Genomic DNA, 144,179 nt, shown 5'->3' with positions numbered 1-144,179 from the left:
GTGCGCCACTATCCAAGCTAAATAGCATGGAAACGGACTTTTACAAACAGAATATATTATTTAGCTCGGTGACAGAATATATTATTTAGCTCTGTCACCGAGTTCACCCGCGTAATCTGATGATATAAATACAAATTCACTCTTCACTCACTTTCACTCACTTTCGCTTCATCATCATTCTCCTGGCGCTTTCCCTATTTGGGGTCGACCCTCCTCCTCGACGACTTGTCCGCCATTTAATACGGCCTTGTGTCATTTCTGGCGTTAGGCCCATAATTTTCATGTCATTGAAAACGGTTCTAATCCATTCGTCCTTTTTGGTATACAGAGATAATAATAGAATTAGGCTTAACATATTTTGTCCTGCATTTATCGAAATAAAAAGTAGCCTATGAATTAAGTAGTCAACGAAACTTTGAATTTTGCATTTCAATTTTCAATTTATGAGACTCTATATCCCATTAACCATATCCATGTAAATGCCTCAATGTGACAGGGTATACGGAAGCGAGAAGGACATCTCAGATGAAGTGCACAATAGTGAAATAAGAAAAAAAAGCATTTCGCATCATGCGTAATATCAACTGTATGGATTTAGCTCGATCTAAGTTCGAGGGACTGAAATAATTGCGAATAAAGCGAGATATATTGTTCTAGGAATTCAATGGTAACATTGAATGCGATACATGCGTAAGAATCTCCGACAGCCTTCCGTTTGGCCAAAAGATCATGCGATCTGTTGCGGTGCAGGTCCTTATGATGTTATCCGGTTCAATTCAGCTGACTCTTTTAATGACGTCTGTTCAACCTTTTGTAGGAATAACTCGAATACTACGTTTTCCGATACGGGGGCACAACTCCAGCACCTTGACATCTCAAGGTTGCAAAGCTATGTGCCCACAACATTTTATCACCCGTGAGACCCCAATAGTTCAATAGTAAATGACGGAAATTAATAGAATAGTTCCTAAGATTTGCTCTAAACCAACTCCACAACAATCTATCCCTAGTAATGAAGACAGAGTACAGCGCCACGCCCCCGTAAGCGGATAATTGAGTCATTATGTTGCGCGCGCGCCGCTTCGAACGATATCTCGTGTACGCGATACCGATACAGCCTCGGGAATCGATGTCGGGTTACGTCGGACATTATAGATTATTTATCTTGAGCTTATTTTATTTAGTGAACACGATGGGCATCAAATTTAAGTACTTATTTTTTTTTGTTTTACAGTCTTTATTGATGCAGGCAATCCACGCCTCCATCTGTGTATATGCTTTATTTTTGTTTTCCACCTGGAAAACAAAAATAAAGCATATACAATTTTAATAATTCGGGCACCTGCCCGAATTATTAAAATTTCCAACAAGTTGCCAACCGGTATCTTATTACAAAATAGGTACATAATTTGGCAGCAACGGTTTCATTCTAAACACAAATAATTTTGTATGGGAATCGAAGGTTAGAAACTGTCGCCAACAGTTAGAAACTGCCACAAAGCTTACTGAATATGACGCAGATTTCCATGATACAAAGGGACCTAAATACTCCTTAACTGCTCGCTTAAATTTAATCAATAGATACTTTATTTGTATTAGGTCAGCGATCCAAATTTCATTAATTTGCTAATTTGTTATAATAAGACAGCGGTTTTTTGCAAAGCCTGCAGCAACCGTTAGTTTTCGTGGGATAAAAAGAAGCCTTTGTTACACTCCGTCCTTTCAACTAACTTTATCCAAACCAAAAATCAAGTAATAAACTTGATTGACAAACAAAAACCCTTTCGCACTTTCGTAGTTATGATATTGGTGAGGATACGTAAAATAACTTTATCAGTGAGAATGTTGTATGGGGTACGGATCTGGTATGTCATCTAGGTACAAGTTGTAATCATAAACTTGCCATGTTGTGTACTGACTACTGGTATAAATCACTCATACTCACTTTTAACATAAACTCTGTGTTGTTTGAGATGAAGTGAGTTACCTAATTTAAAAAATAATTGTTTTACTCTTAAGTTGACCAATAAAAAAAATTAAAAAACTCGATCATTACCGAGGTAGATTTAAATACCTTTGTGAACGATGAAGCCTTTTAAATCGCCTTTGGGGGTTTACAATTTGAAAATGATTTCCTATAAGAACTTATCGTTGCTACGTAGCAAGAAAATCAAAGAAAACGTATCTTTGACACGAAAAGTCACAGTTGGTAATATATATTATTTCCACCCAAGAGGATAAAAGCACGTTATCATAAAAGCATAATTTTATTTAGATTGCAGTTAAGATTTTAATTTAGATTTCAAATAATATATGTTTAACGATGTCCGGTGCATTCGATAGCGTTGATGAAAACAAAATTGTTGAATCATCAGAAAGTTGTAAGTTTTTATACTTACAAAATTTACCATAATCATCGGCCCACTGCGGGTCACGGATCACTTAGAATGAGAATAGTGTAAGCCCTAGTGCCTTAGAGTTTTCATAAATAATAAATAAATATACTACGACAGTACAAACATTGCCATTTGGGGCAATGCAGATGACGTCATTCGTAGCAATCGAAGGACAGCTGCAGCAGGGCATGGACCTGCTCTTTCTCAGGAAAGAGTGTTGTAAGACTCTTTATATCTATTAATAATACTAATAATAACAATAAATATAATACGACAATACACACATCACCATCTAGCCCCAAAGTAAGCGTAGCTTGTGTTATGGGCACTAAGATAGATGATGAATATTTTTTTTTTATGAATATAATACACATAAATACTTATAATATACAGATAGACACCCAGACACTGAAAAACATTCATGTTCATCACACAAACATTTTCCAGTTGTGGGAATCGAACCCACGACCTCAGAAAGCAGGGTTGCTGCCCACTGCGCCACTCGGCCGTCTAACTAGAATCACATAATATTCTGCACTATGGGTCAGCTGCAAAGCGCGGGATACATAGCTCGGAGAAAGGATGGACGTTGGGGTCTTAAGGTGCTAGAATGGCAGCCCCGCACTGCCAAGCGTAGCTTTGGTCGACCCCCAACTAGTTGGACAGACGATATTAAGCAGTGGCTAGTTACCACCGTAATGACAAAGACGTGCCGCTATGCGATTTAGTGTTCCGGTGCGGTTTTGCGTTGAAATCCAATAGGGGTATAAATACCATACTCCTTAACGGGTTAGTCCGCTACCATCCTAGCTTGCACCATAAGTTACCACCAAGTGAGATCGCAGTCAAAGGTTAACTTGTAATGGAATAATAAATTTATAATTTCCAGATGAATCGACTCCTAACCCTGTTTTAAAAGAAGAACTGCTAGAGGCAAGAGACTATAAAGTCTATGATTATGCTCAGTATGAGCTTGATCGTATCCGTGATAGGAGAGACATTGACTTTATTCCTTTAGCGGATGAATCCTCGCAGGAGAAGTTTCTAGCTCCGCTTTACGTCATCACCGCTTTTTTTGCCGCTATCATGATCATTGGGCCGTTTTTAGTGAAAAGAGGACCTAATAGGGGGTTAGTTAAATTATTTGTTTGCGCTCAGTGGCGTGCACTTCATAAATGCACAAAAGCACTGCCTACCCTAAAATTAATATGTTACTCGAATAGGAGGGGGATTTTTGCAGTTGTATGCAATATTCCTGCTGTTTTCCTCTGCTTGTATTGAAAAAATACTATGGTTTAAAGTAACCGTTTGTGCCAATGTAAAGTAGGCTGTTTCCGTCCATTTCATCATATCAGTCCATGGGTGCCCCTCAGGGTTCAGGCAGAATTCTCAGGTATACACGATTCCCCACGATGTTTTTCTTCACAATTACAGCATCTGTTATTTTAATTGCTTGGGACGCGTATAACTTCGAAAAGACAGAGGTGCGTCCTGGGGCTTAAACCCGGAACTCCGAAAGTGAAGCCGTAGTCCTTACCACTGGGCTATCACGGCTTCATAGATTTTGCATCCATTTGCGTGGTGTCCCAGCTGACACTATTGGTGCGTACATTATATAATTTGAACATGGTAGTGAGATAATGGTAAGAGCTACATTCCTGGCTTAGCAGGGTGTTCTCTTTGCTCAACCTATACCCCTAATCGGTTTCCACGCGGTATGGCAATGGGACGCTGGTTGTTGGTGTTTTATGCATGTAAAATAAAGCCACTATGTTACCATAACGACAACTTATAGTTTTATTAGCTGTTGCCGGGGACTTCGTCTTCGTTTGATCTTGTTTTTTGATGTGGCGTTTAATTCAGTTGTAGTTCTAAAAAAAATTTAAGTATTCAGTATCGCTAAGCCTTAAATGAGGGGTTTGCCGCTGTCCTGTGAAGAGTTCGGTGGTTGGAGATAGAGTCTCCAACCACATACATCATAGATCTACACAAAGTTTGGGCAAAATTAAACACATATTATAACTTCTATATAATCTGTCAGAGCTATGGTGTAAAATCGTCAAACACTTTCATCCCCTCTCCCAAAGGAACCGAGCTTAATGTCGGGATAAAAAGTATCCTATATTACTTCTAACACTTCCAAAAATATGTGTACAAAGTTTTATGAGGATCGGTTAAGAAGTTTTTGCGTGAAAGCGTAACAAACAAACTTACATTGACATTTATAATAGGTATTAGTAGTGATAGGGATTAGTAGGGATGATCAAAGAATAAAGTTCATACAGAAACCGTGGACAGGACTAATATTGAAGCATCAAGAACCACTCTACTTTAGTAGTGTTTCTCGAACTAATGGTTAGTCACTTTATACCATTTAACAGTTGATAGTGATTATTTTCCCTCTAACGTTTTTAACGTTTAACATAAAATGTGAAAAAGTTTGTTGTTAGCTAGCGACATTCTGCGGGTGTGAAGTGAGACTTACGCGGGGCGTTTTCATTGTTTTTGGACACAATGCATTGCATGCAAGCATATCTGAATGAGGATTCTGTGTGTTCTTAATTCTTTGTTTATGTATAATAGTTTTTTTTTTTCAGAATAGTACAGGCTTGTATTTTGCTCGCCGCGTTCTCCATGTGGATTTTGTAAGTTCTTGCCCATGTTTCTTTAACATACCTTTAACATAATGGATTTCACTTATTTTTGACAGGTTCATTTATACCATTCATTATTTATTTATTGATTTATTTATGTATATCTTTAGTATACTTACAGCTAGACAAAACGTATACTAAGTCAGTTACAGATGTACATAACAAAAATTTTAGTTCATTTGTCTGAATATAATTTAGGAACTTAGCTAAACTTGTATTAAATATGTCAATTTGTTGGTGCTGAGCAATCATATTATTAAGAAACGAGAGCGCGCGAAATGTTGGAGCATTTCGAGCATAGCTTCCATTTCGTGTCAAGTTCGATCACCGACCTTTCCAGAGTTATGTGCGTATTTAATTTATACAATTAGGTAAATATCACTTGCTTTAACGGTGAAGGAAAACACAGTGAGGAAAATTGTACGTCTGGGAGTTCTCTTAACTGCTCTCAAAGGCGTGTAAAGTTCGCAAATCCGCACTGGGCCAGCGTGGTGGACTACGTCCTAAAACCTTCTCAGTGCGGGAGAAAACCTGTACCCTGTATGGGGAAGTTAGTAGGTTACTAATTATGTGAAAAATTATGGCCGATTCTCAGACCTACTGAGTATTAATACAACAATTTCATAAAAATCGGTTCAATCGTTTCGGAGGACTAAGATAATCAATATTTCTTATAAATAAATATACTATTTATGATTAGTTAATTATATAGGGTAGCCCTTGACTAAATAAACTAGATGTGCTTTGAAATTCCTGTTACTCTCTTATCTTTTTTCAGCTGGTTTACGATATATTTCGGACAAATGAATCCATTAATAGGACCTCGTCTAGAAAACACGACAGTGGTTTGGCTAGCATACAAGCTTGTTAGTATTCTTTTGATAAATAATATTAATAACTTACAGTTAAGCGATGATAACGCATCGGGTAGAAGCTCAACTTCACTATCGGGGGGCCGAGTTTGAATCCCAGCACGCGTAAAAGCGGTTTGATTTTTTCCTTTAAGGCGGATTGTTTGTCCCTATATTTTATCTATCAACAATGTAAAACCAATCTGCAAATAAACGATTTGAATTTGAATTTGAATTTAAAAATTTAAATTGCATTGCTTTATAGGTGATGGTACCATCAAGTGGGCTATCCATCCATCAAATTATTGACAATTAAAAAAAAAGTTGTTAGGTATTGGCCTTTCTTGTCAACGGTCAAATAACCAATAACGAAACTTACCTAAATTGTTGTTGATAATTTACAGGGTAAATCTTTCAATACATCATGAGTTCAAGAAATGCAAGCTCAAGAATCGAGAGTCGAAATTTTAACAAAGGGATTTCATTTTAAGTTGTTTATCCACCTACTATTAACGGTTTTATAAATTAAAAATGCATATAAATATTTTCGGAACCGACAGGATTTGAACCTGCGACTCTCTGGCAATCGGGCCTGAGGGCTTTCTCCAATTAAGCTACGGCACTCCTAATTTTTATATGCATTTTAAATTAACAAAATTGATAAGTACTCCAAATGTAGGTAAAAACACTAATAAAAATTATAAAAATTACTATTAACGGTTATGAAAGTATATATGGAATATTTTATAGGTTCAAGACTTTCAGACAAATAGCTGTATGTTATGTTGTGACAAACATATTGTCAGCTGTAGGTACTTAGATTTAAAGTCTAGTGGGGTTATCGACTACCATGGCAACAAATTATCTGTACAAAAAATTGTTATTTTGGATTTCGGTAAAAATGAATATTCTCTTTTAGCGCCACAAAAAGTACATAAAAAAGAAAAGTATAACAAAACAACGTTTACAATTTGGCGGCCTTATCGCTACATAGCGATTACTTCCACGCGAATTAGGAACATAGTACCTACCTATAACCTATACAGTTAAAAATTTACTATATTTAAGTTAAAGTTTGCCGGTAGCTTGTTAATAGTCTCATCTTTTTATGGTGTACAGGAAGATAAATCTTTTGATAATGTATTTGCAAACTTCACTCGCATTAGTTATTAAACGCACCGTCCTGCGTTCAGATGCACTATGAGAGTTCATAGTAATTTGTGTTCTGTTAGTATTGTGTAGTGTATAAGGAGGAGTTAATTTTAAGTTTTATTAATTAAATAAAATATACTTTTAAAATGTTTAGTTCTTGTTAAATAGTAGATATCCATCCAGTTAACACCACAATGACAGCTTTTTAGTCTTACGATCTTACAAATAAACATGGTGTAATGCCTTGCAAAACTCCCAACTGAGAGCACGTTTCATGTCTCAGAGCGTGAGAAAACATTGAATAGCTGTTTCAACGTTATACATTCTTCATTTTTTGTAGCACCCTATAGTAGTCTGGAGGAAATAACTAGGCAATAATAATCTAATATATATAGTAATAGTTAAAAGTAATAAAATAAATAATAAATAAAAAAATATGCTACTGTAATAGATACAACCCGAATTCGTTGACAAAATTTAGGTAGGTACATAAACGCGAGTGAAAACGGTGGCAAAGGCTAGTTTAAATCTTATAATCATTAGTAGATCCAAATTGTATTGTTATTGTAGTAATAGTTTTAGGGTCCGTCCATCCGTCAAAATGTCTGTCTACGGGTTGTATCTCATAAACCGTAGAGGTGAAATTATCACAAAGTAATAAAAATTTAAAAAAAAGGTTAAAAAAAGCGGGGGATACTAAATATAAATAAATAAATATACTACGACATAACATACACCGCCACTTAGCCTCAAAGTAAGTGTAGCTTGAGTTATGGGTACTAAGATAACTGATAAATATCTTAATGAATAATATGCATAGATACTTATAATAAACAGATAAACATCCAGACACTGAAAAGCATTCATGTTCATCACACAAACATTTTCCAGTTGTGGGAATCGAATCCAATATACAATCTTGGACTCGGAAAGCAGGGTCGCTGCCCATTATGTCAATCGGCCGTCAATAATATTATCTAATTTGCCGGCCGGCTTAATAATATCTAACTTGCTGATACATTTCTGTTATTTTACTATGTGACACATAATTAAATTTTTTAATCAATATTTTAGTGGTACTTGGTCATCCGACTTGATCTTGCTACAAAAATTCATTACACTGCTTTTATTTATGGCATGATCATCTGCCACCACAATTAAAAAAAAAGAAATTAATCACATTTCCGTATAGTAAAGTCTATGAATTGCTTGATTATCTGTGCTGCAAATTAATAGCATCAAATAAACCAATCTCCGTACATTTATTTGTTACTTGATCAAGTGACAAGTATAATAAGATTAAACTATATGCTTAGTTTTCGTACTAATTAATTTACTTGGTCACCGTCACAACAACACCTAAGATGCTACAAAAATGAGGAATTTATAAGGTACAGAAATTACTATTAGTAATTTGATCGATCGTGATACAACTAGATAGCAACATAATAAAACAATGTTCGTACAAAAATCTTAGTTGTTTGATTAATTATCAATCGCCACCACAACTAAATTTTGTAAAACGATGTTCTCAGGTAATTTACCTTTATTCTATCGAACAATCTGCCTGCCGATATTTAAGAGTCGTCTGAAGGACTACTACCTACCTCTCTTTGTATGATGGCATTTGATGTTCATTCTTTATTATTGTTTTAAATTATGTATTAATATCTACTTATATATATTATGTATGTTATATATATATGTATATATATATATATATATATATCTTAATATATATAAATCTCCGGTCACGATGTTTGTCCGCGATGGACTCCTAAACTACTTAACCGATTTTAAATTAAATTGGCACACCGTGAGCAGTCTGGTCCAACTTAAGAGATAGGATAGCTTAGATCTTTAATTATAGTTGCAATTTTATTTTATTGCAAATTATTTGTCTATAATTAATTGACAGGCACATGTTACATATTTATATATATATATACATATATATATATATATATATATATATACATATATATATATATATATATATATATACTACTATACTCATTTAAGGCTTAGCTATACTGAATACTTTAAAAACAAAATCAAACGCAGACGAAGTCGCGGGCCACAGCTAGTATATATATATTTATATATTACTTAAATTATCTAAAGTCCTGTCTACAAAGGTTGCCTGCATTGTGTACTGTATACTCCTTACTGTTTCTTTTCCTGTATGTTATACGTGCAATAAAGTGTTTCTTCCTTCTTCTTTTTCTAAATGACAACAAAATACAATCAATTTCCGTACAGAAATTTCTATTTATTAATTAATAATATGCCCAACAACTAAGATACTATAGACGATAAGATACTATATACACGGTTTCAATAGAAAAATCTTATTTGACTATCATCCGTCACCACAACTAGATAGCAAAATAATTACCTAATGTCCGTACAGCAATCTATTGGTTGTTTGATTAATTATTCGCCTCCATAAATAAATGACAACGTAATAAAATCAATTGCCGTACAGAAATCTCTATTTATTAATTAATAATTTGTTCAACAACTTAAGATACTATATAATACACGGTTTTAATAGAAAAATCCTCTATTACTTGATTATCATCCGTCACCACAGCTAGATAGCAACATAACTTACCAAAGTCCGTACTCCGTACCTACAGAAATCTGTTGGTTGTATGATTAATTATACGGCCCCACAACTAAATGACAACGAAATAAAATCAATTGCCGTACAGAAATATCTATTTATTAATTAGTAATCTGTCCAACAACTAAGATACCTACTATAAAATCTCTATTACTCGACTATCCACCGCCACAACTAAATAGCACCAAAATAAACCAATCTCCGTAAAGAAATCTATATTAATTGCTTGATCATCCGCGCCATAACAATGCAATCAAAAGGCGTACCAAACAAATTGTGATCGCGCCCCAAACAAATCCCGTGGTATCGCTAAAGATCAAAATAACATTTGTACCGAAATCATTTATCAGGGCTGATTCTCTTTCCATTTGGCGTCCCCCGGCTAACGTCGAGCACCGAGGCAGCCCAATTGCTAGGGCTATGCCATAAAACCATAGACAAGCGATTTATTTTCTTCTCGCGTACCGTTTTTGACATGCTTTAGTTAACTTTTGGACTGTGGGTCTGGCTGGACAGTTAAACGATGGCGTTTGATAAATCAAAGAAAACGTATAACACCGTTAGTCTAATGAGAAAAGTTATGTTGATTTTTTTATTAACTTAATTTTATAAAGATTTTAATCCGGAATTACTAAATACACATACTTAAAACCCTAGGAAACTAGTTTTTAGAAACCGTAGTTGAAATAATTTTATAATCATTTACTAAGCTTTTCTTTAGCCACTTGGCTTCGCGCACGTAAGTTACATTTTGTTACAAATTTCAAACCCACTTTATGGAGTTAATTTTCAGAAATCTGAACACACTCCTACGTTATAATAGCTAACTATATTTCACACTCCAACGCAAACAGTCCAGTAGTTTCATCATTTAGTCTATTTCCTTTTAAATTAATTTCAATACATACAAATTTGTAACAAAAAAGAAACATCTATAAGTAAGCTAGGAGCTACCATCTATTTTACCGTACCGTCCGTAATTCAGGCCCATATAGGTAATATGGGCCAGAATTACCTACATACTCTAAACATGGCATTTCAATAAACTTCCATTTACCAAAAATTAATTTAATAATGCTAAATTCCAAAGTAAACACCCTCTTGTAGAATGGAACCCCGATGGCCGATTTTTAAACGTAATTAGGTACAATTGTGTAGTTACAGGCACATAAGGCCTACGCCTCAGGTTAATGGATGTGGCACTTCGTAGGGAATGTTCCTTGCATGCCTTCAGTGGTATATACATATACTTTTCTTTTTTGTTTCTATGTACTTTTTGTGGTGTGCAATAAAAGTATTTTCATTCATTCATTCATTCAAAATATGTCTATTTTAAAGTCGCTAACCGCTCACGCTTTTCTTCGTATACAATGAACTTATCACACGCGCCTAATGTGTTTCAGGGGAATAGCTTCTTTGTGGGGAGATTGTCATTAATACTCGTTGGTGACGACGTTTGGATTAAAATTTAATATTCGTATTAAATCCCGACACTTGTTATGAATACTCAAATAGTTGGCAATAATTTCATCTTTATTTATTAGAGGCTTTGTTTTATTTTTTTATTCTATCTTGATGACAATTATTATTACAGTAATTTTGTTAAGTGAGTACATAAAGTTTTAATAACTAAATATTGCCTAATATGTGTGAGAAAATTTATTAAATGTATATGCGATAATAATTCTTATTTTAATAGCTAATAAGACATAATAAAAAAAAAATTTACCTCTTACAAAAGTTCATTGACATGTTGTCGGTAGTTTTATTGTTTTCTGTATGAATACCGGTGCATTAGGAATAAACTTCAATCTTGAGAGAGACTCAGACGGCCGGTATACCTCCCGGTGTTTTATAGGACTACGAGCTGAACTCTTACAGATTTTTTTGTGACTATTAAAGAGGTAGGAATTGGTTAAGTCTGGAGGTATTTAGAGCTAACACCCTCCATGCCACTCCAAAGCGGGTTGGCGAGCTTCTTCTAAATATTACCTTCATTATCTTGATAACACAATATAGTTATATTGGATAGAAATAGGCTTTAATTTGCGGAATTCCATGACATATTATGAAAATTAAGCTTAATTTGCTATATTCAGCGAAAAGCAGGAGAATATGTATGGTGAATTGAATAATTTCTTCAATCTTTATACCTTCTCCACGCAAAACGGATCAATAATTGTAAAGACTTAACAAATACAATGCATACTTGTTAAGACTTAACAATTATTCATACATTGCCGAAGAACTGTTTGGAGGAGGTGGAGTAAAAAGATTAAAGAAATTTTAAATTACACCATACAGATTCTCCTGCTTTTCGCGGAATATAGCAAATTAAGCTTATTTTTTATAGTACAATTTAATAACCGCTACCGAGTACCGATAAGCTTAACGTGATCTCCGTGGTACGGATATTACACAACGTCAATTTCAAAACCAAAAACAAATTTAATTAGACGTGCCCTGAGAATCGAACGTCTATTATTATTGCCAATCACTAGATAAAGAAAATAAAAAGATTATATTTCACTTTAAATTTAATTATTAAAGAGACATTATTTATAGCATAATATAATTATGTACACAAAGGAGAAAGACCGACGTAACTCGACGTTCTTACCTTACTTCTTATAAGACATAATCATATGTCCAAAATATTAGAGGTAATATAAAACAAATCAAGATATTATGGCCTATTTCCAATAAAGGCCCCACTCGAAACTGATTCCTGTGAGTACAAGCAATTTTCCAAAACTAAAAAGATCGCCCCCAACGAAACCGTCAATTGTCGGCTTTCGATCTATTTTTTTGGCGCGAATTCTCGCCATATTGCGGAGCTACCCCATCTAAATGATAATTCGGGGGTCCTTCTTACAATAAAAATTATTGCGGCCAGTTTATTTTATTACAGTTTTTATTGTATTCAAATAACCACAGACAATACCGTGGTACAAGAGCTGGTGGAAATTTTAATTAGGTAGATAAACACTTTACCTTTTTTACTCGACTACAGGAGGGTAATGGGTTTAATTACGAAACTTGTTTATCTACTAACCTGTAAAGTAACATTGTGAAATGAATAAGCTTTATAGCAAAAAAAAAAAGTTTATTTTAACACGCCAAAAATGGTCTGATGTAAGGTTATACTTTACCTAAAGAATAAACAAATATAGACGAACCAAACTTGTCACCAAAGAAAATACAATCACTACGTTGTTTTGTGATTGTCTTACTATTATAATGTAAATTTTGTGTGGTGGAACAAAAAAGTGAGCCATTTATTCTATAATCAAATTTCCGACCAGCTCTCTGGCTATTGGATTCGGCGACCCATTTCGTTGGTTCTCAAAAATATAGACCCTAGAGGGGAGGTAGTAAAGTGGTAAACGAATTGAGGTGTTCTATCATGGCTGCTTCTTTATTTTCTCGGTCTTTTCGGCGAAATATCGGGCTCCGAACCTTTGAACAATTTTCCCGCCATCACTCTTTTATCTTTCGGCTACATGGTTTTATTACGGGATTTCGTGTTGACTTGTCGAGAAACCCACAACGCGAGAAGGTAACAATGTGCTAACTTTGTTTTAGAGGTAGGTATGTGGCGTGGAAATGAGGGAAAAAACATCAGGAATTTATCAATTCCCCGAAGACACCTATCCCAAAGTATAATCGAATTCTAATAAGATAGGGCTTATAGTTCATTTGATTGCAACGTCTTACCGGAATTTCTTAAATATAGTTCCACGGGTACATACCACGATAATATTTTGGAATTTGTCGATATTTTACCCAGTTGCATGGAACGGGACCACCGACCCGACCCCGACCCCGAGGAGTCCCGTCGTGACCACGATCCATGCAACTGGATACAAATATCGACAAATCCAAAAATTCTATCGTGGTAACCCCTGGAGCTATATTTAAGAAATGTTGATTAACCACGAAAATTCTAGCTTAAAATGTCTTACCGGAAAGTTCGAACAAATTAAACTACCATAATAGTATAAGGTACAAAAAATAACCAAAAGTTTTTTTAGTGGCTATGAAAATTGCCACGAAGGACCTACCATCCGTTGTTTTGACCGATATAGATAAATATCATCCTATAGCCGTCCACTGCTGGAGTAAAAACCTCTCCGAACGGTCACCAATCACCACGCTAGGCAGGCTGTTGGTGATCGCAGTAGATAAGAGTAGTACTAGCACAGAATACGCTGCTGCGTTCTTCATTATGTTCCCTTAAGTCTAAAATAATCAATTTTGTTTTAGACCTATCACACTGCTCCAATGTTGATTAACGTGCTTTAATGATTTATTGTATAGCCAGTTATGGACAGTCATTCTTGATAAGTGCCCAACCAGATAGGTACAGAATGACAAAATATTAGCCATATTCCGTTTAAAACCCGGGTTTAATAATCTTTATTAATATTAATAACCAGTTGCCTAAAATCAAGGTATAAATTATATTATTTCGCAGCTGCTTAAGCAAAAACTTATCAGCTTCTTCAACTTAGATATCAAATTAAATCTTTGTCCAAACCTTTGAAACTTTAAAAAGTTTGTAAATGTGGAACATCAAGCTGAATCGATACTTAAAATGTATACCTTCCTTTTTAATAACTAAAAGAATTAATAGATAAAAAAACAGAGAAGTCAAATAAGAGTCTTTGTTATTTTATTATAATAATATTAATTGCATACTATAAATACAAAGAAGTACTTAAATATGAACGTCATGTTTACTGTGACGTCATATGAGTTTGTTTTACATCAAAGAAGTAAATACCTAAGTGGTACAAGTAGTACATAAGCAATTCATGTGAGCGTACCCTAACCCCGCTACATGAGCTTAATGACTGCACATAATTGCTTCATTACAACTTGCATACGTTTAAACCCAACACATTAACACCTTCAAACAATGCAAATAATAACACCAGATGTTTATTTATAATCTAGTAATAGTCAACCGCAAGACCAAGGCGCAGACTTAACAAAAAAGATAGACGGTAAATGGGCTGCTATAGAATTCCAATCTATATATATAAAAGAAAGTTGAGTTAGTTACACCATTTATAACTCAAGAACTGCTGGACCAAGTTTTATGATATTTGATTTTTTGGATTTCTCTTAGACCGGAATAGGATAATAAGTATTAAAGAATAACATTCATAAAACAAAAATGATCCGCGGTACGCAGTTGGCCGGGACAGCTAGTAAATAATAAAGAGTACCTAATCTAGCTAGAAAGATGGAGAAAATCGATAATTTGTTAATAGCTTTAAAAAACGAACCATTGTACGAGTTCCTCTGTGCCTTATTCACTACGCATTTTTGTAACAATTTTGTCGATCTCCGTGGCGCAGTGGTGGACGTTCGTCGAGGAATTCGAGTTTTGGAACGTTCTGTTCTGGTCTGGTCTGATCAAGGGCTTTGACCGTATCTAGTTACCACCCAATCGCACCCTAAAATAAACCTTTTTGTTCATATCACTAAACTAGCCCTCGACTGCAATCTCACCTGGTGTGTAGGCTAACCTGTAAGGGAGTATTTTAGTTATATGAAAACCTGATCGGTTTCTACGCTTTAGTATACCAAAATACTAAACGACCACGTTCGGAGCTTCACACCAAATTTGTGATATGGGTTTTAGATGTTTGCTGCAATACAGTGGCTTAAAAACTTCTACAGCTCTAAATATGTAGAGTATTTTGGTCCTAGATAGAGTTGGTACTTTTATTTACTCAAAAGACAAGATTACCATTTTTTTTTCGTGGCGAAATCCTCATGGATTCCACTGCACCACGGGGAGGCACAGTGGTTATGTCGTACTCGTACCGGCTAAAACCTCACGGTGTTCCAACAAATCGCCTGGTGTCGTCACGGAAACGCTTTTGCACACAACTGCGACCTAGCTAGCGGCGCCCGCCGTGGCAGACCCTCCTCTGAAACCCTAAAATTACTCTACAAATCGCCGAAGGCGAAGAAAAGATTATCTACTCTAGCTAGATAGATGGATGTTTCCAGAATTCCTCGTCCATCTTTCTCCTTTTAGTCTATGGGCAAAGCTACCACCCCGTTCTTATCTCCATCCGAGATCGCAATCAGCGCCGCCATGTTTGATGCCATTATGAATCAAGTTCCCGCCTTTTTGCTTTTTTTTATTTTCTATTCGCTAGGCACCGGGCGTCAGATCTCACAGCCGATAAGTTCTTTATTATCCTGGATGATTTTTTAATCTGTTCCTACTGCGCTCGAGTTTCACACATATTGTATTGTTGTTGCAATTGCAATCATACAAATGCCATGAATTAAAACTGAATAAACATTTGTAGTGGCGACATAATGCATTTTTGTACGTAATAGTTTCAGAGAAGTGCTAAAAATATTATATTGCAACAATAATAATTATTGTTGCAATTCCGGTGAAACAAATGTGATGAATTAAAACTGAATCAACATTTGCCGTGGCGATAATGGTTTTCTGGACGTAATAGTTTCGAGAACAGTTATAGAACATTACAGATTGTACCTCCCTATTTCTATTTAATTTTTTATCGTCAATGTTTATGGTATAACCTGGAGTACGAAGTAATGTGTATTTTTAAGTTTTTAGAGTTTTGAACCTTTTTTGGTCTCTAATCACATAAAGACCCGCGTACATACGCAATTCGCAAATACACCGGTACCTTTTTTTCTCGATTTAACTGAAAGAAACGTTCACAAACGCTCACAAAAACTCTGGTTATAATAATAATAATTCTAATTAGGTATATAAAATTCGAGGCTCCGTCTAGTAAAACGTGTACGTTTAATATTGCTTTTAGCTACAACAAATGGCAAGTGTAATTTTGCTGAAAGAGTTAAAAAATAACCGCGCTACTTAATTGAATTCAACATTGTGACATAATCTAAATGTATTTGGTGAAGATCGAAGAACTTCCGGAGTTGTAAGATTTGTAACAAACCAAAATTTACGTTTATGTTTAATCGAAGTTCAAGAAGAATAAATGAAGAGCATTCTTTAAGCCAATTTTAAGCATGTATAGTTGCAGTATAGGCATGTACGAGTATATGTAGGCATAGGTTCATTTTGAGTAAAATATAGTTTTCTTATCTACTTCTTCTTTGGGTTAATGGCTTTTTGTCATGCCTATATGGCACAGTTTACTTCGCCAATGTCAGGTAAATAGCTTGAAGAAAACACAAAGGGGGTTTATTTTGAGACTATATTACATTCTCAAAATAATAGCAGGGTTGCGTTTTGTTAGTTATTACAATCAAGCAAAAAAACGTTATTTTTTAACTTCTTATCTATAACTTATTTATTAATTTGACATTCTAAAGAAGACGACAAGACATTGCATGGCTATGCCACCGATTAACAAAGTTTATTGGGAACTTGTTTTATGTGAGAGCGTTCCTAATCCTAAGTTTAAACTAGAGGTAGGTATGTTGATGTTACCAAACACATTATATTTTAGAATCAACCACAAGTCAATGCTAATTAAAACTTAAAGCTTATTTCGCGTTAACTGGTAATTGCACCCTCAAGATGTAGCTTTCCACAGATTTGTATCGGGGAGAGAAAATTGGAAAAAGAAGGGCGTGCAAGCGAGCTCCGAACTTGGTCTCTAAGTAGATTTTCCAATATGAAACTCGTTACAGCCAGAGATCTTTTGCTGTGCTGCCTGTTTATAACATACGATTTACTAATGCTATTAAACTCTAATCTTAATCTATCTATAGGTCCATAAATCTCCAGTACTAGTTATAAAAAACTTAAGAATAGGCATTGTAAGAGTTATAAAAAGCCTACTCTTATGTATTTATAACTCGTACTGAAGATTTTCTTAATTTTGTACCATCTGCATACCTTCTATGCATGCCACTGCATATAGGTGAATTAAATTTTTGTATTCACAACTCCCTCAATGTCGGTATCAAATGATTAGCTTGTCTAGTAGAATAGTAGTAGGTATATTGAAAGTCGGGGGTTTATAAATTTTTAATGTGTGTACATTTAAATGGGCTTCTGGATGATTCGAATATGCTATTGGCGGTGCTGTTGGTATGTCACCTTATTCAAGGTTCACCTTATATTTCAAGTTGCGCTACTATGTCTTGTGTAGTTTACCCCCGTGCCTCGTAGAGCACGCTAAGACCATCTATTGTAGAAAATTCCAAAAACCCCGGTCCTGGCCCACCTGCTTCCAGAGGCTCCCAGTGACTCCCTTGTTGTCATACTATCACTATGACATTATAATAGCCGCATTCTAGCAGCGCGGTGGATGAAACCTCGTAATTCCTTGTTTCTATGAGAGAATTGGTGACAAACAATTGGCTAAAGATCAGGACAGTTCAAATTTAGTAATATCTATACTCTAAATTCTTTCGAAAAGATATCGTATCGCATACGTCACTTGAAGAAGAAATACTAACCAAGTCCTTTTCACTTGAACTTAGAAGAGGATTTATTGGTGAACTTCGGTGAACTGTGAGCGAGACGGATGAAAATTGTCAGCAAGAGTTATTTATTGCGAAGTTCGTGAGTAACTCTTAAGCCAAAGCGCAAAACATTAAGATAACAATAATAAAACATAGATTAACCATAAATAGGTACAACGTTGGCAATGCTCAAGAATATGTCTTGAGCTTGCTCAACATGGGGATAGGACTTGGAATAATACAAGTTTTCACTAATTACCTTTGTCATATAATCGAGCAGAGTTTCCCCCTACAATTACTTGTTACAGAATGAATGTTATATTATTATCTTCAAATGTTATTATATTAGTATGTAGAATTTTGGTATTATTTAGATATATTGAATATCCTTAGTAGTTATTACGAAGTATATTGTACCTTTATTTGATCTATACCACAATTAAATCATCTTACTCACATCCTGGGGTAGCTGGAAGAGATCTCTTATAGAGATAAGCTTTCCTTGTACACTTCATGTATCCTATGTTCACAATCACAATTTATAGTACATAAGTAATAAATAAATAAATAAAATGCTTGAGAAGGTAATGCTTCTTCTTTTATACGGCTCAGGTACCGTTTAAAATGTTAACAACAAACGAATCAATAATAATATTTTACGATATTAGTTTCAGGTAAGTTATTTCACAAAATATATTGTTATTTGGAAAACATTAAATATTTAGACATGTATTATTAAAAATATATAAAGCAAAATAGTACTATTAAAGCAATTCTATATTAATGAATCTTCTAATGACAGTAACAGTGAAATCTTAGAGTTTATGGCGTAACTTAGGTATCAGCCAGGAAGCGGGGAACCGCTAACACATACTACCTATTTTTATTAATGATACATAAGGCACATTAGTATTGTATCATTATCATCATGGTCGTTAACTATGGGCCTCATAAGAAGGCTCAGAGTCACTCAGCGGGCGATGGAGAGAGCTATGCTCGGAGTATCTCTACGCGATCGAATCAGTAATTTGGAGATTCGTAGCTCAGCGAGTCGCGAAACTGAAGTGGCATTGGGCCGGGCACATAGTTCGGAGAAAGGATGGACGTTGGGGTCCCAAGGTGCTGAAATGGCAGCCCCGAACTGGTAAGCGCAGCGTTGGTCGACCCCCAACGAGGCGGACAGACGACATTAAGCGCGTCGCAGGTAGCCGCTGGATCCAAGCGGCACAGAACCGTGGAATTTGGAACTCCCTACAAAAGACCTATGTCCAGCAGTGGACGTCTATCGCTTGATGATGATCATCATCATAATCAACAAACAGCCTATTACAGTCCACTGCTGGACTAAAGGCCTCCCCCCACTGGAGGAATCGCCCCTAATCACCACACTGGGCAGACGGGTTGGTGATCGCAGTAGATGGTATGGTATGGTATGGATGGTTATATTCCCTTAGTCGCCTCGTTTGACACCCGCGGGAAGAAGAGGGTTGGTGACATCTGTATTCTGATCTGCCGTCACCACACTTCACAGTAGTATTGTATCTTCAAATTCAAAATTCAAATTTATTTCAAGTAGGCCTAATATAAGCACTTTTGAAACGTCAGGTCTGTCTGTTTGTAGTGACTCTACCACCGGTTCGGAAGGCAGGTTCTACCGAGAACAAGCCGGCGAGAAACTCAGCAGTTGCTCTTTTCCAACATCAAAAATTTACATTTTAACATTTATTTTTCTTTCTTGTGAGAGATGCAAGCGGAGCCGGATGCTTCCAAGCAAACTTGTCATTAAGAAATTCATCAATTGTATAGTAACATCGCTGCAATAAATGTGTTTTAACACATTCTTTAAATATATATAATAATCTTTAGTAACAATATTCGTCGAAATGGTAATGGTCGTCAATATAGAAACTGCATTCAGAACTTGTGGCAGTACTCAACAAAAACAAACATGAGATTCTAACAGAGCTTGTTATTATAGTGCTTCTTTAAATAAGAGATAAGTATTTGTATTGAAGAACCCCCGCAGGGTCAATACTTTTGATATGGCCGCCATTAGTGACCATTTCCTGCTAGCTTCCGGCTAAACATCGCAAATTGTGGCGTTTTATAGCACCTCGACATATCAGGTATAATTGTACGTATTAGATTCCTCGCGCCATTTTCATAGCATTTGATATCAAATATCGAATGTCCTATGCTATTTTTGATATATTTTTTAACTAAAATCTTGGATGTTTGACGGCCGATTGGCTCAGTTTGCAGCTTTCTGAGTCCAAGGCCGTGGGTTCGATTCCCACTACTCGAAAATGTTTGTGTGATGAGCGTGAATATTTTTCAGTGTCTGTGTGCTTGTATGTATATTCTAAGTATTTATGTATATTACTCATAGAAATATTCATCAGTCATCTTAGTTCCCATTACACAAGCTAAGCTTACTTTGGGGCTAGATGGCGATGTATTGTCGTAGTATATTTATTTATTTAATTTATCTTGTATGCCACTACTAAGACGTTTCACCTAAGATCAGATTTCCTATGACGATTATAATGACCTTCTACAATTCAAATTCAAAAATTCTTCATTAATGTAAGCATATCACAGGAACTTATGGAGCATTCATAAATATATTATGTTTACGTAAGGTGATGGTGATAATTAAGCTCTGATCTAAGAAGAGCCCGCAACAAACTTAGCCGGGTTATTTTTATTTTGTTATCACCATCACCATCAACAGTCAACTAATATTTAGCTACGAAGTTAAGTTAAAAAAGTTAAGTTTAAATAAAAAAAATTCAACAATAAACAAATTCCTTAAAAGCCGGCAACGCATCGGTGGCTCCTTTGGTGCTGCAGATGTTTATGGGCGGCGGTGATCACTTACCATCAGGTGCCCCACTTGTTCGTTTGCCCGCTATTAATATAAAAAAAAAAAAGTTAAAGCAATTCATACTTAAACCTTTTTATCGTTTAAGGAATCCATAATAAAAGAGCATCTATAAGCTTACGTTTTATATAAACTTACTAGCTGTTGCCCGCGACTTCGTCTGCCTTTGATTTTGTTTTTTTAAGTGGCATTAAATTTAGTTGTAGTTATAAAAAAAAATTAAGTATTCAGTTTCGCTAAGCCTTAAATGAGGGGTTTGCTGCTCTCTGCTGAGGAGTTCTGTCCTCTATCTCCAACCACAGTTTGGGCAAAATTAAACACATAATATTATATATATATATATATAGTACAAAAATAATGTCGGGATAAAGAGTATCCTATATTACTTCTAACACTTCCAAGAATATGTGTACAAAGTTTCATGAGAATCGGTTAAGTAGTTTTTGCGTGAAAGCGTAACAAACAAACTTACATTGACATTTATAATATTCGTGGCGATTGAGAAATCTTTTATTTTATTTATTTGGGACAAAAAAACAATGACATATTTCAACAAAACCTCTTAAATCTAAACAAAAAGTGTGTATTAATATGTAATACACAACACAGACACATAATAACATCTCAAATTTGCTAAGCAATTTTTGGACCATTTTTACCTAAGATCCATTTTAAAAGCCTTTTTACATAAACACAGCCATCTCAAGTAACTCAATGTGCAAATCAGCCTTTAGCAAACAAGTCCTAAGTGCCAAAGGAAAGTGATAGTTCCCCCTTTTCATTCCATTACAGTTTTTTCACGTCATTTGTCAAGTTATCCGTAATGCGGCGCGCATAACCGCGTCGCTAACGAGCTCTCCAATAATTGGCGATATGGAAATGACGCCATCATCCTCATTTACGAGTCATCGGGGCCAATCAATCGAGGTGTCGCCGGGCACAGAGCAGACGTTATACAGAGAGACCTAACAACTTATACTTACATATAAATATAATGTGTGTCTTTTTGTTTGTTGAAATCTCACCAGTTGGTAAATGATGATGCAGTCTAAGATGGTTGCGGGCTAACCTGTTAGGGAGCATGGTAGTCATTTTTTTTATATATATATATATATTAATAGCGGGCAAACAGTCAAGTGGGTCATAAGTGATCACCGCCGCCCATAAACATCTGCAGCACCAGAAGAGCTACCGATGCGTTGCCGGCTTTTAAGGAATTTGTTCATCCGCCCCTTGAATAACCCTAGATTGTATTTTTGAGGAAACACATCAGATGGGAGATTGTTCCATAATTTGCAAGTACGCGGTAGAAATTATCTGGTATTTCGAACAGTAGAAGAATACCAGGCATCCAGATGATGAGTGTGGAATTTATTTCTACGGCGTGAGGTGCGGTCAGAGAACAGGGAAGGAGGTATCAACGCAAACAACTCTTTGGAACACTCTCCATTATAGAGTCGATAGAACACACAAAGGGAGCTAACATCTCTTCGGTGCCCCAGGGACTCCAAACTGCAAGTCAATTTGGGATTGTCAACAAGTCGAACTGCCCACTTTTGTATCCGATCAAATGGAAGGAGTTGGTAAAGGGGTGCCCCAGCCCAAAGATGCGAGCAGAACTCCATGTGAGGTCTTACTTGCGCTTTATAGAGCTGGAGTCTATATGCTTTGACTCAAAGTAATGTTTGGCTCTGCTAAGCCGAATCGGTTTCTACGCGACATCGCACCGGAACATTAAATCGCTTAACGGCACGTCTTCGTCGGTAGGATGGTAACTAGCCACGGCAAATGCCTCCGACCAGAGCAGACCAGAGAAAATACAGAAGTTAAAAATTTAATAATGACAAAAAATAGAAAAGTAACACATCAAGAATATCTTGGAAACGGTGCTTTTCATCTAATATCCAGTCTTCATCATTATATAAAGCCGTTACCAGACCACTACAGGGTACGGTTCTCCTCCCACAGAGAGAAAAGGTTAAGGCCGTAGTCCACCTCGCTAGCCCAATGCTGACTGGTTGACTCCGCACACCTTTTATAACACTATTGAGACCTCTCAGGCATGCAGGTATGCTCACGATGTTTGACTTCACCGTGGACTACGTTATTAACCCCTTCTCATTGTGGGATGAGACCCGTGCCCTGTTGTGGGCCGGTAATGTGTCGATATGATGACTCCCTTAATCGCCTCGAATGATACCCACGGGAAGAGATGACAACTGGATTCTGATCTGCTGAAATATTTTTCAATTCCAAATTCTTAATAAACTCCTTTTTTATTTTATGAAACTCTTTAGGTTCATAAAATAAATATGATTAGGCGATACTTAATGCCAGTCATCGCCGGGCAATCGATCTATCGACTTCCGCCACTTAGTGTTGTTTGTACAGTCGCTAACTCCATTAGTGCACAGGAAATACCTCTTAATATCGCTATATAATACTGCACTTTCCAGGAGGGACGGTGTTTACTTCGATATACCCTACTAGCTTTTACCTAGACATCAACAAAACTATCCAGCAAGAAATCACGTTAAAACGTTGCTCCGTTGGTGCGTGAAACAAGGCTTTAATCGACATCATTTTTATTACCTTTATAGTAATGTTCAGTAGGGATGGGGATTTTGTTTACCTTAGATTTGCAAACCCTGCAATACAGCTTTTGCCAAGACATCAACCCATTTTTCTGGGATTGATCACACGTTGATCCATAGCTCCGTTGCTGCGTGAAACAAGGCTTTCATCAACCTCACTTTTATCATTTTTCATGTAGTGTTCAGGAGAGATGGGGATATCTTTTACTTCAGATCTATAAACAATGATTTTAATGATTACCTTAGATTAAGGGAGGGATGGGGATTTTGTTTACCTTGGATTTGCAAACCCTGCAGTACAACTTTTACCGAGACATCACCGTTACTTCGTTGCTGCGTGAAACAAGGCTTTCATCGACATATTTTTATTACCTTTATGTGTTCAGGAGAGATGGGAATGTTGTTTACCTTGGATTTGCAAACCTAATATATAGCTTTTACCAACCCACTTTTCTGTGTTAATCACACATAAATCCATAGCTCCGTTGCTGCGTAAAAGTATGCTTTCATTGATCTCACTTTTCTTTCATTTATTGACCTAACTTTTTTTTTATTTATTGTGTTGAAAAGATATAGGTAGATTGTATAGATTAGATTCATAAACGATGGGTTGATGTTTCGCATTTTTCTACGATTGATCACACGTTGAACCGTTGCTCCGTTGCTGATAAGTTTGCTTGCATCGATCTAACTTTTTGTGTAGTTAATAATTAGGTAGGCCCTAATGGAAACCACGTCCATTAGGACATAGGATCTACCTCTTAATATCGCTTTAAAATACTGCACTTTCTAGAACGTTCGATGATTTTCTGCAGTAAATATTGACGGACCAAGCCCGCCTGATGGTAAGTATAAAACCATCGCCTAAAAACTCAAAACTTTAATAAATAAGAAAAAAGAAACAAATAATGGTAACCAGCAACTGAATTAAAATAACCACAACTTTGTTAAACTATTGTTTTATGAACAGTGCGCTGCATGCTTTAAAAATGCTTCCAATAGGTAGGCGTCAAGCGAGCGGTGCAAACGTTAACTGTCAGTGTCAGTTGTCAAATGTTATTATTTGGTGTTTGTATATTTATCTACACTTCGTATGTAATGTACGGAACAAAAGTGCCACCTATGGGCCTACTTGAATAAAGATATGTTTGACTTTGACTTTGACTTTGGGCTTGCATGGGACACGTCCTACAACGTGTCGCCCTGTGGCCATCAACAATTGCATCAGCATATCGAATGGAATTTTATACAACGTGTAAATAAAAACCGAAATAATACTTCACATGCTTTAGAGGTACATTATGTACTGTCCCTGAAACTTATCTGTGAAACCGAATAGTTTTTTAAGTAAACCACTGCCATAGTTTTTACTGAAAGAAATCAGATATAGCCACATCTCATCACAAAAAAAAATCAAATCATGTGAATGCTGTCACTTTATAAGTTAAGCGTCGTGAAGCGTAGGTACTATGCGCGTGTGGGTCTTTTATCTTTAATAGAGTTGTCATAAATAAACAATTAGAATGTTTTGAATTAGTTTCCTTATGAAATGTACTTATGCACCCTTTAAAAGTAAATCGTTATTCCGTGACACGTTGTATAATAAAAATAAAAAGCTTAACTAATGGCATAGAATTCCAGTAATTCATAAAAGTAAAAAATAAGGAAAAATATGTACATTCTTTGTGTCATGTACTTTCCAAAATAGCAACAACCTCATGAAAATAAACATTACAAACGAAATTAGGGATCCCGTTTTAACGTCTCGAAAATTCACTGTAAAAATCAATAAAACAGGTCCACATTCTGATACGTGAGAAAAATCTCCGCCGTAACTTTAACAAGGAGTGATTAAGGAATGTAGAAATAAATTATAAGACCAAAATATCTCACCGCCTCAATAAAAAGGCTAATTCTCTCGATAAAAAATTACAAGAAAAATGTTCCCGTCAAAGCGAGCACTCAAAACTTTCTCCCTAATGAAAATTAATGTTAGGTAAAAGAAAAGAAAAAAATTGAGAAAATAATTGTTTGGCAATATAATTGACTGATACTTTCCAGAAACTTAGAACAAATTCCTAAGATAAGTCCAAGATTTTTCTTTTTTGTATGCACTAATATTTAACTTAAAAGCGAACGTAGTTTTATTTGTTTGTTACGCTTTCACTACCAACCATCATTACATTCTGCATACACGTCGCCACGTCTTACGGGGTACAAAAAAGGAGAAAGGATTCGTCCAGAAAAAGAATTATTGTTCCCTATGTTTGAAAGAATAAATTTTAAAGGGCGAAGCGAAACCGGGAGCAAGAGCTAGTTTAAATCTTATAATCATTAGTAGATACAAATTATATTGTTATTGTTGTAATAGTTTGAGGGTCCGTCCATCTGTCTACGGTTGTATCTCATAAATCGTAGAGGTGGAATTACCACAGAGTAATTAAAATTAAAAAGTAAAAATAAGCAGGAGATAATATAATAATAGATGATAAAATAAACCGACTAGCATAATGTTCTCAAAGGTGTGTGGAGTCCACCAATCCGCTCCGGGCCAGCGTGGTGGACTGTGGCCTTAACCCCTTATCCCCTATATATAACCTCGGTCCCCTCGGCAGGGAAGCCGAAGCGTTACCCGTTGCTTCAGATGATCTAATAGGTATAACAAAACTGAGTAGTTACACATTACAAACAAGGAATATTTGAAACGCAATTGAAAATATAGCCCGAAAAACAAATACACGGTCAGCATTAATTGGCTGCTCGGTTAAGCCCAATGACGTTAAATGAGCAAAACCACAAAATGCTAAAATGGCGCTGCCCGCCTCACCATTATATTGATTTCGACGCCATTAAAGCAGACCGGAAATTAAAAAGAAATAAAAACATATTGCTTTCCCGCGCGTCCCGAACTTATCCAATTTGTACATGTTCCGTTCCGAGCTTCGGTATTTTTGGATAATCGAATACGACCGACACGATTTTTAACCGCCACCTAAATATCGACTTTAAATTTTGGTTAACAAAGTTGATTTTAGCTTGGACGTCGTTTCGATAAAATTCGTAACATTATGTCGATCAGAATATGGGGTAGGTAGATTTTATTTGGCATGCCATTATTGTCAGCGTGATATGATTATTATATTATCGGGCGATAAACGAGCATAAAAAAAGATATATCGCGCCCGGCAATCATGTAGGATTATGACGTCATTACACCTATTACTGAGTTTCGTATTTTATCGGGTTTGCTCTACTAATTAAGTTTCTGATGTGTAGGGAGACGATAAATCTTGCTTTTCAGGCTTAGTAGGCTCAAATGGTAATAGGATCCTGGTTGTACCATCATGTAGAAATAACGACAAATTATTGTTTTGCTATTCTAAACTTAGACGGCCGATTGGCGCAGTGGGCAGCCACCCTGTTATCTGCGTCAAGGCTGTGGGCTCGATTCCCACAACTGGGAAATGTTTGTGTGATGAACATGAATGTTTTTCAGTGTCTGGGTGTTTATTTGTATATTATAAGTATTTATGTAATAAAAAAAGTATTCATCAGTATCTTAGTACCCATAACACAAGCTACGCTTTACTTTGGCACTAGATGGCGACGTGTGTATTGTCGTAGTGTATTTATTTATTTTATTTATTATTCGCAATCAGTATTTGTTTTGTTTTAATTCATCAACATCACCATCACTTCAACCGATCGAAGTGCACTGCTGGACATAAGTATTTTGTAGGGAGTTCTAGAACCCACGGTCCTGGGTCGTTTGATGTGGTCTGTCCACCTCGTTGGGGGCCGACCAGCGCTGCGTTTACCTGGGAACCCCAACGTCCATCGGTTCTCTGAGCTATGTGCCCCGCCCATTTCCACTTCAGCTTTGCGACTCGCTTAGCTATGACGGTAACTCTGGTTCTTCTGGTAGAGATATTTCCAACATAGCTCAGAGTCCATCGCCCGCTGACGTACTCTGAGCCTTCATAGTTACATAGTAAGCGACCACGTTTCAGATCCGTAAGTCATCACTGGCTACACGTTCGAAGACTTTGATCTTAATTTTTTTTTTAATCGTATGACCTAAACTCATGTATTTATGTACAATTATTGACAAAACTGAAAACATTTCCATAATTATCGCAATATAGTGACGTGAATGTTTATAAAAACGTCTGCGATTTGCTCACATAAAAAATTATAAAATCCTTTATTTTTTACTGCTTTCGTCTCCTTTCTGACCTTCCTAAGTAGAACTACAAATGCCCGTTTACACTAAACCTAGGTATGGCCTAAATCGAATGCCTAATGATTTAGGTGATGTCTATAGAAACAAATTATATTGGGCTTCTTAGTAGTAGGCAGTGCTTTTGTAAATATACGATGTGCACGCCATGCATGTTTATTTTTTTATTCCACTACAAGTTAGCCCTTGACTGCAATCTCACCTGGTGGTAAATGATGATGCAGTCTAAGATGATAGCGGGCTGACCTGTTAGGGAGTAAGGTCAGTGGCGTGCACTTCATAGATGCACAAAAGCACTGCATACCCTAAAATTGATATATAACTCGTATAAAAGGTGGATTTTTGCTTTTATATTCAATTTTCCTGCTGTATGCATACCCTGGTAAAAAACCCAGTGTTCGCCACTGAGTATGGTAGTCATACCCCTGATCGGTTACTACGACATCGCACCGGAACACTAAATCGCTTAACGGCATGTCTTTGTCGGTAGGGTGGTAACTAGCAACGGCCGAAGCCTCCCACCAGAAAAAAAAATTAAGTTATATAAAAGAAATGTACGTCTAGGAAATTGCTTAGATTAGGCTTTTCTTATTTAGCCATTGCCTACACGTCGTTAGTGAAAACGGGTATAAGACACAAATGCAGGTAATGTGACCATGACAAGCATTAATGTATATCTGTAAACAAAATTAGGTGTACTTTTCCACAAGTTCCTATTAAATACTAAAACCTTAGCTTAGCGCCTTAATTAAAGGTTTTATAGCTAGTGGTGATATTATTCTCTCTATCCGGCATCAGTAACTTGATATTCGATAGAATTAGACAAAATATTGCTTACCTGCCTCTGGAACCGCTTTAGGTACATCTTTTATTAGTTCCTAAGGGGGAATAAATGAGAACTGCATCTGGTTATTATTGAGAATGTATGGCGTAATTAGACTGAAAAAGAGACTGGACTGGAAATACTTTTAATTCCTGAGATTCAAGACAACTTTACTGTGATTAAAAATTCAGATATATCTTTCTTACTGCCTCTTTTGATGAGATTATGATAATCTTTTTTTTTTTTTTTTTTGACATCATAGTTAATTAAAAGTCTTATATCCAGCTTATAGAAACGTGTGACAGTTGAGATCAAAAAATATTGGTCGATCTCTTGAAAATAAATTTAAGGTTTGTGCTAAATCTTTTAGCCCCGTTCAATACAATCTCAGCTGCAGAGTAAAACCAGGAGCCAAAAATTATATCCCCCGATTATATCCCCTGACAAGGAAATATAAACGTGTCTACCTGCTAAAGCATGGGAACATGGAATAGAAGTTTAACCCCGTTTATTATTACAAATATATTATTTGTGATATTATTTCCACGTGCGCTAGTACTCTAGAATTGATTAAGCTGTGGGAGAAGATAAATTTTTATTCCTTCCCCTTGGAGATAATTGTCTCCTGCCCAGGCTAGCTGTGGCTATGGTAAAAATGCATATCGAACCCTTTTGGTTGTACTGTGGTCTCGTATCCTTGCTTTGCTAGACCACCGGATGTATTCTTCTCTTCTTTCTCATTTCCAGGTTCAAAAAAAATCCGTTAATATCCATCACACATGCACACCCAAATATTTTCATATTGTAGTACCTACATACCGACCTACAATAGTTTGATTTGCATGGCGTCAAGATAAAGCCACACAAATCATGATTGTTTCAGCATGTTTGTCGGCAATGGATCACTGAAGAGCTACATGCGAAACACATTAGCCGATAATAATCTAATGGATCACAAATATTTGTGCAGCGCTATCGCTGAGTACGGTAGGTCGCAAATGTCACTATCAATATTACCTTTTAACAATTCATCCGTGGTAATCCTTTTAATTTATAGTTTATTGTTTTGGCTTCTAACTACGGATGATAGCCAGATGGGTTAGTACCTTTACATGCATTTGTTTTCTTTAGGCATTTAACGGTACTAATTCTGTTGTAAACACTGAACTGAACTTTTCAAGTCACAAGTCTAAAATAATAAAAAATAATAGTTCAAACAAAACTAATAAACACGCTTGGTATAAAAATCCAAACCAAAAATTTCTACCCTTTAGTTTAGTTTATTTAAAAAATTGTTAATATTAGAAAAATCGGCTAAAGATAATGGTTGGAAATTAAAATTAACATCATTCCTGCCTTATCGACTAGATAGATGAAAATTATATTAATTAAGAAAAATCTTATTTTGCAAATTGGAAAATGGAAAAATCTTATCAAATTAGTGTGTTGTCATCGGTTCTATAGGATATATCTACAAAGTTTGAACGAAATCAGACTGTTTGAAGAGGGTCAAAATCAAGTCGAAAGAAGTCGGTTACAAACATACATATAGGTGAAGCTAATATAAAGCGTATAAAAAGTGCCATCCTTTTACACAAACAACGCAATAAAAGGGATGTCACTTCTTTGAAAATTTGGTGAACATTCACACCAATGTTCACCAAACCCAAAACTTTTGTTTAATATTCCTTCCTTTTATTTAATTGCATTGATGAAATGTGCAATTATTAATATTAAATGCGTGTCAAGCCATATTCAAATATCGTATACCTAAGTATGAGTATGAATTGAGTAGCTTAACGAAAATAGCGAAAAGACATTTTCTAGGCAAGCGCGTAACAAATTGGACCTCATTATTGCTAAGTATAGGCAAGATATCCTTGAAGAGGCAAGATATCCTCTCACTTTAAAAAAATCGTTTGTCAACACATTATGACGGCTGGCCTACTGAGTCTTAACTAAGATGAATTTAACAACTTTTAAGATTTTATAATTCTATCTAATCCAATCATTATCACCCTATTACCGACCGGTAAGGATCTTCTCTCAGAATGTAAAGGGTCATTAAAGCCGTAGACTTCACACGCCTTTGATCATGGAGATGAAAATTATCGATAACCCTCAGGCATCTGGAATTCCCCACGCTGTTTTCATCTTCACCGTTAAGGCAAGTTATTAAGCATAGTTAATTGCTTAAAACACATATACCTTAATCAGAAAGCTAGAGATGCCTGGGATCAAATTCGATCCACTGAAAAGGAGGCCGAGGGCTATCACCCCTCGCTCAGATTAATAAATAGTATCCATTCAAATAAAGTTACAGAGATGATAACATGCAGAGTAGATATATCTTTATCTCCTGAATTAAATGTCTCTTACCAGAACACAGCACAGCTTTTTGTTTTATTATTTTATAGTTTCTCTTTTAAACATATAGCGCCATCTTTGGCCAAGAAGCAGTTTTAATCATTTTCTACTCAACAATAGATGTCGCTATATGCTTATACCTACAGTTTAGTTGCAACGTAGTTATACTTCTATTATATAGATGGCGCTAAAAATTATCACTGAGGTCATTGAATCATATCGTAGCTATCTTCACACTGGTTCAGTAGGTATTCACTTTTTCCCAGAAAGCAGGTGTTGTTGATTGATAAAACTTTGTGTTTCGTATCGTATTTGAAAGTGCAAAATCAAAAACATTAGTTATTTTTAATTTATTTGTTTTTTTTAAATATAGTTATTCACAAGTTCGCTTCGTAGCAGTGTAAAGTGAACTTTGTGTTAGAAAGAACTATTTTTGTGAGAAAATAATTACACTGTGACAAAAGCTAAAAATTGTGATGAATTGAGTTGTAAAGTGTAACAGAATTGCAAAAAGAAATTTTCTCTCGTTATCAACAAAACAGTGCCGAAGTGAACTTAAGTAAAAAGTGAACTAAACCAAGTGTTTCTCGAAAATGACTTGAACAAACTTTTGCTCGGGTTTCTTTGAACTATTTAAAACGTGCTTAGAATTTAAACATGAGTACAGATAGATTTCACAAGTAAGTTCTAGGTACATTCTGAGTGTACTAGTATAGTAGGTATGCCTAGATTATGAAGGCAAAAATTCTTTCAATAGGTACGTAGGTAGGTACTTACAGGAACTCTAATTATTATCTACTTCAAACGTCACAAGATTAGATTAAATTTATCGATAAATAATTGCAACAGGTATTCGTAATTAAGTGTTTTCCCTTCATGCATAGTTTATCATTTTCATGATTGTTTCAAGACCTTCCGACTTCCTTTCCTTAAGAACTTCGCACACCTTCCGACAGTCGGACAAACTCTTGATAGGATCGGATGTTTTAGGAATCCATACAAAATCTTAAGAATTAGGATAAGCCCAATACGAGATGAAACAAATAGACACTTATAATATCTTTGTAGGTATCGATTAGTATGTATCATTCTTCGTTTTTTTTTCTCGGCATAACATTACCACGGTCAGTTGTAATGAGGCAGGCATTTGAACTGGTTCGCTGTGTCTAGAGGAACTCCAGACAGTAACACAGGGAGCTCGTCCTGAAGGAGTTTTCCACCAGCGGCCTCAAAGACCATACCTACTATTAATTTTGGCAACATTGTATTTCAAGCCATGACGACACGACTTGGGGCTAGATGGCAAATATAAATACTTAAGGGTAGGCTTTTTGTAACTCTTGAAATGCCTATCCTTTAGTTTTTTACAACTCATACTGGAGTTTTCTTCATTTTATATCATCTGCATACCCTGTGCATACCCTCTATGTACGCCACTGCGACACGCGTACTCTTTACAAATCTGTACCAGCCTCCTCAACCCACAGCTCGACACGTTCAGAAGCACCATGTCATCAGCGTAGCTCAAGCTATTTATACAAACGCCATCGACATGGCAGCCGATGTGCTGCCTACTGAGCGCGTCGATCGACTCGTCCACGTACAAGTTGAATAGACAAGTTGAATATAATAGGAGACGATAACCCCCCTGTCTTACACCGCACTCGAATTTCTATTTAAAAAAAAGTAACACAGTTTTGCAGGTTGTACTATTAAAATACCTAATTAAATAGATAAATAAAATGTGCCAGGTAAAGACTATATAAATACTGGGTGCGGGTACCTACGTTAATAATATTCTTACCATCAAAATAAATATTTTTTCATTTTTCTTAGCCGTAATTAAATTAATTGCTTCACGGCATTTCACATAGTAACATTAATGTATTAATTTATTTGCATAATGACTCTGCATGTATGCTTCTTCTCAATTTTTCACTTGTCCATGGTTTTGTTGTTTCTTTGCCGCGAGAACGACTTAAGCGCAGCTATACTATGAGTTACGCACTCGGTAGGTGCACCTTTCTACACGTAGCTAGTCGCTTTTTGAGTTTTGTTATATATATGTTGTGTTTTGCATATAGGTAACGTATTGAGGCCGATTCTGTGTTACGCAAATCTCTAAACCGAACTGACAAATCCGAAAGTAGGCAGTGCTTTCTTTTTCACACTACGAGTATCTCCTCTGGAAAATTTAACAAAAAATCACACAACAATAAAATCGAGCAAAAAAACTCTTTAATATACAATAAGGGAATAGTACATAGCTTTGAGTACATTATTTATAATTTAGGTCAAAAATATCTTTTTAGTTACATGTTTTTTTTTGTTAAACGTTTTAACGGTTTCTACGCGGCATTGTATTGGAAAATTGAATCACTTTGAGGCACATTTTAGTTGGTGACAACTAGTCACGACCGAAGTCTCAGACCAGAGGAAATTCGGAAATTATAAATTCCCAAAATTCCGCGCTAGGGATCGAACCTGAGATCACTTATAAGACCACATCGCTCACCACTGCGCCGGGAAGGTCATCTAAAATTTATGTTATCAAAGTCAAATAGGTACCCCAAACCTACCTACTCGTAGTCTTATCTCAAAAAGGTAGGGATTTGAGAACCCTTGAATATTAACAATCTCAGAAAGATTACCTGCTTACGGGCTTATCTTGAAAAATTCCCATGAAATGGCAATCGAGATAAATTTTAAACAAACCATAGAAATATAGGACGCATTACCTATTATTTAAAATAACACTACTGTCAATAATGTTAAGGTCCACATTTCCATAGTAACTTTTGCTGATGTACTTATTACGAAGAAATCGGATATTCTCTCTCGTTAAGAACTGGAAGTGATGCCTGATTTCTATAATTAGTTAGAAGTAATGACAGGCTCTAGCGGATGCTACGTATAAAGCAACGACCTTAACTAATCCTACTTAAATACTGTAAAATACTAGTAATAACTAATAACACTGGTATTACACTCTCTTGCTAGCTATATATATATATCGCTCCATAAGCACATCCCGCACGCTTCGTTCCACAACCTCGGATCCCAGTCCACAGTTGACAGTCGACAGCTGACAGCTGGCATTTTACTCTCGTCTACTAGAACCTCTTTCTACAACCTATACACTACAAATACCTTGATCGTATGGTAGTCAGGAAGTTCAATAACGTATATCGCAAGGTGGTTCGATTCTCGGTTTGAATCAAAATCTGACGTAGAAATTCTCAGCACCAGACAGGAGTCAGGAAAATGGCATGAGAACGTTGTGATAATAGTCGTACCGCCAACCCACATTGGAGAAGCATGGTGGGTTTAAGCTCTAAAGGGCTCTCTCATAGTCCCAAAGGAGTATGTGCCCTGAAATGGGATATAACAAGACTGAAAATGGTGATAAAGATGAAATCGATTATTAAGTTAGTATTAAGCGTCTGGGAGCTCACCTATTAGGGGTGAAATAGTAGTATAAAGTCAAAGTCAAAGTCAAAAGTCAAAAATATCATTATTAAAGTAGGCCCATAGATGGCAATTATGATGCGTGGTACATTACGTTAAAAATGTGTACACGGTAGTGAGATGATGGCGACAACCATATTCGTAAACTTAAAACTAAAGCTACGAGGGTTCCAAACGCACCCTGGTCTAATAAAACCATACAATACCACAGGTCCTTTCTTTGGCGCCATCATACCGGAACGGTAAATCTCTTTTACTGGCGGTACGTTTTAATCGGTAACTAGCCACGGCCGAAGCCTCCCAACAGCAGTGGCGTGCATAGGAATTCTGACCAGGGTAAGCATAAAGAAGTAAAATGGCATAAAATGCTAAAATCCTCCTCTGTTACTAGTTATATTAAAATGTTAAGGTAGGCAGCGCTTTTGTGCATGTATGAAGCGCACGCCACTGCCCAACAGACCAGACAAAAGAAAATGTTAAACTCTACATTCATAATTTAAAAAAAAACCTAACTTGTCTCTGCTTGGGATAGAACCATAGACCTCCACTCATAAGACCCCACGCTAAGCACTACGCCAGGGAGGTAGTCAAACACATTTCACAGAATTTTGCCTGACGAACGCGCCTATCTCGAATTAAGTACGTTGAACTGTTTTAATACGTGGAGCGTGTCTCCGTCATCCTTACACTTCCGTACTCGCTCGACACAATGTGATCGCACCGTATAGAATTGAGGTGCCAGGGTCATGGGCCCTGAACTCTAATAAGTGGGAAGACCTCTGTTATATCGTACCTGCATAGCTATCATCTACTGACGAGGGATGAGAAGAAATGGGGCGATGTTGTATAGAGCTTGGGGACAAGATGACTTCTTTTTTACATTGACCAAATGGACATAAGGGTTCGTTCATAAAATACGTGTGATGTTTAAGGGGGGAAGGGGGGATCTCGGCAAGTATCACGCAAATTTTTTTCTGATTGAAACAAGAAAAAATTATACTGTTTTGTTCCATTTAATCCAGATTGTAAATGCTTAAGATTCAATCTTACTAATATTAACTAGTCGTAAATAAAAGCACGAAGCATTTTTTTTTTCTTTTTACAATAACAATCCAACGCGTTTACGTAAGAAACCCACATTTTGAAAAATCTCACGTGAGATTGGGGGTTGGTTAATAAAATGGGGGTTTAATAAAATCACGACATCAAGGGTGACCGCCACACATGGATTTGTCTATATTATATAGAAGCATGTAGAGTTGTAAGCGACGATGCAGTCTCAGATAGTAAAGTGATTACCTGTTGTGGGTTATAGCAATAAGGTAAATTAACCCCATGCCCCATGTGGCAACTAGCCACTGCCGAAGCCTCCCACCCGACATATTCATAAACATCCTTCTAAAATTGGAAAAGTGGATACAATATCGATTTTTTCCATAAAATTCTCACTTAACGTTAGTCGAATTATGTAATATCACCCTGCACTTTTATGCTCCAGCAACTCTACCAGTATGAGGGAAACGAATTGCAACCGCGGCAACAAACTGTTTAGAACCTAAACACTGTAACATTAGATGTCATATTGAATAAACAGTCCGTTATCGATTATCAGCACAGGTGTTAGTTTACCGGTACTGGCGACTTCTATGTTGATACAATGGAAAATATGCAGAAAATACTAGTAGAACGTAGAACTTTTTGTGACAGAGCTCGTCCGGTTAAGTACCTGCTACTGCCAAAGGCTTCCAATTTTATATCGACCGCAAGTAAAGCTATTTGTGACAGAGTTCGTATGGTGGGAAGTGGGTACTTATGCTTATTTTTGCCCCCAAGCTATTTAAAGAAAAACTCAAAGCACATTTGCTACAGCAACAAAAAAAATTATAGTTCTTAACATTTATGAGGCTTTTCTTTGAATCAGTTATTTTTCCGTATGCGTTAGTGTGTGAAAAACACTAGTAGCAGGGCTGTAATAAATTTCTGGCGTATGTACAGACGGCGTACCTAGCGTTACCATGGACACTGCCCGACTTCGTAGTAAGCTTCTTGGTTTAGCTCTGTAAATTTTATATTCCGTACTGTGTTTTATTTTTAATTTCATTTTTATTATGTATAGACTGAAGGTTTTGGCATGGATCAAGCAATCGCAAACACGTCTGTGAGCACACAGGGTCCCCCTTAAACCAGCACCCTATTTGTCCACATGCGATTGTTAGTTATAGTTTTGTATTACAATTGTAAGCGATTTTATGGGCAAATATAAATTTCATTTCATTTCATTTAATTTCAAATTTCATTTCATTTAATTCCAAGCAGCAATTTTACGTTCCTGTCTCAAGAGCTTAGTTGCTGGTGTAGTTATAAGTGCAAGAGGCTATACACACACGCCTTGGGTTGATGGAAATAGGGCGACTTCTTAGCAGGTGTTGCTTGCGTGTTGTTCTGTTCATAGACGATGGTTTTCCACGCAGTGATAAGATACCTATTGGTTAGAGCTTAGCTTTCCTATCAGTAGAACCGAGTTCGATCTCCGGAACGCACCTTAAACTTTTCAGAGTTTTTTGATGACAAACATCTATACGCGAGGGTGAACCTCATTGTTTGTGTGGCGATACAGGCCGTGGCCACACATCGCATCGCCAGGATATATGATGGAATATATAATGTATGTTAAGTTGTCGCGATTCAAATAATTTTTTAATTTAGATTTTTTGAATTTAATAAAAATGCATATGGAACAAATTTGTTATGCTTTATCTTTTCATTATGCCATATCTGATTCCTGTCGTTATATTTATTTTTATTTAATATTTCAAATCTGCGAGGCGTCTTATGACAGCTCACACATTTTTTAAATTAAGCGATTGAAATATCACCGGTGAAGAGAAACACCGTGAGGAAACCTACACGCCTGAGAGTTTTCACAAATGTTCTCAAAGGCGTGTGAAGTCTACCAATCCGCTTCAGTCAAGCGTGGTGGACTACAGACTAAACCCTTCTCATTCTGGGAGGAGTCCTGTACCCTGCAGTGGGCCTGTAATGGGTTGATCATAATGACGATAACGAAATATATAAATTCGTTTGTTTGTTTGTGTTTTCTTCACGCCCTAAGCAACCAATTAACTTGACTTTTTAAATAGAGTTAGTTGGAAGGACGTAAAGTAACATAGGATAAAGATTTTAAACTAAGATTTTTGTGGTTAATCAACATTTCTTAAATATAGTTCAATGGGTACATTACACGATAATATTTTTGGATTTGTCGATATTTCGACAAAGTAACATGGATCGTGGTCGCGACGGGGCTACGAACCATGGGTCGAAATATCGACAAATCCAAAAATATTATCGTGGAATGTACCCGTTGAACTACTCGTATATTTAAGAAACATAGGATACTTTGTATCCTAGAAAACAAAGGGTCGAGATAGAATTTTATAAAAATCTTAATAAACGCGGGCAGCAGCCAGTTACTAAAAAAATACCTCAATCTCTTATCTCAAATTCCGACGCACACATTCTGAACCATCAGTAAAAAAAAAAAAGAACAAACATTATTTATTTTAAGTACGAGCTATATGTCCTCTCTTCGTATAATTATGATGATAAACCTGATAGCTGCGTACTCTAGGTTATTGACCGTAAAAATATTGTACCTTTATATTATACCTAGTCGCAATATACATGCCAACTAAACTAGTATACACCGTTGTCATATTATGTTAATTTACTTTGTTGATAGCTCGCATGTACGATTCGACTTTTTATGTTGTGCGAAACTATTTTTTGACTCCATAAACTAATGAAATCCATACTCCGAAAAGTAATAAATCGTGTAAAAATGGCACAAAAGTACTGTCTTGTTTGATTACTTCAAAAATGATATGGGGCGATATCGTAAAATCTGATAACAACTATGGATTAATTAGCATTTCTGATGACGCGATAAAGTCATTTGGCGAACAAAATAAATCAGTTAAAATTGTTTACTTAATGCCAACAATTGTATCATCTATGATCGTTATAAGCCAGGTAGTAAGGTATCAGAAAAATGCTCAGTGAGCGAGCGATCGAGCGATTCTTCTATTATTATAATTAAGTGATCATATCAGGCTCAGAGTCACTTAGCTGGTGAATTAGCAGGGAAAACTGGAAGATCCGTAGGAGAACTAGAGATAGACATACTCAACTCAAAACTCAACTCAACTCAACTAATCAAAAAGCTGGAGTGGCAAAGGGTGAGGCTCAGAGCCGATGGACGTTGGGATCTAAGTAAGCGCAGCGTTCACTGGACCTACTCGTAGGTCTTTTGTTGGGAGTTCCAAAAAACTTTGCTTCCAGCGACACGCTTGATGTCGGCTGTGCACCTCGTCGAGTTCGGTGGACAAGGGACTCTACAATTTCTCTAACTGACTCAACGAGGTGGACAGTGGAAGCAAGCGGCCCAAGACCCTGTTCTTTGGAACTCCCGACAAAACACCTTTGTCCAGTCGTCAATTGTTTGATATGGTTATTAAATTCAAACCGGAAATGAGAAGATCCATTAAGCAAGGATCAAAGTGGCAACTTGTAAGCAGACAAGAGACCTTTAAGTATGCAAATGCAAAGTCAAAGTCAAAGTCAAATATTTCTTTATTCAAATAGGCACATAGATGGCACTTTTGATGCGTTTTTATCTACAAAATTTGTACATAGCAGTAAGTAGTGATGGTACTGCAATCGTAAACTAAAGCTACGAGGGTTCCAATCGCGCCCTGGTCTAAGACAAAGCCCACAATAAACTTAGCCGGGTGTTCTTTTTGTTGTCATTTAAATATGTATTGGCTATAGAGTGTCATAATTTTAACATCTTTAAATTTATCTCTCAATGACTCTCTCGGACCCATTTTATAGATCGCACGAACAGCCTTCTGCAGCACGAAAATAGTGCCAATATCAGCAGCATTACCCCTTAGTAAAATTCCATATGACATAATGCTGTGAAAGTAACATGCCTTAAGTCCCAAGGCTTAGAGACGCTTCTATGGTAATTCTAAGACGCTTGCCCGGGAAAGTACTACCACCATTCTTATTTCTGCCAATTAGTAGCATTGGTGTGTTCCGATTTGAAGAGCGTATTTTCCATAGTAATTACTAACGCATGAACAAGTTTGATACCAGATGGATACTGGGCGGAACTTCGTAAGGGGTGTCTCTTAACGCACTGCGGACTAGTGTAATGTTCATGACGATGGCTTTCCATTTACAACCCGTTGGGACGTCTGCTGGGTCCATCAATTATGACGATAAATAAAAGGAAATCATACTCTTTTCTAAACTTTGGTCACGTTAACACGTTAACACGATGCCCCACATATAAGGAATTTTTGTGATACTTAAGAAACGTGCATGCTCCGCATATAATGAGCCATTACTCCACAATCCATACAACTGGTAATCATATGCATGTTTAAGATTACCCTTTTTATTGCCTCACACGTGTGAACTACGAACTACGCACTAAAAAAAAGTGTTTGAACTCAAGAATGAATGAATATACTTTGTACACCACGTAGCTGGTCGATCACATATTCCACCTGCACTGTTGCCGTAAAACAACGTATTCATTCTTATTGGAGTCATACGGGAAAAATCGATTTTTCATTTGCAAACTCTTAAGTTTTCATCATCAATGAAATTCCACTAGACAAAGACAGGTATTTTGTATGGATTTCCAAATTCCACGGTTAAGTGCCTCTTGTGAAGTTTTAAGCAGCGTCTCCATCTTATGACGTTTGACGGTACGAGGTCGCAATTCTAGCACCTTGGGACTCTTAAAGGTAATTATACCCTCCGAGCTGGTTATGTCGATAGCTCTCTTTGATCGCGTACAGATATTCGTACTCCGAACATAACCGTCTCCATAGCCCGCTGATAGACTGAGTGACTTAGTAGCAACGCCATACACTGAAGAAACAACAATAGACCTGTCTGTGTGTCTATTACAAAACTTGTAGGTAATATTATGACACGGCTGAATTTATTGCATTGTGTGTTCTAGGCAACAGTAGTAGTATTTACTTTATGTGGTGTGCAATAAAAGTATATTCATTCATACGTTCATTCGGTAGAAGGTACCTACAAGTAAATCAGAAAGCATTGCGATCGTCACATTGTGTCACACCCACGACAATCTAACTCTAAACCTTACACAAGGACTGATTATTCTTTTTATAATATAACAACTTATGGCAAAAAATATTATGCTTGTATGAATGTGTTACGATTAAAATGGAATAGAGAACAACCAATGGATATATAACATCTCTTCTTAAGAAGTTAATCGTTCTTATCAAGTTATCGGTAATCCGTAACCACGTCATGATTAAAAATTGTATTGGAATACATAGGAGTCGCTGGAAACAAGCGGTCCAGGATCGTGTATTTTGGAACTCCCTACAAAAGACCTATGTCCAGCTGTGGACTTCAATCGGTTGAAGCGACGATGAAAGGAATGATGATCATACAAAATAATACTAATTACAATATCCTATTAATGTTTCGTTGGTATAGTGGTTAGTATGTTAACAACGGATCACAAGGTCCCGGGTTTCAGTTCTGAGTTGGACAAAAATGTCGGGCTTATAAGTTGTGATTTTCGGAAAACAAACCCGAAGTTAGTAAATTGGCGAGATGAATAAGCCTTCTGACCCACTTATTTTAAAAGCTTATGATAATGGTCGTTAAAGCCCACCAACCCGCAATGGCGCAGCGTTGTGGGCCGTTGCACTTAAACGCTCTACGTTAATATACTCCGAATGGCAATGATCAGTGGCGTGCATAGAGGTATGCAGATGATATGAAATGAAAAAAATCTCCACTACGAGTTATAAACACTTAAGGGTAGGCTTTCTATAACTCTTACAATGCCTATCCTTAAGTTTTTATAAGTCGTACTGGAGATTTTCTTCATTTTATATCATCTGCATACCCTGTGCATTCCCTCTATGCTCACCACTGGCAATAATGGTGATAAAATTACCAATTGTATAATCCCGGAAGTTTGCAATAAACGTATCGGTTTTGACCTTATTTTTCATTCAATATTCTATTTATTTAACAGTCTTCTTCACACCTTCAGATGGTTACCCGTGCGTTTAATCTGCGTGATTCAGTGCGCGTAAATAAGTCTAGTTCACACAGCGACATTGCCTCATCTCGGTGAAAGTCATTAGCCATTGTAACGAGTAGCTACCACTATAAAACTATGCTTCACTTTTCATTACTTCCGCCTGATAGTTGTGTATTTTTATCTATCGTGGTGAAATTATTATCTTTTTTTTTTTTCAATAAACTTAAAAAAGTATTTTAAAAGAAACTTCACATAGCAGTTATACGCGTATGAACTGGGTGGGTGGAGCATGTGTGTGTATTACTATTTTTTATATTATATCAGCTCTATCTTTTATCAGTTATGTGCGTTATATACAAATAAAATATCACTTGCTTAGACGGTGAAGGAAAACATCGTGAGAAAACCTGCACGCCTGAGAGTTCTACATAATGTTCTCAAAGGCATGTGGAGTCGAACGATCCGCACAGAGCAAGCGTGGTATGACCATCTCAATTTGGACGGAGACCACTGTAGTTGGCCGTAATGGGTTGACATGATGATGATGATGATGATGATGACAGTGGCTTGCATAGAGGGTATGCAAAGCAGTGGCGTGCACTTCATACATGCGCAAAAGCACTGCCTACCCTAAAATTGGTACCTATAACTCGTATAGGAGGAGGATTTTTGCCATTTTATGCTATCTTTCTGCCGTATGCATACCCCGGTAAGTATACCCAGTGCACGCCACTGATGCACAGGGTAAGCAGATGATATAAAATGAAGAAAATCTCCAGTACGAGTTATAAAAAACTTAAGGATAGGTATTGTAAGAGTTATAAAAAACCTACCCTTAAGTATATATAACTCGTACTGGAGATTTTCTTCATTTTATATCCTCTGCATACCCTGTGCATACGTGACCAAGTTCGGATTGGTACTCTTAACACGCAATCTGCGAATTTTATGTAGGCATGCAGGATTCCTTACGAAGTGATGTGTTCCTTCACCGTTATAGCAAGTAATATTTTAATTGCTTAAATTAAAAACGCATATAACGCCCTAACCTTTGGGCTATCACCGCTTTCCAATTGTAATTCTCATCGCAAATTTTGTATGTATATACAATTTAAAGATAGCTATAGCATATAATTTAAAGATGAATGTGATGAGTGAAATTAAAAAAAAATCAAATTGAATACCGCTCTGTATAAATAACACGAGCAACATTAATAGTTAATCTAGATAAGATGTTGTGTACAACCAAATTAACTAGCACTAGAGTAATTACTAGAGTATAAGCGAGGTTGTTATTACATTATGGCTTAAATGGTTAACTTAAACACATTAATGCAAAAGTGTGTGTGTTTGTTGGGTCCAAACAGTGCGCATAACTTGATGAATTTCCGTTCGCGGTGTGGTGTAATAAGTGGAATATCCTGGAACCGGCAGTACCGGAGTACCTACATTTTAATTCAAATTTCTTACTAATTGTGTCTGGTTTGGTCTGATGGAAGGCTTTGACCGTGGTTAGTTACCAATATACCAACAATAACGTACGTCCGATACGATGCCGAGTAAAAAACGCGAAATCCCAGACAGAACTTCGACTTCACTTTCCGGGGGCATAGTTCGAATCTAAGTACGCACCTCTTACTTTCCTAATTTATGTGCGTTTTAAGCAATTAAAAGGAAGGAAACCTGCATGTCTGAGAGTTCTCTATAATGTTCTCAAAGTTGTGTGGAATCCACCTATCCGTTAAGGCCATCGTGGTGGACCTGTGAACCGTGGCCTTAAAACCCTTCTCATTGTGTGAGGAGACGTTTGCCCTGTAGTGGGCCGATAATGGATTTATGTGATGATAATAATGATGATCAAATCGAAATTAAAGATACAAAATTATACAAAATGAAGAAAATCTCATGTTCGAGATATTCTTAAAATAGCCTTGACAATGCCTCTTCTTATGTTTTTTTATGACTCGTACGGGAGATTTTCTTCTTTTATATCATTTGCATACCCTGAGGATACCCTCTATGCACGCCACTGATGATGACCTATGGATTTAATATCCCTTATATCTTATACACTGCATCGTCTCTCATCTGCATCATTAGTTTACGTACTTAACACTAGGGCCAACGTGTACTGATTTCAAAAGTAATAAACAGTATTTCTCACATTGCAGAGCAGCCAAAGATGGTCTGCTCGAAGTGCTGCGCGAGGCGACCCGAAAAGAATGCAACAACAAAGATGAGTCCGGAATGACGCCGACGTTATGGGCAGCTTTCGAAGGACATATCGAAGCTTTAAGATTGCTGTGTGGAAGGGGGTAAGATACACCATTGAATAGCGTCCGTTTGACCACCTGATTCAATTTCAAGTAGACTCTTCATTACTGCAACAATTTGTCTGGTGGAAGGCTTCCGCTGTGGTTAGTTACCACGCTACCGTCAAAGACGGCACGCTAAGCGCTTTAGTGTTCCGGTGCGATATCGCGTGGAAACCGATTACGGGTATGACTACCATACTCCCTAACAAGTTAGCCCGCTACCATCTTAGACATCATTACTCACCACCAGGTGAGATTGCAGTCGAGGGCTAACTTGTACTTGAATTTCAAATATAATAATATAGTCTATATCTCTAGAAATATTATTATTTGTCTGTATATTATAAACATTACCTACCTATAGCTGTGTTAACGACTTAGTTACTGTAAGAGATCGCTAGGCAGTCTAGTTGTAACTTGTATACACTGTATTGTTTTGTTCTTTCTTATTATTTCTGTACTTTTGTTTGGTGTACACTGTCCAATTAAGTTGATATATGACCATGATGATGTGATGGTACAGTAACTGACGCGACAAAGAGTTGTAAAAAAATTATAAAGTTACTCTAAATAGATTAACAAATATTAATTAATAACAAGAGTACGAACAATATGTATTCAAAAATGGCGCCTTCAACGGAATTTGAACGCCAAATGTGACATGCGAGTGTCTCTGGAACTAACCCTATATTGTTATTAGTCATTCTAAGTTTAGTTACTTGGACACTCATATTACAGCGCCAAAATGGCGTTAATCAGTTAGAAATAAAATCATAGACACAGCCTCCTGTCCAGCATGGCTAGCATGGACAGGTAAAATTTTAGGGGTAAAGGACAACATTTTATCTTTTCTTTTGGGTAAAGCTTTATCAACACCCCGAGCATTGGCGCTCCGGTGGAACGTGTCTTTTTTAATTAATAATTGCCGGACCAAGCAGATGGCCCACCTGATCTTAAGAGAGACTCTACTACTACCGAAATATACAAATAATATACGTATTATAATAAACGGATACTTCTGCTATGTCCCTGTTGCTTTGGCAGGTAGATAGGTTAATTATATCCCCTGTTAGGGGATATAATCGGGGGATGAACCTCATTTTTGGCACCTGCTTATATTTCTTCTTAGAATTCTGTCAATATTGCAGGAACTAATAATATAATGTATATTTTTTCTTTCAATATTGCAGAGGTGAGCCCGACAAAGCCGACTACTTCGGGAACACCGCACTGCACCTAGCAGCAGCCAGGGGCCACAAGGAATGCGTGACCTTCCTTATTAACTTTGGTGCTAATATGTACGCGATGGACGTGGACGGACATACCGCTCAAGAACTAGCCGCAATTAACGGCAGAGACGATATATTGCGCTTCCTAGATCAAGCTACGGGAAAACTAGAAAATAATGATAAGTAAGTAACTACGTGTGTTACACGGAAGCGGTGATAACCCAGTGCGTAGGACTTCGACCGCACTGTCAGTTCGAATCTCGTTCGTTCGAATATAGTAAGTATTCAGAAGTTGGCCACGTTTCTTTGTAAGGTCCAATAACGTCCATTATTCGTGTCCTTTATAAACTTTGAATCATTTGGTTCTAAACTTGAATAGTAGGAAAAAAAAAGAATCACATTTAAAAAAATATATTTATGATAATCAATGGCAGACCATGTGCGATTGAATGTAGGTATGTCTTTAATAGAACTATGTGTTGAAATGAGAACATTTGCAAAAATATTCCAGAATAACCGATATAGCTCAACAAGTTTAAAGTTAAAGTAGTATCTCATATATACACCTAACTAGGTGTCCACCCATCTATCCATCGATCGATGGACGTTGGCACTTCAAGATACTCAAATTAAGATCCAACACTTTAGGTATGAAAGGGGTATTGGGGTTTTCAGCTGTAGATTCCCATCGGTTGGCAGTAGGTACCATGGACGATGAATGGTAGAGAAAACATAACTATACTCTGTCGCCTCAATCAATGGGCGGCTTTGCAATCTAATCCAAACTATAATATCTATATCACTAATAAATAAATAAATAAATATACCACAACAATGCACACATCGCCATCTAGACCCAAAGTAAGCGTAGCTTGTGTTATGACTGTTGACTATTTTTATGAATAATATACATAAATACTTATGATATACAGATAAACACCCAGACACTGAAAAATATTCATGTTTATCACACAAACATTTTCCAGTTGTGGTAATCGAACCCTCGGCCTTGGACTCATAAAGCAGGGTCGGTGCCAACTGCGCCACTCGGCCGTCAGTATCACTCTTGAAGTTACAGAAATCTTCGTTTATCGTGTACTTCTCACTATAGAAAAGTAGTATAAGATTATCAGTACATACAGCCAATATACCCAAAATCTCACATATAAATAACAAAACGTTGTTCTTTATTTTTGCAGGAAAAAAGCGAAATCCCTGAAGGAAAAGGCGAAAAAAGATCACGAGAAATTACAAAAACAGTACACCAAGAGACAAAGCAAAGCAGAGGTGATAGCTGAAAAAGAGTTGAAGAAGCTAACGAAGGAATGGGATCGTGGATACAATGAGGAGGTGTCGACCATGCCGCACAGACCTAGCAATGTTCTGATGGCTTTGAAGCAAAAGATGATCCGTTCATCTAGCCAAGGTAGGTTCCAGTGCACTTAGTATACGTTTCTGACGTGTGATGTTGGCTGGTCAGAACACAGCTGTCGTACGAAGTGACTAATGGAATAAAACGAAGAAAGGACATCTTAATCTGTGCTAATATACCATCTACTGTGATCACCACGCCTCCGTCCAGCGCGGTGGCTATGGGCAAACCATTGGGAGAGGCCATTAATCCAACAGTTAATTATTTTAGGTCATTGATTTAAATTCAAATTCATTTATCGCATTGGTCACGTTGGATATAATTACACTTATGAAGTCCCAATGTATATTGCCTCTTTCGGCGTGCAACAATTACAAACTATTATATTTTAAAGACTAAAGTTAATTATTTAAAACTAGTACATTAAATATTGATTCCAGGTAATCTATTAGACGAGCAGCCCAGGCCTACGTACAGCTCTTTAGTGGGAACTGTGAACTCGGGCGCGAGGGGTAGAGGAGCAGTATACAAGAAGGCACTCGCTAGCAAGCTGCGCAACGGCACGTTAGGGAAAAGCACTGTTACTAAAGATGATTTTAAGGTGGGTTACTATCAGTGGTGTGCATAGAGGGTCTGCACATGATATAAAATGAGGAAAATCTCCAGTACGAGTTATAAATACTTAAGGGTAGGCTTTTTATAACTCTTACAATGCCTATCCTTAAGTTTTTTATACCTATGCATAGAGGGTATACACAGGGGGCCACTGGTTAATATACAGGTTAAATAAAAAAACCAAAAAGCTCTCTTCCTTTCAGTTCCTATCATTAAAACTAACAACTTTTGTTCTACGAATTTTCAATATTCAGTATTGATATATATGGTATTCAACAATAATTTTTAGGGCTCCGTTCCCAAAGTGTAAAACGGGATCCTACTAAGGCTCAGCTGCCAATCAATCCGTCTGTCTGCCCGTCTGTCACCAGGCCGTATAATAAAAAACGTGATAGATATACAGTTCAAATTCTCGAAGTTTATGTACCAACTTCTGTTGCCGCTATAACCACAAATACTAAGGAACAGAATAAAACAAACATTTAAGAGAGCTTTCATACGACATGCCTGATTATTTCGCCGTTTTCATAGTTCTTCGCGCGAGAGTTTGATTCGCCATTGGCTGGTTTTTTCTACCTAGTTTGGAGATGAAATATCGGTATATCAAAAAAAACGGTATCGTTCGATGTGATACACTGCATTGCATGCCTTCAAGTCCTGCAAAGATCAGGGCTTCCTTGACTGGCTGCGTCCTAGGGCGCCGTAGAAAGTACAGAGGTGCGCCGCGAGTAACTCAAAAAAATAAAAATTTTTGATCGTCATCAAGACTATGGGACTGGCAATATCACCGCTTGCCCCACACTGCAAAATTGTGTGAAGATCTCCATGCTCAGCCATCCCCTTACTGGGGTAGAATTATCTTTCCTAATTATTTGGGGGCGTTCGTAAAATACGTGAGATTTTTAAGGGTTCGGTCGGGGGTCGAGTCAAATCTCATCCAATCTTACGTTTGAGAGAGCGGGGGTCTCGGCAAGTATCACTCATTTTTTTATCTGATTGAAACAAAAAAAAATATACTATTTTAGTCCATTTCACCCAGACTGCTTAAGATTTTTTAATCGTTATCGTAATACGGTTAAGATCATTCACTAATTCGTTCGAAAAAAAATAATTTCATTCATACTTAGACGTTATACATATACTGAATGTAAATCCATTATATTAGTTTCATACCAAATAGCTCTAATCACGTCAGTCAACGAGGGAGTTGAAAATCTCACGACATCTCACCGGGGGGGCAGGGAGGTATAGAAAATTAAAAAAAATCCCTTCACGTAATTTATGGACGCCCCCTTTGTTAAAAATTTATATTTATTATGGTTTTATTAGTTTCTTAATGAGAATGTTTTATTTTTTGAGCATATCTGCCTAGCTACCTGCCTACGTACCTATCTATTGGAACATGCGACATTGTATTGTTTGCAGATGATACATCTCTAATTTTTAAGACTGATAGGAGTAAAGATAACTCTGACGAAGTAAACCGTGTTATGTCGCATGTGTCGCACTGGTTTACAGTTAACAACTTACTTTTAAATGCAAAAAAAACAAAGTGTGTCGAATTTATCTTACCAAATGTAAAGAAAATTGATAAAAATATAATGATAAATGGTGAATCACTAAAAATAGAGACTTCCACAGTTTTTCTGGGCGTGACCTTGGATAATAAGCTACAGTGGGGTGCCCATATAGATTCACTAGCGGGTAAACTAAGCTCGGCTGCCTACGCAGTCAGAAAAATTAGACAGATTACTGACGTTGAAATAGCTAGGCTAGTTTATTTTGCGTACTTTCATAGTGTTATGTCCTATGGAATCTTGTTATGGGGTAAAGCAGCTGATATCGAAACTATATTTATATTGCAGAAAAGAGCTGTACGGTCAATATATAAACTTAAATCACGCGAATCCCTCCGTGAGAAGTTTAAAGAAATAGGCATACTTACTGTAGCTTCACAATATATTTATAATAATATAGTATTTGTAAGACAACATATTAGTATTTATACTTACACAAAAAGTGGACATAAACAGTCGACTTACAAGAAATGGTCATAAATTAGTGTCATCTGCATATCGTCTGCGTAAGGTACAGGGATCATTTGTGGGATTGAGTATACGCTTTTATAATATGATTCCTAAGGTGATTTTGGACCTGCCAATGCACAAGTTTAAAGAATTTGTTAAAACACATTTATTAGAGCGAGGTTACTATACAATTGATGAATTTTTTAATGACAAGGTTGCTTGGAAGCATCCGGCTCCGCTTTCAGCTCTCACAAGATAGAAAAATGAATGTTAAAATACAAAATGTAAATTGTTGATGTTGGAAAAGAGCAACTGCTGAGTTTCTTGCCGGCTTCTTCTCGGTAGAATCTGCCTTCCGAACCGGTGGTAGAATCACTACAAACAGACAGACTTGACGTTTCAAAAGTGCTTATATTAGGCCTACTTGAAATAAATGAATTTTGAATTTGAATTTGAATTATTTTAGTCAGCTAGGTTAGGGCACGGGAGCCGTGTCAAATCTCTTAACTTGTAAGTGCGCCGCTGGCTTAAAAAGGTTGGGAACCCCTGGCATAGATTGTTCTTCTAGAAGATTTTGCTTTCCATTTTGTTATAGGTTGGTGAAGTAGAAACTACAGGGCGTAGATCAGTGACTTCTCTGAGCGGTCTACGGCGTGACTCGGAAGTTATGTACGTTGGGACCTTTGGCGCCGGGCCCCAACAACGCGGCACCGTTGCCGATGTATTCACTGAAAAGGAACCGAGGAAACCTACGCTGACGAGGTAAAAATAATATCGAAATCTTGATTAAATAACCACATTTCTTGGTTATGGTGCCACTATTCCAAAAAAAAATTTTTAGTTATTATTGCAACTTTTTTTTTGGTAGACAAAACCATGATAAAATAAAATCATTAACTTATTTAAAACCGTGACAGCAGGAATTGGTCATACCATAATCAATTCCATCCGTCCCGATTTTCGTCTTCCACACCTTCACATGCAAAAACCAGCTTACAGACTTGTGTAACGGATTGTTCAATAGTAGATTGTTCAACAAAGGGGTAAAGCATATCTTACGTTACGGGCGCCGCGCCGGGTTAAATCCCAAGCAAACGAGGGATTTTAGAGTAACGCCCTAGCGTAGCGAGGTTGTAGCGATGCGATGTTCCTTATTCAAACCATAAAAGCCGCAAGGGACTTCAATACAACATTACTTAGCCGCTAAGCCGATAGGATGTTTCACCCTTCAATACTATGCTATGTAATAAGGTATTGTCAAAAATATTTGCAGCCAAGGTCTGATAAAAGAGTCAAAAACTTCCTTAAGCTTGAACGAGCCCCTTCTTTTTAACTTGTCCTTTGGTAGGTTGCCTTAAAGATCGCTTTAAGCGATAAGGCCGCCTATTACCTTTACTTTCGTTCTTTCAATAGTTTTTTTTTTTATTGGTTCGTATATGGTGTACAATAAAGTGTATTTTGATTTGATTTGATTTTAAGAGCTTGAATCCACAAGTCACGTGCACTGCACTTTCTAAACCATACAGATCAGCAAGCCAGCCGGACTTCATGGCAGCGCAGAACGAAGACAGCGGCATCGGTCAGGAAGTGCTATTGCAAGAGCCTGCTAGCATATTCGACAGGCCTGGTTTTGGGAGCGTAGCTTTCCGGTAAAACACACATTAACTCCACTTGCATAAAATTCAAATTCATTTATTTCAAGTAGGCCTAATATAAGAACTTTCTGAAGGTTAAGTATGTCTGTTTTTAGTTACAATACCACCGGTACGACAGGCAGATTCTACCGAGAAGAAGCCATCGAGAAATCAGCTCTGCTCTTTTCCATCTTTTCACAATTTAAATATTAAAATTATTTTCTAACTTGTGTCATATGAAAGCGGGGCTATCTTCTTTCAAGCAAACTTAGCATTAAGAATTCATCAATTGCATAGTTAGACCCGGTTAGTCTAGAAGTTAGAACTTCAGTTTTTCTTTCGGGGGGTCCGAGTTAGGACCCCGGCACGCACCTCTAACAAGCAATAAGGTAAAGGAAAACATCCTGTGAAAAAACCTGCATGCCTGAGAGTCCTCCGTTGTTCTCAAAGGCGTGTGGAGTCCTCCAATCCGTTCTGGGCTAGCATGGTGGACTATGGCCTAAACCCTTCCTATGTAGGAGAGACCCGTGCCCTATAGTGATCCGGTAATAGGTTGATATGATGATGACGATCACTTCTATTCAAAAGATAATATTAACAATGGATTTCAGACGGTCAATAACAGCCACACTGAGTGCACTGCCAGCCAGCGAAGAGTTGTCTATTGGGTCAGCGGGTTCCCTGGCCGCAAGACACGCATACCAGCCTGCCGAATGGAATTCCACACAATCTGGTGAGTTACATAAACATTATATAAGAAAAACAGAAACAAAAAAACAAAAAGACAGTATACTTTATAGTACTTGAAAGACAAATTCAAATGAGTAAACTTATAAATGGAACATTTTTTATCCCAATAATTCATTTCCATAAACAAAACAAAAAAAGAAGACAAAAAAAATGACAAATAAAAATATCAGTAATATAACCTAAACATAAAAATTGAACTTATTTACTAAAGCGGCGACGGTGCCGTAAATAGAATTAACATTTCAGATCATTGTGGTTGTAAGCAGAGCTAATTTATTGCAAAGCGCTTCGTACGTGAGCTCAAGGTGTATCAACGTATTATGTTACAGGAAGTTCAACCATAACATCTGACGAAGAAGGCGAAGCTGACGAAACAGGGTACTCCTCGCTCGAGCGCTTCCTGACAGCCTGGGGCTTGTCGCAGTACATTCAGAAGTTCAAGGACGAGCAGATCGACTTAGACTCTCTCATGTTGCTAACAGAGAGCGATATGAAATCCCTAGGTCTACCCCTCGGGCCTTACAGGAAGTTGGTGACAGCAGTACAGGAGAGGAAGCAAGCATTGTCACATCCAGGACCCATGATCGACACTGCTATATGAGGTTACTTATGTAAAGGATACAACACACTTGCGATAAACCGCGGGGGTTTTCCCCAAAAAAGGTTTTTTGTAGTAGAGCTATATGTGACAGAGCAACAACGCTTTTTTCTGTCACACGCAGCATTGTTGTGTTCCGGTCTGAAGGCAGAGTGCAAATGAGGTTTAACACGGCTTATGTTGATATACAGGGCGGCACCGCACTTCGTAGGACGTTGTTCCTTGTATGCCTTGCAAAGTGTTATTCTTATAGGCGATGGTTTTTTAGTACGTCAATTATTATGCACTATAAAAAACATTCAAATATTATATGTGTAAGTAGAATATACTGTCTTCTCACTGCGGTACTAATTGAGAAAACTTGGTAAAATAATCTTAAGCAACGTTTATTATTAACGCCATAAGAATACAGAACAAATTCTGTATTCTGTGGTAACGCCCTAATATTATAGAAGTGAAAGCTTGTCTGTTTGGTACCTGTTTGGCTCAACTGCACTATATTGATGAAATTTGACCTCTATAATGGGACGCCCTAGAGATGGAAATAGGATACTTTTATCCCAGGAAAGCACCATTCTATTCTACTTTGTCTATTCAAAACTTTACAGCCAAACCGATCTTGGCGAATCTTTGCACAGAGATTTTTGAATGCTGGAGACTTGTTCTCGAAAAAACTAACGGTTTCCCTGGTATTTAAAAAAAAACCGCAAAAGGCGGACGCGGGCAATAGCTAGTGAAGTTTTTATTAGAAGCAGTAAATACTATTATTGTATTTATGTATTAGTAAATACAATAATAATGCCAATGCCAATGCTCAAATGAGCACGAGAGAATTGGGACGAGAGACTTAAATATTTATTTAAGTCCAAAATTATGCCATCCCTTTCATTGTGTTCTTTGTGGCAAAGGATAGTACAATTTCTAGACAAGTTAATTTAGTTTCGAGATTTCTGCGGGTAAAACTAAAATTGGCATCAAAATTTGAGTAGTTGTAAATCAGTAGTGTATAATGTATATCTTCTTTTGTGCGGTTATAAAACGCTGGGGCGTTCTTAGTCTAATGTAGAATATATATTCCTTTCCGTCATAGTTTTGTACATTTTTTAATGAAAATATAATTTTTGACATACTTAGACGATACAAATTACAGTCGAAGGACTATTTTACTACGCGAATCGGAAGCCTTTCATATGCAACTACTAAAATCTTATTAGTTTATATCGTTCTCTTGTGTATCTGTCTGCTAAAGAATGGCGTCCTAACGTGTCATTTGATCACATAAAACCGTAAAACACTAAGAAACAGTTTACATATCCTTGTAACAAAACTAGATGCATTTAATAAATAATGTTTGTTCATTTATTAAACATACAATTTACTTAAAATACAAATTGTATGTGTATATAATTATAATACCATCTTTAATAATAATCATTCTTAGTTACTTCATTAATTAGTAACATGGTCCATTCAAGTATGACCTGTCAGTGTACCACATTCTTTCAAACCAAACCTATATACCCACTTAAAGTCGGCAGCCTAAGTCGGGCAACTATCAATTATTTGCATTCTAATTAAAAAGCCGGCGGCATCTATGCTGTAATATTAAGCCGACGACCTAAACTACTTCACTTCAGTAATAATACTTCTATGTTATTATTTTTGTCAATATTTACCCTTATAATATAATAGCCCTTATATATAATATTCTTATAATATATTTTTTTGTAATTCTAATATTATCTATATGTAATTTTATTTTAGAAAACCTCAAGTAATTTTGATGTTGATCTTTATATAAACACGTATGTATTTAAAGAACTACTATTTTGTGTGCGTGTGTGCGTTGAAGTGTTTTTAATAAGTATTTAAGTTGTTCAGTATATAAAGTCATTTTATTTTTAAGCTTATTGTAATGTGATAAATGCAAACATTCCATTCCATCCATACGCCATATTAAATATTTTTATAGAAACAAATATACATTTTTTAATGATTTTTCAATAAGAGTTTCATTACACATTCCTTATCCATAAAACCCATAGAACTTAGTTAAAACTACAGGAAAAAGAGAAAAAAAACTAGTGTCAATTTTTCAATTTTTATTTTTGAAATTATAAATACAAATTCAAGTGAAAAATACACTAAAATCTCCAATAATAATAGTACCAAAATAAAACTAAATTGATTAATTTACAGTGTCGCTTAACTAATAGAAATATTTATTCGAAGTGACTATGTGATAATTATTAAATACAATAATAAGGAAATCGGCGAATTTTAATTTCGATATTTTGATATATAGAATATCAGTCATAATTAAATTAAAAAAAAAAAGTTATAGAAATGAATTCATAATATTTTACAAAAATAATAAAATAATTATACAAAATTATTTCATTCGGTTTCTTTGCTTTGCCAATAAATGCAATACAAATTAATGGAAAAAATTAACTATCACTCCACAATTGTAAACAAAATTATTCAAGATGGCGTTAATTCTAATTGCGTCTCGCTTACTTTATAGAAAGTTTAGATAGAAGCACATATTAGCGTTAGCACATTTTATATGTTCATCCTTTTCACATTGTTATTTAAAGAAACGGCGCGGCGTCCTGATTTTTAATCTTGACATTTTAGCTTTAGGCTTAATCCTCAGAGTTTAATCTAATTTTAACATATTGAATTTAAAACCTGTTCGAATTACGAACTTGCTCAAAGAGAATAGAATAGAATAATTGGCGCCATTTTGAATCGTTTTATTTTATTTAAAGAGTTCTATTAAGAGACTACTATAAGATATGTTTTATTCTTACTCAATATAGATATATATTTTATGTAAAATGAGCATTGTTTAGTCCCAAGGCACTGATTCCGATACAAAACATTCAAACATTCATCCTTTATATCTCTCAATAAAATATTATTACATCTTAAAAGAAGATCTTAATTACTAATAGATTTGTTTTTTTTTTCGATACACTTATGGCGGAGACGTGGACGACTTACTCCTAATTTAAAAAGTACCTACTTTCCTCAAATAGACCTTGATATACATAATTATTATAATATTATTTACTAAATTCGTAACATTTTGTTCGAAAAAAAATGGAAACGTATCAAGTTTCGAAGGCGGTGTTAAGAGTTTCGTAAAGCCGTGCTCAGAGGAAAAGCAAAAGTTTGTTCGACGGTTTTGTTTTTATTACCACCGTAACGTGACGTCATTTTTAAAACCTACCTACCTACCGCACTCGGTTGACGTGTTTTAGGGTTTATTGAGGCCATAGAGCAATAATCCTAGTTTTTCAAAACAATGTAATTAGAGCCAATTTTTTTTTTTATTTCCATAGTAATAAACCATAGTAAATCGTTGGAATTATTTTATTTGTAAAGTAAAAATTTACTAAAGCGTACTCATATAAGAAATCCACTTTAACTACAAATAAGGTATTCGCAGAATTCATTTTTTTTTGTATTTTCACTCTTGTTTATAATAATAAAGTGAATAATTCCTTAACAACCGAGTGTATCACATCTATATATATTTGAGCATTTGACTGCCTTAAATGTTTTATTTAGAAGCACCTTCGTCGTGCCATCGAACAACCTTTGCTTTTGCCATTATAAAACGTGCCAATAAGTACTTATTCATATATTCTACCAGATTCGGGTCACCCATTATAAAAGCAGTATGATTGTTTCAACAGTTCACGAAGATTTTCGCGATTAGGACTCACTGAAATAAAATTAATTCGGCTTTATCTCGTACATTATCTGTACATGTACGAATTATAACAAATCAGCTTGAATTAGGAAATTACTTTTATCTCAACAGTCCGAGAAAACATTTACACAAAAAAAAACCATGGGTGCGGGCGTCATACTTTTTAACGGCATTCGTTCGAAACTCGTAAACCATTTCGTATAACTCCTTGCAAACATCCGCGCTCAGTACATGAAGGCTAGGAACAGGTTGTTAGTTTTGGAAGACGATTTTTTCTTATTGCCCCTCCACTTCATACGGCTTAATCTGCAATCGTCATCGTGATAGTACGCATACTCCGGGTAAGGGATATACGCACCCGTCACGGGGTCAAGAGGAACCATTATCGGCAAGTCCATCATGGAAGCTGGTCTTTCGTCAGAACCTGAGTCAAAGCCTTTCGGCTCAGCGTATTGAGGACTAATGCTTTCTACCTGATTCTCTATGTCCCGACTCTGGTTACAGACGGGTACGCTTCGACTTGTATCAGCGGAGACGTTCGACCGAGAACGTAACATCGGTCGTGTGGACGAGAAATCCCCGGAGTGTTGCAGGGATTTCGATCTTGGCCGGTTCAAAGTTTGTGGGGGGGTCTCATCTATTCGGGATAGCGTGTGGCGTCTGACAGGTCTGTAGACTTTCTTATCACCGAGTTTAGGTCTCTTTATTTTCCGGTGGGAGTTGTAGGTTTCGACGGAGGAGGTGGAGGGTTGTCGATAGGTGTTGTTGTAGGGGTAGGGATTTGGCGGGGAGGGGTTGCGCGCGGGTGCCTGCGGGGCGGGGGCGTTGGCGAAGTGCGCCGCCACGAGGTCCCTCATCTGGTCGCATGCTCAGTAGTTGTAGGGTCCGTACTGGGAGCCGTGGTAGTAGGGTCCGGGGTAAGCCTGGGGGGGCGGGTACCCGGCGTACGCGTATTGCTGCTTCTGGGGATACACTGTGGGATTGAGAACATCGATTAGGAACTGATACTTGAAAATAGAATTCATATCTCTAGCTGCCTCATTGGTCTAGAGGTAAGCGTGTTCGACTGCAGATCACGAGGTCCTAGATTCGATCCGCGAATCGGGCCACTGGGTTAATTCACCCCCGTGCCTCGGAGCGCACGTAAGTTGACAGTCCTGGAACTGATTCCTTAAGGTCGTGTCGGATCTGATCGAAATATGAGATAATAGAGTGCACCTGTGTTTGTGAACACACTCTATTATATTCCGCTTATTTGAAAAATCTCATTGGAGATTGACCACCGTGGCCAGGGAAACTGTTTTATCTCAACTCTTCTAAAGATTATTTTAGAAAATAATTTAAAAGAATCTATCACGAAAGTGTGTCATGGCCAAGAATAAGAAACCGACGAAGCAGTTTCCGTGTTTTTTTTTTTACTTCGACAATACACACATCGCCATCTAGCCCTAAAGTAAGCATAGCTCGTGTTATGGATACTAAGATGACTGATGAATAATTATATGAATAATATACATAAATACTTATTATATTTAGATAAACTCCAGACACTGAAAAACATACATGTTCATCACACAAACATTGTCCAGTAGTGGGAATCGAACCCACGGCCTTGGACTTGTTTTTATTCCACTACAAGTTAGCCCTTGACTGCAATCTCACCTGGTGGTAAGTGATGGTGCAGTCTAAGATGGTAGCGGGCTAACCTGCTAGGGAGTATGGTAATCATACCAATCCCTAATCTGTTTCTACGCGTCATCGCACCGGAACACTAAATCGCTTAGCGGCACGTCTTTGTCGGTAGAGTTGTAACTAGCTACGGCCAAAGCCCACCAGGCCGAATGCCGGTGTGTTTATTATTCTTAATCCCTTGATCTAATGAACCGAATGATGTTAAACAGTGATAAAACGACTATTGTCATCAGTGGGAGGTCCGGGTTCGACCCCAAACACTGGTCACCCCGCTAATTAGGAATTTTTGTTTCTAAATATTCCAGGTACCGCCCTGCACCGACAAAATGTGATCGGTTATGGGGTTAATATCCCAGCCCTTACTGGTTAGCCCGCTACAGTCTTAGGACTGCATACAACCAGTTAAGATTGCAGACAAAGGATTATTCTTGTAGTGGAAATTAAAAAAAAAAAACTTAACATAATATCTCCATTCACCTATAAACCACATTCAATATCATGCACCCATTGAAAACAGAAACCATTCATTACAGATATAGTATATACAAAAGATGTGAATTTCTCGTAAGGCAGATATTACTTGCTTTGTGTAGGGAAGGATAAGTAAATGGTACCATTTTAGAATTGTATTGAAACGAGTATTGAGCGTAAGACAAACTCCTCCAATTGAATGTCAAATGTTTATTTTTACTGTTTGATTGCAAGCTTATCTACGCCCCAAACTGAGACTTCCCAGAAACGACGTCCAAAGAATATGGTTATGAAGATCAACAGTGCAAACTTTTGATTTATCGTGTAAATTGTCAGAACAAGCTTCGAAATTAGCTTCGAGGTTTGAATATTTACGCTAAAATCACATGATCATGTCTAAACTTAAGATACACGGTAAATTTAAACACCAATTAAAATTTAGCAAAGCCACTGATGGAATGAAATTAAACCTAAAGCCTTGTACGGAGTTTGTCTTCGCGTTGCACTGTATCTTTACATTCACGTCGTCAAATGTTCGGGGTAACCCCTACCTCACAAGTCCACACTGTCTTAGAACCTTCGTGGCTGCCTTGCTTGCCTGGTTGCTAAGACATGGAAATGGTAACACTGGCGGAGATTAATGTCGAGAATACATTATAACCTAACGCCCGATGTCAGTTATCAAACTAATCCAAAATCTTCAGATCAAATAGTAAAGATAGACGTCTTTTTTACCAGAGCACAGTAAGAAAAGGCTAAATTCAATCTGCGGTCTGAAGATTTCGAATTAGATTGTTTATGATTACGATTATTGTAAGTTTTTTTGTAAACTGACGTCACATCTACGTTACAGTACATTTGTCATTGCCAAATAAATGTTACCTACTGCAAAGTTAAGTTCGTTAACTAGAAGAGTTTTACTTTGGGCACAAATATACACCAGTCTTACCCTATAAACCCAAAATTAATTAAATTTGCGTTTAGTTGGGCAGACTTTTTGGCCACGACAAGCGTTGTTCATTAAATGGTGCCAGCAGCGTCTGTCTCTACTTTCTTACTAAGGATAAGGTTCTATAGTATCAAAAGTCCTCCGTACAAGACTGTATGAGAAAAGCATTTACCCGGCATGAGGTACTGCATATTAAGCGCCTCTTCTCTCTCCCGCTCGCCGCGCAAGCAAATGGCGGCCGAGGAGAACAAGATGGCGGACAGCAGCGACAGTCCAACGCCGCACCACGCCACCATGTACGACCAGTCGTACCACACGCGCATGTTATCACGCAATATCTGGTTTATACCGTTTACCATCCGTTTTGGGTTTAAAGGATTTTGGTAAAATATAATGAGATATTTTTATTATTTCCAAAATGTCATATGGACAAATTGAAACGACAAATTGATATAGGATTTGCGTGTAAGTATTTTAAAGGTGTTTTATGTGATTTTTAAAAGTTGTGCCGTGTGTGCAATGTGAAAGATTTTCGTGTAAATAATTTTGGTAAAGAAAAAGTAATTAGATATATAGAATAGGATATTTTAAATGAGTTCGTTTAAACCAATATCAATGGTTTCAGATTCAATCCAAATGTAATTTAGACGAATTCGAATGATGAACAAAAAAAGTTGCGTTTTGATGTCATTTTATGAGAAATGAATAGATAAATGTTTCAAAATTGTACCCATATGTAATTTGATTTGTTGATTTTTGTGTACATATTAGAATTGGATGGAAATTGTTTTCCATTTATTGCATTTTTTTAAGGTTTTAATTGTGTTTGAAGGTGTGGTTCAATGATTATATAAAATAGAGTATTGTGTATGATTTCATAAAAAAAATTGGTCGTTTTTGTTTTATTATTAAATAAATTTACAGAGCAATAATCGATAAAACAATTAATTATTGCATAATTCAAATTGTGTAAGGTATTTTTAAATAATATGTACAATTGAATAAGAAAATTACGATTTGTGTGAATAAAGTATTTATATAAGGCGTGACCAAGATGTGCAAAAGTATGAAAATTATGTAAGAGAAAAATTATGAATAAATGAATTTGAACAATGTATGAAAAGTTCGTTACGTTTAATATATACAATCCCAATTGTTAATAATTTGGTAAGCGAGTTAGTATGGCGTTGGCGTAAACCAGATATTAAGATAGCGCGTTTTATTTTATTAAAATGCATCATATTTTTTAAATATTAAAAATGCATTATTTTCGGTCGCATATCCGTTGTCCGTTAAACGCAGTAGCCACGTTTCAGAAGAAACATGAAAAGAAAAGAAAGCATTTTGTTAGTATGAGATACTTACCTTACTTTATTAATACTTAACCTAAGTTAAAACTGCCTTCATAATAAATATTAACATAACAAATATTAAATTGTCAATAAAATAAATAAAAATATACGTTCTGGGTATACGATCATTTTTTCTTACGTACAGTTTATATATAGTTTAACATATAGTATTTAATATTGTAATAATAACTTCCTCTGACAGAAATTGTATGTCTTTTATACCTATTACATACATATATTACATATATAAATTTTATAATTATTGGCAACGATCCAGTTCAATAATCGTGAAATGTTACTCCTGTCCATGTGATCCTACATAAAGACAATACATACTTATATTTTATTACTGTAAAAAAATATATAATACTTATAATATTTATAATATACCAAATTATACATAACAAAACAATGAAGGCATGTAAAAAATATACAAAAGTCCAGAACTTAGATTAATAAAAAACTTCCTTAACCGCCAAGCGTTAATAAATCACCGGTCCACAAAATGGCGAATGCACAAAATGGCATCCAAGATGGCGGTCCTCTAACCTGGCATGATATACTGCACGTTATTCTGCTGTTCTCGTCTCTTCTCTTTGCTGAGGCAAACGGCGGCGGAGAAGAAAAGAATGGAACTCCCGAAGGATACACCAACGGATAACCAAGCCAAGATGTATGACCAGTCGTACCAAATCGACGAGTAGTCTTTTAATACCTGTTTTGTTTTGTTCAACTACTTTAAAAATTGTTCTTATTAAATTAATTTAACTTAAAATTAAGAAACCCTGTATGATTTGAGACGAGGTGATTATTCTAGCCGAAGTACCTTATTTGTATTCCTCTATGTTTAACTAGTGGTAAAGGTAAAACAAATGTCAACAAGGAGACGGTATTTTATATTTAACAAAAAACTATTAAAGTTTTGTAATACCAATAAATATCATTTAGGTACTTATTAGCCTTCTTCTATCTAACTAAAGGTTGTCTTTAAGAGATTGCTTCAAGCTATATGGCCTATGCGCATATGTATATATATTTTTATGACCAATAAAGACTTTAACTTTCTATATATGTTTAGAAACCCTTATACACTTCTACAAAGGCTTCTTTTGCACATATTTGGAACAAACATCCATTTTTACACAATAAATAGGCCGGCAAGTAAATTTTCATATTTTAAGAGATTCCAAGAACACAATCGTTTTTGAAGTCCTACGAATGATATTATGCAAGTCTTTACAGAAAATTGGATTTTAGTTCAACAGGCTGTGTCGTTACAAAAGGGTGTATTCTAATGACCGAAACTGCCAGTTAATAGAATTTCAAATAAACCATCTCTTAAGAATTTATAATGGAATTTTAAATTACTAATTCGGCCGGAATTCCATGTCAATGTTGAACTTACATTAGGCCACTGCTGATAATATTCTTCTCCTACAACTTTTTCCTTCTCGTAGAACTCCACTCCGTGCCATAACGCCATAGCGCCAGCTGATAGTAAACCTGAAAAAACAAGAGCATATTTTGTAAATACTAAGTTCATAAGAATACTAAGTACTCTGAAATCATGCATAGAACGCAAGAAGTTAGTGACAACACTTGTGTAATAGCGAACTTTGTGTTATACCAATAAATAAATAAGAATGTTTTTGTATCATACTTTTTAAGTTTCCTCTTGTTGTGTTCATTTTTACTTTTCTTTTTGTGGTGTACAAATAAAGTGTATAAATAAATAGAAATATTCAGTTGTAGGAATCGAACTCACAGACTTTTTAACTCGAAAAGCAGTGTACTGCTCACTGCGCCAATGAGCCGACTAAAATAGTGAAGTAATTAATACTGACATGTGACAAGCATGAGGATGGCGGTGGCGGTGATGTTGCCCGGACTCCGCTTCCAGCAGCCGACCACGCCGGTCCAGAAGGCGATGAACAGCGACAGGAAGCCAACGATGAACAGAGCCACCGTGGAGCGCGCCATGTGTAGCCTGGAACAGACGGTTAACACGCTATACTAAAAGTTCAATATAAAGGTCGTTTTTAAGAGTTATTTGTTGTACCAAGCTTATGATATAAAATGTAGAGCACAGGGAAAGAAATACCAAAGTCACCCTAAAAATGCTTTGAGGTTAACGCCAACGCCAACTAGTTCGTAAGACGCAAAGCTTTTCTGTGACTAGGCATGAACATAATATAATCGTACAAAGTCACGATACATTACGCTCTATTTTTTTTCATAAAAGTTATTGGTGATCATATAGTCTAAGCGGTAAAAGTTAAAAACGATCAGAGTCCGAAGAATTTGATCATACGTAACTCGAAGTTCTCTTGCTCTGTGACATTTCTAGAAGTAACATTGGTTTCCCTTTGATGTTATTAGTAATACAACACGTTATTTTTGAATATTTCTACTAAGACTGAACATTTATGTGATATAGGTTCGGGCCTGAACTTGAAAAATATTAAATATAAATATAAAATATTTTTAATTTTTTTGGTCAATAATAGAAGCAAACTATTAGCAGTGATTATATTATCTTATCATTTGTTCACGTACTTATGAGTCTTTTAAGTTAAATCTCTTTTTAAAAAAAAAATGCCTTTTTTTCTTTCCCTGTACCTACTCTTCACTTCAATTGGGGCTTTCAATTGGAATGGTTTAAGTCTGGGTATCAACCTTTGGCTAACAGGAAGACGGATTGTACTTTAGCTCCTACGTTCTTATCGTTGCGGCTTAGTGCAAAGACGTGTACCTACCTCAGTTCTGACTTTTGGCTAAGAGGGCATTGTGTACCGTCGCTATATGGAAGCGATACAAAAGAATCCCTTAGATTTACGTATTTTTGTTTTCTATTTATGAATACTGCTATCTTAGGTATTTTTTATTGTCACGTAGTAGTGTATATATTGTTTTTCTTATTTAATTATTTGCCGTAGTGTATTATATATTGCTTTTCTTATTTGCCTTTTGGTTTTGTATAATATGCATGTTTTTAAAAAGTGTATGTTGCATGATTCTACCACCGGTTCGGAAGGCAGATTATACCGAGAAGAAGCCGACATGAAACTCCGCAGTTCCAACATCATTTTAACAATCATTGTTCTAACTTGTGTGAGATGAAAGCGGAGCGGCTTGCTTCCAGGCAATCTTGTCATTACAATACTGTTTCATAATTTGTTATCATATTATTTAGGTCATCGTGAGCCCCTAAACAATTACATTTACAAATAACAAATGAATAAATCGCGCGGGCAAAAACAAAGTGCACCTAATACCTAAATTGCGATTCATTTGAACCAATTGATCGGATTGGCGACAACGACCCACTTCTCTTTATTGCAAGGCCTTGTGCGACATGTGACCGTTACTTTCATAATGTGTCAATTCGTTAAAATACACCCGTTACAAACTCGTGGTTATTTTGCCTATTAGTATGAATTTTATCTTTATTATTACACCAAACCTTGCTGTATTCGTTAGAAAATTATCTAATTAAGTGGACAGATAGTGTCGATTCATTAAAACATTTACCGTTATGCGGTTGGGCATGTTTAAATTAAGAAGGTAGGTAAGTTGATATATCTATATCAACATCAATTTTTTCTCTATATTAATGTTAAAAGAGTTACAAGCCACTAAAAGACATTTGGTTTATACCTACCAAGCAGATGCCCATTTTTTTTGTAATTAAATGAAATGAAAATGAAAAATTATTTATTGTGGCAACATGATCACATTTAGTAATGCACAAACAAAAAGTATGGACGGTCTCTGCTGCCTAATTTAGGTAACCCTGTGCTATAGGCATCAGCGACCTACCCTCCTTAATATTGAATAAGTACTAAAATAACAAAATCAGTACATTCTTAATTAACTAATTTACTTTATGTGTGTGTGTGTGATTGCGTGAGTGCGAGTATGTGAGTGTGGAGTGTGTGTGTGACGTATGTGTGTGTGTGGGTGTGTGTGTGTGTGGCGTGTGTGAGTGAGTGTGAGTGAGTGTGTGTGATTGCCTTAATATGAATCCAATTAAAGATTTCAAACCAAGATTTTCGTGGTTAATAAAACATTTCTTAAACATAGTTCAACGGGTACATACCACGATAATATTGAGTCCCGTCGTGACCACGATCCATGCAACTGAGTCGAAATATCGACAAATCCAAAATATTATCGTGGTAAGTACCAGTTGAACTATATTTAAGAAATTGACTGTATGACGGTAAGCGGAAAGTCATCGTCTATAATCAAAGCAACTTTTCGCAGGGCATGCAAGGACCATGTCAACGTCCTCATGCCCGTTTTTACTAACGTCGAACAAGGCAATGCCTAGGTAAGACGGTAGGTTGACGGCCGATTGGCGCAGTGGGCAACGACCCTGCTCTCTGAGCCAAGGCCGTGGGTTCGATTCCCACAACTGGACAATGTTTGTGTGATGAACATGAATGTTTTTCAGTGTCTGGGTGTTTATCTATATATTATAAGTATTTATTCATAGAATTATTCATCAGTCATCTTAGTACCCATAACACAAGCTATGCTTACTTTGGGGCTAGATGGCGATGTGTGTATTTTTTTCAAGGATAAATAGTAGCGTTTGCGTATCACTTTCCGGCCCATAAACATATCTTTAAACGGATTTTACCTGTTCATCGCATCGTCGGACAGCCCTTTGGTCTCGTTGTTCTCATCGGGAATGAAGTAGTCAACATTGCTGCAGTGCGTCTCCACCGGTGACAGGTATATTTCAACTGGAAAGAAGAAAAATTCACTGTTAGCCAACTAATGGGTACAATAAAATGTTCACATGGAGTACGTTGCAAGCTGTTTTATAAAGTCGAGTCTATCCGTTTGTTGTGAAACCGCCACCTGTTCAGAAAGTTTATTCTTCTGAGATGAAGCCGACAAGAAACTCAGCAGTTCTTGTGGTTTTTTTGTGGTTCTTATTAAATCTTGTGTGCAAATAAAAGTTAAGCCGTTTGCTTCCGTGTATTTTGTCATTAAGAAATCCATAATTTTTCTAATAATCCTAATTTTTTATTAAAGTTAGTGAATATTGTATTAACGTTAGTGAAGCTGTCTTCATTTATCTAAAAAAACGTATACATTTTAGTAGTAAGGAGCCCTGTTTTCAGCGTTTAAACGGTGTTGTAAGAGGCAGTGTCTACCCTATATCTATTTACAGGCAAAATTAAATTAAGGAAAAAATAATAAACTAAAAATAAATTGGGCGCAGGTTTATGACACACACACGACTGACTGACAAGACAAGACTGACTGACAAGACTGACTATCCAGACTGACGGGCAAGACAAGACTGACTGACATGACATGACTGACTGACAAGACAAGACTGACCTACAATCACACTGTGTGTGTGTGTGTGTTTGTATAAAACTTTTCTGTTTAAATTTTAACTAATGCAATGACAGACCAGAATTATTGATGCACAGTGTGAATTCATAGAATTATTTGTTGAAACGCGTTTAATTTCTGGTTACGAAAATTTTAATTATATTCAACTCGAAGCTTATAAATGCCAACATATTGAGTCATTATATTCGCTCACAATATCCTTTTCCAAATGACTAAGTTACTTGCAAGAACATTTAGTCATGTTTCTGATCACCAAAATACACACTAGTACTTAGTTTTTATTTACGATTTTATCATTTAAATAACTTAGTTATCAAATTGACAGCCGATTGGCGCAGTTTACAGCGACCCTGCTTTCTGATTCCAAGACCGTGGGTTCGATTCCCACGACTGGAAAATGTTTGTGTGATGAGCATGAATGTTTTACAGTGTCTGGGATGTTTATATGTATATTCTATGTATTTGTGTATATTATTCATAAAAATATTCATCAGTCATCTTACTAGATGCTTACTTTGGGGCTAGATGGAGATGTGTATTGTCGTCGTATAAAAAAGATAAAAAATATATATATATAAATCTCAAAGAGTTTTGACGACTTTCCTGGCGCAGTGAGCTTGTGGTTTTAAGTGGGAGGTCCCGGGTTCGATCCCCGAAAAGGACAATTTGGGAATTTTTAGTGGTCTGGTCTGGTGGGAAGCTTCGGCCGTGGCTCGTAGTACCACCCTGACAAAGACGTGCCGCTAAGCGACTTAGCGTTCCGGTACGATGTCGCGTAGAAACCGAGTAGGGTTATGGGTTTAATTTATCTCTCTCTCTCTTCTCTTTTTGTGCCTCTCCACTACTGGATGTTGGCCGTCAGCTCAGCGAACTTCTCGCGGTCTTGCGCCAAGCGAAACAATGTTTCCACGCTTACAATATTGGTCCATTCACGGATGTTGCGCAACCATGACTTCTTCCTCCTTTCAACACGTCGTTTGCCCATCATTATGAGCTGGAGCAGTTGGTATCGCTCATGTCTCAAAACTTGGCCCAGATATTTGACTTTACGCTTTTTAATGATAAGCAGTAACTCCCGGCTTCTGGCGACGCGTTGGAGTACTCTTACGTTAGAAACTTTCTGTGTCCAGCTAATGCTAAGTAAAATTCACGGGTTGGAGTACTCTCACGTTAGAAACTTTCTGTGTCGAGCTAATGCTGAGTAAAATTCACGCTAACGCTGAGTAAAATTCACGGGTTGGAGTACTCTCACGTTAGAAACTTTCTGTGTCCAGCTAATGCTGAGTAAAATTCACGCTAACGCTGAGTAAAATTCACGGGTTGGAGTACTCTCACGTTAGAAACTTTCTGTGTACAGCTAATGCTGAGTAAAATTCACGCTAACGCTGAGTAAAATTCACGGGTTGGAGTACTCTCACGTTAGAAACTTTCTGTGTCCAGCTAATGCTGAGCAAAATTCACGCTATCTACACCCATCATCTTCATATCAATCCATTACCGGCCCAGTACAGTGCCCAGGTTGCCTTCCGCAATGAGAAGGGTTTAGGCTGGGGTTAGGGTTTCGCAGAATACCTTACCTGCTATGGTTATCATGAAATATCTGTGGTTCCTGCTTAATTTTGCATGTGTGCGTGACCTCAATTTTCTGACGCGTTAATTAATTAAATTTAATTTTTATTGTAATTATTTGATATTAAAACTTTGAATTGCGATTAAATAACTAATTCAATGATCTAATATGACACTATAAATCTCAGAACATTATTTTATATAATTGATAACAAATAAGATTATTATTAATATGACTTAATGTCTAAATTTTGCATGTTGATGTATTAACAGAATATGTTGGAACTTTATATCCTAAACACCACTAATTAACCCATATTTAGCAAAATAAATATTTCATTTTATTTCAAAACAAACCTTCCAAATATACTATTTCTAGATTATATGTTATGAGGCCTAGATTTTCATATTTATTACAATAATTGATATCTGCAAAAACTAAGTACACGATGCTATTGTAAAATGCTATTGTTACTTGCTTCCTACTGTTCTCAGACTTCACACGGATGATGATTAAGGAATAAAACACGAGTCACGATGTATGAATTAAATCTACTAGGTACTTCCTACACAACATATAATAGACACATTGAACTAAAAGTATAGATACTCGAATTTATCTATCTATCTATCTAGCTATATATTTGGAGAATTTCGCTTTCTTTGGAACTGCCGATGTGTAGAATATCTGTGGTTTATCTTATAATTCTAAATTCAAATTTACTTCTATATTTGTAAGTAGTCCAATACTAATACTTTTCATTATTAAGTTATTACTTTGTAGATCTCGTCTTAGGTACTCAGTTTCAACGTTGTAACCGGAACAAACAAAACCTTCAATGTTTGTAGAGTGTGTAGTGAGTAAGGTCAGGGCTCGGTGCGCGCAAGTGCTCTCCACGTGCGTCCTCCGCTAGCTCGCTAGATGTACCCCCCACTCCCCACATCCATCCCTTGGCGTTGCCCCCCTAAGAGCGTGACACGCCTGTCTGCGAGGGCAGATCTGGACGCTGAGGATACGGACTGACCGTATGCTACTGGCTTATCTCTGGATGTCAAAGTTAAGGCTAAGTTAAGTTAATTAAATAAATTTTATTAACATTACTCTACTTTCTTTAAGAAACATCTCGATTACCTTAAAATAAGTAGTCAGTAGACCACGTTTCCTTTATGCCTTCAATTTAATTATTAACTTTATTTATTTTTATTATTCTTAGTTGTTTTAGCGGCAATTGTTACCATTTCATGAAAATTTCAACTCTCTACGTATTACGGTGAAATACATCGTACTCTTAGACAGATGGACTTCGGAGATTCAGCAATACGGTACCATTGAAATCCTTGTAATACAGAACCCTAAAAGTGTGGGCATAGGTACACGCTTTTCTCTGGATTCCCATTTCTACTACAACAAAAACAAAGATATCCGGTTTCATAGCATATTCATTATTATTACGGAAAACATTTTTCTATAGAAGCGGTCAAGTCCAGAGGCTCGCACTTCCTACATCCATAAAAGCACTGCCTAATTCAAAAGTTTTTAAGTTCTATTTTGCATATTTATCATACGCTAAAACTGTTTCAACGCTGCATTGTAAAGGTACGCTTAATCACTTGGTGGCACGTCTTTGTTTGCAGGGTGGTATTTAGCCACGGCCACAGCCTCCTACCAGACACATTACTATACGCATATTGAAGAAGTGTTTTTACCATTCACAGCATCAATGCTTTTTCAGACCAAAAATCCTAAGTGCCGATACGTCACCCAACGAAAATGACACAAGGTTAGTAACAAACCTGCAGTGTTTTACCGATGAATATTTAATAAGCCTCTAGCCAATATGCATAATAGCATTGTTTCGCCCACATAGCCTGGCATCCAGTGTCGGGCCATACGAATCAATTATAATGGCACTTGTTAGAATAAGTAATTATAAATATACAAATCATAACTGCCGTTTTTCGCGGTTTCAATCCTGTAACTAAGGTTCTTAACGTTATCTTTATAATAATAATAAATGCTTTTATTTCAGGCCGAATAACAATATGGCAATAATTAAAACAAAAACTAAAGTAAAGATAAAAAATAAAGACTACGATAACGTAAATTAAATCAAATTTAATTTAATTAAGTTAAATAAATAATATTAACAACGTCTAAATCCGATTCAAACATTTAACTTATTAGTTATAAATGTTTGAGAACCACGTACTTATAAATCGCAATGCTAATATAGAGCATAGAATATCTCATATCCTAATTCAATGAAATCCCTACTTCCCTACTAATATTATAAATGTCAATGTAATTTTGTTTGTTACGCTTTCACGCAAAAACTACTAAACCGATTCTCATGAAACTTTGAACACATATTCTTGGAAGTGTTAGAAGTAATAACGGATACTTTTTATCCCGATTATAAGCTCGGTTCCTTTTGGAGAGGGGATGACAGTGTTTGACGATTTTACACCATAACTCAGAGAAATTATAACCGATTTAAATAATTGTTTTTGTGCTATAGAGATTATAAAAATTTTGCCCAAACTGTGGTTGGAGATGGAGGACAGAACTCCTCAGCGGACAGCAGCGCAGACCCCTCATTTAAGGCTTAGCGATACTGAATACTTTAATTTTTTTAGAACTACAACTAAATTTAATTACCATCAAAAAAAAAAATCAAACGCAGACGAAGTCGCGGGAAATAGCTAGTATATTATATATATAGAATATCTTTCATTGAGTTAGCGTTGCGATGATATTATTTATTTCGAAGTCTTAAGAACTGTTGCTCTCTTTTTGTCAGGTGGAACGCTTCGACCGACAAATCATGACGCCTGTATGGTTTAATATAACTAACATACCCGGTTAGCCTGCTACCGTCTTGGACTGCATCATTATTTACCACCAGGTGGGGCTATTTAACCTAACCAAACTAAATGGACAGACAACATCATAAAATTCCAAGGGACAGAAAAGGTGCCGTTGAATAAGGAAACCCTTACAAAATTCCAGTACTATATGATCATTGGTTGAGATGATCACAATGACGTAATCTATTTGCTTCGTGGTATGTAAATATTGGTATCCTACAATCTTAATCTTCTCGAAGAATGGTGTAATTCAGTTGATTAATCGTCCAACGTTAAGACTTTCTAAGCGCGCGATCTGCTATCTAGATCATTTGATTAATGCTATAGTCGAAACTAGCAGACCTTGTACCTAAAAGTGCAAGTCTAGACTTAGCCTGCTCAGACCAGAATCCGACGTTAGTAATACTAATATACAATAGGGTACCCATAAGGCATTATAAATTATAAATAAATAAATATACTACGACAATACACACACTGCCACCTAGCCCCAAAGTAAGCGTAGCTTGTGTTATGGGGACGACTGTTGAATATTTTTATGAATAATCTACATAAATACTTAGAATATACATATAAACGCGCAGACACTGACAAACATTCATGCTCATCACACAAACATTTTCCAGCTGTGGGAATCGAACCCACGGCCCTGGGCTCAGAAAGCAGGGTTGCTGCAAACTGCGCCAATTATTGATTCGACGCGGGCATCAAACCTAGTTTCTAGTAGGTAGGAAGGTGTAACTTAGTGGTCAAGCGCTCAGACCGCGATTGCAAGAGAGTGGCCGGTTCAAATTCTGCCGTTTTCGTTATTTTTATATGCATTTAAAAAAATTATAATATTAATATTTCCTTCAAGAGTAGGTATTAGAACACAATACAATACGACACTCTCGAGTCTCGTGCGAACCACGTTTAAGCACCGATCATGTAAGAAAGCCTTTCTTTTTTATGTTAGAAATAAAATAGAAATGGCGGATAAAGTTGCAATTTGATTACACATCTTACAATTATTATTGCATAAACATTAATAAAATAGTTTACAACATATTATTTATTGCTCAAATAATTACAATCCTATTTGCATACAAGCTTCAGAGAAAGTATATAATCTATGAGTATTTTTAGAAACTCCATCTTTATATAAAACATGACAAGGCAATCTATTTTAATCGCTTTTATACTTGCTAGTCATTAGTTTGGCTATATCGTATCATCTTTAGAACAATGTGAGGTGAAGGCAATTAGAAGTATACCAATCAAACTACAGTAATATAAAAAAAAACATAAAACCAAGATTACAACTAAAAAGCAAGAAATTTTCCCCCGAAGCCAGGGCTAGAGGAGTTCTGCTGGCACTCCACCATCAGCTCCTTTATTGTGACAGGCATGAATTGCTTACCTACCTATATCAACTAATCGAAGCGCAACCAGTGTAATAATTTGTTACAGTAAATTTATAAAGTGGGTAAACAATTAAACTTTAGATAAAATTTGTTAATAGATAGTCTCAAAAACAATTAAAGTTATATTTGATTAACAACCAATGTTCATGACATTAAGTGGGTGGGTATTTTGATATAAATACGACTGCATTATCGATGCACCGATGCACCGCATGGGAAGTATACGGTCTCAAACAAACAAATAATTTTTCAAATCGGTTTATAAATGACAGAGTTATGGGCTAACAAACATTAAAAAAACAACCGAATTGAGAACCTCCAAGTCAGTTAAATATGTTATTTGTTGGGCGGCAGACTCAAGTAAAAGCTTTTTTTAACGGTATTAATTTGCGGACCAAGGATATGGCCACCTGATGGTAAGAGGAAAGCCATCGTATAGCAGCAGTACTTTGAAGAGCTTGCAAAGAATACGTCTGTGTCCATCAACCTGAGCCGTAGTTTTAAAGCCCCATTGTGCCATGTTATAACAACGGCAACAACGCCCTCAGAACGGAACACAGCATTGCATTGTGGCAGAAATAAGCATGGCGTTAGTACTACCCCAGAGCTCTGTAACTTTTCGGAGTTACGTACGTTTTTAGTTCAAGGAATTTAAAATATCACTTGCTTTAATTGTGAAAGAAAATATCGTGAGGAAACCTGCATGCCTGAGAGTTCTCCATAACGTTCTCAAAAATGTGTGAATCCGCACTTGGCCAGCGTGGTGGACAACGGCCTAAAACCTCCTTCTGAGACGCGACCCGTGCCCTGTAGAGGCCCGATGATGGGTGTATAAATATGACGATAATGAAGTCTCAATATTATTCAACATGACTAATTACGACAAAAACTCGGGTGAGCCCGAATATGATAAGTAGATGTGCATAAATGGGTAACCCGGTCTACGGCATTTCAGATAGTGGGCGCGGCATTAGAGAAAGTCTTCGACGGCCACGAGAACGTCCTTGTGCGTGACTCTCGATCAAAGTAGTTGCCAATGCAGGTGTTTAACACTGCGTCATGTTTAATCCAACGAGAAGAATTGTTTAGCGCATCTTAACTAATTCTATCGCGAATGTTTGTTTGTGGTTTTTTTTACCTACACGCTCTTGCCAAGCAACTTGATAGCGTGGAGTTAGTTGAAAGGAAAGAGAGTAACATCATCATATTAACCCATTACCGGCCCACTATAGGGCACGAGTCTCCTCCCGCACTGAGGAGGGTATAAGATCGTAGTCCACCACGCTGGCCCAGTGCGGATTATTGGACTTCGCACGCCTTTGAGAACGTTATGGCATGGAACTCTGAGACATGCAAGTTTCCTCACGATGTTTTCCGTCACCGTTGAAACAAGTGATATTTTAATTCCTTAAAACGCACATCACTTAGAAAAGTTAGAGGAGGGTGCTGGGTTTCGAACTCGGCCCCAAGTGAAGTCAAAGTCTTACTAACTGGGCTATCACTTGGAAGTGTCCTAGAGAGAAACATAGGCTCCTTTCTATCCCAGGAAAACCGTAACAAAGGCGGACGAAGAACGCAGGCAACAGCTGTGTTAAAATAATTAACCTACTATACAAAGATGATAATCAAGTCCCGTGGAATGACGGCAGATCAGAATCACCACTCCTTCTCTAACCGTGGGTGTTATACGAGGCGACTAATGGAATAAACCAAAAGTAAAGGAGCTAAAATTTTAAGATTAGAAGATTAGAAGAGAAGAGAATTTAAGATAATCCTATATTGTTAAGTGCAGCGTAGACAAATCATTAAACTCAAAATTCATACATCGCCATGTAGCCCCAAAGTAAGCGTATCTTGTTATATAGGTACCTACTAAGACGACTGATGAATATTTTTATAAATAATATACAGATGAACACCCAGACACTGAAAAGTATTCATGTTCATCACACAAACATTTTCCAAATTTTCCAAAAATGGAAAATTGGACTTGGAATCCGAAAGCAAGGCGGCTGCCCCAGCGCCAATCGGCCGTCGTTACAGTAAATAAAAATTGCGATAAGTATAAGTTTTAACACTAACTGACATAGCATAGACGCTCTAAAGATCGCAGCTTAGAGAGACAGTCTCTCTAAGCTGTGATTCATATAACATTACTGAAAAATACAGTGATGTTATATGATATCCACTTTAAATGACATTCGCAGAGCAAAATGACATAAGCCCGAGCGAATGGCGCTGTTAAATAACTCAAAACGTGAACCCGTTGTAAACGAAATATTAGAAGGAAGGTAACAAAATATGAAACCACTGAAACATATTGAGTAACTACTCAATTTGAATGTAGCATAGAAATTAGAGACTACCATCTCTGGACATGATGAAAGGCAACGCCAAAAATAATAAGTATGCATTTTCTTAAAGTATTTATATTTAAAGAAACCCCATATTCATATCTTACAACCTTTAATCGTATTAGTATCTCTGACTACATAGGACATTATAAAGTCAAACATCAATCTATCTGAACTTATAGTACTCTGTTATCAAAGAGATAACTTATTCAATCTTCCCATGACACTTCTGTCTGTACTCCTTTGCACCTATACTAGCGGACCCTTGCGACTTCGTTCGCGTATGAGGATCGAGAAGCCAGAATAGATCTGATGCTAACATCATAATCATCGTGGCTAGCTATGCACCTACTATTATTTTATGTGATATACAGAGTTAGTAAGTTGTCATTATTTAAGTTGATACATCCATCCATACATCTATCGCATTTATAAAATTAGTAAGATGGTACGCATGCATTCGATCGTTGTTCCATATGGCTTGCGGCTTGCTGTCATTTGCGAAGAGTTATGTCCTTATCTCCGACAATATTTATCAGATCTTTGTTAAAATAAGACAATACATGCTTGATTGTAATATATATACTTTCGAAGAAAAAAGAATTATTAAAATAGGTTAAAATTTAACGGAGCTATGAAGTAAAATTTATAAAAATCTCTATTTTTCCCGCCATTTTATGTTACCTTCCTTTTTATCTGGGTTCCTGTCATTTTTAATTTCTACTCTAACTTATACCGACCACAAAATATGCAGTTTTGACCAGTCTGAACGAAGATACCTTTTTATTTTTAACCAAATGTACATACAAACAAAAGCAGATTTGGTAACATATATATTGAAATTATAGTATATTTATTAGTACGCTCATAGCACTGTCATGTCTTGTCACAGGTACTTTCATAAAAAGGTTGCCTATGAGACATACATTATGTATTATTAAGATAATTAAAGAATGTAATTGTTAATGAAATAAAAAAAATATCATTAATATTATAACGTATCCGACCCTTGATCCAACAAACAAGCGAAAGCTTATATATGATCGATTATTATTATTTGGTATAGAAACTATTCACAGCATCTCTACAATAAATAAATTCATTTGGTAAGTTTATTTTGGCACAGTTGTGTAATGTAGCGACCTCTCTATATACCGTTCACACCTGCACTAGTGAGTAATGAGGTAAGTAATACGAGTATCATCGCACAGAGAGACAAAAATATCAAAATTCCGCGGTTATGCAACGGTTGCATAAAAGCATAAGCTATAATTTAAAACAATTGCCTCGCTGCTTTTGTGTGAACTGTGGACGGATCTCGATGTACCGGGGTCGCTTCCAAAAAATTATTGAGTTCATCAATAAATTCCAGTGTCAGTAACAGTGTTGTATTCACCTGTTCTTCGGTGACAATAAAATAATAATATGACAAACAATACGACTACTAAGCTGAGCGTAGCAAAACTCATCATAAAACCAGTGTAGAACCCTCTTGAATATACACAATGTATATTCAGAGAAAAATATTTTACCTAACTGTACACTTCATAAACGTTGTACAAAAGTGAATGATTGAATGAATACACTTTTATTGTACACCACATAACATATAGAAAAATATTAAATAAAAATTTAACGAAAAGTATATAATTTGGCGGCCTTATCGCTACATAGCGATCTCTTCCAGACAACCAAAAGCGTAAAACACAGCCCAAGAAGTGAGGTAGTTTGAACATAAAAGTATTTGTTAAATATTATTATTTCGTATAAAACTATTAACAGCATCTCTACAATAAATACAATCATTTGGTAAGTTAAATTATGTAAAATTATTTAAATTAAAATTACTTTAATATAGCTACTATAAAAAAAATGTCCTTTTGTTTATTTTAGTGTATAATAATGGAATTCTAAGGTGCTGTAACATTTTTTACATTGAATTGGCTGATTGAGATTTGAGGCTATCTTTTGATAAATTAAGAGCTTCTGATGGAATTGTATTGTAACATTAGCTATTTTAATAAAACAGATTTTTCTTCGGCTTCCTCCGTATATAATTAAACATTTGGTGAAACTTTCATTGCGCACACATTATGTCTCCGTCGATCCTAAGATTAGCGAAAGCGTGCGCAACGCCATTAACAGAAAAATTAACACAATTCTATAATAACAAGCAAAATAGGAATAATTAAATTGAATTGTAGTATGTACGAGAACGTACAATATACTGCGCAAATAATTTTTAACATCTTAATGCCGTAACACTAACAAACAACTTATAAATGTGTTTCTGAACAGAGTTGTTATCCGTATAAAGTGTAAATTTAATGAAAAAAAAAATGCGTTGTCTTATAACGTTTCCGCGTTAAGATGAATATTATGCAAAAACAATTGAGTACCTACTTAGTTTCTCAGCATATTATGTTTGTTTCTATGCGAGATAATTTGTGCACAATTGTACTGTATAATAAAAAAGAGATTTCACGAAATTTTAATAGGACTTATTCAAGAGCATAATCTTTCTACAAATCGGCCAAAACGGAAACGGAAGACGATGAAGAAATAAGTTTACATACATAAAAAACTTCCGCTTTTTTAGAAATCGGTTAAAAAAGCTTGTTTATTTAACACTCAACATCCTTATATATCAGGTGAATCGATGCAGAACAATACGATACGCAAAAGGAATCAGTTGGAAAGATATCAATTCAGTATAAGTACCATATTTACCTGAAATACAGGTTGTAATATGTGAACACATATAATATGTTCTCCATCATCACTATCACCAATATATATAATATAAGATTGTTACTTGCAATACATTCATCATTATTCGCAGCTTATTAACGCCCCACCCCTGTGCACAACCTCCTCTCGCATGGGAGGGAGGTTAGACCCACAACACTGCTTCAATGCGGATTGGTGGGTTTTAACTACTATTGTCAAAAGTTCGTAATATTAACCGGGACCGACTTAACGTGCTCGCAGCACGGGGGTTGACATTGGCGATTTCCTAATCTCGGGCGGATACTGAATTCTTTAACAGAAAACCACAGTACCTAAAAATATTTGGCCCGACCCGGGATTAGAACCCAGGCCCCCTCATTATCCGTAGTTAAACATGCTACACAACTGAGCAGTCACAATTTATTACAAAACATTAAAAAAGAAATACGCAACATAATGCTCGACTGCATTAATTTGGAGACTTTTTCACTTTCGTATATGCAGTCGCGTGTACAGGGTTTTTGGCCAGGGTATGCATGAAGCAGGTACATGGAATAAAATGTGAAAATTCCTATGCAGTGCTTTTGTGCATGTATGAAGTTCACGCCACTACGTATATAAAATAAAATGATAAATCGATAACGAAAACGCCCATCGATACAAGCAACAAAACCAAACTTAATCGTTTAAATTTTTTAGAAATTGCTGGATTCATATGTTAATCATTTAGAAAAGCACTTCTTACGGCGAATGAAAAAATGTATCTATATAAAAGCGTCATAACACTTACTACCTTAATATGAAATATCAGAAAACAATTAAGCCACTCTAAAACTTTTTAATGTAGGCATCGACTAAAACAAGCAAACTAGTTTATTTTTTATTGTTATTGTTTATTTTATATTTGTGAAGAAAGAAAGTAGGTACAGGACACCTCTTACTTGTTTTTAATTATAATTTAATAGTTTTGGAGTAGCTTAATTCGGCAATTTTCTTGTCTTTATAATTTTGCAAATAAATATTTACCAATCGGCACTTTCCCAGCGCGAATGGTGGACTACGTCCTAGATTGTTCTCATTCTAAGAGGAGAACCGTGCACTACAGTGAGCCGGCAGTGGGTTGACACAATAACACAGCATTTATTAAATGTAGGCCCTTTAATTTTTCACGTAGTTATTACTAAAACATATTTAATTATACCGAGGCCTCAATGTCCACACCACGTTGAAAACACCCGTTCTCGTCCGATCACTGAAGTTAAGCAAAGTACTTGGACGTGTGACAGTCTGGGAAAACCGCGTTATGTTTATGTAGGTTTTTTTTATTAATTGTGTATTTTTAAATTAGACTTTAAAGACTATGTATCCAGGGCCGTTCAACAAATAATAAAAAAAAAATCGTACCCAGGCCATTATTTAAAGCTGTATCTAGTAAAGGACAATACCTATAAATGATATGGCATGGCGTAGTTCCAATAACGAGCAATTCACTGCATAAAAGACTATAACAGGTTGCAAAAGCATTAATTGGAATGGTACCTAATAGTTGCGTGTTCTGAAATGTAGGTAATGTTTTTACTATTGCTTATTGCTACCTGGCAATTTGGTGTCATGTTGTCAACCGTGACTTGCTTTTCCCATACGGCAACATAGAATTTAATGCTTGGATAAGTTCAACAGTCAATAGTTAATTCAAACTGGTAAGGTTTTCTATATTATTATGTTGCGAAAGATTACATCACTAACAACTTCTGTATCATTTTGAACGATAGTTATTCAATTGTTTTGATATGATATTAATTGTGCCCATAAATACTTCAAGTGGCGATAGCCTATTGATTAGCAATTCGGCTTCGCTTTCGGGGAGCCAGCGAGTAAGAACCTCGGCAAGCACCTTTTTTAAATTATGTACGTAAATATCACTTATTTAAACGATGAAGGAAAACGTAACTTTATTTATAAATAGTCAAAATATATAGCCTTCTTTTACTTTTATACAAGATAGCATAGTCCAATAATATTTATAGATGTCAATATCGTTAATTCTAATAATTATTCTAGAGATGGCAATAGTGAGGTTGTAGGAATTTCGAGACGTCAAGTTACTGACATTTCTCAGTTTATAATTTATTTGGCGATTCAGTTTTGCAAATAACGTAATAGAATCATATCGTCTGTAAATAATATTCAACCATCGAAATTAAGCTTTCCGAGAATCTACGTTAAGAAATCTTATTAGTTACGTTACAAATAGTTACATTTAAGTTTCATTTATGTTTGTACAAGTTGCCGCTATCAAGTTTAAAGCGAATAGTCTACATTTGCTTTAAACTTAAAAAAAAATATTTAAGTAGGCCCAGTTTATAATCACTTTTGAAACGTCAAGTCAGTCTGTTTGTAGTGACTCTACCATTTAATTTATACTTATTAGATAATACAATGAAAAACGATTTAATTGAATCAGGCGAGAATCGGCCTCAATTACTGCTAAACTAGGGTAGGTCCGGAAAGAAAATTCAAGATGGCCGCACCCACCTAACTTTTCCCGCCAATTATTGACAAGTCACTTTCACTGTACACTTCCGAAGCAGTTGCTAATTGCGGAACGCTTTTGGCATGCCGATGACAACGAGTTTTCTATATAAGAAACGGATAAAAAACGTACCGAAGTTGTTTAGAAACCAGAAGTTTCAGTCCAACTTTAGTGTACATAATCAGTTTCCTATAACTCCATACATTCTAATACTTTTGATTAAGTTTAAATGGTCCAGCGTCTTCTGTTCTATTACTACCATCGTATAACTTCTACCTACATCGTATTACTACCATACGTACTGTAATCACTCGTCTGTGATTTCGGATAAACTTCGGTCGGTCTTTGGTCCATCAGTGGACTGTTATAGGTTATTGATTAAACGTGACACTTAAGATTTAAAAAAATCAAAAAAAAATATATTTAAATACATAGGTAGGCTTACTTTATATAAGCACTTTTGAAACCTCATGTATGTTTGCTTGTTATGACTCTACCACCTGTTTCGGAAAGCCGTTTCTACCAAGAAGAAGCCGGCAGGGAACTCGGCAGTGGGCATCGAACCCACCGCGTCGGACTCAGAAAGCAGGGTGGGTCTCTGCCCGCTGCACTAATCTGCCATTAATTTTCCTTTAAGTGAAGGTAAAAACACTTTAGTTAAAATTATTAAATTATATCTTGTTTTCCTAACAATTTCAATTCCATAGTCGCCTTGCCGTAATAGTACTATTAAAGCCGACGAAATAATCGTGAACTTTTACGAGTAGTTGTGTAGGTATAACAAGCCAGTCGTGAATTGGTGATAGAGCATGTTTTTCGTCATCACACGCCGATACGCGTCACGCATTCATTGATAGGTGCGTTAGCTTGATCGCCTACACGAATAACACTACAGATATAAAAAGAATGTGCTTACTACTTCAATTTTCAAGACTTCAATAAAATACTCTTATCGACCTTTCTAGTGCAGTGGGGAGCGCTATTGGTCTTGTGTGTAACACACAAACACACATGGTTTTTTTTAAATTTAATTTAGAATAACAGATATTTCTCCAGTTTGGTCTGATGGCTTTGACCTTGGCTTACCAGCGTCGGCAAGTCTTTGTGGGTCAACTTAATGTTTATATCGGTCATCCGATTTCAGCCCCTCATTTTTACATTGTAGTGGTTTTTCGTCGGTTTTTTTTTATTACTATCTATATACTACCCACTATAAAACGACATAAAACTTAAATAATGAAATAAAATTACATTCAAGAATACTGAAGAAAACATTGCCATCTTTCTTGTAAAGTCAGGCCATACCACCAACCATATCACACTCCCACAATAAGAAGGGGTCGAGGCCGTGGTCCACCACGGTGGCCCAGTGCGGATTGGTGGTATCCACAAACCTTTGGGAACATTATGGAGATCTTTCAGGTATATAGGTTTCCTCAGGATGTTTTCCTTCGCTGTTGAAGCAAGTGATATTTTTATTGCTTAAAACACACTTAACTTAGAAAAATTAGAGGTGGCTGGGATTCAAACTCGCCCCCCCGAAATTGAAGGGTACGTAAATAATATGTAGGTAATAAGTATGTGTAACGCTTGTATGTGTAAATTACTCTAAACATACAATGTATAAACTATGCGGTCGAGCAACGGGATTGGGCCGTGTGCGCCGTTTAAATATTTAAACACAGGCACTCATATTCGCTGCTGCGTTGACAATAGATAGGTAACTGTCAACACTACTTTCAAGAAAAGGTAGACCGATTTAAAAAAATGGAAGACACACTATGATATGCGCAATCATCATCATCGAGTCATCCAACGGAAGTCCACTGCTGGACATAGGACTTTTCTAGAGAGTTTCAAATACCACGGAAATACGAAGTCATATGCCCTGCAAAGTTTTTCTCTGTTTTCATCTGTTTAGTTCGTCAATTATTATTTAAAAAAATTGCAAATACGTCCTTAATTAAATATTTTCTATTTCTATTTATATTGCTGCACGCAATCCCTTGCTGGTAACCTACGCTAAGAGGGCCTATAGAGAAGGCTAAAGAACGTGAACCTGGCATTAGAATTTCTACTTAAATACGATATATATATATATACATATATATATATATAGATGAGTATATACTAAATTACTAGTACCTACTTATGAGTGTTACTTCAAAATAACGACAAATAAGTAATAAGTAATTATTTGTTTAAGGACATAAGTATATTATATGTAACAAAGCGAAATACCTACCTACTTAGGTAGATGTTTCCTTGAGATTTTATTATAATTAACGTACATTGTATAAGTTTTCCTGTTTATTTACTATAAATAAATCAAATCTTAAATACTTACATAGATCTTAGTAAAGCTAATTTATTTTTAAAATAAATATTTTTTCTCTTAAAAAGACTTGATTTTCTCGTTGTCTTTAAAACTCTCACTTTACTTGTTTTTGTAAATGTTTGGCATACAAATTATCATATGAATACTAGTTTTATTAATGCTAAAGTGAATTTGTCAATGTGTCCTTCTTTCACGCAGAAACATTGAAAAGAGTTAACAGGATTAATTTTGCGTGATAGTTTACGGGCAGGACAGTACCATAGACTATATATCTAACTATCACGGAAAAAAGCAAGGTGACAGTGACAGTTCATTGATATTTGACAGTTCCATAGATTATATTACCTTTAATGTAATTTATGCTCTATAGAACCGAAAATAAATACATAGACCGAATGACACATTGTTATATAAATAGCGTGCACGATCAACATGTAAATAATAAGCACCCACCAAACACGCTGGGTGTCAGTTTGATGATAAACATTATGAAGTCACGAACATCACTGGTATACGCAGAAGGCCGATTGGCGCAGTGCGCAGCGAGGGCCGTGGGTTCGATTCCCACGACTGGAGAAATGTTTGTGTAATGAACATGAACGTTTTTCAGTATCTGAGTGTTTATATGTTTGTTATAAGTATTTATGTATAATTTTGATAAAAATATTCATCAGTTATCTTAGTAACCATAATAACAGCTATATTGGGGGGGCTTATTTTGGGGCTAGATGGCGATTTGTGTATTGTCGTAGTATATTTATTATTTATTTATTCCATCCACTAGGTGACTAGTACATTTTCTCCTAGTGGTAAATGTTGGCTGGCTAATCTTTTAGGGATGGGTTTAATCGGTGGTTTATATCTTGACGGCACATCTTTGCCGTTAGTTAATAACCTTAGCCAAAGAATTCCACTTGATGTTAGGAACACAGACACTTGAACGATGAAAATAATTTTTTTTTTTTTTTTTATAACATTAAATTCATACGAATAATTTAGAATATGATATGTATTATCATATTTATATTTAAATTATTTTCAGCGGTCCAGTGTCTGTAGTAGTAGCAGTATATCGTATATATTTTATGTTATCAAAAAAAAGGACACCTTGCGGCAAAATTCATAGAAAGTTTCTTCGTGAAAATAGCTTGCTTGGTTTAAGGTAAATGTATGCCTCTTCTTTAATTTGGCGTTACTTACATAGGTATTGCCTTGTAGGTCGTTAGTGAAAACGGGCACTTGATGCGTAGTCCAGCATGGAGGACCATAGGGTAAACTTTTGTCATTATAAGAAGAGCCTCTGTAGTGGGTCAGTAATGGCTTGGTTATACTGATGATGATAAGCCAATAATGGTTGTCAGGAACAGAAGCATTTTCTTAGAAGCAACAAACACCGTTTGTAGCTTCCTCAGAGTATTTAGTTGATTTTCCTCGATGGATGCTACAGTGTTTGAATGAAAATGTAAGCGTTCGCCATGAACATCCGTACGTCTAGTAACGCCAAATCGTCTGGTAAGTGATGATGCAGACTATGGTGGTAACCAGCTCAATGTTAGGGGTATGGCAGTTATAATAGATCCATACTTCTAATTGCTTCCTACGCGACATCGTCGCGGAACGCTAAATCCCTTAGCAGCACGTCTGTAGGGTGGTAACTAGACACACAAACGACACTAGAGAAAATTCAGAAATTATAAATTCCCAAATTCCCTGCCTGACAAACCCGAGACCTCCCGCTTCAATTAACAGTGGTCACCGCTGCGCCAAGGAGGTCGTTAAGGTGCTTACCGCACACCTCTCGTTACTTAATATTTTAACTGCCTGCACTTTGCAACCAAACAAAAATATTAAGAGACTGTACGAAACTAATGCGCATGTAAATAGTCCGAGGCCTTAGCTATCGCACATCCGAAGTATGAGGTCGACATTCCTTCACGGTACGTTGGCCGGTTACAAAACGTATTTTACTTGATATGGACTCAGATTCATCGCAGCCGATCGTTTGCAACACAGCCATTATTTTCAAAAAAGTATTTAATACGCGGAAATGGACTATATCCGACTTTATAATACTAAAAAGTAAGAATTTGGCTTTTTAGTGTAAAAACTATCTATATACGAATTGGTTGGTTAACTATTTGGAGATCGGTATAGAAGGTACATGTCCTTTTCCATAGCATAGGTGAGATGCATACCAAATTTCAAAGCTGTCTGCCCGCGACTTAGCTCGTAAACAATTTTCAATTTTCCCTCGAGAACTCCTTAAGGAAAAGGTAGTCTTTGTTCTAAATAAATAAATAAATATACTACGACAATACACACATCGCCATCTAGCCCCAAAGTAAGCTTAACTTGTGTTATGGGAACTAAGATGAGTGACGAATATTTTTATGAGTAATATACATAAATACTTAGAATATACATATAAACACCCAGACACTGAAAAATATTCACGATCATCACACTAACATTTTCCAGTAGTGGGAATCGAACCTACGGCCTTGGACTCAGAAAGCAGGGTCGCTGCAAACTGCGCCAATTGGCGCAAAATCAAAACAAATACACTTTATAGTACACCAAATACAAAGCATAAAAAAATACACAATTAAAATAAAGAAGCAAAGGTACAATAGGCGGCCTTATCGCTTAAAAGCGATCTCTACCAACCTACCAAAGTTTTAACGTAAGGAAACCTGCGTGCAGTGGCGTGCACTGGGTATCTTACCAGGGTATGCATACAGCAGGAAAATTGCATAAAACGGCAAAAATCCTCCTTTTATACGAGTTATTTATCAATTTTAGGGTATGCAGTGCTTTTGTGCATCTATGAAGTGCACGCCACTGCCTGCGTGCCTGAGAGTCTACCAAACCGCACTTGGCCAGCTTAGACTACAGTCTTCTCATTCTGAAAGGAGACCCGTGCCGTATTGCCGTGCATAGTTAATTTAATATTCTGCAAACTAGATGACGCGTATCCTATCCTACCTCTATCCTACTGATATTATAATGGGATAGTTAAATGAATAAATTGATGTTTGTTACTCTTTCACGAGAAAACTACACAATCAATTTGACTGAAATTTGGAATGCATTTAACACATATGCTACTTTTTAATCCGAAAAAAGGTACGGTGAATGAATGAATGAATGAAATACACTTTATTGTACCCCAAATAAAAAAATAAAAGAACAAGCATTAGAAAAAAAAAGGAGTAAAGGTAAAATAGGCGGCCTTATCGCTTAAAAGCGATCTCTACCAGGCAACCTACGAAATCAAATTGATATACCTACGTACGTACATACGGTGTCCGCGGATTTTATGAAAACCTTAAAAACCGAACGCTATTGCGGGCAATGACTAGTATACATATACAGCTTAATAGTTTATTAGTTATATAGATACTAATACCCTGTTTACAAGTCATATTGTTTAAAGCCACGGTCATAATTAAAAGAAGATAAAGCCATGTAATGATGGCATCATCGTGTTTATACGATTACCCGTACCTACCTCGGATATTTTTTTGTAACGGATAGGTTAGCAGTGTTGACCTTCAATGCCTATTGTAGGTAGTGCGCTGGCGATAATTACATGATATGAATATTACAAAACTTATATTAAGTATAATTATATAATGCTATAACTTTTAAATATACAGGTAATGAACGTATGGGGGATTTATTTATTTATTATTTTTTAATTTTTTTTTTTTTAAATCTTAGTGCAGCAGTAATATTTAACCCCTAATCGGTATCTTCACGGCATTGTACCGGAATGCTTAATCTTTCAGTGGCGTGCATGGGTTTAAAAGAGTAAGCGTAAGAGTAAGAGTAAGAGAAATTGAGACCTTTGTAAGTCAAATTCAAATTCAAATTCATTTATTTCAAGTAGGCCTACTTTATAAGCACTTTTGAAACGTCAAGTATGCATGTTTGTGTGACTCTACCACCGGTTCGGAAAGCAGATTCTACCGAGAAGAGCCGGCAAGAAACTCAGTAGTTGCTCTTTTCCAACATCAACATTTACAATCATTTTGCTATCTTGCGGGAGATGAGAGCGAGGCTGGCTGCTTCCATTCTAAGAGTTATTAAAAGCCTATCCTTAAGTATTTATTATTCGTACTGGAGATTTTCTTCATTTTATATCATCTGCATACCCTATGCATATCCTCTATGCACGCCACTGATCTCTTGGCAAGTGGCAGCTACCTCGGCTGAACATAAAATTGTCTCTGGGGGGGGCTCGAGTCCGGGACCTCCGCTTATAAGACCACCACTGTGCCAGGTCGTCAAGAATCAAAAAATATAACTAAGTAGGTTCTATGTTATAAAAACAGTCAACTCGATAACTCAATTTTGATTCTATATGTCTGATTTTGATGACTTCTTATTTTAATTTTAAAAGAATAATAATTTATAAATTATATTGAATAACTTGTTAATTTTTGTAAATACCATACTACTCTTATTTCAAATTGTTGCACACAGCACCGATTTTGATGAAACTTGACACTGGGGTAAGGGGTAATCCCGGAAACGGACAAGGAAAAGGTACTTTTCAAAAAAGTAAATGGTTCCTGTGGAATATTTAAAGAACACTTGTTGCCTTTTCACACCGCGCTGGTAAGTAACGCTAAGCTAACACGTTCAACTACACCAATGCCATTCGTAAGCGATTAATAAATAAGGATCAGGATATCCTTCAGGATCCTTATCAGGATAATATTACAAGACGTTAAAATACTGAAAATCCTTATAATTTAACTTAAGATTTGTTTAAGTTTTAAGAAACTTTTGACGACCTCCCGACAGCGCAACGGTGAGAGCTGTGAATACAAGCAGGAGGTCCCGGGTTTGATTACCGGCCGGAGTCGGTGGAAGGTTTTGGACGTGGCTAGTTACCACCCTGCCGACAGAGACATGCCGCTAAGCGATTTAGTGTTCCGGTGCGATGTCGCCTAGAAACCGATTAGGCATGACTACCATACTACCTAACAGGTTAGCCCGCTACCATCTTAGACTGCATCATCACTTACCATCAGGTGAGATTGCAGTCAAATTAAAGATGTTTAAATATTGCTAAACAGATATAATTATAAAACAGATATATAGATTAAAAGTTATTTTAAAAACGTAATAAACGTGCGTAGGTTTTATCTACCGTCTGGTATTTTGTAAATTTTGAACTTTATTTGGAAGTTTCGACTAAGCTATTGACCTTACTCCAATATACCAAGAATTGTGAATTTAAACTTTATAAGGCTCATTATAAAGTAGATAACTGCGTATTGATTAATTTGGGTCCACTATCAACTTGACGCCATTTATATTGCTGTGTTAATTGGTTAGACGATTAAAATATATTTAGGCTTGGGACAACACAGACATACGACGTCCAAATAGGTAGTCATTTGCCACAGATAATCTTTTAAAAAATATCTTGCCTATCGATGTATTATGGTGAACAGATATCTACACTTGGAAAAGACGCTACTTTAGTAAGGTGAATAAATATTAAAAACTAGCTCGTGTGCGTTTATTACGGTTTTATAGAAAACCCGTGTAAACTTTTTATAAAAAGATGCTCGGTATTATAATTGGCGTTTTATTGTAGTAGGCTAGCGCAAACATCTAAACTGTGATTTATGCACGTGGGCTACAAACGGGCAATTAGCCACCAAATGGAAAACAATAAAGGGCAAAGTGCCAAGTTAACGTCGTGGTTTCAAAAGAATAAAGGACGGTAAGAAAAGGCACTGTTCTCATCATATTTTTGCGTACACCTAAAATAAACGACACTAATATATAACTACGGATAATGTAGCGGTCTCCACATTACAAAACTAGATGGCGCTACAAAGATCCTGCATCGCGGTCACAAAGTGTTCACAAAAAAATACCATATAGTATGAAACTTTTAAAGATGAATGGTTGGACCTCGGTCCCCGAGCACGATCATCCGCTCGGAGGAAGATATTCCTATGGTTACGGTTGAGCACATCACCATAGCTCCCGTACAGGTAATTCCTTCCAGAAACTATAAACAAGGCCCATGTTCAATAATAATTTAAGTAAATTATTAATTTACTTAAATAATGAAGTGGTGATAGCTCACTTTGGGGGCTGAGTTTGAATCCCAGTACCTCTAACTTTACTAAGTTATGTGCGTTTTAAATAACTAAAGTAACACAAACACTTGCTTCAACGATGAAGGAAAACATCGAGAGAAAACCTGCATACCTGAGAGTTCTACATAATGTTCTCAAAGGAATCCACCAATCCCCACTGGGCCAGCGTGGTGAACTACGGCCTTAACCCCTTCTTATTTTAGGAGGAGACCCGTGCTCTGTGGTAGGCCGGTAATGGGTTGATAAGATGAAGATGATGAAGATTAATGTACTTAAATTTTTCGCTCTCGCGCCATTAAAGAAACCATTTCGGACAATATAAGGGCGTGTGAGTATTGTGCGAAAGTGATAGAACTACATCGGAATAAATCTAATCTTTTTTTGTTAGGGGATTTAACGTCTATGACAGTGGAAATTAATGGGGTTCTAACCTGGTACATACTATTCAAGATAAATCCGCTAACAGTCTTAAGTATGCGACCACTAGTAAGATAAGCTGCACTACAAAACCTTAAATTATTTCCAACTATCAATGCGAGAGTTTAAATGCGTTCTAAATACCAAACTCGACACTTGTTTATGGAGTGGTTTACCGTCAAAGGTTGTACAAAATTCCTACGAAAATTCATTCCAGATTTTCCTTAACTAATATTAATTACTAGCGTACCCAGCCCGCATCGCCGGGCTAGATTATGCTTTATTTTATTTAAACAATAATCATTAAATTTTCAATTTAAGTCTCATAATATATTAAATCATTTATTTCTCGCCGTATTCATTCTCTTCTCGAGCGGGTGCAGATCATTATCTACACCCATGTACACCCAACAATAGAATATCATCATAGTAATAAAAGCTGTATTTGAGATCGTCACCAAACCGGAGGTCAATCCGGAGATTCCCTGAAAGTTTCATTGAAATCGGTCCAGCCGTTTCGGAGCCTATACGGAACATACCCACATACTTTCTCTTTTATATATATAGATAGATATACTTTATTTGTTTTAATATGAAAAAGTAGTGAAACAAAACAGTGACTTCATATTGACTTACCTATTTAAAATATCTTAAGCTCTGTATCTGCATGCTCGTTTTTTGCTCATCCTAAAAAAAGCAAACATCCTCTCAAGAGTATTAAGGCCTAAAGCTTTTTTTGCTCAATATTTACTCACGGTTCCCGCGACCTTTCTAACTATAAAAAATTAATGATCTTGTCTCTTGCTTATCCCCGTTTCACATGAGCGAGATGCACTAAGTGAAGCTATTCTCGTAGGACCGGTCTCCACGGTTTGTGGAACAAAGATTTCACCTGACAGAGATGAGTTTAAAACGATACTAAACGTTAATTCATCGATTATTGAGAATGTATCGTCAGATCTGTAATCGAAATATATGCGAATGTTAAACCAATTTCAAATCTATTGATAGCCAGATATGGTGTTCTTTGCTTTGTTCAAATATAAGCCTGCTTACTTATCTAAAAACCAGGCAATTCAAGGCCAACCTTAGTCCTCATCATTGCGTACCATCAAGCATTATAGTCGTTTAACATCTCGCATACAAGAATCCCATACTCTGACAAGCACATTTTCTTATTTATTTCTTACCTGCTGCTCGTTTTAGTAATATTTCCAAAAGTTGATAACTTATCGCCATTATACAAAACGCTTAATTTTTTTTGGCGCAGTTTTTAATTAAGCGTAAATTTTCTAACGAGACGACATATTGTAACCCTTGATTAGCAAATGTATGAAAACTAACTGAAAAGAAGGGTTCCACAACTTGGCAAGAGCCTCTTTTCTCACTCTCCAAAATTATTCTATTTAACTGGTCGTTTACCATACCTGAAACTATACCGAAAGAACCAACGGTTTAAATAAATAGCTTTAAAGTTTATTCGTAAGGAAAAATAAACACTGGAATACACGATACTCTTTGGTGAATAAATATTTTATTAAGTAGCTTTTGGCCGTGTTTTTTTAAAAATAAGCCTTTTTTACTTCTCCGACATTTCAACTAACTCTAGGTGTGCAAAAAATCAAGTCGATTGTTTGCTTCATCATATTTAACCGATTCACGTCCACGGCTGGACATAGGTATTTTGTGGGAAGTTCCACAATCCACGGTCCTGGGCCGCTTGTTCCAGCGACTCCCAGCGAGTCATTGGATGTCGTCTGTCCACCTCATTAGGGGCCGCCATTCCAGCACCTTATGACCCCAACAACCCTCGGTTGCCCCGCCTATTGCCACGTCGGTAGCTCTAGTGGTAGCTTAGTTAATGCAACAAACAAACACACCTTTGCATTCACAATTTAATTGCTTAGTAGACTTTTAAATTATACCACAGTCTTTTAGGCAACCTTCATATACAATAGTCTTCTGTCACCTTAAACATTTCATTCAGCATTAAAATTGGAAAATCCGTTAAGGCATAATTAAGCATATAAAGATAGAGGCCAAGGTCAGTGAAGTGTAAATTCGGAAATTGTGGGCGAAGGCCTAAATGGTTCCTGTTATTGTTTGATTAACACACCGTAGCTAGAATGAATGTTAGTATTGAACAAACAAACAATCAATTAATCATCGAATCTAATGTTAATAAAGATACAGAGTTTTAGGATTCATGGAACCTAGATTCGCTAAAGTATATAATATTCGTAATTTAATATAAAATTGTTAAGTAAAATCTTATGCGGTGAGCCTTCAGCCTCTCTGTCGAAATCGAGTTCGATCCCGGCACAGTATTCCGGAGTTATGAACGTTTCTAATTTAAGAATTAAATGTTACGAGAAAATATCGTGAGAAAGCTGCAAGCCCTCTAAGAGCAAGAGGTTTCTGAGGTCTAGCAACTTAGCCGGCTAAGTTGTTAGACCTCAGAAACCTCTTGCTAAGAATAAGAAGGGTTTAGGCCGGCCTAAACCCTTCTTATTCTGAGAGGAACTAATTCGCCAGCACTGGTAGGTTTGGTAATGATTAATGTAAAACATTTCAAAGAGAATATAATAATGTAGAATTTAGTTAGTTATCGTAACAAACCACTAAATTACTAAAAGAAGGATGCAAAACCTAAAATAATCAAGTTGTACCCTTAAAAAGCCATAAAAAACTAGAAATCCATGATGTAATTACAGAGCAATTAAACTACAGATTGATTATGTATCATTAACTAAACTGAACGAATGGCACGAACAGATGATATGATATTCAAATAACTATCAAAATCAATATTTGCTTTAATGTTTGAAGGAATAATACGGACATCAGTTATTATCAAATATTCGGTAGGAAGTTGATATTTTTTAATATTAAAAACCTTGCTTTCAAGGTATTCAAAATGGATTCGCGTGTTTGCTGCCGTCAATCTAACTGCCAAGCATCTAATGAATGTCGTATCATTTATCGTGGTGGTGACGATTTGAACGTGACTAATCTAGCTACGTACAGCCTTGGTTGGTACGCCTAGCGATCACGTAAATTAAACCCAGACTATGATAAGTACCGGCTTAAATCCGCAGAAATCATCTTTTAATCGTCAAGGAGCATAACTATTAATAACCGACTCACAAATAAGGAGCTTTATTTTTTAATCCGTGCCTTGTAAAACTTGAAAATTACTTGTATTTTCCGTGCTACTACATAAAAAGGAATATGAAGTATATGAAAGTAACTTTCTACATTTCACTTGGCACCGACTTAAAAATGTTTTAGAAAATATTTATTTATTGCTTTTCAGTTGTCATACAGATGCGATTCTTGTATGTTAAATATTTTTTTTAAACTACAAATTGTCTACAATTGTCAGCAACAAAAGGAAGGACTAAATTGGTCATTACCACAGACTATGCCGTTCTTCTTCAGTTGTACCTACATGCTGAAGTTAGTTTTAAAATGCGTTTAAAAATTTAGCAAACATACGTATCTACACATTACAAAAAGCAAATTGGTAATTTGTTGGTGTTGTTAAAAATTCTGCAATCCATAAAGCAAGAATAAAGAAATTAAATTGCGGGCTAAGTTAGGTAATATAAATTAATAAACCTTGAAGAATTCAGCAACATTACTAAAACTATGAACATTTTAAGTTACTATAAATGCAACAGTTTAAACAGAAAAATGTAAATAGGTATAAACCACGCTATTAAAGAATAGATTTATAAAAGGCCACAGATATCGTGCTATCCCTTTCACACAATATACGGGAGGGAATGAGATAGCTTGTCATTGGCCGCCTCTTGTAAATCTATTCTTTAATGACTTGATATAATCCCCATATCTGCCCGCATATTTGCCTTGTGTTGACGGCAGATCAGAATACAGTCACCACCCCTCTTCTTCCCGCGAGTGTCATACGAATGTAATAGGGTGTTGATGATGATGAGGAATCCCCATTTTAAGTTTACAAACATCTTTCCTCTTTTTCTCTACAGCAATAATAAATGGACCAAGCAAATGGTCTACCTGATTGTAAGTGAAAAACCTTTAGGGCGCAACGCAAGGCATGCAAAGAAAAAGTCCTACAAAGCCCTATGTGGGCTAGCCAAAACCTAAGGTATAGGTGTTAAGCCTCATATGCCTGTAACTACACCCACGCCCTTCAGACCGAAAATCAGCTGTATGCTGCTTAGCGGCAGAAATATAAACATAGAATAAGAGGACACCTCTGTAATTGTACCCATATTGTATCCTCTTTGTCTATGTTTTATAAGACTGTAACTACTTTTTTCTTTCGTATGCAATAAAAGTGTACTCATTCTTTCATTCCCCTTACGAGCTCTGTCACAAAGCTCGGTAGTTTATACATAGATTTTTTTCCAAATCTTAGACACGAGTCTAGCATTGATGGCTACATTGTTATACACACCACGATCGGCCTAGACCTTTGGCTACTCATTAAAATTATATTATTCAAATTGTCCCAAATAGTCGAAGCAATGTCGCGATATCTTGGCGTGTATACGCGTACTGAATATCCGATCGGTCATTAGGGCCTTACTTTCGAATCAACCTTTAAACGACCTAAAGGAAATGGCAGGTCGGCGTTAACATTGAAAATATGAGGTCGCGTCGTCGAGAAGAGGTCATGCGAAAATGCGACAGCCACAAAACTGATCTTGCCAATTGTATCTTTAACATACAAGATATTTGCATCAAAATAAATTGAATAATTTACGTTAATAAATTATAGAAGGTGGAGGATGCCGACTGAGACATGGCTGCTAAGAATGATGACGTGAAAATGTTGCTTTGTCACTTTTATTTCCTTAAAACAAGAACAGATGATGACATTACTGTAAGTTACCGGAAATATAATAAGTTTAGGAATGCCTTGTATTGTATAGTAAGCTCTTCGCATGCTGAGTGGAGACCGGTGCCTTGTAGTGGACCGGTAATACGTTGATGTTGTTAATAATGATGGTGCGTTAACATTGAAAATACGAGGTCACGTCGTCAAGAAGAGGTCATGAGAAAATGCGACAGCCACAAAACTGATCTTGCGAACAGTATCTTTAACATACAAGATGTTGCAAATAGACTAAACGATTCAATGTAATGAATTATCTCGGCTAAGACTTTTTTCTTTTTTAATAATATATTTATAAATAAATAAATAAATATACTACGACAATACACACATCGCCATCTAGCCCCAAAGTAAGCGTAGCTTGTGTTATGGGTACTAAGATGACTGATGAATAATTATATGAATAACATACATAAATACTTATAATATATAGATAAACACCCAGACACTGAAAAACATTCATGTTCATCACACAAACATTGTCCAGTTGTGGGAATCGAACCCACGGCCTTGGCTCAGAAAGCAGGGTCGCTGCCCACTGCGCCAATCGGCCGTCTAAATTTTATAAAAATAGTATAGTAACTTATCATTCTGAGGGGAGACCCCCGGTCAAATGGACATGTTATAGGTTGATAAAAGCAGAAAGTAAGTTACTAAGCTAGGATAAAGAAAACATATGTTAATTATAGTTACCATAACAAAGTTAAGAGGTGGACAGACGACATCAATGGACTGGACGCCGCTGGAAACAAGCGGCCAAGACGTTGGATTCCCGAACAAATACTTCTGTCCAGCAGTGGACGTCAATCGGTTGAAGGGATGATATTTAAGTGAAGTGACATTTAAGAATACCGGGGGTATTCTTAAATGTTTAAGTAATAATGTACCATTGTTTTTTATATCGTAATTATTTCTTTAAAATATAAACACTCATAGATAATATGGAATGTCAAGCAGGAAATAAACTAACGTGTTTGTAAATTCTTTGCCGATAACAGTCGTCGTTATTAAGAAGAAATGTTTCATGAACTTAAGTAGAAAATAGTTCTAAAAGGAGTTCAAGTATATAAGTGATATAAAATGCTATCAGGAAATGAAGGAGTGTATAAAAATGCTGTATAAATATTTGCTATATGGGAACATTGTTCTCTGCCGTTTTTGTGTAATCAAAATCAAGACATAGAAACCGTCTTTGTAATTCAAGGAACGGATAAACGTGCATATACATCAGTTATTAGGAACAATAGACAACTTAAATCATAACCCATCCGTGGTCGAGTGATAGCAGACAGTTCATTATCCATTCATAGTGCGTAATTCTAAGCTAAACAGTGAACTACAGAACGCAGGTTAAATTCTTGCCAACAAGCCTTTCACACCGGTTTCTGAGGTGAAATTTGCGCGACACCAAATAAATAGCTCGCCTAAACCACACATGGTAATGGAATCCAACTTCTGTGTATTTAAAGCTGTATTAGAAAAACGATAGAGATTAATGCGTTTTAGATTATTGAAACGAATGCAATCAATTAGCTTGATGATTTAATTAATTACACGTGATTAATGAATACAATTATATATTGTGTGATTTGTCATCTAAAGTTGTCTGGTGCGAGGCTTCGGCCGTGGCTAGTTACCACCCTACCGACAAACACGTGCCGCTAAGCGATTTAGTGTTCCGGCGAGATGTCGCGTAGAAACCGATTAGGGGAAAGACTACCATACTCCCTAGCCCGCCACCAGGTGTGACTGCAGTCAAGGGCAAACTGGTAGTGGAATAAAAAAAAAAACTTAATTAACTTGTGATACTTATGCCCGTTTTCACTAAACCTAAAAATCACCTTAATCGGATGCCTATTGATTTAGATGACTCCTAGGGAAAAACGTTTCACAAATTTTAAGTGATATCTTACGGCGTTAGGTGCCGTCTAAGTTAGTTACGAAGAAGTTTAGGGGCCTCGTAAACAGACACTTGACAGATGAAAAAAATATCAATTCGGTTTTTTTAATTACCTTAAATCCATACGAAAAATGAAAAATATGATAATACAAACACGAAATACACACCTTGTGGCAAGAACCATACACGTTACTATAATCGATTGGTGAAAGGTAAACGTATGCCTAGGAATCTTTCATTAGGCGTTACTAACTTAGGCATTGCGTTGCTAGTCGTTTATGAAAACGGGCAATATATGTCGTTTATGAAAACGGCTCTGTTCTCATGCCGTGGGGTGAGGATCAGAGTACAGTTGCCACCAGCTCTCCTCATCCTGCGGGTGTCCTACAAGACGTCTAAGGGAATATAACAGAGAACAGAGCTATATATTTTGTGCTGCTACTACTACTGTGATCATCAAATTGAAATTAAATTCAAAATTTATTTATCATGTAGGCCTATCACAGGCACTTATGAAACGTTCATACATATTTGTTTACATAATTGTAAGGGGATGGTCATAACTTCGTTCGCCAACTTAAACGAACGCTACGAGGGTTCCAAACGCGCCCTGGTCTAAGAGCCCATAACAAACTTAGCCGGGTAATTTTTTTTTGTTATCACCATCTCACAGTAAATTTCGAGTAATTCACACCCAAGCTTTTTCATCGTTTAAGTAATCCTTAATATTAATCATAACATCGACCTATCTGCCCGGCGTGGTGATTATGGGCAAATCCTCACATTGGGAGGGGCTTTCAGTCCAGCAGTGGACTCTCATATGCTATTGACGATGATGATGATGATGATGATGATGATGATGATGATGATGATGATGATGATGATGATGATGATGACTAATCCTCTGATATTCTTTTTTTTTTTTTTATATTCTACGACAATACACACATCGCCATCTCGTCCCAAAGTAAGCGTAGCTTGTGTTATGGGTACTAAGATAATTGATGAATATTTTTATGAATAATATACATAAATACTTATAATATACATATAAACACCCAGACACTGAAAAACATTCATGTTCTTCACACAAACATTTTCCAATTGTGGGAATCGAACCCACGGCCTTGGACTCAGAAAGCAGGGTCGCTGCCCAGTGCCCACTGCGCCAATCGGCCGTCAAAATATATATATTTAAAAAGAAATCAGATATAATAATAAAATATTTTTATTTTTGGCCGATATATTTGAACGAACAACTTGTAATTATAACAAAATACAATACCCATTCTAAAATTATGTCAGTTGATTTGTTACCTAAGATGTTGATAAAATTTGGCACACTAAAGAGAATTCCAGCGGAAATTAAAAAGAAATCAGTAACAATGAAATAGATTTACAATTAAATAAGTTTAAAGAATGTATAAAAACACATTTAATACATCGAGGCTAGTATACTATTGATGAATTTCTTAATGACAAGGTTGCCTGGAAGCAAGCCGCTCCGCTTTCATCTTACACAAGACAGAACAATGATTGTTAAATTGTAAATGATGTTGGAAAATAGCAACTGCTGAGTTTCTTGCCGGTTTCTTCTCGGTAGAATCAACCTTCCGAACCGGTGGTAGAGTCACTACAAACAGACATACTTGACGTTTCAAAAGTGCTTATATTAGGCCTATTTGATATAAAAGAACTTTGAACTTTGAATTTTGAAGTAGTCGCAAATAATAATATAGCTAGAATCACATAACTTCGTTGTATTAATCACTAATATATTTACAGTATAATTGTTTATACCGGCATAACTTCGTTTTACCTAATTATTTTAGGGTATAATTGTTTATATGGCAATTATATAATACGTATCCGGTACAAAGAAGCAAAAAGAATACAAAATAAAATTTTGAAATTAAGAATTTCGTTTAAACTAGGTTAGTGTAGTAAGCATGAATTTTGTATTCATATTTTGCCTTACAAATGTAGATCGTAGATCTGATATGTTGTTACAGATCATAAACTCAAGTTCTTCACCTATCATAAATTATAATAAGGTAATCATCATTACCAGAACTAAAAATAGAGACAGTCTGAGTTATAAGTTATTACCAGCTGAAATCCTCGATTCCATTCCACTTTTCAACTTTTATACCTTTACGTTACATTATGGCGACAAAAAGTTTAAAAACAGCAACGCGCGCTAGCACCTACATTTTGATACTAAAATCGCCCTATGGCTAATATGAATTACATTTTGGCGACTTAGTTTTGTGACTACAATTCAATGCCATGATCATAGATCTCATTGTGCTATAATCCGCGTAAACCAATTTATAATTGCTCTATCTTTTTACTCCACAACAAACAGATCCTCATAAATGTACTTAGTCTCGACTCGCATATGTACTCAGTCTCGTCGCATACTCAGGGGATGTAGGCTTTACAAAAAATAATTGCTAAATCAGAATTTTAGTAATTATATTTGTGTAGAGTATAAAGATTGGAGAAATTATAAATTGCGTCATACAGATATCCCTGATTTTAGTGGATAATGGCAGAATGAGCTCATTGTTCATTGCATTATGAAATGAATTTCCGAAATATAATTCATACTAATAATATACATCCTAATAAATGTGAAAGTGTGCGTATGTTATTTATGCTAGGCAAACCACCGATCTTGATGAAATATGGCACATAATATGGCCTCTATTCTGGAAACAGACATAATATAGCGGAAAACAGCTAGCTTCTAATGTATTAAAACATAAATTCAAATTCAAAATTTCTTTATTCATGTAGGCCTATCACAGGCACTTATAAAGCGTTCATACATATTTGTTTACATAATTGTAACGGGATGGTGATAACTTCGTTCGCCAACTTAAATCTAAAGCTACGAGGGTTCCAAACGCGCCCTGGTCTAAGAAGAGCACACAACAAACTTAGCCGGGTAAATTTATTTTTTTGTTATCACCATCTTCGAGTAAATTTAAATTAAGCTATGAAGCTAGAGCAATTCACACCCAAGCTTTTTTATCGTTTAAATAATCCTTAATGTTATAATAGGATTTTTCTGTAAGCTTACGTTTTATATAAACTTTGAACTTATTGAGAGACAACTCAAAGATTTCATTTGGTAATTTGTTATAAAATAATATACAATTTGCTCTTGAATGAATTTGCAATTTTGTGTAGCCTAGTAAACTGCTCAACGAGTTTATTTTTGCTTCTAATATTTATATTGTTACAGTGCATTTTCTTTTTAAATTTTGATATATTTTATGGACATATGTATTTTGTAGCTAAAACAAATAAGGTTACCTACTCCTAAGATAAAGAGCCAAACAATACTGATTAAGTGTCCCGCCCACTCATGAATATGATGCTTTGCTAACACAATACTTATTGTGCAGTTAGACACCTGTCTTGTACCGTACACTTCACTACTTCTGACCACTACATCCTTTGCACGCAAATATAGTCATTAATTTTAACAGCACTGTAGCTAATTTGCTCTGTCAATAGATCACGCATCGCCTTGCTCCAATAGGTACTAATTGTTACCATGAAAGAATACGTAAAGGTAATTAGGCTAAATGTTACGACGTACCACTTCATCTAGTTTATACGTAGGTATATAGTTTATCTAGCGGTTAGACGAAGTTTTAACTTAGCTGTAATTTCACTGAGTATCTTAGTGAGGTTAGGTTTTGCAATGCAATTTAAAAACATAGCTAGTATATTATTGACGGCTGACTGGCGCAGTGGGCAGCGACTCTGCTTTCTGAGTCCAAGGCCGTGGGTTCGATTTCCACAACTGGAAAATGTTTGTGTGATGAACATGAATGTTTTTCAGTGACTGGGTGTTTAACTGATAATATTATACTGAATATTATAAGTATTTACGTGTATTATATTCATAAAGATATCCATCAGCTATCTTAGTACCCATAACACAAGCTATGCTTAGTTTGGGGCTATGGGTATAATCGTATTATATTTATTTATTATAAGAGGGAAAAAAAAAGAAATTCAATTGTTATGTCGTAACATTACTAACATTGAATGCGCTGGCTACACCTTATTGATTATTAAAGTAATAAATAGATTGATTAAATTAATGTGCTACGGAATTGTTTTATTATTCACTTCAAAATGCAAATCCACATTAGTGTCTTCACTGCACCCGTGCGGGTCGATAGTAAAAGATAAACTAAAGACTCTCGGTAAATCTATTGGAAATCTCTAGATTAACAAAAGAAAATATTGAAATCGGCGCGGTAAGCAAATTATTAAACATAGATTGCCTTGACTTCGTTGCTTTCCAAATCGAACGGTTGGTTATAGTAACAGATAAACTTGCGTATTTAAATTGGGTAAGTATAACAGTTGCCGCTTTTGATCCATAATAATTTTATTAGACACTGCGCTACCGACTCCTAATCTTGAAATAGGAGAACTAAAAATCCACTCGGCATGCCCGTAATAAGTTACGAGTTATATAAAATTGCGAGTTTACAAAATGAGTCTCTTAGCCTCGAGTATAACTTTTTCATAAACAATGTCTACCTAATAAAAATAAAAAGCGAACTCAACTCAACGTCGACTTCACTTTCGGGGGATCGAGTCTGAATCCCAGTACGCCTGTAACTTTTTTGTAATGCGCATTTTTGCAATGAAACTATCACTTGCTTGAACGGCGAAGGAAAACATCGTGAGGAAATCTGCATGCTTGAGAGTTCTCCATAATATTCTCAAAGGTGTGTGGAGTCCAGCTTTGTGGACTACGGCCTTAAATCCTTATTATTGTGGAAGGAAACCCACGGAGGAACCGGCACGGGTTCGTATGACGATGACGAATAAAGATAACCTATAATGACAATATTTGTATGGGTAATATATGGTAGTATTTAAATATTATGTAGTAAATAAAACTTACCCGTAGGAGGTCGTTCCTTAGGATAGCAGATTCGGAAGAGGCCACGCGTCCTCGTGTAGAAATAGTACTTTGTGTTTAGACTCTCTAGGATGGCCTGCGAGTTGATGTCCGTGTTCTCCGTCACGTATGTCTGGAACAAATAGATTAGGTTGTTAATACATTTTAAGAAGAACATTCTTTCGTTTTTATGTTCATGCACAGCTAGCACAGGTAGAAGACAAAAATGATATCCCCCGATAATACCCCTGTCTGAATAAGAAGATAAGAAGTTTACCCCCTTTTATGATTACACGTATATTATTTCGATATTACTTCCACCCGTGCGCCAATACTCGAAGATACGATTCATATAGCTGTATATATACTTGATTGTTGCCGCTCAGTACAGTATATCAGGCTTAGGGCCTGTTTCACCATAAGTCTCCCGTTTGTCTCTGACTTTTGTCATAAACTGAGAAAGTGAGAAAACGTTTAGGGTATCCGACACTTATCTGAAGGGGATGAAACATACTCCACATATTCTTGGCCCTAGTGGGATAAGGGTTAGAATAAGAAGATCCCACTGGCACAAAAACTCTCTTCCACTCATTTATATTAGCTTTACACTCCTTTTACATTACACGCATATCCTCCTTTCACACATTTCAAACATCTCTGTTTTAGTCTACATCTATCAGTGCTCTTCTGCAGGACCCTTCAACTAAAGAATATTTATAGTTTGAGTTTCATTTTCCCGTCCGATGTACTTTAAGGTACCTGATGCGGTTTCCAGCTGGAATAATGTAAAAAATGTGTTTTATGTGTATTGCGGGTTTTACTAACGATATTTATGGGGAAATCTCCTTAATCGCTAGGAGGGATCAGGAAATGTAATATACCCAGGCAGTACCCAGTATATATATTTATATATACCCAGGCAGTACCCAGTATATATATTTATATATACCTAGCTAGTTAACGTTGACTGATGTCAGTGAAACCGCTTTGCTAACGTTTGCTTTCTTCTGAAAAACCAATAACTAACCTTTTGTCCTAACTCAGGAATTGAACCCAGAACCGAGGGCTCTGAAGTTGAACATGCTAAGGTCTACCAACTATAGATAATAAATAATATTCAGTGTTAAATGGCTTCAAAGCGAGATTACAAATTTTTATAATAACAAAAAAATGCAGATTTACGCAACGCGAGATATCCGTTCACAGCTTACTACATAAGCAAAACAAATACCAAATATCCTCAACTTTCAAATTTAATTACACAACTATCGACATTAATTACCTATCGAGTTCTAAAATTACTGTTTATTGTTGAAACATTACGCGTCGCGTTTATTAAAGAATTTATGAATGCTAAGGAAGTTATGAAATCATTGATCAAATATAAAATTTAAACGTGGAACGTGCCGTGTGCTGCCGGCAGATCAGCAGTGGCGTGCACTTCATATATGCACAAAAGCACTGCATACCCAAATTATTTTATATAACTCGTATTGGAGAATTTTTCCATTTTATGCCAAGCACCTGCTTAATGCATACCCTGATAAGAAACCCAGTGCACGCCACTGCAGATCAGAATACAGACGTCTTCCCGTGGGTGTCGTACGAGGCGACTAAGGGAATGTAACTGAGAACGGACAGCAGCGTCTTCTTTGGTATACCATACTAACCTCTACTGCGATCGCCAACACGTCTTCCGGCGGTGATAACGAAAATAGAGGGTAAATGATATAGAAATACTTTATAATCATATTGTTTATTTATCATACCAACCCATTACCGGCCCCCTACAGGCAGTGGCGTGCACTTCATACATGCACAAAAGCACTGCCTACCCTAAAATGACACAACAAAAAGATCTGCTTTGCAATCTTACACCGACATAGTAAACTCCATCCTGAGTGACCTCAAGCGATTCAACACTACTTAGTAGATTATAATTTTTTAGTAATAATTATTATAAGTGTGTAAATTTTATAGTTTTAGTTTATCTATGTGTACAGGAAGAACAGCCTAGCCGATGTATCAAATCGCAGAAGCAGGGCTGTATTTTTCTTTTTCATAAATTGTATCTTACGAACCTGTTAATTATAAGCATATAAAATAAGATAATGTAAGTAAATTAAATAAATAAAAAAAAACAACACATGAAACATTTAACTCGTATAGGAGGAGGAATTTTGCCTTTTCATGCATTTTCCCTTCTGTATGCATTCCCTGGTTAGAAACCCAGTGTACAACACCACAGGGCTCGGGTCTCTTCCCACAATGAGAAAGGTTTGGGCGTAGTCCACCACGCTGGCCCAGTGTGGATTGGTGCACTTCACACGCCTTTTAGAACGTTATAGAGAACTCTCAGGCATGCAGGTTTCCTAACGATGCTTTTTCTTCACCGTTAAAGCAAGTTTTAATTGCTTAATGCGCAAATTACTCAGGAAACTTAGAGGTGCGCACAGTTATTTGAACTAATGGCCCCCCGACTATTAGGCTATCACCCCTTTTTTAACTAAGAAACACATTATATATTTTTCCAAGCAGAAACTCTGTTATGCTCTTTTTATTTTTTTTTTATTTTGATGAAATCGACTGTAGGACTGTTTATTTTCTCAAATAACTCATGTCCCGTTTATTTAATCTCAATAAAACAATGCAACATTGATGTATATACTCATAGCTTTACCATTATCTGCCGGAATTCTTCCGATCGCTTTGTCATCGGAATTTATAGAACGCACTCGTAACAAACAGGTAGGTATTAGCCGTGAGAAACCGGTAATGATAAGCATTATAAATGGGCTTCGTTACAATAGAAATCATGCGAATTCCATTATTGAGTCTCTAAGCACTAAAAGTAGGTCTTTACGAAGTTTCTGTGGTTGCATTAGACTTATCGAAACTCTATATTTATACTATATTTGGTTTTATCTCTTGCTTTAACGGTGAAGGAAAACATAGTGAGGAAACCTGCATTCCTCCTCTTCATAATGTTCTCAAAGGTGTGAAGTCCACCAATCCATAGTGGGCCAGCGTGGTGGACTACGGCATTAACCCCTTCTTTATATAAACTTAAGGATAGGCATTGTAAGAGTTACAAAAAGTCTACCCTTAAGTTTTTTTTACTCCGACTAGACATTTTCTTCATTTTATTTCATCTACATACCTTTTCTATCTGCTATCATTCTATCCTAAGGTTGCCTGGCAGAGATCGCAACTTAACGATAAAGTAGCCTTTTGCAACAAAGAAAAGCCCAGTTTCAATTTCTACTGCTTTTTCTCTTAGAACAAATAATATTACTAGTGTAGAATAGGACTAATTAGACGGGAAAACACGTTGTCTAATTTTCCTATTCAAACAAATAGCATTAATCTGTCAAATAGTTACTTTTTTAATTGTATGAAGCTTCTGCCTATACTACGATTAACAAATTTAGTGATTATAAAACTACTTGAACCGAACTACTTTGAGTTGTCTCTCTCAATAAGTTAAAAGTTTATATAAAACGTAAGCTTACAGAAAAATCCTATTATAACATTAAGGATTATTTAAACGATAAAAAAGCTTGGGTGTGAATTGCTCTTGCTTCATAGCTTAATTTAATTTTACTGGAAGATGGTGATAACATAAAAATAAATTTACCTGGCTAAGTTTGTTGTGGGCTCTTCTTAGACCAGGGCGCGTTTGGAACCCTCGTAGCTTTAGATTTAAGTTGGCGAACGAAGTTATCACCATCCCTTTACAATTATGAAAACAAATATATGAACGCTTCATAAGTGCCTGTGATAGGCCTACATGAATAAATAAATTTTGAATTTGAATTTGAATTTGAATTAAAATATCGACGCCGTCATTTTGGCTTTTTTTTCCAATGAAAGTAAAATATTTAAGTTCTATTTTTAATTTATTGGACCGTTTCTAACTTAAGAAGTTATTGAAATTGCATTTTGTGATAGGCGAATTTAAATTATTAAACCACATAAGTTCAAAATTAGGTTAGTGAGCATAACCTATATTATGATCTCCCGAATCCCCCCGTTTAGGGAGATCATAATATCGGAAGTGCCAGTGGTCTTGTCCCGGAAATGCCAGTAACTTTAACTACCAATTTAACTTAACTTTCTCGAAATATTAAAAATAATTTATTCCGTATGGTTATCGCTCGATTCCAAATTAGCTGTCACGACCAGTAAACACACGTGTTACGTATGCCATTGCAGATTCTACGTGGAAAAGAAAGTAGACGGGCGGACGCCGAGTAAGCAGTGTAACATGCATTATAAGTTTTGTTGACCTGACTGATGCTCCTGACTGTGATAATACTAGCAATAGACATTTGATTGACGGGCCAAGAGATTGCCCACCGACGCCTACGAACAGAGCGACCCTACGCATGACATGTTTAGAAGACGCCCTACAAATTTCCGATCTGTGTCCGTCAACCCGAGGCGTAGCTGTTAAGCCTCATGTGACTGAACTCCGGCAACCAAGCCTTTCTATTTAGGCGATTCCTAGGTTCATTGAAAACCGGAATTAGACTGTCCTATGTTCAATTGGAGTGAATTCCACAATTCAAGGTTTATCTATGCACGGCTGCGAATCTAAACCGATCATACCGAAGCATTAAGAAAGCTAGCATCCGGAGACGGATATAGGATATTTTTTCCCCGGGAAAGCTAACTCTATACGATGCCTCGGGGTTTTAATCAACCAAGATAAACACGAACACAGTCGCAGGCCACTGCTAACTAGTTTTTATAGACTTCATATTCTTACCGATATTTCCTTTGCATTTTCCCCTTAGGAAATATACCCAGTGGCTATGAGACAGGTTTGAGGTTTCTAGTCGTAAAATGATTTCTACTGTGAATGAAGTAGCATTCCGATTTACGAGTGGGAACTCATTTTATTAGACAGAGAACTTTTACTTACTTAAGAACGTTAAATCGTGACATTAAATAACGTTTTTTTTCTATAGGCTTCACCTTAATCATTTGGCATTCCATTTAGGCGATGCCTATGTTTAGTGAAAATGGACTCGGGTTTATTTTAGCCCCCACCACACAAGATTGAGGCATTTATTTTGATGCACTCCAAGTTAGCAAGAGACTGAAAATACTGGTGATAATGGATGATACAGTCTAAGATAGAAGCTAAGTAACCTGTCGTTAAGCCCCTAATTTGGTTTAATATAGTAAAATAATAGGTTTTGACACGGCATCGTAGCGTAACGTCAAGTCACTTGATGGAATCTTTGCCAGTAGGGTGTTACAAGCCATAACCAAATGAAATTATTAATACCCAAATTGGTCTCAACGGGGATAGAACACGGGATCTCAACTAATGAACTCAATTAATTACCTACACTGGATTTATTAGTGTACTACCTGCATTATACTGTATTGCTTTTTAATGGTTAAAATATGATATTGTATATATTTAAACTTATTAGATTTTAGAGGAATATGCAGCTTCCAAATAAACTCGTGTGAGTTTCAGGATGCGAAGAATAATAATTTTAGTATTTTGTGTAACAAAAATAAATAAATAAAACCACAGCGCTCACCATCCCCAAAGTCGTTTAAAAATAATCATTTGTAAAACCACCTCCAGGATTCGAACTCTGAGCTGGAACTCACGAAACGAACTGTGATACGTCATACGGGTATATAATATCAACTCTAATAATAATAGACGGCCTGCTGCCTATTAAACTTAGTAGATATATAAAATATAATAGGTAGGTATAAAATATGTTCATCAACAGGAAAATAATAACCATTGTTTATTGTTCTGTTCATGTCTGTCTATTTTAAGAGTAAGGTTTAGTACCCACCGGCTCAAACTTATGTCTGATGAACAACTTAGTGTGTATATTATGAAAATTAAGCTTAATTTGCTATACTCCGCGAAAAGCAGGACAATATGTATAGTGCAATCTATAATTTCTTCAATTTGATCAGATACAGACAGATCTTTCATAATGTACTCTTTACGTACGTGTCGCTCCGACACCGCGCATCCTCAGGAGATGTTGACTTTGCAATGAATAATTGTTAAGTCTTAACAACTATATTTCTTAATTTACAATGAATACTTAGGTAACATAACGCGTTGAATCCTAAAGCAAAACTTATATTTATAACGTAGATTAAACTAAAGCTTAACAAGAAAGAAATATACACGCCATCTAAATTAAGAGAATTAATTAAATTAACAATATATATTTTTATTTTTACTTTAAATTGGAGCAAAAACGTTTAACATTTAGTGTAAAATATAGCATTTATAAAAATTCAGATGAATTCATATGACATAAAAATTTATATTCATTATTACGACATGAACGCAAAAAAAGTTTCCGACTGTAAAATAGAGCATTTATTTAATTCACATAATAATGTATGACACAGAACTGGAAATATGAACAAAAAATATATTATCGCCGTCTAATTACCATTATTGCTTTAATTTCCTACAAAAACCAACGACTCAATAATCTTAATTAGATATGTGCTTGCAACAAGCAAGCAATTTCAACATTGCACTTTTACCAACAACCGAGACGTAATTATGGATTCCCACGATCGATACACGCATCTCACAATAATTCTGTCATCTGTTTGTTCTGCAACCTAAAGCCGCTTCGATACTGCGAATACACACGATATATCATGAAAATTAAGCCTGTTATACTCCGCGAAAAGCAGGAGAATCTGTATAGTGTAATTTATAATTTCTTCAATACGCACGTTTCGCTCCGAAACCGGAGCATCCTCAGGAGATAATGACTTTACAATGAATAATTGTTAAGTGCGTAGAGGGTACATTGCCGAAGATCTGTTTGGTGTGGAGTATAAGAATTGAAGAAATTATAAATTGAGTATAGCAAATTAGGCTTAATTTTTCATGATATATCATGGATTTCCGCAAAGTAACGCCTGCTTCTATCGAATATCCAATACACACGATGATAATACTGGGCCAGTTTTGACTCAGGTACCATAGCTGCACTTGTGCATGCAATAAGTGCCAAATTCTACGTAGTTCTTCACAAAGATACTACAGGGCAAGTATATATTCTTTCAGGTATAGCTACACTTGTGCGACCAACGCACATAAGGGTTCTATCACAAATTAAATTAAATTTAATTCACAAATTGTGTTGTGGGTACTAAGATAACTGATGAACTATTATATGAATAATATACGTAAATACTTATAATACATAGATAAACACCCAGACACTGAAAAACATTCATGTTTATCACACAAACATTGTCCAGTTATGGGAATCGAACCCACGGCATTGGCTCAGAAAGCAGGGTCGCTGCCCACTGCGCCAATCGGCCGTCTTACATCGTCGATATGCAGACACATCATTATGCATTACCAGTCCACTTCTCACGGTGTATCTTCCCACAATGAGAAGGGGTTAAGGCCGTAGTCCACCACTCTAGCCCAGTGCGGATTGGTGGACTCCAAACACCTTTTAAAACATTATGTAGAACTCTCAGGCATACAGGCTTCCTCACGCGCTTCCTTCACCGTGGAGCAAGTGATATTTTAATTACTTAAAACGTACATTACTAGAGAAGTTCGAGGTGCGTGCTGGGATTCGAACTCCGCCCCCCAAAAGTAAAGTCGAACCTACCCACTGGGCTATCACCGCTTATGCAGACACAACTAGAAAATACTATTAGTGTGTGCAAGGCTTAAGATTCGTTTATTGTTGCAAACGTTTTTTTTAGTTAAATACTAAGTCGACAGTGATCAGCTACCGGAGCGCGACGTTCCTTCAACTCGAGTTCATCGCACGTTGTTTTTATAATCCACAGTCGGATTGAAATAATTGACGAGAAAACTTACTAACCATTTGTGTTATTGGTGTCGATGTTTTGATACTAAGTATAAGAAGTATAAGTTTGACGGCCGATTGGTGCAGTTTGCAGCGACCCTGCTTTCTGAGCCGAAGGCCGTGGGTTCGATTCCCACAACTGGAAAATGTTTGTGCGATGAGCATGAATGTTTTTCAGTGTCTGGGTGTTTATATATATATATTCTAAGTATTTATGTATATTATTCATAAAAATAGTCATCTTAGTACCCATAACACAAGCTATGCTTACTTTGGGGCTAGGTGGTGATGTGTGTATTGTCGTAGTATATTTATTTATTTATTTTAAGAACGGCACAGTATCATGATGATTGATGAATACCTTCCTGGCGCAATGGGGAGCGCTGTCTTGTAAATTTGAGGTCCCAGGTTCGATTAATTTTACCCGGCTAAGATTGTTGTGGGCTCTTCTTAGACCAGGGCGCGTTTGGAACCCTCGTAAGTTTAGGTTTAAGTTGGCGAACGAAGTTATCACTATCCCCTTACAATTATGTAAACATATATGTATTAACGCTTCATAAGTGCCTGTGATAGGCCTACATGAATAAAGAAATTTTGAATTTGAATTTTGAATTTGATTCCCGGCGGTAGGAATTTGGGAATTTAGATTTTTTTTTTTAAATTCTCTGGTGGGCTTCGGCTGTTGCTTCTAGCCGATAAAGAAATTAGGGCACCTTTCAGTTAGGTAAGGCGTGGTAATACGTGGAATAAATAAACAAAACCATTTATTTTGTTTTTTTATTCAACTAAACGGGACTCTCGTGCAGATTCAAAACCCCTTTCGTACTTAGAAATATTTTTTTAGTGTGAAGAATCCTATTAAAGCAAAGGTGTAACCCACAGAATTAAGAACATACAGAACCCCTTATTCAGTCATTATTCAGTGTTTGTGTCCAAAACAATGAAAACGCGGAATTTTGCTAGCTCACAACTTTTCCCATTTTCCCCATTTTTTGGTAAACGCTTAGAACATTGGAGACCAAATATTACTGTCTTTTGCTAAATGGGATGAAGTGTCTAGCCGCCTGTTGCAAAAACACTACTAAAGTGGAGTGGTTTTTGATGTTTGGAATATTATTCATGTACAAGGTGGCTTATAAAGCGCGGCGTTTTAAAACTTGCAGTGGTCCATAGCGTAGAAGTCACATATTTGAAAATTTAATTTAAGTCCATAAAAATAAAACAAATTTTAAAAAGAAAATGGACTGTAACAATATTAATATTAGAGAGCAAAAATAAACTCGTTGTGCAGTTTTAGGCTACACAAAATTGCAAATTCATTCAAGGGCAATTGTATATTATTTTATAATACAAATTACCAAATGAACTCTTTTAGATGTCTGTCTCTCAATAAGTTCAAAGTTTATATAAAACGTAAGCTTACAGAAAAATCCTATTATAATATTAAGGATTACTTAAACGGTACAAAAAGCTTGGGTGTGTATTGCTCTTGCTTCATGGCTTTTGAAGGTTCTTAATTCTGTGGAAACCTTTAGAAGGAACAATAAGATGAAACATTTAAAATTGATTTTCTGTTACAAGTAACGTATATACTTTTATTTACTTAAATAAAAGCTGTTATTTTGACATTATTAACAGATACTTTAGTATAATTTATTTGTATTGAAAAAAGATTCTACATATAATTCAAAAGAAAGATAGCATAGTAGTGTTGTGCCAGATCAACATCGTGATAACCGGTATAAAATAAATTAATGTATCCTTATTACAGATTCCGTTAGCGGTTAGCGGCTCAACCAAAATATGAAATGGGCGTAAATAGAACGGACGTGCGTCGAGTATGACTTCTGAGCGAAAGTCAGTAGACAATGGTCAGTCTCTTTAAGTAATTACACCTCACACGCAGCGGGCGAAAGTCAAATTGTATGTCTCCGTCGAACAACATTTATTACATCTTTATGTGCGAGTGAACACGATAAGATATACACTACATGAATCTTGCGCTTACTGGATTTGTTATCTGTCATTTTTATTAAAAAAAAGAACGATTTAATAATATCCTCCGCTTAATAGTTTGAAGTGAATTTTATGCATCCGTTTTTATTCAGATTTTTAAGTCTCCCGCGAGTAGTTATCAAAAGTTATATTAATAACCCCATTTACAAAAATTACTTTATCTGACAAAAATAAAGTTTTGCCGTGCATTTAGACTAAACTACGCGTAGGTATGTATGTTGAAACTACGCGTACTGACCTGTTAAAACTCGAATCTTTAAAATAAATAAATATACTAGGTACGACAATACAAAAATCTCCATCTAGCCCCAAAGTAAGCGTAGCTTGTGTTAAGGGTGCTGAAATATTACTACCTACTTATAATATACCAATAAATATCTAGACACAGAAAAACAATCACTTTCATCACACAAACATTTTCCGAATTTCTGGAATCGAACCCGCGGCCGAGGACAGAAAGCAGTGTCGCTACCCACTGCGCCAGTCGCCCGTCAAAATCAAATATATTCCGTAACCAAGAGAAACGCGTTGTAACGGTAAAAAATATATTTTCCCGAGATAAAATGTATTCTTTGTTCATCTCCAGAAGGCAGAAATTTAAAAAAAAAATCCAATGAAAAATTCCGTAGTTATTTACTAAAATTTTCGGGATAATATAGAAAATGCTATGTATCATTGTATGTTCTACCTACTGGTTATATTTTTTTTGGCAAATAAAAAATAAACATGAATTAAGAGTGGAAATAGAAAACTGCAGTATCTACACATTTTAGGTCGCGTTTCAGTTTGTAATATTCGGAAATCGAATGCGGAGATATCATGCTCTTGATGATGATCATAAAATACACATTCCCAATATTTAAAAGGCTGAAAATAATCATAGATGATGAATTACTTATTGCCATAGTTCCAAGAAAATAACGTTATTATTAATTTTGTAAGCAGCCAACAAGAAACCAGATACACCGCAAAAAACACTAGCACTTATAACGTACAGCTACTACAGACACGGGCCCGCCACTCTGGCGTCGCTTTAACCGTCAACATAACAGATAATAAACCGGCCTAGTTCGAGACGTACTCACGCAAGAAGGATTCCGTACCCATTATCTATAAAAAATTTATGGCCCCCCTTAAATATTTGTTTTATTTTAATTTAACAATTTATTTTTAAAGTGAATATGTAACTAAATATTCTGTGAATATTTCAGTACCCTTAGTACAAGATTTTCTCGCACGCAATCGAAGAGTTTTTTTCATATATAAAATACACTGTATCGTCTATATAAAATGGACGTATTTTCACCTATTTTAGAGTCGCAAATCCTGTGCTTCTGAGTTTTACAAACGACCTACCTGTAAATAATAGCGCCAGCTAAAGAATTGTAGGCAAATTAGAGCTTTAGGCCAATGCAAAAAAGATCCATTTTAATCCGATGTTCAAGATTTTCCATACTCGAAAACGAGTCCTCGATTGCGAGCTAGCAAATCATGACAAAGGTAAGTCTTATACTAATAAGGCATTCTACCTGTTGTCGTTGTCAATATCGAGCAAAAAAGTAATGTCTGTTGTAGGTATAGAAAATATATTTATTTTATTCTGTTTTTTTTAGTATTAGTTGTTATATATATCGGCAATTTCAACTGTCTAACTGTCACGTTTTATGAGATAAAGCCTAGTGACAGACATACATACACAGACAGGCGGACAGCAAATTCTTAGAATATGGTCCTGTTTTACCCTTTGGGTACGCAACCCTAAAAACATGCTTCGCTGGGTACTTAGGTGATGATTGTGCATTACGCATCCTTTGTTGTTATATTAGATTACGGGGATTCGTGGAATAAATAATGAAGCGAGACACTTTTCTATTGATAAGAAACTTATACCTACCGTATAAATACGAGATGGACATCGACCACAATAAAAAAGGGAACTTTCAGAAATTTACTTCTAGCGCAAAAATGTAATAAGATAATTTTTTGTTAGATTTCATCAAATTCGGTAGTTATGTTTTTTTGATTCAAAATAACTGGAAAAATAAAGAATTGGTTTATATATTTTCAAATATATTGGATAGAAGCATTACTTTGTGGAATTCCATGATATACAATTAACAAAGTTAGTTTGCTTTAATCCGCGAGAAGCAGAAGAATCTGCATACCCAGCTTCTGGTCTAGGGGAGGGCATATCTTGGCGGCCATACATTCTTTAAGACAGTTCATACATTACAGTGAGATGTCCAGGGGGCAGCTACCCTTACCATGGGTTCGCACATGTGTACAGTGTAATTTATAATTTCTTCAATCTGTAAAGATTCCACAACAAAACTTTTTTTCCTAATTCAAAGGTTACCTGGCGGCCTTATAGCTACTAAGCGATAAGGCCGCCTTTTGTATTCTGCTTCTATTTTTATGTTAATTTTTATCTTGTATAATTGATCAAGTGGTGTACAAATAAAGAGTAATAATAAAGATAATAACTAACATATATTCCGCAGTGTACTGTTTACGCACATTCCGCTCCAACACCGGCGCATCCTAAGGAGATGTTGATTTTAAAAGGAATTCTTTGAAACTACATTGAAAATACATGTCACTTCATTGATTCAATGCATCGTTTTAGAAAACATTGATAATGAAACGGAAGCAAACAACTGAAACGGAAGCAGTAAAAATGAAAGAGGTCAAATTAAATTCAATAAAAACAAATGATGCTAAATATAATATCTTAGCTCGAATAGGTTGGAATCATAACGGTTATGTACAGAAAAAAATCGTAAAATACTCCCCGAGGCACGCAAGTAAATACCACACGCTATCGATTAAAAGAAAAAGATTTAAAAAATAATTCCACATGATTATTAACTATTCGCTCTGAAACCAAAGTATTACGAGAATAAACAATTACCGCAAGCAAAGCTAGCATTGCATTGTAGTTTACATACTATTAGGTACGTATTAAAATTTCATTTTGTTTTAAAATAACCAAATAAGGACCTAGGGTCCATTGAAGTCTCGAAAAAAAACTAAAGATGGACGGATCAGAGAATGGTGAGGTCATTGTTTGATTCATATTACTTAAAGATTAAAATAGTCGAATAGAAAAAGACACATCAAGCTATCCGACATGTATACTAGCTACCAGGAAGGAGTTCTATAACATATATTTCGGAGTGTGCTCAAGAACTGTTCGATCTAGTTTCCCCCTCATATTTTTACCATCGAACCGCGAGGCACCGTAAGAATCTGCATCCCTGCGTGGTTGATACACCACGGAGGCGTACGAAGCGCTTTGCATCTTTGTTTCTGATTCGCACCGCAAGGATCTGGAATTATCTTCCAGCTTCCATTTTCCCCAGTACCTACACTATGAGTACCTTCAAATCAATAGTGAATGGACATCTTCTAGGCAAGCAAAAAAGTTGGTACGGATATGGTAAAGTAACCACCACACCTAGGACAGACTCTATCAAAATTTCAGCGACTAACAAGAAGAATCTTCAACTGAATAATTGGCGGCTTCTTCTTGGAGTACTTGGTAGAACTGCCTTCCAAATCGATAATAAAGTTTTTGAATTTGAATTTGACTTTATTAATGTTTTTCTTTTTAATCATTAACTACAGTTAATGAAGGATTGTAATTAAGGTTGTTAGTATTTTCCCAGTTAAGGAGAAAATACGGTATAGTGAGTATTTTCTATACATAACTTATTATATATTACTTATTCTATTTGTTAGTTATTATTCATGCCATGGAAAATATAATGGAAAAAGTATATTTCGTCGAAAGAATGCGACCGCGTTGATGTCTTTTGTATGACTCACTGCTAACAGCTTATTCTTGAACCGGCTGAAAACACGTTAATCTAAGAGTGACTAATAAATATCTTTGATTATTATTTTAGGTTACATTACAAATATTTTAAACAAGATAAAAGCACCTTCTTGTGGTCTATTTCCGAGAAACATAAATTAGTAAAAGTAGTAAAGTCTTCAATGAGGGGCAATAAGCCGGTACGGTTGTGAAAAGGTTTTTAAATGAAAACTAAATTTGTTTTTTAAGTTAATTTTTCTGTTCTGTTGTGTGAATTGAAGAAAGAGTCAAAATAATACTTGGGGCTATTCTGATATGTTGAGAATCTAGTATTATGCTCTGTAAACACCGTCCCTCAATCGCTTTTTCTTTGAGATAAATATCGCTTAATAGATATTATAACCCAAACGACTTCATAACTTGACTTACGAGTACGTTATTAAACCAGAAAACTGTAAGAAGTACCTATTATTAATAATCAACGTAAAAAAACCTGATGTAATAGTAACTAAACCGGAAATTGATATACCTGCTCACACTATGGAAATACCGACACATCATAGTTGCAACGTATGCTTGGTTGTGTGTGTACGCTGTAAAGTGTAAAGGATCATCGGCATTGCAAGGTGATCGGGACTGGTCCGGCACGCAGCGCCCCGCAGTCCGTAACCTCAGCCCATTGTTTTTATACGGTCCGAGAAGCGTTCAGTAATGGCACAGGTATGTCTACAATCTAAAAGGTAAAGTATTTGCGTTGTATTCTCTCTACGATTTGTTCTCTCAAGCGTTTATTTATTTATACACTTTATTTGTAAAGCACAAAAAGAAAAAAAATTACAAGAGGAAACTTAAAAAGTTGGATAGAAAAGGCGGCTTTATCGCTATTCCAGGCAACCTTAGGATTAGATTAACATTATTATTTTAAAAAAATTGCCACTTTATACCTATCTATTTATATTTTAAAATTTTGCATGATGTATTTATTTTATGCAACACAGATTTCTGGAAAAATGTACTCTCTTAAGTAAAGTTTTGCAGCAGTTTTGATCATCCTTAGATGATGGTGACTTTGCAATAAGAATTTAAAAAATCTTTTCAATAATAATTCAATGTTGTAAATACACAATGTCGTGAAGTGAACGTCGAGAGCGTATTTAGGAGGACATTTATTATTTTAAATGGACATGTAAAATGTCATAGATTTTTGTTTTTTTTTTTCTATTCTTCTTTTGTTTCTTCAACTTATCTAGTGCAAATAAAGAGTACCAATAAAATAAAGAAATTAATAGATTTCTGGATCGAATAACCATCTGGTGGACGGTTTTTTCACACTTTAACTGACAACGCAATGACAGAGCGCGAAAAAGACTACATAAGTAATCCAACGTTATTTCAGTTAGACTGACGTTGAGATTCTCGTTCCATTAAAATGTACAGACAATATTATGGTTTAGGGTCGAGTTCGCGTCAAGACCAGTCCCGAATCCCGATCACCTTGCAATGCCGCCGCTCTTCCTCCAGACGCAGCGCACACAACGTTTAACGCACTCACACAGTCATCTTAACGTTGGAACACCGGCCCTTATTATTAAGAACTGGAGAATCAAGTTCAAAAACCTTATCTATATTGTGTGCGTATACAATTCTTTTAAGTTGGATTTTACGAGCTTAAATATAGAGAGTAAAAGGGTCGAGTTACACCGTTACTTTTTTTAAGTATGTTTCATGTTTTCGTTTGGCTTTATCGTCATCATGAATATATCTTTTTTGAGTTTGTTGATAAGCGGGCTTAATCTTTATTGGAAAGCTAGCCTACCCTCGTGGTCGGGAGTTTTCGAATAAAGCTCCCTCATGAGTGAATTTGACCTCTAGGGCTTGAATAAACACAGGGATTATTGGCCTAAGACAAATAATTCAGCTATCGGTTATCGGCAACTTCAGTTCTTCTACGGATCTTCTCATTTGTTATTTGCTTATAGTTCGAGTATTGCTCTATATTTTTTTTAATGTAGATAAAATGGAAATATGGTATTTATATCTACTTTTTATGTTCCTTAATTAAAAGTATAGATACCTCGGCCAAAGACCCGCTGAGTTTCTTCAGATATACTATGGATTGTAAAGTATACATATACCTTTGTTAAAAGGAACGTGACTTATAACTTTTCTGTATTATAAATTAACTTCCTGACATTGTATTTAGATGAGAGCGATATTATCTTGAGTACGTAATGCGAGTATTCCAGTGCCATAATCCTTTCGGTTTGTGGAACTGGTAAGATAATATAATTTTCCTCTTTAGTACTTTCCTACATAAATAATTCTATTCTTCTGAAACTGATGTGCATTTCCGCCGGTGTTTCACTTTGCCTACTTGAAACTTAAGTTCTTCTGATCAACCTATTTCCACCCAACTGTACGTACACTTCGACGGAATTTGTGATCACAAATTATCTGTCGTATCATCAGTTCTAACTGGAGATCAAGTGTCCAACTTTACATGCATTCTCTGAACTTCCTACATAAATAGGAAATAGGTACATCTTTCTGAACCACCTTCAAAAATAGGTATCTGATTGTGTTAAATACCTTAATACTAAAAAACAAAAATAAACCTACGTTCCGTATTTACTTAAGCGCGCCCGACTTATAAAATACTTGTACAGACATCATTTATTTAATGACTTTGTAGCGGCTTTAGTAGCCGGTTTTTTATTACAATTTTATAAAGTAGGTATATACGAGGGGTACATAAAACTAGTTTCATCTTAAGCAATGTGGATACTGTACACAATACAGTATAAAAATAGCAACCACCTGCGAACGTGTTCCGCAACATCTGCTAATATGTAATTTAATATTTATCTGATCGTCCGTACTGGATACAAAGGCTTTATACGGATACAGAAGTATACATGTTACATTGCTATAACAGAGTTTCCGTCTTTAACTTGTTATTACATCTGTATAATTGTTCCGTAAAGTTGTTTTCGAGGAATACAGATTTTAATTAGAAACTTTTGGTCTACCTTTTCTGAGATCCATACTAATGTTATAAATGCGAAAATGTGTTTTGTTTGTTTGTCCTTAATTACATGTTAACTAAACATCCAATAGACTTGATTTTTGGCATAGAGTTATCATTTTTGGCATAGATATCCCCGGAAAAAAAACGGTTCCAAGTGGATTTGTAAGAAGCCGTAATAAACGCGGACGAAGAACGAGGGCGACAGCTAGTATAAAATAAAAGAGAACGCGGTCTGGAGTATTTTAAGTTCTAGTTTCACTAGTTAATTAATTAAATATATTATTACATTCTATAACGCAGTTACGAAAGTCGAACACCAAAGCAAGAGAACAATGATGGGAGGCAATGAGCGAAGACAAAGATTAGTCAACTATTTGGCAAGACGCAAGAATCCGTTAGCTTTTCAACAACTATTCTACAATACGTTGATATTTGACGTATAAAAAGAATAATTTACCACGTCTTCGCACTTTGGTGATTGTTATGTATACCTACGTGACATCATCTACTTGTTAACCTTCCAATGCTTGGTACAGGCCTTTTGTCCTATAGTAGAGCATAAACCCACCACGCTGTTTCGAGTGAGTTAATGATCGTAACAATGGCTTAACCACAGAATTAAGAACATACAGAATCTACGACTAAAATTGAAGCATTAAAAACTACTCAACTTTAGTACTGTTTCTCGGACTGGCAGTTAGTCACTTCATACATTTATTAGTTGACAGTAATTATTGGACCTCTAATGTTCTTAACGTTTACCATAAAGTGAGGAAAATGGGAAAGTTTGTGAGTTCGCAACATTCCGCAGATGTGAAGTGAGACGTGCTCGGGAAGTCTTCTCTGTTTTTGGACACAATGCACTGCATGCAAGCATGGCTGAATGAGAATTCTCTATGTTCTTAACTCGGTGGGGCTTAACATGCTCTCTATGAGAGGAGCGACCACTAGTGTCCCAATTACAGACCAGTACCTACTAAGAATTATTGACAGTTAAAACCTATACCAAACACTTAATGGCCTGAACCGGGAGTAAAGCTCAGGACGTAAGAAAAGTTTTCGTCGATGTAAACAAAGTGACAGTTAGGTTAGTAAAACTTGAATTTTAAACTTCTGTTTTGGTGTTTTTAAAGAGTGCTAGTAGCTGTTTTGGCTTTGAAACAACTATTTAGCGCATAAAAAACACATACGTGTATATGCAATTGCCCGTTATCCAAGTGTAACGCTGCAATTGTTATAACAATACACTGCAATACCGAAACCTACCTGTCATTTCGCATTCTTTGGGTGATTACTCCTTGTTTCATTAATTAATTAATTACAAAATGATGACCCGCAGAGCCTTAGCGCGCCAGGAGCAATCCAAATTACAATTGGCCCTGAAAGAATTAAAGGCAAGCAAGGAGCTATGCACCCAATTGAATAATGAAAGAGACGAAAACGAAAAGGAATTATTAGAAGTCCTTGGGAATAATAATAGACTAAAATTAGAACTATCGGATTTGCACATAAAGTATGTAGACATTGTAGAAGAGCGGGATAGACTTCAGTTATTAGTAAATAGGTTTGATGAGTGCCGTGCTGAGTATGAGGAGGCTCTGAGCCAGATTACTACCCTGCAGCGGGAGCTAAGTGATGCCCACCACCAGATCACCGAACTGGAAGATGCAGCCCATAACACAACAGCAATACACACTCAAAGCCTATATGAAGAATTAGTTGATAGGGCCCCACAGTTGGTTACTGCTGCTGCTGACATGTCTACTGCTAATACCAACTTCTCTAATTTATTGATAGTCAAATCAGATACAGTAGTCAATCCCTGCAGCAGTAGGAAACTAAAAAAGTATATCAAAGTTAACCGATATATTAAAAAAACACAGAAACTGTTAAAAGTACATAAAAATTCTGTTAAATCTCTGAAACCAAAGAAAGAACGTTTAGAATTATTGAATGAAATTAAAATGTATAGTTCACAGTTAGAAAGTAATAGATTAAGTTATGAATCTGACACACAAATCCTAGAAGCACAAATAGCCAGATTACAGACTTCTTTACGTACACTGGCAGTAAAGTTTGATATGTATCAAAGGCAAATGATATCTGAGTACACACAGACTTCAGATGAATGGCATAAGACAGAACAACCCAGTGGTAAATTAACTTCACTATCTACCCATAGTTTTGATAGTATAGGCAGTCATCCCCAGTTTGTGTCATCAGTGTCATCACCCTCTAATGTGAGAAAGGTGTGTGTCAGGTTAAGTAACTCAATATCACAAAACATAAATATTAATAATAATTCCTTTATTGAAGCAAATGCTCATAGTAGCAGTTCAATAAAAACAATTATGTACAGCGATGAAATTGGATGTAACATGGGCTTATATCTTAACTCTCAGTTGAATGGACACACAGTTTTGAACTACTGTTTACCCAACTCAAATTTAAAAGCTATTGTAGCTGCAATTTGTAGAAATAGGAATATGTTTGACTGTAAAACTAATTTAATTATCATAATGGGAAATAGAGGGAATGTTAACAAACCTGAGCTGATTAAACTTATTGATTCTTTAAATACATTAAATGTAAATAGTATTGTATTATACACATTTCCTTATTTTCATAACTTGCCACACCAAGAAAATACTATTAGGTATAATTTAAATATGACTTTGTACAATTTATGTACATATAATAAGAAATTTCATGTTATAGACTTTAGCAAATGTGCTAATCCTACTTATAATTTGTACCGAGATAGATATTACCTATCACACTATTTTAAACAACAGATAGCTGTTTCGCTATCGTATTTTTTTACCATAACAGCCAAGAACTTGGCTAAACCAGCTGCTTTTATTGAGCAGTGTAATAGTTTTGACATGAAAACCTTGGAAATTATTCCAAGTCATTTTAGTTTAAACTAGTTAAGGAGACAACAGAGGCTTTCTCTTGCTTAGAAAAGCAGACAACTGAGTCTCCCTCAGGCATATATGAAAAAAATTATAGTAAGGGGTCGCACAATGTACTATTAAACCAAAAATATAATAAAAAATCTAATTCTAATTATATCAACTTGGTTCACCAAAATATTCAATGTATTAGAGGAAAAGACTTAGAGATTGAATTATTTTTAAATGATTTTAACATTAGCATTTTATGTATAACTGAGCACTGGTTGAAAACCCATGAATATTTGTTTAATTTTGGTAACCACCAGGTTGGTAGTTCGTTCACCAGGGTTACAGCGATTCATGGAGGCTCTTTAATTTTATTAAATAAAAATTTAAAATTTAAAAACAGAAACGATATTGTTAGCCTTTCTGTTGAACGGACAATAGAGCTAGCCTCGGTTGAACTAGAGCAATTTATAATTGTTACTGTTTATAGGCCACCCTTGTCAAACTTTGAACTTTTTGAAAAGGTAATGGATGAAGTGTTATTTAAAATATCAAAGTGTAATAAAAAGTTAATAATATGCGGAGATTTTAATGTAAACATTTTAGAAAATAACTCTTTAAGTATCAAGTTATTGAATTTATTTAAAACTTACAATCTATCAAATATGTTCATGGAGCCCACAAGAATAACTGCTACTAGCGCCACCTGTTTGGATAACATCTTTACAAATATAATTCCTATAAGCAAAAATATTATTAGTAAATTAGACTCTGATCATTGTGGTCAAATTATTCAATTTGAAAATGTGAAGAAAAATGTTTCTAAACGTAAAATAACATTTGTTCCTGTAACATCCAACCGCATAGAGAAAATGAGATATAGCCTAGTAAATGACCTCCCATTCCTACCCTCAGGGGCGACTCCAAATGCAATGTACAGCTCCTTTTTCAATACCTTTAATAGACTATTTCATTCTATATTTACTAGTAAGTCGGTTGTGATTACTGATACATTAAATTTTAGTGAGTGGGCGACAGTTGAACTTCATAAAAATAGGCAAAAGCTGTACGAATTGTATGCTGAACGTCAATTTAACACTGGTGATAAGTTTGGGGATTATGTTAAATTGTTTTCCAAGAATTTTAAACGCGCTTGCCACTTAGAAAAGACGCGATACATCAAAAATAAAATTAAAAATAGCAGCAACGCAATCAAAACTACTTGGAACATAATTAATGAGGAGACGGGAAGAGTAACACCACGAAATATTAATTTTAAACTTAATGTAGATAATAAAGCCTTAACAACAGATTTCGAGGTGGCTACTGCTTTTGAAACCTTCTTTACCAACATTCCCGTCTCCACAACAGAATCATTAAACTCTTCACCAGATATGGCTCTCTCTCTATTAAAGGAAAATGTGCCTGAGTGTAACCATTCTTTTAAATTCACGCATGTTAGTGGCTCTGACGTTATTAAAGCCTTTAAATTATTAATTAATAAAAAAACAAATGATCTGTGGGGCATTTCCGTAAACGTTGTCAAATCATTAATTGATATTGTTGCACCCGATTTAGCCTTAATATTTAATAATTGTATAGATTGTGGTGTGTTTCCTGACTTAATGAAACTTAGTAAAATAGTTCCATTGTTTAAATCGGGTAGTACTTCTGACCCCACTAACTTTAGACCAGTATCCGTACTACCCACTTTCAGTAAAATCTTTGAAAAACTCATTTTAAATCAATTACTTTACCATTTTCATAAGTATAATTTACTTCATATTAAGCAATTTGGTTTCACACGGGGTCGCTCAACAATCGACGCAGGTGTTGAGCTAATACAAAACATATTTGAAGCCTGGGAGGAGTCACGTGATGCACTTGGTGTGTTCTGTGACTTATCTAAGGCGTTTGATTGTGTTCAACACGAAACGTTAGTTAGGAAACTACACCACTATGGAATTCAGGGTGTAGCTCTAGACTTAATGAGTAACTATCTACGCGATAGAATTCAGAAAGTCGACGTGAATGGAAAACGGTCTAATGGATCAGTTATGAAAATAGGTGTCCCACAGGGGTCTATATTAGGACCATTTCTGTTCCTTATTTACATTAATGACCTTCCTTACCTTGCCAAGGATAAACACGGGATAGTTCTGTTTGCCGATGATACATCACTGACTTTTAAAATAAATCGACGTGAACTAGCTTTTGACGACGTAAACAACTCTCTCGCTAAAGTGGTACAGTGGTTTGAAGCTAATAATTTGGTTCTTAACGGAAAAAAAACCAAGTGTATAAAATTCACTTTACCTAATGTTAAACACGTGAAAACCACTGTACTACTTAATAATGAGGAACTGAAACTGGAGGATACGACAGTTTTTCTAGGAATAACGTTAGATTCTAAACTTCAATGGGGCCCTCATGTAAATAATTTATCGAACAGGCTTAGTTCTGCTGCCTATGCGGTAAAGAAGATACGCCATATGACCGACGTAGAAACTGCTAGACTGGTATATTTTAGTTACTTTCACAGCATTATGTCATATGGAATTTTACTTTGGGGTAATGCTGCTGATATTAGCACTATTTTCGTGCTGCAGAAGAGGGCTGTTCGTTCTATCTACAAAATGGGTCCGAGAGAGTCATTGAGAGATAAATTTAAAGATTTTAAAATAATGACAGTGTATAGTCAGTACATATTTGAAAATTTAATGTACGTCCATAAAAACATTTCTAAATTTAAGAAAAAATGTGACTGCAATAATTTAAACATTAGAAGTAAGAATAAACTTACAGTGCAATATACTAGGTTACATAAAATTCATAATTCGTTTAAAGGAAATTGCATACAATTCTACAATAAACTACCAATTGACATCTTGGAGATGTCTCTTAAAAAGTTCAAAGTTTGTATTAAACGTAAGCTTATAGAAAAGTCCTATTATAGTATAAAGGACTACGTAAACGATAAAAAAGCTTGGGTGTAAATTATTGCTCTAACCAGGTTGCTCTTCTAATAATTTAAAATTACATTGTGAGATGGCGATAACAAAAAAAAAAAAAAAAAACACCCGGCTAAGTTTGTTGTGGGCTTCTTCTTAGACCGGGACGCGTTTGGAACCCTCGTAGCTTTAGTTTTAAGTTTACGAATGTGGTTATCGCCATCATCTCACTACCGTGTAATTCTTATGTACGCATCAAAAGTGCCACCTGTGGGCCTACTTGAATAAAGATATTTTTGACTTTGACTTTGACTTTGACTTCGCCATACGTAATTTATAACGCCAACCACTTAACTTGTTTGTTTTTGTTTGTTTGAAAGCTTAATTGCACACACACATTACATACAAAGTAAACATATATACCGAAGAAACTTATAAAAGAAAATAGAGCGCGCAAAGGAGGTCTTATCACTAAAGCGACAACCTTTGACGTTAGGAAAGACGAAGGAACGTAAACTTGTAAAGTTATGAGGCAGTTATGATTAAAATAATTTGAATGCCATTGCTTTTAGAGTTTCCACATAACACTCCCTATTAATCAAGCCGAAAACACATCCTCGGCGCTTAAGGTTAAATGACCTTTCGGGATATAGATTCACGCGAGAATCTACATAAGTTTCGAATATAGACCTTGCTATAACTGTGTAAACATTCAACTGTTTTATTAAAATAAACTTTTTACTAAGAAAAATAAAAAATAAAACATGTGAGTACTATTATTCGTTACTAAGAATTATTAATATGTCTTTTACAGATATTTATTTTCATCTTATAGTTCTCGCAATAAAACCAATAATAAGTCGTCAGCAGAACTTGTATAATACCTACCTACAATAATTCGCATAATAAATATTCAATTGATAATAACCGAACGACGACGTCTACATTAGCAACTGGTTTGTGTTGAAACTCGCAACCAGGTGACCCTATTGTAGCGAAGCAAGCGTTATTACACAAATTAGACTTTCGCAACCTACAACCAGTATGTGCGATTGGTGAGAAAGTGGAATGTCACTTTTTTGCGAATGCTTTTGCGGGCTTGTTCAAAGGGACTTTCTGATTAAATATTACTTAAGAACTGACTTATCTCACAATAAATATGTTTATAATAAGATTGTTGCTTTATCATTATGACCTTACCAGTCTACTTTAGGGCACGGATCTTCTCGAAGAATGAGAATATTTTATCATAGCAAAGTGCGTATTGAGAAAATGAGATAGTGTCGGGGTTAAACTCCCGATAGGGAAACCGAAGTCTTTTAGCCGCAACCATCGCTTCGTATTTTATTTGCATAATAAAGGTCTCATCGTCATCATATCAACCCATCAACGGCCCTACAGGGCACGAGTCGCCTCCCACAAAACGAAGGGTTCAGGCTGCAGTCCACTACGCTTGCTCAGTGCGGATTGGTGGACTTCACACGCCTTCGAGAACATTGTGGAGGATTCTAAGGCATGCAGGTTACCTCATGATGTTTTCCTGCACTGCTGAAGCAAGTGATATTTTAAATACTTAAAACGCACATAACTTAGGAAAGTTACGTGCGTTTTAAGAGAAAGAGGTGCGTGCTGGGATTCGAACTCGGCCCCCGAAAGTGAAGCTGAAGTCCTACCCACTTGGCTATCACCGCTTAGTAAAGGTATACAACTAACATAATGTTTAGCCTAAAGTAAATTCAAAATCTTGAGGAGGATTGACCCGGTAGCGAACGGAGCGCGTAAGGAGGAGGTTGTACTTTTTTTGATCCTAAGGCAATTTAATGAACTTCAGCTATGTAGTTTGGTTACTAAATTAAAATAACATGAACAATATTTCATCCAAGCCAACGTAATTTGATATTTTTAATGTTTTTACCAATGAGATACGTTAAGAATGGATTAGGTAGTTATGTTGCTTTCAAGATCCTGGAGGGTCTGCCTGGTGTCGAGCTTGATATGACAGAGCTCGTCCGTGGAAGTACTACCACCATGTTTATTTCTGCCGCTAAGCTGCATCGTTCCAATGCTGTGTTACGGTCTTAAGTGTGTGCCGGTGTAATTACCAGCCACATGAGGCTTACCAGGCTAAGTTTGTTGTGGGCTCTTCTTAGACCAGAGCGCTTTTGGAACCCTCGTAGCTTTAGGTTTCAGTTGGCGAAAGAAATTATCACCATCTCCTTACAATTATGTAAACATATATGTATGAAAGCTCTTATGAAGCGTTCATACATATATGTTTACATAATTGCCTGTGATAGGCCTATATGAATAAATAAATTTTGAATTTCAATTTCAATTTAGCGCCTCAGGTTGAAGGAAATAGGTCCTTGCACTATGGTTTTCTTATTATCAGGTGGGTCATCCACTTCGTTAGTCCATTGAAACTTTATAAAAAATAAAGATTTTCTCTGCATCGCACATTGAGTAGCTTTCTGATGACGCCCATAATTAGCGACCAAGTTTCGCAGCCATAAGCCATTTACGGCGTAATTATAAACAATAGCGTATTTTACAATCCATTAAAGTTATGCTGTACTTAAGTCATGCTACCTAAAGTCTAGTGAAAGGCCGGAAAACTATAAATCTTAACACACAAGCAATCGTGAAAGGTGATAATGATCGAACGTTGGAAAATTATTCACACTTTCGAAGAATTTGAATGTCTATTTGAGTTATGACAATCCCGATTTGCCGTAATCGTTAACATAACGTTTATGTAACTGTTGGTAACTTGTTTGATGGTATGTCAAAAAAATATGTTTTTGAAAATCTTACCACACTTAGGTGCCACAACTAACACCGCGTAAGAAATCTGGTTTAACTTTGAACTAAGACATTTTAAGCGCCACTGGCTTGGTACACGTATGGTAGACTTTTTATAACTCGTCGATTTTTTCCATTTTATATAATCTGCCCGCTTAGTGCATACCCTGTATGAACTCCGCTGAAGGTAGTTTCCAGTAGTAGGTAAACGAAACTACTCAAACTAACTCAGTTCTACTCTGTTACATAGTAGCATCATGTTTATTCCCATAAGTTACAAACAGATAAAACAGTTATTTACTTTTTTTAATAGTGCATAGTGATTGTAAGCTATACGTAGCTTACAAATTATCATCATCATAATATTACATTGTCTATGGTATTATTTTAAAGATATAGAAGATTTAAAAGAAACATGTTGATTATTCAACTGGGATGGGAAGTTTTTATTAAAGTAACTCACAACGTATGTTTGGGCCAAAAATATGCAAATAACTTTAGAAGAAAACCATGAAGTTTGGTAAGTATACGGTCTGCAATGTCTTTTAGTTATAGTTTTATATATTAAGTCCATGTTACATAAAATTCTAAACTCGCAAGTATTTTTTTAAGAAATTATCATTAGTATTAAAAAAAAAAAAATTAGAAATTAGCATTGTCATCAGTGTTCAATTGTACATCAGGGAAAATGTGCACAACGCAACAAAAACCTGTGTAACTAGTTGTGATTAATTGTCAGAGCGCAATTTCGCTCGAAAATTTGTCATTAAAAGTAGGCAAGACTGCAGTTACTTTTTTGGTACTCTAAATTCAAAGGAACATTAATTCTTAAAGATTACGGTTTTGGATCGCGTCTCTTAATACCTACTCAGAGAAACAACAATTCTTATATATTTAATAACATATCTGCCGTACTTCTTCCACTGCTATGAATACTTACTTAAATCGACTAGAGCATACTTAAAAACGAAAAGAAATATAATAATAATAATAATAACATTTAACTCAGATAAAAATCCATAGCTACAACAATAACAATTATCCTATTTACTATATTGTAAACTAAAATTGACCAAACATATTAATAATAAAAAATTAGGAATCTCCTAACTAAGGTAAATACCCTCTTGAGCACCTGGTGTGTGAGTGTGCACCAACCCAGTGCTCCATAAAGGGATTTTCCCATTTATTGGTTAATATTTACAAAATATTGTTGGAGCTTCCGCGCATTCTGCTCATCATTGATGCAGATCTTTTTCTCATGATTGCGTAGAAGTCATCAACATGATTCTCCACAAACATTTGTGATGCACTGCAGAAGCGCGGCAGCCCCAACAATACTCTGAAGCCATTATTGTATTGTATACGTAGGTCGTTATAAGCCCGCTGTATAAACGACACCCACAAGCTGCACGTATAAAAATAAGAATAATAATATAGCTTACGTTCGGGAAATAGGCATAGAATATTGTATCTCGGTAACAAAATGTTCACAAGCACGATGCTGCTAGCTGATATGTAAATAACGTTTAAGGTATAGGATGGTAGGTAAGTTTTGTTATGGAAGTAAACAAGGTGCAAATGTCACTAACGCATCAAGAAAGCGGAATAGAACAAACACCTCGGTAGGAAGTCGTGAGAAGTGGGCGTGCGTAAGAAAGCGGGTTGCCTTTTAATCGTTTATTGTTAGCAACTCTTTTAAACTTGGCGGAAGAAAATATGGGTAGGAAAACCTATCGAGTAGTAAGATGAATTGCGTTTTTATTTGTCAAAATCACTTAATAATGAATAATATATTATAACACACGCCGGGGTTAACTATTTGTATGGTTGAATCACCACTTTAGGCGTGGTTAGGGGAATTTTTGAATACACTTTTATTGAATACCACAGAGAAAAATCAAAATAAATGCAAATACAATAAAGCAGTAGGTAAGGTACAATTTGAGGAATTGTTGCCTAAAAATATAGATTAAAATATAGATAGTGAAACTAAATAAATCAGTGTACACCAATCATTTGAATATATAGAACACGTAAAATATTATACTTTGTCTTTATTTTAAAGTAAAAGATGGGCATTCATAAATCAGACATAAATCTACATGATTTTTCTTGCAGAATATACGGAAGTAAGAATATTTTGCGAATTAGACAGAAAGACATTGGCCGCGTTTGATAAGTACATTCTTTAATGGCGCGGGTTATATATAGATAATAGTTGCACAATATCACTGATTACTTAGCTGCAATGGACCTTTTAAAACGTATTTCACCTTGTAATTACTTCCTGTACTGTAATTAATTTAACTTCAATTAAGTAATATGTCGTTATGCAAAATGAATCGATATTAGATTTTTAAATTGGTATAGGTTGATATAAGGCACCCCTCCAAGTATTTGTACCTTCCTATAAAATAATAACAGGTTTTACTGAAACACAAATATATAATCGGATAGCGATCATCCACAAGTTTAATGATGGTCAAATATATACAAACGTTTTTTGAACTCTTAAAAGACGTCTATTATGGATTAAATTGACATTTCTTTCTTGGTACAAGGAAAATTCCAACTTGTACATAATACAAACAAGTATTGTTTATAAATAAAAGCAGCAGCATTGGAAATCAATGTGGTAGTTCTTTTGTCACCGCAAGCGTAGAGTATAATAAAATCGTGTCTAGGTTATTCTTTTTGTAATTTCATTTATTACTAAATAGAAACTCTGAGAGGTGAATGTCACGAAGTATTAATCGCCAAAATAACTTGTTTATGTGGCTTAAAACGGTAATTCATACGTGACTGTACTTTTAGAACGTTTTATGGATTTTTTGTAAAGCGGGGTACACTACTAAGTTTTTAATAACTATTGTATAGCTTGCTTATGTTAAAGTCAAATATTTCTTTATTCAAATTGGCACATAGATGGCACTTTTGATGCGTTGATTCTATACAAAATGTGAACATAGCAGTGAGTAGTGATGGCGATAACTACATTCGTAAACTTAAAACTAAAGCTATGTGGATATTTTGCGGGTGCAATTGCGTTATTTTTCAGTCTTTTAAGAACTTAAACTTAATGAAGATGGCTTTTTTTTATTTTAGTTGCTCCTAAAATATTCCTTGATTGTTCTGATTTCGTATGATTAGAATCCGCATGAAACTAAATTTGTTGCTCCGACCGGCAAAGTTCAGAACTGAACAAACTAATAAAGAATACACAACTACAGGACTTATACAATTATATGATAAATACTCATTTTTTTTTTATTCTTCTACCAGTTAGCCCTTGACTGCAAACTCACCTAGTGGGAAGTGATGATGCCGTCTAAGATGGTAGCGGGCAAACCTGTTACGGAGTATGGTAGTCACACCCCTAATTGGTTTTGTACGCGACATCGCACCGGAACACTTAATCGCTTAGCGGGACGTCTTTGTCTGTAGGGTAGTAACTAGCCAGGCCCAAAGCCTCCCACCAGACCAGACCAAAGAATATTCTCAAATAATAATCGGGAATCGAACCTCCTACTTAATTCATAGCGCTCACTGGTGCGTCGTCAAAATCGTCTTCGAATTTGTATATTATATCTGGGACTTGCTACGGTCAAAAGAGGCGTATTTTTTGATGCCATCGAATAGAAAAATGGTGGTCATCACCTCTTTATATACTGTTCTACAATGTAGTAATTATATTCTCTTTAGTATCCACATACATCGGACATTCTAGAAAAGCAAAAAATGTGGTTTAGAGTTGTAGACGACTCATCGTTGTACTATAACAACTTTCTTCGTATTTACATAACAATTTAACTACATTCACAGAAATTGCAACGAAAGCCAAAAGAAAGTAACATTTGTTTTAACTGTAACTGAATGTGACATTAGTATCTTGCGTGGAGTTTCAAGTTTCTGGTTCATATGAATTTAAATTTTAGCAGAAACAGTAGTTACAGAATATCATTTAGTTTTTGTAAAATTATTTAAATTTCTGGCTTTATATAAACACAAACTGAATTTTGTTTACAAGGTGATTTGACGCAATCGCTTTTAATTGAGTTTTTCTTTTTTTTTACAATTTTATTCTAAATTGCGTATTTCTCTCGTTATTGTATAAATTATTGAATTTTTTTTGTTTAGTATTAATCTAATTCCACATAATAAAAACGATAACTGTGAGCCGAAAGAAATGCTTATTGTGATAATAACACTAATTTTACTAACAAAACTCAAACGCAACATTGATGCAATCATCGACATTGCGTAATCTACTTCAAAGATGTTAAAGTTAAACGTGAACATTTGAATAAAATTAAATAGAAGATAAAATCACATCGACATTATCAAATGGTATATATATCGTCAAACTTGCAGGCACTTTCTAAAGCGGAAAGTGGAAAATTATTTGAAATTTAAATCCATTATAATTAGAAATCCATCGGTTGCAGCTTAGACCGGATGTGTTAGGGCTTGTACACAAAACTGCGGTGCGACGTCGCATCGCAAAAACCTGCGACCTCGCACGACCCACCGCAAGAACATACGAACTGATTCGCATCGCGTATTTCTGCGATGTTACGTCACACTTGTTGACCATATTATGTTTAGTTCGCTCTGAGACTGCGCGTGGGCAAGACGTGTACTTTAATGTAAAAAAATGACAGAGTACGACGTTGATTTTTTAATATCACTGATTGAGGAGCGCCCTGTTCTTTGGGACACTAGTAATGAAGATTATAAAAACAAATTCATCAAACAAGATGCTTGGAAGGACGTATGTAAAAGTTTATTTCCAAATTTCGAGGAAAAAGAAAACAATGAAAAAACTAAACTTGGTAAGTAGACAAAAACCGTGATAGCTAGAAAGCTGAAATTTTCACAAATGATGTATTTCCGTTGCCGCTATAACAACAAATACTAAAAATTAAAAAAATATATATATTAAGGGGGGTCCCCATACAATAAACGTGTTTTCTATTATAGATAATAGTACGGAACCCTTCGTGCGCGAGTTCGACTCGCACTGGGCCGATTTTTAGTTTTGCGATGTGATCCTTTTGTACCTGTTGTATTGACTTAATATCAAGAAAGCGAGCAGCAATGTAAGCCGCATTGTATATTCTTAAATTTTTTGTAGTTGCCAGCTTAATGCTCCAACTTCACTAGTAAAGTAATCCGAATATTCGTTTCTTATTATATTTGCACTTACTACCTGACTACCTACATTCGAAGTGGTAAGTTGTTGTTGAAGTGGTTGTAGTTCAGAATCTATGATCATTTCAACAGGGGTGTCTAATCCATCACGGTTAATTACAAAGTTATGTAGTATGCAACAAGCCTTGACAATGTCTATTGCAAAATTATATGAGACGTTAATGGGCCGGTGAAATATTCGCCACTTATTGGCCAGTATGCCGAAAGTACACTCGACATATCTTCTTGCCCTACTCAAACGGTAGTTGAATACTCTTTGTTTAACGGACAAATGCTTGCCAGAATAAGGGCGCATGACATTATTCGAAATAGAAAAAGCTTCGTCTCCGACAAAAACAAATGGAACCGGTTCTTGAAAACCCGGTAACGGCCTCGATGTTGGTGTAGGCAAATCACCTCTCATCAGTAAGTCGTACAATTTCGTGTTGTGGAAAATAGTGGAGTCGCTTTCCTTTCCATACGCTCCTATGTCCACATAGATGAATCTGTATTTCGAGTCAACAATAGCTAACAAAACTATTGAATTGTAGCCCTTGTAATTAAAAAAAAGTGATCCACTGTTTGAGGGACTACGAATACGAATATGTTTCCCATCAACGGCTCCAATACAGTTAGGGAAGTTGGCTTTCTTGTCAAAGTTCGCAGCAATTTCTTCAAACAGCTGTTGCGTTATTTTTGGTATGTTTTCATTTAAACAAAATTTCCATATTGCACTACAAACTAATCGTATTATTTTAGCAACTGTACTTATTCCTCGATAATAATCTAAATGTATATTTCTGATTTCATTTCCGGTCGCTAGGAATCTGTAACATAAATAGAAAAAAAAAGGATTAATTTATATAATAAACTTGAAAAGTAAAGAACACTAACCTAAAACGATATAAACATACATAAATTAAATATTGTCTATTTTTTTTGCAGGTAATTCAGTAATACAAAGATGGAGGGGGATTAAGGATACCTTTAATAAATATGAAAAGAAACTCAAAGATGCAAGTAGGTCAGGGTCTGGATCAAAAAATATAAAAGAATACCATCTGTACAAACAATTACAATTTCTTAAGAAAAATTTACAAAATGAGACCACTACCAGTATAAAAGATTTAGAAAATGAGCCAGATAATCAAGAAGGTTCATCTAAAACACGTTACCAAAAGCAACCACCAAAAAGAAAGATGGTTAATAATAATTTTGAAGATGATATTGTAAAGATTTTAAAGGAAACGGAGAATAGACACATATCTTTTTTTAAAGGTATTCTACCATCTCTTGAAAGGTTAGATGACAATAAAACACTAATCTTTCAGAGCAGAGTTCTTCAAATTTTAACAGAATTGCATCAACCTCACGGCTACTACTATCCGAATAGCAACTACCAGGGTGGCTATCAAACTCAACATTTCGCTACATCTCAACAAACGCCACTTGTACGTCCACAGTCATCTGCGAGTTACATACCAGATCAAATTGATTCACCTAGTAATGATTTTTCTACCTCAAGCATATTAAGCACACTTTCAACTGAAGAAGACTTTGATTTTACGTAAATTTAATCGATTGTAATATTTGGAAAACTCTTTTCTCAATAAAAACTTATGTAAACAATTAATGTTTTACTTTACTTACCGGATAGTGAGGCCAATCATTTCCAGAGGCATAACAGGAATTCTCCCCTTGTACGATCGTTTCTGAAGATATGGTGATAATAAACTTAAAAGCTGTTCGAATGAAGATATGCTCATTCTAAAATACTCAAAAAATTTTTTTTCGTCGGTTTTCAAAGCTTCATATTTTAGATGGAAATAGTTCCCATCGGGATTCATAACAGTAATAAATGGATGAACCCAAAATCTTCTTTGTTTCTTTTTCCTGTATCTCCTTAGCAATAACAAAAGTGCACACTTCTTTTTACGATCCATGTCACGACCTAGTATTCAATTTAAAATACGTTTAGTACGGTTGACGGTCGTCGAAGGAATGTTCACCCTGGGAGACGCCTTGCCGCACGAAATCGCATCGCAGCAATTCGTGTCGCAACTTTCTGCGTTGCGAATTCGCATCGCGTCGTATCGCAGTTTTGTGTTCAAGCCCTTAGACGTGTGTTTGATGCAAAGGAAATAATGCGAGATGATACGAGAAGTTATTGAGGCTTCGCCATATGGACCCACCTTTTTTATGAAACGATCAAGTTTTTGTAAAGAACGTTTAGATAATTTAAATTACACAGACATCGCTCATCGGTTTAATTTTAATTTACGGAGTGTAGGGTAGTGACAATTGCATTGTAATAACGCAAAAAAATTACGTGGGTATAAAGCATTTTTAACGCCATGATAGCCTTTCATATATATTTATATATATATATGTTTTAACTATATGTATGTAGTATTAGTATGTATTGTATAAGTAATGTAGGTATATAAAATTCAAATTTGGATAATTGCATCCCATTATATGTAATATGTTTCTTAAACCAAAGGTTGTCTGGAGGAGATCGCTTAAAGACATAAGGCCGCCTTTGTGCATATGTTTTATATCATCGTTTATTTTGTTAACCTGGCTTTCTTCTTCTTCTTCTTCATCTTATATGAATAAAGAAAACTTATTTTTGTGTTGTTTAGAGTACTCCAGTATAATATTAACTTACAAGTTTTATAAATAGTAATATTTCTTTTTCCACGTGACCACTACAAATATATAACAATCTATGAAATGACGAAAGTTTTATGGTTATTCATGTTAATGTCAAAATGTTTTTACTTATAATAGCCATGTACGAAGGGCGTTGCAAACTGAAACTATTGAAAAAACTAAATTAGGCCCCACCTCGGACAATAATCCTCATTTATTAATTTATTTATATATAGATTTTAAAAAAATACGTTTCAAAGACTTCCGCTCGACTTTATTCCATATCGAAAATGACGCTAAATCATAAAATCATTAATAGACTTTTCCAATCTCACGAACTAATAAAAAATATTTAAAAGGAACAAACTTTTTCTACGTACCGTTAAGTAAAAAGATCTTTAATTCGTTCCTATTTCTTTCAAGTAATTTTTGCGTCGCCCCGAGTAAATCAAGTTATTGGTATGAAAATGGCGTAATTGGTTACTTTAGACATATTAAGACTTGAAACTCTCATGGTGTAATAAAGAAACATTTCAGATTATTTGAGACAGTCCGTCTAGTCAATTCTGGGAACAAATTCTGCGAAACAATAACGACCGCAGGTACATTTTTAAAGGCAGGTAGCTTCAGAAAAAATATTTAAGAGATTTGTTAAGATATTCATTTTCCCGGTATTTAACCATTTAAAAGTTTCGTTTCTCATATTGAAATATGTAACTGCAAAAAAAAATAAGACTTCCAAATCCAAATGGTTATTTGGATAAGTCAATTGGTTTTATAATATACTAGCGGACCTCAGCAAACGTATACCAAAAAATTCATTCAAATCGGCCCAGCCGTCAATAAGGAATCCAGTGACATATACACGCACACAAGAAATATATACATATAAAGATAGTCTGTTTATAAAGGGGAGTCGATTGCCGTAGAATATTAGCGACAAAACGATTACATTATGATTGGCTGACACAATTCTGTTATTGGCTTAAAATACGCTATTCGAGCGAGAGTAACATTAATTCATCAAATTGTTGAGCAAACTTCAGGACAGGGCAAAAAGTTTCGACACCGGAACTTACGCTGGACCCTCACCGCAATTATTATGATAATCGTCATGTGATAATCACATGTTTCACAACTCCCACAAACAGTTGTAGACAATTCCGGAACTGACTCTGCAGGTGTGTAGGTATGTGTCTCCACGTACAGAAAGTGTTTGCGATTCTTGATGAACAGCTATTCATTTAGTTTACTTGGTGGTTTTTGTTTTGTTGCATATTCCGAAATGATTACTCATGTACGTTGTAAAAAGTGGTATTAGTTTGATCCGATATATATCTGAGATGATATAGGAGATGTCTCTTAAAAAGTTCAAAGTTTGTATTAAACGTAAGCTTATAGAAAAGTCCTATTATAGTATAAAGGACTACGTAAGCGATAAAAAAGCTTGGGTGTAAATTATTGCTCTAACCAGGTTGCTCTTCTAATAATTTAAAATGTCATTGTGAGATGGCGATAACAAAAAAAAAAAAAACACCCGGCTAAGTTTGTTGTGGGCTTCTTCTTAGACCGGGACGCGTTTGGAACCCTCGTAGCTTTAGTTTTAAGTTTACGAATGTGGTTATCGCACTACCGTGTAATTCTTATGTACGTATCAAAAGTGCCACCTGTGGGCCTTGTATGTGTGTAAGTACTTGAATAAAGATATTTTTGACTTTGACTTTGACTTTATAGGTACGTTTTAAGTAATCAAATATCACTTTTGTTTTGAAAGCACATGTCTCGATTACTTTAAAGTATATAGGTTATTTGTTAGTGGTAAATATTATGAGATCATTATTATTTCAGAGAATTTTGCTTGTTGATGAAATGTGTTACTGCTAATCATTTTTCCGAACTAGTCAGCACTAAGAACTAACTCATTGTTTTAATAAGCCAACTATTTGAATTTACTTCTGGTATATAGTACTTATTTCATAAAAACCCCGTTTCATTCCAGACAGTTCTCGATAATGTTTTTTCAACTTCTATACATTCAATGTTTTTTTAACCGCACGAATGGATGCGCAGGGAATCGCTCACGGAATAGTACAGTTATCCACACATGTTCGTGCTATTAAATACGTGCATATTTATGCGTAACGTGTCTACTGTAACGGTGCTCGCAAGGACTTGAAATAAAAACGTGTTAATAAATAATTTGTAATTTTAAATCAATATTCAAAGTTTACAATGCTAGTAAGGAATATGTGTATTTGTCAAATATCTATTTTCTTAACTAATAAAGCACAATATTTAATTAAGTAGCACATCCGTCTCCAGAAATCAAGCTTTTTCTATACAATAATTCATCAATACTGGTTCAGACAGCAGTTTCGCTGCCAAGGTAACAAAGAAATGGAGTAGGTATACATACATTTTCATTTTAAATCGAGTCAAAAACATTATAAATCCAACATTCGTAAAATTTACAAAATACCGAACTACGAAGTATGATTTGATATTCATCTTCATTCTTCGTTCATAATTTGAGGTCGTCGTGGTTTGTTGACCAAGTTTTTAAAACAATTGATGACCAGATTGTGATTTTTCCTCATATTGCTTGCGCGGCGCATATTTATAAAGGGTTTATACATACAACATTCAAAATGCATTAAAGTTTTTTGATATGTTTCAAACTTCCATACTAGTAATTGATTAAGCATAATTTTTTTCACGCTGTTCATAACTTATATCTCTTCAACTTTCTTTCTTATCCTCAAGGTCTATATTACAAAAAAAAACTTTTAATGAAGCGAGTAACTAAAAATATTTAACATAAAAATATTATAACGGTCATCTAAAAGATTATAGGTCTAGCAAAGAAACAAACACGTTTTAAAATTAGGAGATATAATATTCTGTTCGTTATTTACCTGTATACTGTTGCGTTTAACTTCGACATACAGCCAGTTATCAGTAGAGAATGCTATTGCCATTAAAGCAGCAGCCACGATCGCTGTAATGGTCGCTATAGACAAAGTTACGGCTGAGCAAGGCATTTTTAAAACCTTCAAGAGACAGTAAAAAAATAGAAGGAATAAGGTATATCGACACAAACACAACACTATGTTTATTCGGGAAGTTCACCTATACAGCATTTTCGTAAACACTTAACGGGACGGGAAACACGACAGCACTCTCACAATATAATAAAAACTCATATGAATGCGGTCATCGCCTACAGCGTACCGAGTTCGCGCGCGAGACTTCTTAGTTCTTCGCCTACTTCGCTCCGTCTTGCCTTGCCGCTCTCTTGCGGATGTGAAACTTTCGAAAGCGAACCGACTCCCTCAAGTGGCAGGAATTTAAATTACAATAACCGGTTTCGTGATACCAGACTTAAAAACTTCTATAATTAGGTGGTACAGTGCAAATTATTGCTCTTCGTAGATTTATTTTAGTAATAATCCAAACTTTGAAAGAAACCTTCGTAATACTAAAAATATTACCTATAATCTCAGTAGTTATAAATCTAGTAAACCAATGTATAACCAATGTATATGAATTCGGCATATTATAGCTTCCTAATTTCTTTGTTTTTGAACGAAAATTTGTATACTATAGACAATCATAGAGAAACATTTTTAAACAGACCAACATAGTATAAGAGCCCTTAATTCGTAGACTCCATAACTTAGTATTTATTTAGTGCCATAACAAAATCCAAATATGATAAAACTAAATATAATTGAATGAATCAATTTTATTGTTTTTTATGTTTCCTTTTTTCCCATGGTCCGTTTCTACAGTTTTCTTAAGATATATGAAAGTAATCGTTGAAAGAACGCTGTCAGTTGCGTTTGCTTTGATTTTGTTTACACACAAATGACGTCACATGCCAATAACCGTGCTTCGTTAGGATCGTGAACCACAGATTAAAAATGGGAGTATTTTTCAGTTCATATTGATTTGAAATTTTAAATAATTATTATTTCAGAATAATATTAATCCCTCCCATATTAACACCTCTTTATTGTTTATAAATTTCAGATATTTTGAACTTATTACCTATTGGGCAATCTCTTCACGTTACGACCAGTCTTTAAATATATAGTTTAGATTTTTTTAAATCACTGTCCGGTTTCTGTTTTACAAAAACTCCGTCGAATCTTACAGAAGTGGCGCTACGCCTTATTTTAATTCATATCAGTATAATAATTATATATTAATTGGTTGAGGGATAAAAAATCTTTTGATTTAAAACTGGTTTTTGCCGTAATATTAAAATAATATTTTTAATTTATCATGGTAAAAATCCAAAAAGTACAAAAGTAAATAATTAAATATAAAACATTAATAGTTAAAAATTAAGAATAAATAATAAATAATATTCTGTTTATAACCTGAATATGTACCAAATTCCTTTTTATTTGAAACTCTATGTAATGAGATCCAATGAGCTACTCATGGACCCCGTATGTTTGGTCCCACTACCTGAAGGAGGCCTGGATGGATACGCGCCCTGATGACCTGAACAGCATCGGACAACCCCGCTTCGGCAAACATACCCGATGCACTGCAGTATCAGGGAAGCTTCATAAGGAAGCGTCATTATATTGCACCCTTATAGAATTAAAGGACACCCTCTTGTACCGATACTATAATTGACATGTATAATAATATGAGGCAAAAGTTTAGTTTGTGGGCTCTCGTACTACTTGGTAGACTTACTGTCAATGTCAACGAGCCGAAACGTCAAATGTCATTAAAATAAGTCTGAGCGGCGAGATGTCAATTGTCAAGTATCAAAACAAAACAAATTTTACCGAGAATTTTTTTTGCCTAGTGAATTGCGTTTTGTAATAAAACGTATGGTGTTGAATTTTCTAGTTAATGGCAAGAGTGAATTCAAGCAATACTCTTCAAAATGGCTAGTTCAGCCGAATACACTAAATACGATGACGTTCTTACTTCTATTTTGGTTGACGAAAAATCAATATTAGGTTTTTTGTCTACTATATTTAATTTTCTTGCGAGATGGTATTACTAAAAGCTTTTATATTTAAAAATAACTAAATAAGGATCTTATCCAACATGAAAAGTTATACGAAACTTGAATTATTTTGTTCCAGTACCGATTTCTACTATGTTCCCGCTGATAGTGAGTATAAAAACATGGGTTTCCCGCCAGGGGTAGCAGAGGAGCTTGTGCTCAAAGTATTACGTAGATGTGACCCAAAAAACTGGCAGGCTAAAAATGATACCCCCACAGACATGAATGAGATAATGTGTTCCACTGTAGCTCAAGAAGTGGAAGTCATAGCTGATGAAGACATGGACGATATTAATGACACATTAGAGAGCACAACCATACAAGATGTAGATAGAGCTGAGAACAGTGATATTAAGAATAAACTAGAAACAGAAGCTGCTGAAAACACTAAGGACACCAAAGATGAGAATGCATTATTGCCTGAAAAATACGAGCCTCCAGTTATCCCTACTCAAAAAAATAGTGAGTCTTATAATGGAGCAGTAAGGGAAAAGTACTCTTGGGCACAGACTATCATGGATTTGGGTTAGTTTTTACAAGTCATTTTAGATTAAAGTATGAAGAAACCTTTTTATATGTAAAGCTATTTGCCATAAGTTTTGCTACTATATATATTTTTTTGTGCATTTAAGTATTTACATAAGTGTATGTACAATATGTTCACAAATATGCATAAAATGAAAAGGCAGTTAAAACCACAGATTCATCATATCTATAAATAATCAATTAAAGAAATTGTCTGTAAATTGCTGTAAGTGAATAAATTTTGTTTCACAAAGAATATTGTGTTGTTAATTATGACACTACTTCATCAAATGTTATAACAATCTATCCCTCAAAACAAAAACTTTAATAAGAACAATACATTTTTAAAATCAACTATTTAATTACAAAACCTTTTTGTCTTTTCAGATGTAACTATGAAACTGCCACTGGAGATAAAATCTTCTAAAGAGTTGAAAGTAACAATTAATCCGGGAGACTTAAGCATAGTTTGTTGCAATGGTGACATAATCCTAAAAGATGAACTGCCACATAAAATAAAGACAATGGACAGTTTTTGGAGCATCAGCGAGGGCAGATTGCTGATACATTTAGGTGTGGGTTGTTATAATAACAACATAATTATAGAAAAATATAAATTAGTCAAATAACTAAGAAATGCTTTATTAAACCAAAGCCTGCTCCTATCCCTTAGATCATTATCTGATTTTTTTCCAAAGTTTTGTAAAAAATAACAATGTAATAATAAACAATTATGTTAATTCACACAGAAAAAGTTCAAGAGCGCTGGTGGAATAAGTTGTTGAATGCAGAAGAAGAAATAGATATTTCTAAAATTGACTGTTCACGACCACTCAATGAACTGCCTGAAGATCATATTGCTAAGGTATTGTATTATATTATGCAACAATCTTTTATAAAACATACTAAGTATATAAAATTACAGCTTCCCTGTTTTACTGCTCACTTATAAGTGTTTGTTGGGATGGTTTGATATATTTACACATTTAGTTTCTAAATAAGTGTGTTAGTATATTAAGTTTTATCCCATAGTTTTCATGGGTCCTGGCATTTACATCATACAATACAGCCATAGTTAAATGTGGCCAGCTTGTCTATTTGTGTATAAATCAAAGTCCCTTTCCACATCTTTTAATATAAATACATGATCATGAAAAACTTTAATTGGTTTTTTTAGATACAAGAATTACATTGGAATCAAGAACAGAAGCTAAAAGGCCTCCCTACAAGTGATGAAATAAGAAATATTGAAATTCTCAAAAAGGCATGGAATGCACCAGGTTCTCCTTTCCAGGGCACAGAATTCAATCCAAATGTACTTAAAAAGTAGTAAAATTTTATTATATAACATACATATTATCCTTAAACATTGTTATAATGCATTTAAAATTATTCTTATGCAGACATTATCTTGGATGTGTATAATAATAATCATATTACAAAATAACATGAATAAATATAATAAAACTTGTTTTTTTTTCATTCATCAAACTTGCTAACAACGATTTTCCCGATTGTGTGCTTTTCTTCTAGCAGTCTGTGAGCCTCCTTTAAATTTGCAGCATTAATTGGAGATAAAACTTTATTAAGTGTGGTTTTCAGTTGCCCGTTGTCTAACATCTTGGAAATGTCTTGCAGTATCTCATGGTGCCTGTACTTATCATCAGTATCATATTTAATTCTTGTGAGCATCATTTCCGAAACTAAAGTCAAACTTTTATCCTTCAGAGGTTTTAAATCTACCAAACCACTGCTGTCTACAATCAAGCAAATCTTTCCCTGTGGTTTAATAACTTGCATCAAAGTGTTCCAGTAAGGATAAGGATCATAGTTCACTAATATGTAATCAACTCCATTGTAACCCTTAGCTTCAAGTTGTGGAATCAAATCTTTTGTGTGATTAAGAACTAAATCTGCTCCATGAGCTAAAGAGAACTCTATGGTCTCGTTTCTCGAAGCTGTTCCTATTACATTAAGACCTAAATTTTTAGCCAATTGCGAAGCAACCGAGCCAACACCACCGGCACTGTTGATTATTAACAATGATTTGCCTGCATCTTTTTTTGAAATCAATAAACGGTCGTAAAGAGCTTCGTAAGCAGTAACTCCAGTTAATGGCATCGCTGCAGATTGTTCGAATGTAAGATTCTTTGGCTTTAGGCCCACTAAGATTTCATCGAGAGCTACATACTGAGCATTTGAGCCAGTCCTCCTAAAATCGCCAGTGAAAAATACCTCGTCACCTAAATTGAATAGTTTCGATGCATTCCCTTTAGCGACCACGACGCCGGCACCGTCAAATCCTAGGATTCGCGGCGTAGTTTCTATTTGTGATTTCGGTGCACGTTGCTTGGTATCGATAGGATTCACTGCAGTTGCCTTCACTTCCACTAGCACATCGCTTTTCTGCACTATAGGCAATGCTACTTCTAAATCTAGCAAACTATTTGGATCAGAAATTGGTAAATATTTGTAAAGGCCTACAGCCCTCATAGTTTTCGGTAAGTATTTAGCCATTGCGTACGAGTGTTCTTGAAATGGACTTATACCGCACACACTTATAATAGCAATGAAAGATAACGGGCGAAACATTTGGTTTAATATGTAAATGTCACGAATATGAAAACAATGTTGTTTATTCTGAGCTTTCTTTTTTGCTGAGTAATCGTGAATATAATAGTATCAACCTTACGACAAAGGCGAGGGCGAACTGTGACACACCTAAACTATTTTATTTTTGCACGATGATTTGCAGATTTAAATCGGCATGAAATAATAAAAATAAACAATTATTTTGTTTATTTTTCATAACCTTCATTTTAACCTTTCGCGGTTTATTAGGGTTCCAAAAGTAACGGAAAGCGTTAGCACTTCAATTCCCGTGTTGAATACCTTGTCTAAATACATATTACTTAAAGAATAGTCAAAAATAAAATATTATATGAATAGCCAAAAGGTAAATATTTTTCAATTTATGTAGGTACTAGATTATTTGAAGGGGTTTGTAAATTCTAAAAAAAGAAATACCATTTCTTTGATCATACATAATTTTAAACTTATCTTGTATTAGAAATTGTTTAAAATAGTGTAGGCAGATAGGTAGAAAATAGTGCAGAACCCTCCGTGCACGACGCTCTCTAACTTGACTTTGTTTTTTGTATTTGACAGTGACTATGGCAGTGAGGGTGTTGCCATCTTCCAAAGATAATCTTTGCAAGGAATTACCCTAAAGTAAAGTCCATTATCCCTCAAATCCATACATTTACTTGGAAATTCCTAAAATAAGCACAATTATTTATGCTTATTATTACCCGACTGCCTAACGCGAGAGTAATGAACAGTCTAGTGTTATAATATAGATTTCTATGGTATAAACTATTCAACATTTTTATTTTATGGATGTTAACTTAAACTTTACATTTTAATTGACGGCTTGAATATTAGTACTCGTACAGCAACGAAAAAAGTGGAAACCCTCAGGGTATTTGTTATCAACGAGAGGAGAAGAAATTCACAAGCCGGGAATATTATTAAACTGGTTAAAAATAAGTGTTAGGCACAAAGATAACTCCGCATTCTTGGTATGTGGTACTGTGGCAGACATCGTTCCTGGTTGGATTTTAACCGTGTTGTTGAAGCTGAGTTCAGATAAGGATATTTGTGTCCGTCGCTAAGACTGCCCTCAAAATAAACTTCCGAACTCTCTTAGACCCCCTAAGTTTGGACGTGAAACCCGTACGTTGGAAACCCTGAGCAATGACTTGTCTAGTTAAACCGCAGAATATGTTTCGCAAGCACAAAAAAATGAGGATACAACACTATTTTACTTTTGTAGAATTTTGATTTAATATTTTAATCCACATATCTTTATAACCAACTTCCAAGTTCTTCGCTATACACGAAGAGATAAAGTAGTTTTACTCTGTAATACTATCGCGATCCAAATTGATCGTGTACAGACTTCCTTTATAATATATATACAGATTGGACTTTAGAATTACCGTCAATCCAAAGTCCACTCTGGATGTATAAATGGTTGGTTGGTCAGCCTATGGTTATAGAATTAAGGTGGGTTTTGATAAAGGGTATACCCTACCTATCGATAAAACCGGAGTACGTAAGATATTTTTTGGTAATTTAAGAATACCTACTCAATCGCTTCACGTTAAATGTAAAATAGTTTAAATAAAACACACATTAACATGCTGTAATAATAATACATTTATTAATACTAAAAGGTATGACTAAATAGGTAGGTACCTATACCTACATGTGTTTCTATTTCCCTTATCTCATGTTATAAGCAGAACAATATTTATATCACAGAATTTAAGCATAACAATTCACAGTGTGCGAAAAATGAAAATAATAGATCAGAAAGTTAAAAATAACTGGTTTTATAAATTTTCATATAATTTAAAGATACTTAGGATAAAATAAGCTTAATTAAATCGAAAACGGTATTAGAACAAATAAAGTATAACGCTCATATTTATCATTTATCCACGGGTGTCCACTAACTCCGAAAAGGGGGTTAAGGCCGTAGTCTACCACGCTGGCCCAGTGCGGATTGGTGGACTTTTAAGAACATTATGGAGATCTCTCTGGCAAAGAAACCTTCTTTACGATGTTTTCCTTCACCGTTGAAGCAAGTGATATTTTAATTGCTTGAAACACACATACGAGTAACTAAGACAAGTTAGAGGTGTGTAGGTGTGGGATTCGGACTCGACATCCCGAAAGTGAAGTCGAAGTCCTACCCACTGGGCTATTACAGCACGCTAAAAATAGCTACAATCCATAATTTAATCACATAATCCAAATCAAAGCATAATATTATACCTACAGAAAATGGTCGCAGTTTTACGTAATAAAATATATTTACATAGATCAGCGACCCTGACAAAGAATGGGTTTTAATTATTACAGTACTTAACAGTATCCCAGAGAATTTATCAATGAATGAAATATAGTAAACCATTACGTACGGAAATACCATAAATAACGCAAATAAAAACACAAGGATTACAGTACGTAGGTACATAACTATTTTAGCTTAAATATTATATTCTATGTACTTACATACTTACACCATTTTGACTGAATAATTTAAAAACACTGATATGGCTATATTTGTCTAGGACCCTGATTTTCTATGGTATCGAAATCATAACTGCGCGCAAAAGGCATTTTGCGGCATATTAGATACAAGTACTGTGTCTAATACAATAATATAATAGAAAATAAGGGCCCGATACACGCTAGGTAACAAATAGTACTTAACAGTACCCAGGTACACACATAGTTTCTTTGGCAGGTACTTTAATATAGCACAGCATGCGATTTACTATTAGAATTTAGAATATATAAAAAAAACAATATTTTAAATACACACGGACACACATCGTTTATTGATGTGTCCTAGTTGTTACCTCTTTACTAACAAGTGAATCTTGTTCTACATAGTGCGAAGCGCTGGTGTCGGTAGGTACCGAAACTTTAAACAAACCAATGTTTATTTTATCATATCATCCCATTACTGGGTTCGGGTTCCTCCTAAAATGAGAAGAGGTTTGATGGTCTCCCTAGAGAACATCATGGGGAACTCTCAGGCAT

General features: G+C 35.7%; 6 protein-coding genes across 7 annotated transcripts; 3 read left to right on the top strand and 3 right to left on the bottom strand.

Annotated features, from left to right (window-relative positions):
- Positions 1-31,289: 31,289 nt before the first annotated feature.
- Positions 31,290-53,861, top strand: LOC120629346 (Usher syndrome type-1G protein homolog). The gene is made up of 9 exons (XM_039898269.1): positions 31,290-31,718; positions 43,789-43,932; positions 45,123-45,344; positions 46,361-46,587; positions 46,974-47,134; positions 49,771-49,937; positions 50,702-50,824; positions 51,421-51,542; positions 51,889-53,861. Exons 1-9 carry the CDS (start codon positions 31,696-31,698, stop codon positions 52,158-52,160), a joined length of 1,461 nt encoding a protein of 486 aa, XP_039754203.1. The 5' UTR covers positions 31,290-31,695; the 3' UTR covers positions 52,161-53,861.
- Positions 53,862-54,628: 767 nt separating this feature from the next.
- LOC120629106 lies at positions 54,629-56,777 on the bottom strand. The gene has a single exon (XM_039897870.1). The coding sequence runs from the start codon at positions 56,736-56,738 to the stop codon at positions 56,106-56,108; it is 633 nt and encodes a 210-aa protein (XP_039753804.1). The 5' UTR covers positions 56,739-56,777; the 3' UTR covers positions 54,629-56,105.
- Positions 56,724-136,333, bottom strand: LOC120629104. 2 transcript variants are annotated; one of them, XM_039897867.1, is made up of 7 exons: positions 135,919-136,333; positions 99,789-99,918; positions 64,991-65,096; positions 62,190-62,332; positions 61,751-61,848; positions 60,895-61,060; positions 56,724-56,854 (listed from the first exon to the last, which is right to left on the bottom strand). In XM_039897867.1, the coding sequence occupies exons 1-7, from the start codon at positions 136,042-136,044 to the stop codon at positions 56,751-56,753; spliced, it is 873 nt and encodes a 290-aa protein (XP_039753801.1). In that variant the 5' UTR covers positions 136,045-136,333; the 3' UTR covers positions 56,724-56,750. The 2 variants fall into 2 exon arrangements, with proteins under 2 accessions (XP_039753801.1, XP_039753800.1); XM_039897866.1 differs by lacking the exon at positions 60,895-61,060 and adding an exon at positions 59,166-59,331 and having other exon boundaries at positions 135,919-136,330.
- On the top strand, positions 129,626-132,455 carry LOC120629105. Its single transcript, XM_039897869.1, has 2 exons — positions 129,626-129,990; positions 131,294-132,455. Exons 1-2 carry the CDS (start codon positions 129,813-129,815, stop codon positions 131,917-131,919), a joined length of 804 nt encoding a protein of 267 aa, XP_039753803.1. The 5' UTR covers positions 129,626-129,812; the 3' UTR covers positions 131,920-132,455.
- Positions 136,334-137,774: 1,441 nt separating the features above from the next.
- Positions 137,775-140,033, top strand: LOC120629410 (nudC domain-containing protein 3). Its single transcript, XM_039898350.1, has 5 exons — positions 137,775-138,025; positions 138,118-138,563; positions 138,951-139,136; positions 139,313-139,428; positions 139,741-140,033. The coding sequence occupies exons 1-5, from the start codon at positions 137,913-137,915 to the stop codon at positions 139,891-139,893; spliced, it is 1,014 nt and encodes a 337-aa protein (XP_039754284.1). The 5' UTR covers positions 137,775-137,912; the 3' UTR covers positions 139,894-140,033.
- Positions 140,019-141,469, bottom strand: LOC120629409 (zinc-type alcohol dehydrogenase-like protein SERP1785). The gene has a single exon (XM_039898349.1). The coding sequence runs from the start codon at positions 141,153-141,155 to the stop codon at positions 140,043-140,045; it is 1,113 nt and encodes a 370-aa protein (XP_039754283.1). The 5' UTR covers positions 141,156-141,469; the 3' UTR covers positions 140,019-140,042.
- Between the last annotated feature and the right edge of the window lie 2,710 nt (positions 141,470-144,179).

Source organism: Pararge aegeria, chromosome 14, assembly GCF_905163445.1.
Source record: "Pararge aegeria chromosome 14, ilParAegt1.1, whole genome shotgun sequence".
NCBI classification, from domain to species: domain Eukaryota; kingdom Metazoa; phylum Arthropoda; class Insecta; order Lepidoptera; family Nymphalidae; genus Pararge; species Pararge aegeria.
Note: the sequence above shows the minus strand (reverse complement) of the source record. Positions and strands in the feature narration are given on the sequence as shown.

Excerpts from the sequence above, each read along its gene's own strand:
- LOC120629410 (XM_039898350.1), top strand. The coding sequence starts at position 137,913 with ATGGCTAGTTCAGCCGAATACACTAAATACGATGACGTTCTTACTTCT. Across the intron at positions 138,564-138,950 it reads ACAGACTATCATGGATTTGG|ATGTAACTATGAAACTGCCA; the intron begins GTTAGTTTTTAC and ends TTGTCTTTTCAG. Across the intron at positions 139,137-139,312 it reads CAGATTGCTGATACATTTAG|AAAAAGTTCAAGAGCGCTGG; the intron begins GTGTGGGTTGTT and ends TAATTCACACAG.
- LOC120629104 (XM_039897867.1), bottom strand. The coding sequence starts at position 136,044 with ATGCCTTGCTCAGCCGTAACTTTGTCTATAGCGACCATTACAGCGATC. Across the intron at positions 65,097-99,788 it reads TAAGGAACGACCTCCTACGG|TTGAAATATACCTGTCACCG; the intron begins GTAAGTTTTATT and ends TCTTCTTTCCAG. Across the intron at positions 62,333-64,990 it reads TCCGACGATGCGATGAACAG|GCTACACATGGCGCGCTCCA; the intron begins GTAAAATCCGTT and ends CGTCTGTTCCAG.
- LOC120629346 (XM_039898269.1), top strand. The coding sequence starts at position 31,696 with ATGAGTACAGATAGATTTCACAA. Across the intron at positions 43,933-45,122 it reads AGATTGCTGTGTGGAAGGGG|AGGTGAGCCCGACAAAGCCG; the intron begins GTAAGATACACC and ends TCAATATTGCAG. Across the intron at positions 49,938-50,701 it reads AGGAAACCTACGCTGACGAG|ATCAGCAAGCCAGCCGGACT; the intron begins GTAAAAATAATA and ends TAAACCATACAG.
- LOC120629106 (XM_039897870.1), bottom strand. The coding sequence starts at position 56,738 with ATGAGGGACCTCGTGGCGGCGCACTTCGCCAACGCCCCCGCCCCGCAG.
- LOC120629105 (XM_039897869.1), top strand. The coding sequence starts at position 129,813 with ATGACAGAGTACGACGTTGATTTTTTAATATCACTGATTGAGGAGCGC. Across the intron at positions 129,991-131,293 it reads CAATGAAAAAACTAAACTTG|GTAATTCAGTAATACAAAGA; the intron begins GTAAGTAGACAA and ends TTTTTTTTGCAG.
- LOC120629409 (XM_039898349.1), bottom strand. The coding sequence starts at position 141,155 with ATGTTTCGCCCGTTATCTTTCATTGCTATTATAAGTGTGTGCGGTATA.